We start from the raw sequence: 144,179 nt of genomic DNA on the forward strand, positions 1-144,179 counted from the left end.
CTCCTAGAATGTAGAAGAAATTAGACTAGTTTAGTTTTCTTTAACATCTTCTTTAATAAGACATTACAGCACACAACTGAGCCCCCAGTGTGTCAGTTAAACATGGGGATGTAGATTCATATGAAGTAGAATGAAACAAATTTAACCTTAACCCCATTCCTTTTGGCAATTAGTGGAAATACAGAATACAAACGGACCAATTCTCTCTCAGTGTCTCAGATTTTATAAAGTCTTTGAAGACACCATAAGTTTTATAATGAACTTTGCTGTGGTCTGTTATAGAATCTTCAAATTAAATAATGAGGATGCTTAAGAATTTAAAATTTTCCCCTTAGAGCAAATTTAACTCAAACATAATAAAGAAGGGATAATCCTAATAATCCTTACATGAAGTATGAGAATCAATGTCTTATGCAAGACCAATGCAGCTATTTTCCTTCACTGAGATATAAAGTTAAATATGGTGTCTTCAGCTGCTTATAAAAAAGGGTTAAATACAAGAACAAAAAGCTTTTATTCTGAATTACAGCCAGTAAAACAAATGAAAAAAAAAATAAAACCAAAACTTGTGAATGGTTTTTAAATGATTTGTTACTAAATGTAAACATACATATGGTCAAAGCACTTTTAAAAACCTTTAAATTGTAATTTAACCAGAACTTCTGTAATACCCACCACAAGCAATCAGGCAAATTCTAATGTTCTGGTAACCAACATATTAGGAAATAACAGATATTAAATCTGAACTTAGGAAATTACACGGAAAAAAAAAGACTATTTTAAAGTAAGAATGTAACAGAAGTTGCTAAGAAACTATCACCACTGAAGCTTTTCCTCGTAAATATCTTATTTTAAACTTACAGTGAAGTCAAACAAGGTGGGCAGAATACGCACAGCTATGAAACAAATGCAGTGATGAATTACAGCAGAAAGAGGGAACGCGCTTTGTGACCCACAGGATCAGATTCGTGGCTCTAAGCAATTACCAGTAAATAGTTGAGTGTTCTTCCTATTATATTAACTTCAAATTTTAAACCGAGTTAAAGCAGTTTCACTAGTAAAGCTAATAGCTGACAAAAGCAAATTAGGAGGACCCTAAAATTAGTCTTCCTTAACTGGATGGGATATACCTCATCCACCAGAACCAACCCACTTCCCCATCCTTAGAGCCAAAAGAATGTGGACATTGGCCCATTTTAATACTTTTCTAGTTCAGACAAATCATACTGTACAGTCTTTGATTTCAGGAACCAGTACAAAGTAAACTTCTAAAACCAACCATTCACTTACAAACGAAAGGAGGGAGAAGGTTCTGGGAATTAACCCAGCAGCAAGTCATTCCAATCTTCCTATTAAGGAAAACCACTCATCAAATTGGCCAAATTATTAATAAATTCCATCAAATGTGGAGTTGTAATCTCAAATGAATGAACTTGAAGAACTGTGAAAGAATCCATAGGTGTAACTTATATAAGACAGATCTTTACCAGTTCACACGTGATCCATCAGGTTTGTATTAAACGAAAGCTGGATTATTTCGCTACGGCATATACTTCAGAACCTACTCTTTCAGAAGGGCTCACTGAAAATCCAACCACATTAGGAATTTGTCAGTTATCTAGAGGGTATACCTGGCTGGCAGCTACAGCCAGGTCACACAGAAGGCTAAAATATTCCAACCTCAAACACAGGAAATGATCAGAGGGGGAAATGACACATGATGGTAATATACTAAGGCAGCAGGTAAGTCATTCTTCACCTAGACCAGCAGCTGCCAGTAAAACTATGAATGAGTCTGCTCCAATGTAACTAGCGAACCTGCCACTGAGCTGAGAAAGGGAGATAGGAACTGCGCTTGCAATTCTAGCTGACGAATTCATTAGATTTTTATAAGGCAAATAATGTGGAAGGTTAGAACAGAATTTCTAGAACCATTTATCCTGTGATGTTGTAAAATCAAAGTACTACTTTATTAAATGAGTTATTTTACACAATATGAACATCAATATAATTACAATTGTAAAAAAATTTTTTATAACAAGGATGGACTGATTTTCAGATTTCCAAATCAGAGTCAACTGTACATTTACACAGAATTGTCTTTGCATGAAGCCCAAAAGGGAACAGCATAAAAATGAGTGTTTCTGTAGCCCCTTTATTTTTGCTGATCAACAGTTTGTTAGAAAAGCAGCTGCAGGTTTGTTACCTAAGGTCTGAGACAGTAGAAGAGCCAAAGGTGTCGTGAATTCACCTATAAAACATAAACGGAATTTTCAGTGAATGCAAGCATTGCACAAATACCACTTATATGCATTTCAAATGTCTAAGAAAAATGCACCACATGCATAAGCTACCAAGTCATTCTGATGGATCTGTCAATGATTTTATACACAAATCTTTGATAAATTTACTTTAAAAAGGAAGTTATCTCACACCATCACCACCACTTAGGGAAAACAAAAACCACACAAAAAATGTAAACTGATTATTTTCAAGCAACTATAAAGTTTATACAGTGTAAGCCCACATTTTGCTACATATTTCAATGCATTCAGAAGCTCTGTTAAACACTCTAAAATACCTGCAACAAGGCACTCAGGAACATTGTTCTGCATCATTTCTGGGAGCAAGACCCTCAAATGCCTTTATAATAGTTACTTTCTTTAGGCTGGTAAGTCTCTTCCATTCTTGGACCAGAGCTGGCCAGCATCACCTCAGCCCCCCATTTTGGGCTACAGTAGTAAAAACTTGGGTGTTTCAAAGGCATTGAGAAGATCTGGTTTGGGAAAATGGGTTTTTAACGGTTGTGAAGGTAAACGCTAACTTAAAAAAGGGGAAGCAATAAAATCTCAGCTAGAAAAAAGGTAGACATTAATTTCAGTAACAGAAGATAATTTTGCTCTCATATACAACCTTGACATTAACAAATGAAAAGACAAAAGGTCAACTACCTGTAAACAACTTTATGCCTGAACATCAGCCAATTCTGGAGGAAGTGGAGTCTTAGGATGCTTGCTTTCAAAGTGCTGCTTGAAGGTCTTAGGGTCTGGCATTTGTGTCTAATTTTAAAAAAATGTGCAAAAAAAGAGTTAGACCTTATTCATGAAATAAAAATGTGTTAACTTTTCAAATCCTGAGCCTGCTCATGATAGACAATCATCTCAAAATACTTTTAAGTTCCTGCAACTAGTGGCTGGCATATGAAAAAGGACCTTGTAACAAAGAAATTCCTTAACGTGTGACCGTATTTCACATATGGAGAATAGGTGGGTTACATAAAGGATTCTGCTTGTTTAACAGGAAACAAGAGATAACATTTACTTAACACATTATGTTAAGCAGGTTACCTGAATTCTCATAGGACCTTCCCACTAATCTTAAATTAGTTCCTACTATTATTCCTCATTTCACGTAAGAAACTAAAACCTAGGGTGTAATTTGTCCAAGACCTGTTTCAACCTCATACTGTACTTCAGTTCTCAAATGTTACACTACACCAACTTCCCTAGGCAAGGACCTTCAGTAATTGATCCTCTTGCTCAGGCAGTTAAACAAAACATGAAATACAAGTTTTGGCTATTTTTGGGAGTTTAAAGAGGTGAACTACTCTAGGTCTTTTATTATTTTTTAAAACTTGATTTACTTATTTAGCGTGTGTGTGTGTGTGTGTATGTATGTATGTATGGGGGGGGGGGAGGGAGGGAGGGGTGCATGCAGTCGGGGTAGGGGCAGAGAGAGAATTCCAAGCAGGCTCTGTGCTGTCAGCAGAGAGCCCACTGCAGGGCTCAATCCCACTCAGGAGCGGAGATCAAGAGTCAGATGTTTGAGCCACACAGGCACCCCTACTCTAGTACTTTCAAATCGAAGCATTTACTCATCAGTAATTTAATGAAATTTACTTTTACCCTGTCTCTTTCCAAAGAGAATTTAAAGTTGCTCAATTGCATTATTTTGAGTGTCTCAAAGCTCAGTATGAACAAGATACTTAATGTAATAGGTTTCCTCTCTTAACAAGAACTTTCATGTAGTTAGAAACTTCAATTTCATCAGTAATGCCTTCAGATGATAAACTTTAGTTTTGGAATCATGTCTTACCAAGATCCCTTCCCACAACCCTACCAAGGTGTGGGGCTTTGGAAAAAAATACATATACATATGTATACATGCATATGTACTAGACCACCGTCACTATGTATTTTTCCTTTGGCACTTCTATTCACGAACTTCAAAGGTGCTGAGCTTACAAAAAAGCAAGAAAGAAACTGGCTTGGAACTGAGGAAAAACTTCTTTGAAAGGAAGTGTGGTATGGTAGCCTGGAGGGTGGGCTCAGGAACTAGACTGCCCAGCTTCAGATCCCAGCTCTTCTCTGTACTAGCTGGGTGACCCTGCACAAGTTATTTAATCCCCATGGCTCAGTTTACTTTTCTGTAAAATGAGAATAAAAGTCCTTTATCTCATAGGGTGATTGTGGGGATTAATGGGCTCATACGTGTAGAACACCAGATATGCACTCAATAGTAGTTGTTATGACTACTCTTCAAATCTAATAAAACATATTAATTCTAGGAAAGGCCCTAACGTAAAAATACTCCGTAGAGTTTTGCAGACCTCCTAAGAATTTAGTGAAGAAAAAAGACAATTATATAACCAGGGGTATACTTGTGTCTCGTACAGCTCTAAACTAAGAATGTAGATCTGACTTCTTACAAAGTTCAAAGTGTAGTATCTGCCCTGAAGAAGACATCTTTATTCTTCACGAGGAAAAGGACTTTGCTTTGTTCACTCCCTTCCCCCAACACCTAGAGAACTGTGCCTGGCCACAGGAGCCATTCAAGAAAATATTTATGGAAGAGACAACTGAAGATGGAAACCTAAAATAAGCAGCTCTCCAATCTATTTATTTTGCCATGGCTGCAAAACTTTAACCTCGATACAGCAACATCTAAGCAAAGAACTGTCCACAGGAGGGTTATGCCATCCCACTCCCCTTACCCTACAGACAGTGCAGGTATATATTAAGGCAGCTTTGGCAGCAGCCTTTTGGTCATGTCCTTGTTTCTTCTTTTGTCCAGCTTGCTTTTTGGCATTTTTCTGCTGCGACTGAATCTTCTGCTGTCCACGAGCCATATCTAAAAACAGAAGTTGAGGCATTAGAGTGATTAATACCGAGTAATCGAAGTATGGTAATGCTCTCAAGAGTTGAAGACTTAAGTTCTATAGAGCTGTCAGTCAAAATGTATGGGTTTTCAAATTCTCACATACAATGCTACTAGAGAATAAATTAGTACAACCACTGTCGAAAACTGTTTTGGTGTACTCTATAAACCTAATAATTCCACTCCCGATATAAATGCAAATGTACATATACACCCAACAGAAATGTTGCATTTCCCAACAGAAATGCAAATGTACATATCCACCCAAAGGCAATGCGAGAATGTCCAGAGTACTTGTTTCCAAAACTGGAAACAATGCAAATTCCAGTTAATAATAAAATGGATAATTTGTGGTATACTTATCAATGGAATACTACCTGCATTCAAAAAGAAAAAAACTATGGTTACAAGTAACAGGGTTGTATCCAGTGTTAAAGAAGCCAGACACAACACACGGGTTGTATACAGTTCAAAACAGGCAAAGCTAATCTAGGAGGTGGTGAATGGGAAAAAAGGGCATGGGGGGCAGTTGATGTGTTCTATCTCTTGATCAGGGTAATGGTTATATAGGTGTGTTCACTTGTAAAAACTCACTGAGCTGTACATCTAAGATCTGTACACTTTGCCATATGTAACCTTCAAAACTTTACCAAAAAAGTTTAGCACTCTTCCCCAAGCAATTGCTTGATCACTTTGCAAAGGTACTTTCCCTTTCTAGTATTAACTGTCATGAATTAAGATTCTTACAATTTAAGAGAAATTTAGAGCTGTCATCTAAAGGTTCTGAAGGAGATCCTAAGAGCAATGGGAACCGTTCTCCTAAATACTCAGGTTACATAAAACCACTATGCTGTTCTAAATCTTTCTAAACAACTGATCTTTGCAGGACTGCTGGAGAAATTACTAAATAAGATTAAATTAGTTCCCAATTGAGAGAATAAACCTTGTAAAAAGGGTAAAGGTACCTTTACAAAAATGAAAGGTACCACTTTTTACTACTGATAGTCTGAAATGAAGCTAAATGGGTTAAAAATAAATGTCACTGAAAAAGTTACTTTTACTTTTTCATTACATTTAAGTCTTCGTGGAGCACCTGGGTGCCTGTTGGTTGATTCTTGATTTCAGCTCAGGTCATAATCTCACGGTTATTGAGTTCAAGCCCCACACTGTCAGTACAGAGCCTGCTTGGGATTCTCTCTCTCCCTCCCCTGCTCTTGCTCGCTCTTCAAATAAACTTATAAAACAAAAACAAAAAACAAAAAACAAAAAAAAAGGAAGAACTGCAGAAACTTAAAAAAAAAAATTAAAGGCTTCTCAAACCAAGAAACAGATTCTTAACTATAAAGACCTGATGGTTATCAGAGGTGGGTAGGGGGATGGGTGAAATAGGTGATGGGGATTAAGAAATACACTCATCATGATGAGCATTGAGTAATGTATAGAATTATTGAATCACTAATATTGTACACCTGAAATTAATGTAACACTACATGTTAACTCTACTGGAATTAAAATAAAAACTTAATAAAAAACATTAAAGTCTTCTATTGGACAACACACGTTAAACCTGCTCATAAAGGGCCTATGAGCCCCAGCTACCTTTTAAATATATTGAAATTGGGTCCTAAGTAGAATTCCTATGTATAGCTTTGACTAGCACTGCAATTAAGTTTTAAACTTCTAAATCACTGCAGGGCATGAACATAACATGGACCTACATCACCTTTAACCAGAAAACAGTACTGGCTTTTTCTGACTGGGATCCTAATTAGTTAATGGATATAAAATCAAAGCATTTCATAGAAGCACATGAGGTTCTCCCCAAAAAAGGAAAAAGGGAAAGTGAATACATAAATACACTGCTTGGACAAGTTCCCACTAGTATTTAACACTGAACTGAAAGTCAAGTAAAATATAGAAGAGACCCAATGCTTTTCTAAAAAGCCAGCTATTTTAACAAACTACAAAAATTTTTAGTATGCTAGCCGAATGTAAGAACCCCGTTCCCATATAATGGTAAATATTACCAGATGTGTTAGTCCTTGAACACCAAACTTCCATTTTCGCTTTTCAAAAGCCAAATATTTATCATTTCCAAGCCAAACGGAATGATTTGAAGTATATTTAAGTACAAATGTTATGGCAGCATATCAAACCTGTTCCCACAGAAACAGTTTTAGATACTTGAGTATGATGTGGACGGTAATAGGTACGCAATCTTTATGTATCCCAGTCTATTATAACATCTTGTATCAGTACCTTATGTTACAATACTTCAGTCCTCTCAGGCTTCTGAACTCTTCTACACAATGTCTGCCACGCATGCTAACACTGATTTTGCGGGTAACCTCGATTGTTTTAATGCCACTAATTCCAGAAATGTCTTTGATAATTACAAGATATTAGCTATTCTGATACCACTTTCAGGCAGCGCTCTGTACCATGTCATGAGATGAATATTATTTTTAACTTTTCCACCTAGGACTTCTCCTAAAATATAACATTACACAATAGATTTAACCTATTTTCCATTGTCATCTAAAGTAATAAATAAAACCATAAAAGCTTTGATAAGTAAAGACTGTTGTAGCTTGTTCTTATTTTTAAAACAGAAAACTGAACACCCCGTAAAGGAAATCAACAGTCTAAATGCGTGGGGTAGGCCCCTAACTTCCAACAACTCACTGCATTAATTTCCTTTCTGAAAGCAGAAATGCAAACGAACAAGCCACCTGCTTTTGGACAGCTCAACTTAAGAAATGCTCTCAAGCCAAATCGAATTTTCTACAAAATCTTAAGCACAACTTCTTAATTACATACGACAAACTCAGGGGCAACAAGTCACTTACAAATACCTTAAACGCAGATTTTTAACGTTACTCTTATTTACTGTAATTTTCCGAGAGGGCTGCAAAGAGGGAAGTAGAACGAATAAAGAGTTGTTCTAAAATGAAGAGCTTTTACAGGAGGCAACAAGTAAGGAGTGCCCCCTAAGATCCTCTTAAAACCCAAACAACTAAGAAAAGATTTTTCGATCCAGGAAGTAGGATCATTCTCTATAACCATCTGAAACGAAGAGGCCCAGGCAGTGATCAACATCCTGACCCCCACGTTTTAACTACATCCGTTCACCGAGGGTAGAGAAAAGCACCGGGAGTAAGGTCTATCTCACCCAACACTTGACCGACCCCAGCTGCAGCCCGGCCCACCTTCCTTCCCAACCGGCCTCTCCCGCCTCGGGGAGCTCCTTCCCCGGTCCGGCCACACAGCCCCCACCTACCCGCCACTCCGCACAGATTCCGGCCCGAGACGCGCCTCCCCGAGGCTTTGGCCGCCCCAAACCCGGCCCCTTCGGCCACGGGGAGCCCGGGCCTCGAGAAACCGACCAGCTGCTGTCGCCAAGGGGTAAGGTTACCGCTCCGCTCCGCGGCCTGCAACCCGGCCACCTGCAGGGCCTGGCAGGCGCCCGAGCTCTCCCTCCTGCCCGCGGCCCGCGCTGGGACAGGACGGGCCGCCGCCTGGGAGACGGGGAGGCCGGCGGCCCCTCGCGACCCGCGGCGACCCCGCCGCCGGGCCCCCACCCCGGCTCCCGGACGTCCTGCGGCGTCAGCGCCGCCCCCACTGCCGCTCACCCGGGCCGGGACAGTCTTGCGTCGGAGAGACCGCGCAGCGCGAGAGGGCCGGGGGAGGTGGCCGGAGGGAGAGCAAGGGGGAGCGCGCCCAGCACCGCTTCGGCCTCCTCCACCCGCCAAGGAGGGGAAAGAGGAGAGCGGAGAGCACAACAGCCCGCGCCTCGAACCCGCCGCCGCGCGCACCCGCCGCCGCCTCAGCCTCGGGGGAGGCCACTACGCTCGTGCCCGCGCACGCCGCGCAGCTCTCCCAGTCGCCCCAGCGCCCGCCCGCTTTTCACCGCCCACTCGCCTTCCTGCTGCGGCCACCTCCCCCGCCCCTCCTCTGCTCGCACGCCTGCGCCCTTTCCGGTCGCGCAGGCCAATGGCAGTGCGCTCCTATTACATAAGCGCCAGGGGGCGGGGCCTGGCGGCGCCGGCGACCCCTGCGAGACGGGAACTGCAGGGGACGTCGCCCTCTGTCCCCGGCGCCCCTCCTCTCCCGCGTGCGCTATCTAGGCGGCTTCAGCCGGCGCCGCGCCGCGTGTTCGCTGTCCTGCTGGGTGACGGCCCGCGGCGTGTTTCACAAGTCGCTCGCTAGCACACTCACTCGGGCGGCGGCCAGCCTCGGCCCCCGCGGCCCTTCGCACTCGCCTCCCGCCTCGCCAGCGCCCTGCTATGCTGTGGCTCCGGGGACTGGCCGGGAGAGGTGCGCCAGCGCCGCGGCGGCGTGGGACACCGGGCAGCCCGCCACCCGGACGCACCGCCGCCCTCGCCCCCAGTGCGGCCCGTGGGCCCGGCAGCTCCTAATAGGGACGCGGCCTTTGTTCTCTCATCGGCCTCCCTTTACCGCGTTCCCACGGAAACCCCGGTTATTTATTTATTTATTAATTTATTTTACCAATCTGGGGTTTTTAGGGAGTTCAGGATTCCAGCCTCAGTGTTGCTGGCTAGGGCTCCCTGATCGGATTAGCGGACTACTAACTATACAGAGTTGCTAATATTTGGGGAAATGGCTAAGTTGGGTTGGTTTGGTTTCTCTTGATTTATAGGCCACAACAGCCAACTTCCAGTATCTGATTAAGAGCGATTGCGATTGTAATGATTATTGTATCTGCTGATTATCTGGAAAGGGCATTTTAGACATTGGCTTTATTCTCTCGTGCACCCCCCCCCCCCGTTGTTGGTTTCTAATTTGATTTATTCGTAACAAGGAAAAGGGAGGCTTTTGCATTTGACCCAGTCACCTTGCCCATAGCCTCCACTCTCCCAAATTTGCCTGTAAGTGCGCAGGAGTTGCTAGTTTAATATAACTACATCCCAGGTTAGCTGGACTGGGATACAGATATTACAGCTGAACTGTTTAAAATAATCAGGAAAGGGGCGCCTGGGTGGCTCAGTCGCTTAAGCCTCCGACTTGAGCTGAGGTCATGATCCCACAGTTTGTAAGTTCCAGCCCTTCATCAGGCTTTGTGCTGACAGCTCAGAGGTTGTAGCCTGCTTGGTATTCTGTGTCTCCTCCTCTCTCTGCCCCTCCCATGCTCTTGCTCTGTCTCTCTCTGTCTCTCAATAATAAATGTTTAAAAAAAATTTTTTTTAATATCTTTAGTTTTCAGTTGTAAGCTAATTTTCATCACCACATGCCCAAATAGATACTGACCAAAGGAACTGGAGGTGTCTAGAGAAACCAAAACTTGGCATATCATGAAGCTCTAGCTTAATCAATATTCACCATAACCATGATAACTGTATTAGCCTGTCTACTAGAAGGGGATTGTGGTATTTGGACAACCTAGAGACAGGAAATCCAAAGAGTTGTGTTTGGCCATGAATCAGAGTGGGCAGTGGAAAGGGACAGCGAAATTTGGCTAGCTAAGATAAGTCGTCTTAACTAGAGAGGTGATTTTTGCTGTGAAATAGTATTAATATGCCACTTGTTACCAAGGCCTAGATGAAACATCCATTTAAGCCAGTGTTCCTTAAAATTCTGCATTATACCACCTTTGAGAATTTGGTAAAAGCTAAGGAGAGTGCTCCCAGAAAGTTCATAGACCTAAAAACTCAGCCCCATTGGTACAGTTTCTCAACCTTGGCACTACTGACGCTTTGGGCTAGATAATTCATTGTTATGAGGGGCTGCCCTGGGGATTGTAAGATGTGAGGCAACATCCCTGTCCTGTACCCTTTTGAAGTCAGTAGCACCCTATCTCCAGTTCTGACAAAAGAAAAATGTCTCCATACCTTTCCACATGTCTTCTGGGGGTCAAAAAACTCCCTTGGTTGAGAACTACTGCATAGAGGGTGTGGTATTATAGTAACTATATGTTGGTTAGGGCATTTGAAATCTGAAGGGAAAAAGGGAAAAAAGGAATGGAGAAGATTCAGCATCTGAGAAGTGACAAACAGTAAAGGAAAGGCGGATGAATTAGCATTACTACCAGCTGGTGTCCTACTTATTCTATAGAAATGTGGCAGCAAATGGGATACGAACGCCTTGGAAGGATTTTTATACACATTTCTGCTTTTAATTGTGAATGCTGCAGTATTTCTACCGACTGGTTTTCTTCTTCTACCTTTCGAAAATTACTCTAGGTCAATATGCAATAAGCATGTGCCTATTTTCAATCCAAAATCACAATCAGATTAAAATGCTTCTCTGGAGACTTGAAAAGGCTGATTTATTTGTATTCATGTCTGATTTTCAGGGCTGAGAGAGCTGATGGTTAATCAATGTATTATTTCTCAAATGAACGGATTATTCTGAATCACTTTTCCCAATTTATCTGTGATATGTAGGTTAATAGCTAAATATAGGAAAGTGCTTAGCTTAGAGAGGTTCCTTCGAGTATAAAAGAGGCAAGGTCCTGGCCCCATAGGTCCTTCCACTTAGTGATGCATAATAATAGCAATAATGACAACAATAACTCAAAACAAAAATGTTCCCTTTTCTAGATCTTATTCTTCTAATCGACTTCTTATTGTGATTTCTCAGGGCAGGAACCTCTGTTTTCCCAAAGGAATCTCATTCATTGCTGTGGCTTTAAAATAATGAACTTCGGGGGTGCCTGAGTGGCTCAGTCGGTTGAGCATCTGACTTCAGCTCAGGTCATGATCTCATGGTTTGTGAGTTTGAGCCCTGTGTCAGGTTTTGTGCTGACAGCTCAGCCTGGCGCCTGCTTTGGATTCTGTGTCTCCTCTCTCTGCCCCTCCCCTGCTTGCGCTCTCTTTCTCTCTCAAAAATAAATAAGCATTTAAAAAAAATTTTTAATAAGAAAATAATGAACTTCAGATGACCCTACATCTATCTTCTAGTTCACCTTTCTTCTGATTTCTAAATTGATATATCCAAATGCCTATTTTCCATTTCTACTTTAATGTTTTATAGACATTTCACATTTAATACCATATGGTCTTGAATCAAAGAAGCTATTGATGGTAAATCACATGTATCTCCACCAAGATAAAAAAAAAAATTACTGCCACTTGTACTATGGCATAATGCTAAGATACCCTTGATTGTACAGTATATCTCAATTTCAGAGATGTTAGAATTGGTTTTTAAAATACCGCAATTTATTAGAATAGCATCAAAAAGAATAAAATACTTAGGAGTAACTTTACAAAGAAGTGCAAAACTTATATTCTAAGTGCTACAAAACATTGTTGAAAGAACTTAAAGAAAACCTAAATAAATGGAAAGGCATTCCATGTACATGGATCAAAAAATGTAATATTATAAAACTAGCAATATTCCCCAAATTTATCTACAGATTCAGTGCTTCCCCTATCAAAATCTCAGCTGTCATTTTTGCATAAATCAACAAGCTTATTTTGAGATTCACCTGGAAATTCCAAGGAACTCAGGGTAAAATAAGAAATAGATTTGGTCTTCAACCCCATTCCCAGCACAAAGCTCCTAAACCCTTGGAATTTCCTGAGTGATAGGAGTGTCTTTTGTCATTGATAAGGAGCTCCTTTTGAGCTTACCTGAATTTATGCTAATGCGTGGCTTAGGGTGGGGCTCCTAGATGGTCTCCAGATGGGACTGGTGAACATATCAAACAAGGGAGTAGAGGATTAAAACTGTCTTTTTTTTTTTTTTTTAATGTTTATTTCTTTTTGAGGGAGGGGTGGGAGGGGCAGAGAGAGAGGGAGACACAGAATCTGAAGCAGGCTCCAGGCTTTGAGCTTAATCAACTGAGCCACCCAGGAGCCCCAAGGATTAAAACTTTCATCAACAATAGTCAGACTATTGAAAAGAGCCCAAGAGTCCATCAATAGATGAATGGATAAAGAAGATGTGGTATATAGGGGCACCTGGGTGGCTCAGTGGGTTAAGCCTCAGACTTCAGCTCAGGTCTTGATCTTGTGGTTTGTGAGTTGGAGCCCAGTGTTGGGCTCTGTGCTAACAGCTCAGAGCCTGGAGCCTGCTTTGGATTCTATGTCTCCCTCTCTCTCCTCCTTCCCCTGCTCACACTCTCTTTCTCAAAAACAAACATTAAAAAAAGAAGATATTTTACATAAAAATATATATATATACACACACATATATATTCCATTATATATATTATATATGTATTCCATTATATATATTATATATATTCCATTAGATATATATTATATGTATATAATATATATCTAATGGAATATTACTCAGTCATCAAAAAGAATGAAATCTTGCCATTTGCAATGATGTGGATGGACCTAGAGTGTATTATGCTAAGTGAAATAAGTCAGAGAATGGCAAATGCCATTTGATTTCACTCATCTGTGGAATTTAGAAATTAAAACACATAAACATGGGAAGAAAAAAGGAAAGGGAAGCAAACCATAAGAGACTCTTGACAATAGAGAACAAACTGAGGGTTGATGGAGGTAGGGAAGTGGGGGATGGGCTAAATGGGTGATGGGTATTAAGGAGGGCACATGTTACGACGAGCACTGGGGGCTATATGTAAGTAATGAATCACTAAATTCTCCTGAAACCAATGTTAACACTATATGTTAACTAGAATTTAAATAAAAATTTGGAAGAAAAAAAAAAACCTTTCAGCCCTAACCACCAAGCTCTAGGAAGGCAAAGGGAGGGGGCTGGAGATGAAGTTCTATAAAAACTATTGAGCAAGATTAGATGAGCTTCCAGGTTGGCAAACTCATCCACATGCTGGGAAGGTGGCACACCCCAGTTCCATGGGGACAGAAGCCTCTGCACCTGGGACCCTTCTGAACTTTGCCCTATGTACCTCTTTATCAGGCTGCACATCTGTATCCTTTATAATGTCTTTTATAATAACAGTTTAAACATAAGTAAATGTTTCTCTGAGTTTTTTGAGCTGTTCTAGCAAATCAATCAAACCTAAGGAGGTGATCATGGGGACCTCTAATTTATAGCAGGTTAGTCACAAGCACAGGTAACAGCCTGAACTTGCTACTGACATCTGAAGGGCGGGGGTGGTGGCAGAGGGCACTGTCTTGTAGGACTGAGCTGTTAACCTGTGAGACCTGATGATATCCCCTGGTAGATAGTGTCAGAATTGAGTTAAACTGTAGGACACCCAGCTGATGTTGCAAAATTGTTTGATGTTTGGAAAACCTACATGTCTGGTGTCAGAAGTGAAGTAGTGTTGTTCTGAAGTATTGGGAGTAGAGGAGACACGGGGAGGAGGAGTCTGCTCTCTCTTTACATCAGAACAGCCAAAACAACTTTGAAAAGAGGACCCAAGTTGGACGACTTACCCTTCCCAATTTCAAAACTTGGCTGTAAAGCTACAGTAATTAAGACTACGGTACTTGGAGAAGAACAGACATTTGGGGGGGCACCTGGGTGGCTCAGTCAGTTAAGCATCTGCCTTCGGCTCAGGTCATGATCTCGCTGTTCATGATTTCAAGCCCCACATCAGGCTCCCTACTGTCCACGCGGAGCCTGCTTCAGATCCTCTGTCCCCCTCTCTTTCTCCCCCTCTCCTGCTTGCACACACACTCTCACAAAAATAAATAAATAAAAACTTAAAAAAAAAAATTTTTTTAAACCTAGGCATTTGGTCAATCAGATAGACTTGAGAACCCAGAAATATTCACACTGATTTCAACACAGATGCCAAGAAAATTCAACAGGGAAAGAATAGTCCTATCAACAAATCGTGGGGGAACACTTGGATATCCACATGCAAAAGAACGAAATTGAATCCTTATCTTATGCCGTACACAAAAATTAATCAAAATGGATCACAGACCTAGGTGTAAATGCTAAAGGATAAAATTCTTAGGAAGAAAATATAGGAATAAATCTGCATGACTTTCAGTTAAGCAAAGCTTTCTTAGATACGACACCAAAAGCATTCATGACAAAAGAAGTAACCTATTTAAATAATGGGTAACAAATCTGAGTAGATATTTCTTCAAAGAAGATATACAAATGGCCAACGTATACAAGAAAAGGTGCTCACTGTTATTAGCCATCATGGAAATACAAATCAAAATACTGAGATAGTATTTCACGCCTACTAAAATGGTGGATGTAATAAAAAAAGACAGGAATTATGCGTTGGAGTGGATGTGGAAAAAATGGGACCCCCATGCTTGCAATGTAAAATGGTGCAGCCTCTTTGGAAAATATTCTGGCAGTTCCCCAAAAGGTTAAATATAGGGCTGCCATACGATTCAGGAATTCCTATTCTAGATCTATATCTGAGAGAAAGGAAAACATACATCTACTCAATAGCTCGTACATGAATGCTCAAAATAGCATTTTGGCTATTTGTAATAGGCAAAAAGTAGAAACAACCCAAATTTTCATCAACTGATGAGTTGATAAATTAAAGTGATATATATATATATATATATATACACACACACACCATATATATATACACACACACCATATATATACACATTATATATATTATAATATTTTTATATTATATAATTTATATCATATAATTATTATATATATAATATGGAATATATATAATATCCATTTAAGGAATATATATATTTAAAAAAAAAAATCCCTAAATGGAATATTATACACCCATAAAAATGCATGAAGCACTGAGACATATTACAACATGGCCAAATACTGAAAACATTATGCTAAGTGAAAGAAACCAGTCACAGAAGATCATATATTGTGTGATTTAATTTATCTGAAATGTCAAAAATAGGCAAGTCTTTAAAGATGAAGTAGATTAGTGGTTGCCTAAGGCTGGGAGAATTGGAAGGAGATGGGAAGTATATGGTAATGGGTACAGACTTTCTTTTGGGATGATGAAAATGTTTTAAAATTGACTGTGGTGATGATTGCACCACTCTGAATATACTGCAAACTACTGAACTGTGTACTTTAAATGAGTGATTTGTGTCTTATGTGAATTATATCCCAATGAAAACTGTTACATTAAAAAAATTTTTTTAATGCTTATTTATTTTTCAGAGACAGAGACAGAGTGTGAGTCGGGGAGAGACAGAGAGAGGGAGACACAGAATCCAAAGCAGGCTCCAGGCTTCACGTTGTCAGCACAGAACCCCACGTGGGGCTTGAATTCACAAACCGCGAGATCATGACCTGAGCCGAAGTCGGATGCTTCACTGACCGAGCCACCCCCCTACCATGGGGCCTTGCTATATGCCCTCCCCTCTCTTGTATGCCCTGCCCTCCCTTCCAGTATGTCTACTTTATATTCCTTCTTCAAATTCCAGCTAAAATATCACATTCTCAGAAAAGCCTTCCTTCCTTGAGCCCCCATCTAAATGAGGATTCCTCTGTGTGGAGAAAAAGGAACTCTCATACACTGTTGGTGGGAATGTAAACTGGACAGCCATTGTGGAAAACAGTGTGGAGGTTCCTCAAAAAATTAAAAATAGAGATACCATATGATCCAATAATTCCACTATTCGGTACTTACCCAAAGAAAACAAAAACACTAATTCAAAAAGACATATGCATCCCTATGTTTATTGCACCATTATTTACAATAGCTAAGATGTGGAAGCAACCTGTGTCCACTGATAGATGAGTGGATAAGGGAGATGTGGTACACACACGCACACACACAAGTGTGCACGCACATTGGAATATCACACAGTCATGAAAATGGATGTGATCGTGCCTTTTGAGACAACATGGATGGACCCAGAGGGTATTATGCTACGTGAAATAAGTCAGAGTGAGAGAGACAGATACCACATGATTTCACTTATATATGTGGAATCTAAAACAAAAATAAATAATCGAAAAGCAAAATCAGACCTATACATACAGAGAACAAGCTGATGGTTGCCAGAGGGAAATGGTGAGATGAGCAAAATGGGCGAAGGAAAGAGGGAGATACAGACTTCCAGTTATGGAGTAAATACGTCATAAGAATAAGACGCACAGCAGAGGGAATATAGTCAATAATATTGTAACAGCAATATACGGTGACTGCACATGTGGTGAATATAGCATAACGTGTAAACCTGTCAAATCACTATGTTGCACATCTGAAACTGATACAACATTGTCAATTATACTCAAATAAGAAAATTAAAAAAAAGAGAGAAACACAAATACAAAAGGCAATTCTAAGAAAGGGAAGCATTTTATACTGTCGACTATGCTCATGAAAGTAAAAATATTGAATAGCAAAGAATAGAAAAGCTATGATGGAGTGGGGTGTGGAACAGTATTTGAGTGGATGGCGTCAAGGTTATTGATTCCTTTAAGGGTGGCTAATGAATGCAGGAAAACCTTCAGGTACTTACTTTTACAAAGAGCTCCGTTGGGGCACCTGGGTGGCTCAGTCGGTTAAAGCGTCCCACTCCAGCTCCAGCCACGATCTCAGGGTTCATGAGTCCAAGGCCCACACTCAGATCACGGAGCCCACTTGGGATTCTCGCTCTCTCCTCTCTCTCTGCCCCTCTCTTCCTCATGCTTTCTCTCTTGGTCCCTCAAAATAAATAAACAAACTTAAAAAAGTAATAAAAAGAGCTTTGCTGAGGTGTAACTGACACACAATAAACTGAATATACTTAAAGTGTTAACAAATAAACAGACAAACAAGGATCCGTCTGGTTTAGCAGTCTGTACTTTTCATTCTTAGTAATTTATTATAAATATAGACATCATATTCACGTATACATAAACACGTATGTATATACATATACAACCATATATAATTATATATGTAAGTTCGTGGAATATATGTAAATTTTTCCTTTCCATTTGACTCCTAAAACAATAATATGTAACATTTCTGTGTTGCCTACTCTCTACCAGGTACTATTACTCATACTTGATAGTACTTCACACATTTTCATTCATGTAATTGTGTCAACAATACTTAGGTAACTGAGGTATAAAATGGTTAAGTAAGTTACCCAAGATTACATGACTAGAAAGTGGAAAAGATTTTTTTTTAAGTTTATTTATTTATTTTTGAGAGAGATCGCATGAGAGAGCGGGAGTGGAGGTAGGGCAGAGAGAGAGAGAGAGAGAGAGAGAGAATCCCACCAGCGCAGAGCCCAGTGCAGGCCCGATGTGGGACCCAAACCCACCAACGAAGAGATCGTGATCCCAGTGGAAGTCGGACACTTACCCAACTGAGCCACCCAGGCACGCCGAAGGTGGAAAATATTTGACCCCAGCAGTCTGGTTCCAGAGCCTGGGCTGACTGTTCTACACCACAACGGAAGGCCCATAGCTCCTTGGTTACCCCTGTGTAACCAGCATTGAGCACAGTGCTTGGCAGGGTGTAAGGATCAATAAACACTTGTCGAATGAAGATACACCTGAATGATCCCTCCATACTAGGTGAGAAGTCCTCCTCTAAGTATCACAGAGCATGCTGTAATAGCATTTACACAGCGGTAATAATGTAGATATGGATCTAACCACAATTATAACTACAAATATAACTTAATTGGGAGGATGCAGGGATGCGAAGTCGAGGCAGGATGGGGCCAAGGAGGTGGGAAGAGCATTGAAAGCGAGCTAAATTCTTACTTGCCACAGTGGGAAGTCCTTGGATGATGCGTAACACGGAGAAAAACTTGCAGGAAATGGTAGTATAAGAATGTTTTGCAGAAGTGTAGAGGTAAATACCAAAAGAATTGACGGACAGGATTGTACACAGCTGTGGCTGAAAAGAGAGAAAACGGCAGGCAGGAAACTGAAACTGTTTTTCCTAACTAGCCTGCTAGGACTAGTAGGGTGTTTTAACTGTGCGCGTGCGTTACTGTGACAAAACAAAAACTAACTGAGCAAAATAGTCTGCGTTTCTAATCATTTTCTAACCGTATCTGTTTCCAGGCAGTATGTATGTCTTCATAGTGCTCGGTGCTTCAGAAAGACGGATGAACAATTCCGGGTATTATAATGAGTCCAGGTTTTATTAGCACCTTGGCATCTCCCTGCAGTTAGTCTCTGCTTCTCATTCCAGGTAAGGACATGCCTTGGCTTCCCCTGTTCCATTTTTCTAGTTCTCAGCATACCGTCTTTATCTTTAGACTCAGGCAGCTGAATGAGCTAGGGGGAAAAGTATCCAAAATGTAATGTGCCTGTCCTTGCTGCCTTTACATTATTACTCTTAAACAGGTGGAAACACCAAGACAAAACAGAAAAGTCAAGAATGGAGTGTTTCATTCTTCCCCAGACAGCAATTCATACAGATGTCTACTGGGTGAGGGCCTTTGCCGTGATCTTAACCAGAGAGCTATCTTGGTCTAGCTCATGGCTTTGATTTTGTCCAAAGTCCACTGATTGCATTGGTGGCGGCAGGCTGATTCCATACGGAGAAATCTGTCCTGAAAATGACTCCTGTGGTTTCGCCTGACTTCTGCTGATCTGCAGAGACATTTTTCTAACGTCTCCACTTTGAACCATTACTTTGGAGGAGAGAAGACAAGAAAAAAGCATTTAGTTGCACTCTGAAATGTAACTACTTTTTGGCTGAGTATGGTTATTAATGTTTCTAATTACATGCTTAATTATATTCTGTGTTTGATTTTAATAGTAGTTAAGCCATTGAGACTCCGGAGAATGTTTAATGGTTGATTCCCCAGATATAAAATGAAAGAGGGGGTTTGAGTGACTTCCCAGACCCCTCTAGTCCTTGAACTTCTATGTCTTGATGACTCAACATGAACTTCATGGTCTTTTAAAAGAACTCTATTTATGAAAGTATGAAAGGCAGAATTAAAACCACTCCAAACTCCATCCAGCTGCATTTTCTTTTTTTTTTTTTTTTTTTTTTTTAAGGTATGCTTCACACCCAGTGCAGAGCCCGATGCAGGGCTTGAACTCATAACCCTGAGATCAAGACCTGGATGCTTAACCAACTGAGCCACACAGGTGCCCCCCCCCTCCCAGGTACAGATTTGAAACCAAGGGTGCTCACTATTTACATAGAAGATGACAATGTAGTTTCTGCATACTATAGGAGAACTCTAAGTGTTTGAGGGATGGGTAGAAAAATAGTGTGAAGAAGGAAACACTTGTTTGAAACTATTATCACTGTGTTCATCATGTTTTTTGTTTCCCGTGTCTTATGGCGTTTTAATATTTGGGAGGCCTTCCAGCCCCAGGGAGAGACTACCTCTCCCGGTGCTACCCTTCCTGGGGATAATGGCAACCTGCCTAGAACTATGCCTTCTGTATGCACGTATAGTCTCGTGTGTATCCCCTCAACACTCTCCCTGACTCTCCGACAGCACACCAGTGTTAACCCCGACCTAAGTCATCCCAGGGCCAGGTACCAGTCAATCAGAGATCATCCCTATAGCCCCAAACTGGCCTGAATTATTCAAACTGGCTAATTCTAAAATGTTTGCTCTTCCCAGCCTTGACTTTCCCACACAAACCCCGATAAAGGCGCTGGCCTAGGCTTTCCCCTGGCTTCTGCTTCTGTGTCCTAACTACAACCTGGTACCCCCCCCCCCCCCCGCCGTGACCCTGCGTGGTGTGGTGGGCCCCCTTCTCTGTGGTAATGTAAGTAATAAACTCTTTTTTCAATGGCATTGACCTCGCCATATCGTCATTCCATTACTTCCATAAATTAAAATCCCATGGGTACAGATGAGACAACGATCTACATTCAGTGTTTGTTGAGTGTGGAAACTGGGAGAATTCCCTGGCCTCCATGTTCTTTGTAGGTATGGTTGGCTCACCTGCTTAGGACACCTTACAAATGATAATCCAGACTTCTAACTCAGTCCCCACGCAGGCCATGTCGCTTTATAGCATTTCACGATCACGCATCCAACCCCGAGACTGGGTCAAATTCTCAAAATAAATGTTTTATCTTAAAGTATAATGTGACAGGCATGTGGGGATAGACGTGGAGAATGACAGACAATCACTTCAGCTTGTTATTTTGGAACCATTAGTCATAGGACATGCCCTACTGAAGCTAGGTCCCTAGTATTGTTCTTCCTATATAAAACAGAATTCTTAACGAAGACATCCAGATGGCTAGCAGACACATGAAAAAATGCTCAACATCACTCATCATCAGGGAAATACAAGTCAAAAGCACAATGAGATACCACCTTACACCTGTCAGAATGGCTAACATTAACAACTCAGGCAGCAACAGACGTTGGCGAGGATGCGGAGAAAGAGGGTCTCTTTTGCGCTGCTGGTGGGAATGCAAACTGGTGCAGCCACTCTGGAAAACAGTATGGAGGGTCCTCAAAAAATTAAAAATAGAACTACCCTACGACCCAGAAACTGCACTGCTAGGTATTTATCCAAGGGATACAGGTGTGCTCTTTCGAAGGGACACATGCACCCCCATGTTTACAGCAGCACTATCAACAATAGCCAAAGTATGGAAAGAGCCCAAATGTCCATCGATGGATGAAAGGATAAAGATGTGGTATATATATACAGTGGAGTATTACTCGGCAATCAAAAAGAATGAAATCTTGCCATCTGCTACAACGTGGAGGGAATTAGAGGGTATTGTGCCAAGCAAAATTAGCCAGAGAAAGACACATATCATATGACTTCCCTCATATATGGAATTTAAGATACAAAACAGATGATCATAAGGGAAGGGAAGCAAAAATAATGTAAAAACAGGGAGAGGGACAAAACATAAGAGACTCTTAAATACAGAGAACAAACTGAGGGTTGCTGGGGGGGTTGTGGGTGGGGGGATGGGCTAAATGGGTCAGAGGCATTAAGGAAGACACTTGTTGGGATGAGCACTGGGTGTTGTATGTAGGGGATGAATCACTGGAATCTACTCCTGAAATCATTATTGCATTGTATGCTAACTAACTTGCATGGAAACTAAACACTAAAAAATAAATAAAAAACTGAATTCACGATTACGTCAAGCCTCTTATTGATGATAATAGCTATAATTTGGCCACTTACCGTGTGTCTCTAATCCTCACATCAGACCTTCACAGTTAGGTCTGATTATCCCCAATTTTTTGATGAAAAAACTGAGGCTCCAAGAGGTTACTTTTGTCACTGTCACACAGCTACAGGGTGGGGAGCTAGTAAGTAAAAGAGCCAGAACTGAGAATGGAAAGCTGATTCTAAACCCTGCCTTCTTTCCCCCACACCACACTGCCTCAGGAATGCATTCCAGCATGGAGAATTTCTGTGCCTGTGAACTGCTGATGCCCTGCATCAGACTTAAATAGTGGTTAACATGGGCAGCAAGCTTCTCTCTGTTGCCACGACTATGCCCTGCTGCTCTTTTGGGTGCCACAGGGATATCTCTTATCATGTCTGGCTCTTGTTTCTTAATCTGAAAAAACAAGGGATTTGGAGTAGACAGCTGTCTTTTATGATAACAACTTAGATTCTTTTTTTTTTTTTTAACGTTTATTTATTTTTGAGACAGAGAGAGACACAGCATGAACGGGGGAGGGTCAGAGAGAGGGAGACACAGAATCTGAAACAGGCTCCAGGCTCTGAGCTGTCAGCACAGAGCCCGACGCGGGGCTCGAACCCACAAACTGCGAGATCATGACCTGAGCCGAAGTCGGACGCTTAACCGACTGAGCCACCCAGGCGCCCCACAACTTGGATTCTTAAAATACGCTGGTAACTTTGCTACATCTGATGTATGAGAAATTTATATTTCATAGCCTTCTTATTTCCAAAGTAGGTTTGGAGTACCCAAATACCCAAGTGTTCACTTTATTTAGCTGACATTTTAACTTTTTTTTTTTCTTTCTTATAATTTCAGAAAGTCAACAAAGAACATGAATTGGTTAACCTTAAAGAGAGCTATCTTTAGTGGCCTGGAATTTAAAGGACAAATAAGAGAAGGATGTCTTTAATAAACAAGTGATGTGTCATTTGGGACAAATGCAGCGTGACATGTGGGTTCCTCCAACATAGTCATCAGGATACTTCAGCATACCTGGCATAGTTCACATTTGCAAGGTGTATGTGTGTGTATGCGTCAACCTTAGTGTTTAATTTCACTACTCGTCCGTCTCAGCAGGGCTTGTGCTTCCGGCGGTCTTTCTGCCCATGAGGACAGGTATATACACAGATTCTTCTTGTGCCTGATCTATATTTTGACATGTGGCTTACACAGGTCAGACGTTTGGCTCACCAGAATCTGTGACCAGGATAGTATATTATTATCTGGCCCACCAGGGGATTGGACCCAAAGCGTAGCCAACTATTCTCACCAATCGGTTCAGGAAATGTGACATTTTCACATCAGCTGGGCCATGCATGCTACTTCTTTGTGTCTCCGTTTCTACATTTTTCCCCCCAGAGATAATAACACCTCCATGACACTTAATGGAAGCCAATATTTTGCCCGATACAATATGTTGACTGCAGGCTGTTAACTGGCTTATAAGATAATCCAATTAACTGGAGAGAAAGACAGTATACACTGTTAAAAACAGTTGCATTGATTAAAACCTAATTATAACTAAGTTGAACACTGGCTTTTTTTTAAAAGAACTTTTTCAGTTTGGAGGAAATTCAATATGGGGAAAAGAAAAGGAAAGAAATTGAAAGAAATAGGAAGAGAATTTTTCCTGTTTTTGAGTCAAAACTTTTTGAGGAAACATATCTATTCCAACCCCTGTTTTTCTTACTCATCAATAAAATGCAGCATCCCATAAAATTTGCTATAATATGATGCTCCAGAGTTCTTTAATTATCAGATAAAGTCTCTTTTGCTGTTACATTATTATTGTAATTAGAGTGTACTTTTCAGCTGGCCCAGCATTTTTTTTTTTCGTAATATAAATGCTTAGTCTGATTTGTGATCAAAAAAGCGGCAGAGTTAAAAATTCAGGTCATAAACGTGTATTGAAATGGGAATGAAAGTAGCAGGTCCAAAATATTGGAAATGCGGCTGAATAAGCATTTACAGCAGGGCGTGATCCTGAATAATGCCAATATATGTGGTTGCTGCCTCGTTGGGAAATGGATGAGTCGACTCGCTAGACAAGTCCAACCGAGACTAACATGAGGTTCTGAAACTAGGGGACAGCTCTCACCTTCTGCTCCCATAGGATGATGTTTGTCAGCTTAAAAAAAAATTGCCAAGCACTGTGTTTTTCGATAAGACAAAACGGGCCATAGGGTTCTAATGTCAGAGCAGGGCTTTGGTATTATCAGTGGAGTTCATTTCTGAGAGCAGCTGACTGATGTTCTTTCTGCATTTTCCAGCTGAATACTTCACATGCCATGTCACTGACTCCCTCACACCAAAACCTCAAGTGTCCCTGTACCGTGATGCACCTGCAGAATTACTAATGGACATTTTCCACCCTCTAAATATATGATCAATCTATTTGCTAAAAGGAATTCTGACTCCACAAATGTGAGTTTTATTTTCTTATTCATCTTCTTCCTCCTTCCAAACAAAAAATAAGCTAGACAACTGTTGAAAATTTCTTACATCATTCCTGCTTCATTGCCATCCCAAAGTATGTGTCAGAGAGGGGAAATGTAGAGGGACTGTCTTAATTCAGTGTGCAGACTAATTGGGAATCCCTCTGGAAATTTATGGAAAACAAATCAAGGACTGCTCAAATGAAATAATCATGAGATTGATCCTATATAAAAAACATGTTGATTTCTATGAATAACTCAAAATATCTAATCTGCTTACTTAGTGGCCTCTTTGTAATTATAGGGAATATTTTTTCTTTTTCTCTTTACATCATTTACTTCTGTTACTTTGAATTTGCCTTCACAGCAGGTAAAGCATTTCCTTAATGCTTTTTCCATAAAAAGAGTAATATTTAAGGATCTGTTAGGAAGGAATTTAGAAATAGAAGAGTCCTAAAGTTTGCAGGAAACCATCAAAGACGTCCAAATAGCCAAAGCAATCATGAGAAAGAAGAACAAAGCTGAAGGCATCATGCTCTCTGGTTTCAAACTATATTAAAAAGCTATAGTAATTAAAACAGTGTGATATGGGCATAAAAACAGACACATAGATCAATGGAAAGGACTAGAGAGCCCAGAAATAAATCCATGCATTTAGTCAATTAATTTATGATAAAGCAGTCAAGAATGTACAATGGGGGAATGACAGTCTCTTCAATAAATGGTATTGGGAAAACTGGACAGCCATGTGCAAAAGAATGAAAATTGACCACCACCTTATGCCATATACAAAAATTAGCTCAAAATGGATTAAAGATCTGAATGTAAGCTCTGCAACCATACACTATGGAAAACAGCATGGAGTTTCCTCAAAAACTTAAAAATAGAACTAACATATGATCCATCAATTCCACTTTTGGGTATTTACCTGAAGAAAACAAAAACACTGATTGGAAAAGATATGTGCATCCCCATGTTCATTGCAGCAGTATTTACAAAAGCCAAGATATGGAAACAACCTAAATGTCCATCAGTGGATGGATGAATGGATAAAGCTGTAGTATATATATACGATGGACTATTACCCCGCTATAATAAAGAATAAGATCTTGCCATTTGTGACAATATGGATGAATCTTGAGGGAACTACACCAAGTGAAATAAATTAGACAGAGAAAGGCAAATAATATATGATCTTTCTTATACGCGGAATCTAATACATATATATAACGTATATATTATAAATATATATATATTATATATATAACATATATATCATATATATATATAATATATATATAACATATATATAATATATATATCTCAAGCTCACAGCTATGGAAAACAGATTGGTGGTTGCACAAGAGGGGGTGGGAGAAGGTTGGGGGTGGGAGCAATGGATGAACTGTTTTGTGAGGTTTTTTAGCTTAAGTAAATTGAGTTTTTTTTTTTAAATTTTTTTTTTTAACGTTTTATTTATTTTTGAGACAGAGAGAGACGGAGCATGAACGGGGGAGGGGCAGAGAGAGGGGGAGACACAGAATTGGAAGCAGACTCCGGGCTCTGAGCCATCAGCCCAGAGCCCGACGCGGGGCTCGAACTCACGGAGCGTGAGATCGTGACCTGAGCCGAAGTCGGCTGCTTAACCGACTGAGCCACCCAGGCGCCCCTTAAATAAATTGAGTTTTAAAAAAATCTGTTACTAGTGGTGAAGCATGGGGAAGCTCCATAGCTGCTGGACACTGGTGGGAGTGGGGAGGTTGTGGCCACGGTGATCCCAGTGGGGGTGGGATATGGTGCACTTGGTGCATCCTGTGAACAGTGAGAGGGGAGAACTGCAAAGTCTCTCTCCCAGAAGAAGGAAATTGTGCAAAGGCAAATCAGAATAAGCACCATTTTTTTTTCTAGTAGCAAATATCCTCAGGCAAAGATTGGCGTTCAGATTTAAATCGGATTTAAATCACCCATTTAGTTCTATGTCTCGTAGAGTGAATTTCATGTTAAAGGTCTGCAGGTCTTTTCGATTAACAGAAGTAATCAGCTATTTGCCATTATTCATGTAAATTAGAAATGTGCATGTTTTCTGTTGAGTCCTTTCTTCTGCCACCTGGTGGATTTTACTTAAAACTTCAGTAATAATGTCCTGAGTTGAACATGTCAGCTGATGATGTTTTATGATTTATCTCATTTGAGTTTTTCCAAGTGTTTGATAGACACTGTTAATAAACATTTTAAAAACACATCATTGGATAATAATATAAATTTCAGGGATATCTAGGTCTATTTTAAGACACTCTAAAATTGTTACTGTTCAATTATTTTTACTTAGGCCCATTTCTCTGAAGAAATGGAATGGTCATGACTTTAGGTTATTGTCTTGGTTAAGGTCTCTAATTTCTTTTGGAGTTTTTATTTTTTAAATTTTTTGTGTTTACTGCTTTTTGAGAAAGAGATTCAGAGCACAACAGAGGAGGGGCAGAGAGAGAGGGAGACCCAGAATCTGAAGCAGGCTCCAGGCTCTGAGCTGTCAGCACAGAGCCCCATGTGGAGCTCAAACTCATGAACTGTAAGATCACGACCCGAGCTGAAGTCAGACGCTCAACCGACTGAGCCACCCAGGTAGCCCTACAATCTTTAGCATGCTTTTTACCTCCCTCTTTACCTATTTTGACCCTTTTGTATTTTGTAACTTCTTCAAATAATTCCTGGACTGAAGTTAAAAATGAAATTAAGCTAGTTTAGTATACTGTTTAAAACATTGATATTAAAAGAGAAAGTCACTAGTGGTGTATATGGGGGGGGGGGGGGGACAAACAGAGACGGAACACAAGAACAGGTTAAATATTGTTGTTGTCCAATCAGAGTAAGTAGACTTGTTAACCAGCGTTATTCACAATAGCCAAATGGTGGAAACAACCCAAGTGTCCATCAACAGAGGCCTGGATAAACAAACTGTGATAAACACATGGGACAGAATATAATTCAGCTATAAAGAGGGAATGAGATTCTGACACATGGATAAGCCTTGGAAACATGATGCTAAGTGAAATAAGTCAGACACAAAAAGACAAACACTGTATGGTTCCACTTATGTGAGATATCAAGAATAGAAAAATTGGGGGTGCATAGGTGACTCAGTCAGCTGAGCGTCTGACTCTTGATTTTGGCTCACAGTTGTGAGATCGAGCCCCACATTGGGCTCCCTGCTGAGCATGGAGCCTGCTTAAGATTCTCTCTCTGCCTCTGTCTGTCTCTCTCCCTCTGCCCCTGGCCCCTGCTCATGATCTCTCTCTCTCATGGTGGGGCCGGGGGGGGGGGGGGAGACAAATTCACAGAGACAGAAAGTAGAATACAAGTTTCCAGGGCTGGGAGAGAGGGGAATACGAAATTATTGCTTAATGGTTATAGAATTTCTGTTTACGGTGATGCAAGAGTTTTGGAAATGGATTATGGTGATGGTCACACAACATTATGAGTGTACTTACATGCCACTGAAACATACACTTAAAAATGGTTAAAATGGTAAACATCATGTTGTATGTATTTTACTGTAATAAAACACATTTTAAAACACGTTAAATATCATTCTTTTATGATTAAGATAATTAGAGTCATTACTCTTAATGGGCTGTCAGTAATTGTCATGCGGTTTTCCCATAAGGCATCCCAGAACCCATGCCACATAGTTGATCATTATAAAGAAGATCATATTTTATTAAAGGAATAAAGTTATAATCGAGAGTTACATTTGGGAGTACATGAGCAAGGAAGCAGGAATGTGTAAGTTTCAGAGATGACCAGAAATATGCCATAAAAGCCAAGACGTTGTAATAGTTGTCACGGCTTAAGACTATTGTGTATGTTTACACACGAGATAGAGAGGGCATTAGGGGAAGGCAGCACCTGACTCCGGACACCCACCAGGGCAAGGGTGACCCTGTGCAAGGGGTCTGGTAATATCTAATATGGTTCAGAAAAATGGCGTGCCTCAGAAGACAGAACAGTGGGGCAGAGAATCTGGAAATCTGGAAAGGGAGCCATGACAGAGAGGTACACCTGTGATATAAAATAGACATCTGGGAGGCCAATATATGAGAGCCAATCTCCCAGCCACTGAGAGGGGACAAAAAGCAGGACTCTAGTTAAAGGGAGGAGTTAAGAATCTACTCAGTTTTATAGATCAAGAACTTGGAAATAAGGAAAGCTAGCCTAAGTTTTGATAATATTTATATCCTTCAGTTTAACAATTTGTTTATAGGGAATTGATTCCATAGAAGTAATTATTTAGCACAAGGATGTAACTATTAATACAAACATTTTAATAGCAACAGCACTTAAAATAATGAAAATTACTATTAACTGAAAGGCACAATAATAAGGAAATCCATACAACAAAACATGTAGTCATTAAAAATCCTATCATGGAAGAAATCCCAAAGGGTTGTAAATGTGGTTTCGTTTCTGTAAATACTAGAGACTGTTCTTTGGTTAGACAGTACTTATGTAAGAACTCCACTGGAAAAAAATAAAAGGAGATTACACTGTCAACATTTTATATCAGAAGCCCTCTGTTACTCAGAACTTCTTTTCATCGCAGAGAGAGATCATGGGATAAGAGAGGTCTTTCTTTTGCTCATTTCATTCATGTTGTTAAAATGTTTTATTACCTTTGTATGCTTTACTAAAAGAGTGCTTTTATAAAGTCTTGCATGGATGCAGAGACCAAAAAAAAAAACAAAAACAAAAAAAACAAAAAACCTATATAAAAAACGTTTGCTTCTGTTATTGCAGAGGGGCTCTGCTCGGTAATAAATACCAGCTTCATTCATGCATTCACTGAACACCTACCTTGTGCCCAGTTAACAGTAGACAGAGCCCTTGTTTATAGGTTGCTTACACTCTAAGGCAGGGAGGCAGACGACCAATCAGGACACTACGCATGACTGTGGGCGGTGATTGATGCTATTTACAAGATAACAGGAGACAGCAAGACTGGAGTGGCCGCTTCCGGGACAGTTCAGGAAAGGCCTGATGACCAGCTATGTATGTCCGCCGGGTGGAAGTGTCCCGCACTTGACACTTCTATTGAATAATAAATCATGTCATTTCATACAACTCCTATTTATCTGCTCTGCGTTCAAGTATGGCAGGAGGCAGGTGGTGTATTATTGAGAAGGAGCTTTCAAGAAATGTCATTCTTGACTCACTTCACAATTTATTGAAAAGCCAGAAAAAGCATTACCAGATCATTAATCCAGACGTTACAAAATGAGCTTCAACATTTTTCTGTCCGGAAAATGTCTAGGACACGACTCTAAGTGGATCCTGCCCCAAAGCTGCTAGACCAGGGTGCAAACGCCTAACTGTGGTGCCCAGCCAGCGTGCCAACTTAGGCCGTCCTCTGCCTCACCTGTCCTCCACCAGACTCTGCTGTGCCGGTGCTTCTGCTACTGCCTCCAGAGTTGGTCGGACTCATTCATTCAGTGGACATTTCCTGAGTGCCTACTGCACACCGTGTGCACACAGAGCTCGTAGCCTAGTAGAAAAGGCAGACAATTAAACAAGCAATTACAACAAATTGTAATCATGCGATAATAAGCTGCTTCAGGGATTCTGAGCATAGGGCACAGGGAGAGTCATGAGAAAAGGGAAGCCAAGGACTTGCCAGTTCTCTTTACCCATCATTTTTCTAACAGAACATTTTCAAACCTACACTGAGGCAGAGAGAATAACAGAATGAAGTCCCATCTCCATCAGCCTGCTTCAGTGACTATCGATTCATGGTCAGTCTTGTTTTCTCTATACCTCTTCCATTTGACCAACTCTCCTCCCCTACTCCTTGGATTATTTTGAAGCAAATCCCAGACATGGTTTTATTTGAAAATATTTGTGTATTTATTTTATCTTCCGCTCCTGGTACAATATCTGCTCATGGTAGGCACTCACTGGCTAAACTAATTTGTTTGCTAAACCAATAAACACTTGAGTGGATGGAAGAAAGGCACATATGAAGGACATTGTCTGCCATATTGGAGTTTGGACTCAGTTCTGTGGCTACTGGGAAGTCAATGCAGGGTCTTGAATCAGAGAGTGACATAAAGTAGTCACTCTGTCTAAACTGGAGAAAGAACCAGAGGCAGAGGCTGCATCCACAGAGGGATTTTTAGGAGGCTATTGTACAAATCCAGGCAACCAGATTACAGTTATGTGTGGGAGAGGCTAAGTAGCTGGAAGAAGTGAAAGGGGGCTGGGGAGGAGGCTGGAAAAAAAAAACCCAAATTAACACCTAGAGATAGAAAGAAGAAGAGAAGGAACATAGCCAATAAGAACGATGAAAAAGAGCCAGAGAAAGAAGAGGGTAAGAGTATAAGCGAGAGGATGCTGAGGAATATGGAGGGAGGGGGGGGGCATAGGACCAGGGGCCTGGCAGGTTCTTACGTTGATCTCACTGTGCCATGCTGGGCAAATGCCCACTGAGAGGAGGTTGCCCATTTCCTGCCAGTTCTCTTTGCCTCTCTGGATTGAGTGCCAGCTATTCTCAAGCCAATATTTGATCCAAGAAGGGAGGAGGAAGGGAGGGAGGGAACAAGGGAAGGGCAGTGCCAATAGTTCTCAGGGATTTGCGGGTATCCTAGAAGCATCTGGGCAATGTGAGAGGAGGTGAAATCTAGGCAGGAAAAGAGCTAGCAGGAACCAGACTGAGGGGGGAAGAGCCTGCAGCCAACTGGGAAGAGGTTCAAGGCCAGGTCTTCTCTCAGAGGAAGCTGGAGGGGGAACAGAGCTCTGGGCAGATGACCAGTGTCCCTGGCACATCCAAGTGGTATTTAATAGAATGCAGGCAGCTCAAGGCTCCCATAGATACTGGCAGCAGGGGAGGGGGCAGCCACCCTGTCCTCAAGCACACACTGAGCCCCAGGTAGGGAAGCCACTTGTTGACCCTACCCCCCCTCTGCCAGACTTTCAGGTTCAAGGCCTTGGCAAAATAGATCTTACAAGTGAACAAACAGCCTTTAGAATCCAAAGCTCGGCAGGAAGGGGATGAATATTTGAGATATTCCTGTTTTCTAAACTTGGCGAGATTTAATAAGGTTTCCTAGCCTCCATGAATATCCATTTGTCTTAGGGGTGCTGTGAAGGATTTCCCTCCATACAGCTGCCCTCTTACCACATTGCTTCCTCTGCGGTCTTAGGTGGGTAAGACCTTGGGTGGTGGCTGACAGTCATTGGTCAAGTTTGTTGCCGGGGCAGAGTGACTGGCCATAGCTCCTCAGCAAGGATGAGTTGACTTTATTCTTCTCCTTCATTTTCCTTCCAGGCCAACCAGAGGCTGCCCCCTGCGAATGTGTTTACTTTACAGATTCCACCTTCCCTTGGGTGGAGGCTGACCTTTGACTGGGGTTAGCAGACCCATTTGGGCAATGACCCTGAGGTATGCTCCCTGACCTAGCTTTCACTGGCAGCAAAGGTGGAATTTTGTTAGCTCTCTGCTACCTCTTCTGTCCAGAACTTGGGGACTTGCTCTTCCTGGATCCCTGGTGGACCTGGAAAATGCTATGGGCAGCCAGGCTTCTGCAGGCAAGCCTTGGCCTCCAGAAGAGGAAGAAGATGTTCTGGCCTGCTGTGTCATTCCCTTGGGGCTCCTGGTGACATCCCTGACTGTCTTTTTGGCTTCTTTGTGATATATGTGGACAAGTTTCTCCCAAACTCTTCATGGAGATATTTGCATCAAAAGAGAAACTAACAGGAACAGTAAACAAAAGGGACCACAAGCAAGGGACTGGTGGATGTTATTCAGATTCCCTGTCCCAAACCACACATATTTTATAGAAAAGGGAACAGCCACCCTTAGTTTATCTTGCTCAAGAACACTGATTGCAATCTATTATGTACTTTGTTCCTGTAAGACGGATAACCTGTATCACTGCAGGTCCTGAACTGGGAAGTTCAGGCCCCATTTGACAGTTTTCCTACTTCTCTCCTTGTCCCTCCAGATGCCGCAGGATCAGATCAAACATGAACCTCTGCCCTTGGGTCTGAACGTCTGGACTTAAAACCGGTGCTTCTAATGGTACAACATAGTAATAGCTCAGCGTGTGTTAGCAGAGAATAGTTCTGGATAATGACATCTTCTCTAAAATGTGACAACTGAATTCCTGAAGTTCCTAGTGTATAGCCATTTTAAAAAGAAAGCTTTCAACAATATGTACTCATTACCCTGCCTTGTTAACAGAGTGGGCTGGAGCAAGCTTAAACTTGTGTTAATTTAGAATTGCCATTGGATGCTCCTGATATCATACTTGGCCCATGGGTGAACGAAACATAGCCTGTTGCTTCTCTGACTTCCATCACATTACCTCCTAGCCAGCCATCTGTGTCCCTGCTTCTATTTCAACAGTCCATGTTTAATAGTCAAGTTTAATAGTCTTTCTTTTGTACCACTCTCCCTTTAGTAAGCTCTCTAAAGCCACAGATATTCATAGAATGAGAATTTTTAGAGCTAGAAGGAAATTGGAGCTCCCAATTTGTCACCAAGGGCAGGACTGCAGGTTGCTAAGGAAACCTGACAATCCAGTGTTGGTACCACTAAGTCAAGATCGCTTTCTCTGTGCCTCTGAAGGAATCAATTGTCAAGACTTTGTCTCAATTGGCATTGTTGAGGTCAGTCTTGTAAACTAATTTACAGCTTATTCTCATGGTCACTGTTAACCTGGAACCAGGCCCAAGGAGGAGAACACTGCTCCACCCAGATCCAATCCCACCTACCAGAAGTGCCATACATAGAGATTGGAACTCTCTAAGTTCCTATCCACAGTTCACGTGCCTCTTGAGTCCATGTGAGATAGAGCCACAGGTAACACTGAGCATTTTTTTTTTTTTAATTTTTTTTTTCAACGTTTTTTTTAAATTTATTTTTGGGACAGAGAGAGACAGAGCATGAACGGGGGAGGGGCAGAGAGAGAGAGGGACACACAGAATCGGAAACAGGCTCCAGGCTCCGAGCCATCAGCCCAGAGCCCGACGCGGGGCTCGAACTCACGGACCGCGAGATCGTGACCTGGCTGAAGTCGGACGCTTAACCGACGGCGCCACCCAGGCGCCCCAACACTGAGCATTAAAGATGTGTTATGAAAAAGTCCGCGCCAAAGATTAGGGAATCGTGATGAGAACAGGAGGGTGTCCAGATCCTCTCCGTTGTTCCAACATGAGAATTGGCAGGTTTGGTGACTGGCTTCTGGGTGAAGTAGGGGGATGGTCCCAGATAAGCCAGCTCTCTAACTTGGGTGTGGCACAAACCAAGACTTAGAGCACACAGGTAAGAGCTATTTTAGAAGTGTAGATAGCAGGTTTATCTTTGAGCACATATTTCAGGGGGTGTGTAGGGGAAATAGAGTCCCTGGCTTAAACACTCAGACTGTAACTATTCTGAAAGATGTTTATGGAATTTCTCCAACTCTGAAGATCCTGTGGTAGAAAGAGGCAGGACACCTTGGTTCTCTTGGACCAGGTTCTTCCACTAACCAGCTATGTTTCCCTAAGCATGTCATGACTTTCCTGAAATTTCTGAAACATGTTTTACATATTTAATGAGAATATTTTCAAGGTCTGGGTTTTTTTTACTTTTTTTTTTTAATCTTTATTTATTTCTGAGGGAGAGAAAGACAGTGTGTGAGCATGGGAGGCACAGAGAGAGAGGGAGACACAGAATCCGAAGCAGGCTCCCGGCTCTGAGCTGTCAGCACAGAGCCCGATGCAGGGCTCGAACCCAAGGACTGTGAGATCATGACCTGAGCCGAAGTCAGACACTTAATCGACTGAGGCACCCAGGCACCCCTCAAGGTCTGTTTTAACTGTGACATCCATAGCCAGGTCTCCTTTTCCAGGGTGGTATATTCAATCAATGCGTTTATGTATTGCCACTGAGACAGCTATGTTGGCCTCACACTCACAGCCTCAGGGTCTTTTGGTTTTGGTTTTGCTTTCTTTAAGTGGTGGTAAAAAAATCACATAATATAAATTCACCATTGTAGCCATTTTTAAGTGTACAATTTGGTAGCTTTTAGTACACTCACAATGTTGTGCAACCATCACCCCTATCAAGTTCCAGAATGTTTTCATGATCCCCCAAGGAAACCCTGTACTCATTAAGCAGTTATTCTTCATTTCCCCCTCCCCCAACCCCTGGCAACCAGTAACCTGCTTTCTGGCTCTATGGATTTGCCTATTCTAAATTTTCATATAAATGGGATCATACAACATGTGTCCTTTTGTATTTGGTTTTTTCACTTAGCATAATGTTTTCAAGGTTCATCTATGTCATATATATGAACATATATATATGTGCGTGTGTGTGAGCACTTCATTCCTTTTTATGGCTGAATAATATTCCACTATATCCATATACCACATTTTGCTTATCAATGCGTCCGTTGACGGACATTTGAATTGTTTTCAACTTTTGGCAACTGTGAGTAGTGCTGTTATGAATGTTTGTGTACAAGTTTTTGTTTGAACACCTGTTTTCAAATCTAGGGGAGGAATTTCTGAGTCATGTGACAATTCTATGTTTACCTTTATGAGGAGCAGCTGAACCATTTCACATTCCTATCAGCAACGAGTGAGGGTTCCAATTTCTCTGCGTCCTCACTAACACTTGTTATTTCTTTATTCCTTTATTATAGCCATCCTAGTGGGTATGAAGTAATATCCCCCTGTGGTTTGGGTTTGTATTTTCCCAATGACTAGTGATGTTGATTATCGTTCCATGTGCTGGTTGGCCATTTGTATACCTATCTATTAAAATCTTTTGCCCATTTTTTTCACTGGATTGTCTTTCTGTTGTTGAGTTTTAAGAGTTCTTTATATATTCTGGATAGTAGGTCCTTATCAGATGTATGATTTGCATATATTTCTCCCATTCTGTGGATTGTCCTTTCACTTACTTAATTCTTTGATTTACAGAAGTTTTATTTTTGATGAAATTCAACTCATCTTTTTTTTTTTTCTTTCATTGTGTTTTTGGTGTCATATCTAAGAAAACACTGCCAAATCCAAGGTCACGAAAAGTTACCCTTTGGTTTTCTTCTCAGAGCTTTATAGTTTTAGTTCTTACATGTAGGTCTTTGACCAATTTTGAGTTAATTTTTGTATACGGTCTGAGGTGGAGGTCCAACTTCATACTTTGCAGGTATATACCCAGTTATCTTGACAATACTTAGGAAGGTGCTTATAACTGTTGGTTTAATTCCACAGCAGCTAACCATATTAACTGTGCTACACTTTCCATGTATTGTGCCCATGCACAGTAGACACTGCTGATTGTCTACCTGTATCCATTATTCCCTCTTTCTTCCTAACAGAATCCTAGTTTTGTTTAGTACCTACTTCTCTCCTCTATGATTCAGGGTAAAGTGATCCCACCCTGTACTCCAGATCTTGCTAAGCCTAAGTCTGCTGTTCTCACAGTATGGTTCCCCAGGCCCTTTCAGGAGTTTTATGGGATCAAAACTATCTCCATAATAATACTAAGATATTATTTGCCCTTTCCTCTGTAGCTGACATTTGCACTCATGATGCAAAAGCACTGTCGGTGCATCAGCATGAATCGAGTCATTGGCACATATCATACACACTGTAGTAGTATCATTGTATTCTTGCACTGCACCATGCACTTGCAGAAAAAAATACCCCAACTAGTTTTACTTAATGTCTTTGATGATGAAGAAAAAAATTTAATTCATTAAATTTTGACCCTTGAATATGCATTTTTGATATCTGTACTTTTAAAAACGGCAAGTTTTCATAAATTTCTTCTCTGCATATTGAAAAATATGATAATTGTCTTGAGGGAAAGCAGACATGTGATTGTGGGGTTGCGGTTTAGCTCCTTTTTTACTTGAAAGAAGGACTGACCAACTATGGTTACTTAAGTTTGAGTATTTGGTAGACATTATCTCAAATTTGGACAAAGTGAGTCACTTCAGAGAAAACAATGGACAGTATTTGTTACCAGTGATAAAGGGCAAGCTTTTGAGCAAAATTAGAATTTTGGAAAATTTGTATTTGTCTCTGTGAGCTTGATAGCTTTCCTATATTTACTGATAGCTTCCCAATATTTAAAGACTTTTCTTTTTTTTATTAAAAAAAATTTTTTTTAATATTTATTTATTTTTGAGAGACAGAGAGAGAGCACAAGTGGGGGAGGGGCAGAGAGAGAAGGAGACACAGAATCCAAAGCAGGCTCCAGGCTCTGAGCTGTCGGCACAGAGCCCAACGCGGGGCTCGAACCCACAAACTGCGAGATCATGACCTGAGCTGAAGTCGGATGCTCAACCGACTGAGCCACCCAGGCGCCCCTAAAGACTTTTCTGATAAGATCAGTGGTGATACTAATTAATTAGATTACTGAGATATTGTATAATGATATGTGTCAATATTTAAAAGATCTGCATAACTCATTGAACTAATATTTTCCAAATGACCAATGCTTGACTTTACAAAATTATGCAAGAGTTAAAGATCCATGCAAGATAGATCAATGGATGTAACAGAACATAAAAACTTCACTGATAGGGTTTCAGATCCACATTATAACCAATCTTCAGGAAACTAATCTTGGGTTTGAGTACAGTATCAAAGAAGAATATCCACAATATCTGAAAAGACTATTAAAATGCTCCTTTCTTTTCTAACTACGTTATCTGTATAAGACCGATTTTTTTCCATATACTTGAAACCAAAACAACATTGAGTATTTCTCAGTTTTAGTTCTTACTGCAACAAATGTTGATAGATATAACCCACATCAACAGTGTCCTGAGACCAATAGTTTTGAGAACTACTCAAACTGGGTCTAAGCTGTAATGGTATCATTGAATTAGTAATTTTACTGTTACTAGAATTTGCCCTAGCTCTGTGTATCTTGTTTTGAACAAACTAACTTTGTTCCTTTGTTTAAGCCAGAGTAAGTAAAGCTTTACTATGGCTTACAACCTAAGCATTCTGAATGGTGCATCATGGCACAAACTTCAAACCAATGGACTGTTTTTCTCTGATGAAGTGTATCTAATGCTAAGACATCTTCAGCTGTTTTTGTTTCCTATATCTGTAATGCATTTTCATCATTTAAATCATTTAAATCCAAGTGATTTGATTCTTATTGTTTACTATCCACAAAATACAGTGAGCTTAATACTTCCTTCCTTCCTTCCAGCTAGCCCCTGATTTTTTTTTTTTTAGCTTCTTCAAGACGTTATACGTAATGTTGTTATTATTCTATCTGCAGTCTCAAATTCTTCCAATTCCTGAGCCTGTTCTCAGTAAGGCAATAAAGATCTCATGAGCCTTAGCTTAAGACTCACTACTGCTCTTTACCTGGGGCTGGTGCATGGTGGTAAGTTCTGGGCTACAAGGAGCTCTCACTTTTTCTTGCTGTTTAATTCTCTGACCCGGTCTCCTTATTGCTTTCCCTTCCTAGCCTTTCAATTTCCTATGAATCCTATAGTGGACATCCAAGTTTTTTGCCTTCTCAGCATTGCTTCTTCTGGAAACAGAATTAATGGGATTCTGATTTTCCTTTGAGGAACCAAGTCTTCACATAGTGCATACAATTTTCTGGAGACTGTTGTGCAATTTTCTGGGGACTGCCAAAGTAACGGCAGATGGCCCATATTAAGCCAGTCAGGCTGTCTCCCCTTGGATAATGAATCTTGATTGAAAAGAAGAAAGGACAGAAAACTGTTGAAGTTGGCACTAGGAAGAGATTTTCCCTTTGTCCTTGTTACCTGAATCCTCAGAATCACTCTAGTTCTTGTCCTGAGGGCTGGATGTTCAAGAGTTCTATAGATTTGTGGGCCACCTATATTCTTTCTTCTTTACTGTTTATTTATTTTGAAGGGGAGTGCAGAGAGAGAGAGAGAGAGAATCCCAAGTAGTTTCCTTACTCAGCACAGCCAGACATAGGGCTTGATCCCACAACCCTGGGATCATGACCTGAGCTGAAATCAAGAGTTGGAAGTTCAAACTAAGCCACCCAGGCGTCTCCACCTGTATTCTTAATAGATTATTTTTGTTAAAGGGAGTTAGAGTCCAAATTTGTGGCTTTCTACCAAGAACTTGGACAGAGATGTGAAAAGCTGCTCTGAGTTGCCTCCTACTAGATTGGGACTTTGGTGCTCCACCTACCTCATTGGGCCTCTTGTGCCTCTCACCCATAGATCAGAGACTAATGAATGACACTGATGGACAATGAATGAAATTAGTTAACCTACCAGCTACTTAGCTGGTTAAACATTCACCATCCCTCATCAGATTCCTCCATCAGATCACATCACTGTGGATGTGGATGAGCAAAGCCTGAATGAGCAAAGCCTGTTCCCTCTGTATCTATTCAGACAATGCACAAGTAATATCTTGGATTACCCCTGGAGGGCTAAGCACTGACTGGTCCCAATTCCTTTTCTCCCCATCAGTTCTATGCTTATGAGTCCCAATATTCTTCAGACTCAAGACTTCAATGAATTTAGACTAGATAAAGGACACATACCTGTTTTACATACATCTTTAATATGCATTAGAAAGAACATGGGACTGAGCACAAGAACACCTGAATTCAAATCCTAAGTTTACTACTTGCTATGTAGCCTTGGGCAAATGATTTCATTTCTCTTGAGCCTCAATTTCCTCATTTGCAAAACAGGGGTTGTAATTATTCTTGCTTTGCTTACCTTTCAGAGAGGTTGTAAGGATCAAATTAGATGCCGGATGTGATAGCAGGTAATTCCACCAGACAGTTTCTAAAGGACTGGGATCTTTTACCTGCATTCTAAGTACATGGCATAGCACCTGGGTCATAGTAAATACAACATGTTGGTTGAAGTAATCCACTTTGGGTGGGAACCAACTAGAATTGGGACTAAATTGGTGATGGGGAAAAAAGAGGAGCAGATCTAGGAGCATGGGGTCTCATTATTCTGTTGTCTTGTTCTTTGGCTCCTCTTTCAGGGCCCTTTATACTAGACTGAATTTTTGCAACACTGAAAACCTGGGTTTTCTTCCTCCCTGGTTGCCATTGACACTGGAACAGCCTGAAAGAACAGCTGAGCAATTCATCAGGTTCTTGTGGCTTAGAAGGACTGGGAGCCCACTCTAAATTAGATTTCTATTGACACACAGGCTCCAGTGGGGATGTTACAATTTGTGGTTACAAGCATTGTTCAGAGGTTGGGTGAAAGCTTTTGCTAAGCCCAGCTGCCTCAAGTTTTGCATCAACTTGGGCAAACTGCCAGCCCTTCTGCCACATTCTTTCCAGACCAGAAAGACTGAGTATCCATCACAAATTTTTCTAGAGTGAAATAAGCCAGCAATATATAGGCACATGTGCCCTTGGAATGAAGCAGAGATCAATGGGATTTTTTTTATAGTTAATTAAAGACTTATTTTTAATGTTTATTTATGTATTTCTTTTGAGAGGTGGCAAGGAGGGGGAAGGGCATAGAGAAAGAGAGGGAGAGAGAGAATCCCAAATAGGCTCCACACTGTCAGTTCAGATCCCGATGTGGGGCTCGATCTCACCAACAGTGAGATCATGACCTGAGCTGAAATCAAGAGTTGGACACGTAACTGACTGAGCCACCCGGGTGCCTCAAAAACTTATTTTTATTGAGGTCAAATTTATATTCAATACTACTCAGAGATCTTAAGACTACAACTGGATGAATTCTTTCAAAAGTATATACCTAAGTAACCAATCCCCCCAGTCAAGATGTAGAACATTTCTGTCATCCTAGAAAGTTGTCTTCTGTCCACTTCCTTTTAATCCTTGCCCAACCAGTAGGCAACAATTTTTCTGTCTTCCATTGGCATGAATTAGTTGCCTTTTCTACAATTTCTTATAAATGGAATTATACAGTATGCTGTTTTTTGGTCTACTTTTCTGTGCCTGGATTCTCGTTTTTGAGATATATCCTTGTTGCATGCATTTGTAACTGATTTTTTTAATTGCTAATATTTCATTATATGAATATACTACAATTTGTTTATCCATAATGTTTTTGATATTTATTCTCATTATTGAGTGTATGAGCCTCTCATTATTTTTTACTGCTGAGTAATATTCTATTATACAAATACACCATAATTTGTTTACCTCTCCTCTAGTTAAGAAACATTTGGGTTGTTTCTAGGTTTTGGCTATTATGAATAAAGATACTATAAAGATTCTTAAAAAGTCTTTGTGGATGTATGTTTTATCTACAAGTGCAACTGCTGGGTCACACAGTAGGTATATATTTAACTTCCTAAGAAACTGTCAGATCTTTTTCCCATAATGGTCGTACCATTTTACATTCCCACCAATAATGTATGAATTGCTTCATACCGTCACTTATACTTGTTTTTCAGTTTAATTGGATTACTGGGAATGATATTGCTGGTATCTGACAGGGTCAGTGGGATTTTAATGGAATTCTCTATACTTGCTACACACACTTCTAGGCAGGACAGATGAGGGCGATAGGAGGATCCTGGCATCAGTTAGGTGTTCTGGAATTCGACACTTGCCTTCTCCCTATACTTCACCAAGTTCTGCTGATATTTCCTTCATAATCTCCCCCATTTTTTGGACCCTTTTCCATTTCAGAGTTATCATTGTATTTAATGCTCTGACAGTTTTTATTCTGGGATTGAGCCCTCGAACCTAGGTCAAATTCTAGCTCCTGTTCCAGAAAAGAAGACATCCTTGAGGGCAAATAGTGTCAGGAAGAAAAGGTCTTACCTTCACCTCATCTCAGCCTATTGGCCTCCTTTAGGACACACTAGAGTGTGCAAGTCAGAGCAGATACCATGGCCATTCTATCATGTGGAACAGAAAGTTCTTTGGGTATTGAAGATGATTTACAGTAATCATAGGATTTAACCCAGTGATCATCAGAGCTTTATCAAGAGAATACAGTCAAGGATGACTTCAAAGTTTTGAGTCTAAAAAGGCATCTCTGTGGATCCTTAGACTTCAGTTCCAAAAACCTATTGGTTTAGGGGAGCTCTCCAGGGTACTGGACTTCTGCCTGAAAACCTCTCTGACACCAAAGACTAGTGTTCCATGCCTGCATCTAACTAATATCTGTGTTTTAAACATTGTCCTCCCTATACCAGCTTTAAATCCCAACTCAAATTCTGTATGCCTATGACTATCTTTAAGACATTCCCTCTACTCTCCCACCTCCCCAGTCACTCTGTTGGGTCAAGCTACCATGATCTTCCAGCTTAGTGCTTCTCAAAGTTTAATGTGCAAATGAATCATTTGGGGATCTTGTTAGAATGCAGATTCTATTTCTAGATTTGGGGAGGGACTAATATTCTGATGCTGCTGGTCTACGGATCACACTGAGTAGTAAGGCACTAACTGATTTTCCCACTACAACTCTTGTCCCTCAACAGTAAAGTTATCATTTTGAAAAACAAGACCTTTCAGTGACTCTAGTTACGCTAAGAATGAAATCTAGTCTCCTTCTTGTTGCCATAAGGCCCCTGCTTCATGAACTGGCATCTGTTTACCTTCCTTGCCACCTTAGGTACATCCTTCCCCCTCATTCTCTATTCTTCAGTCTCCTAGAACTTTGATTACACTTACAGAGGATAACATTCTTTCCAACCCCAGGGCTTTGCACGTGCCATTTCCCTCCTTGGAACCCCTTATTTTTTTGTGTGGAACTGCCTCTTTCTATTCTTTTTTTTTTTTTTTTAATGTATTTTATTTTATTTTTGGGACAGAGAGAGACAGAGCATGAACGGGTGAGGGGCAGAGAGAGAGGGAGACACAGAATCGGAAACAGGCTCCAGGCTCCGAGCCATCAGCCCAGAGCCTGACGCGGGGCTCGAACTCATGGACCACGAGATCGTGACCTGGCTGAAGTCGGACGCTTAACCGACTGCGCCACCCAGGTGCCCCACCTCTTTCTATTCTTTAGGGATCAGCCTAAACCTTCTTAGAAACATCCAACTGGAAGGTAAGCTCTATGGAGATATAAACATGTCTACTTTATTCCTCCTGTAGTCTCAGCACATAGTACACACTCAATAAATATTTGAATGAATAAATATAAATACCACAAGTTCTACCCAAACTGGTCTTGATTAACACAGGTTTTGTTGTTGGTTTGTTTGTTTGTTTGTTTGTTTACCAGTTTCAAGTAAATAACTTGTTCTCTGACTAGTACCTCCAATCACTGATTATTGCATCCTGAACAATTTCCCATAACCTTCTAATGGCTTTATCTCTAAATTTCCAGCTTGTTAACCCACTGTATTCTCCATCATCAGTTAGTGAACCTGAAACACGCAAATATGCCTATGTCCTAATGCCCAGAACCTATTAATATGGTACATTACATGGCAAGGGTGACACTGAGGATGTGAATAACTGAAGGATCTTGAGATGGGAAGATTTTCCTGGATTATCTAGGATCAGAGTCAAAGAAAGGTGATGACAAAAGCAGAGGTTAGAGAGAGAGAGAAAGAGAGAGAGAGAGAGAGAGAGAGAGAGACTTGAAGTTGCTATGGTCCTGGTTTTGAAGATGGAGGAAAGGGTGATGAGCTAAGGAATGCAGATGACCTTTAGAAGCTTGAAAAGGCAAGGACTTCTTATCTCCAGAACTGTAACATAATGAACCTGTGTTAGTTTAAGCCACTAAATTTGTGGCAACTTGTTACATCAGCAGTTAATAACATAGAGAACATTCCAAAACTTAAGTTCCCAGATACCAGCCAAGGGTCATCTCTGCAAGCAGGTCTTTCTAAAGAGCAGCATCAGCCTACAATGTTAACTTTCTCCTGGACAAGCCGACGGCCGGCCAATCATGTAACATGTGAGAGGAATCAGCCAACATCAGCAGGGCTGTCTACCCACACCACAGCAGGCTGCAGAAGTCCGGAGAAGACCCAAAGAACTGCCCAAGATATTATTACTGTGGGCAATAACATTAAATATTTATTATTTTAAGCCAGTGAATTTTATGATGGTCTGTTATGCGGCAACAGCTAAGTCACGTGGAATTTGAGAACTCTGAATAGGAATTCATGAGCCCGACCCGTATGCTTCATCTTATCTTTTGTTCAGGAACGGCTTTATTTACACTGGTGTACGTCATGTCAACCACTCTTTGTTCTTTTCCTATCCCCATACTTTCCTCCATGTCATACCCTTATCTGGAATGTCTTTTTCCTCCACATCTTTGCCTACTAGTTCAGAATGTAACTGACAGACATTTGGCATGGACTTTTGTGAGCATCTGACTTTGCAAATCTAGTCAATTGGTGCCATTTGGAATTTGGTGACGATCAGGCGGTGTGTTACTAGTATTAAAGAGGCATTTAAGTCATTGCCGTCTGTAAGCTCTCAAAAGAGCGAACACTTTAGGAAACGTTCCCCTTGGGTGAGAAAGCAGAGTTGGTGAAGAGAGCTGCCAGTTGTTTTTTCCCGTCGGTAAGAAGGAGGTTTGTTGGTCCTTTGAAGGCTTATGGGACTCTTACTTCTTCCGTCCCACAGCCGAACACTGTCTGGTACTCTCACTGGCACTTTATGACTGTGTTTATAAATGCTAAGAGCTCATCTGGCCCAAAGTTAGGCAGCTTGTTGTCTTTCGTTGCCATTTAAGAGTTAAAGCTAGCTACAGAGTCCTGAAATCGGCCAGTGTTCTGAGGGAAGAGCTGCAAATCTTGTTGACAACCACAAAATGGCGACTCAGCAAACGCTCTTATTGAGTTGTAAAAAAGAAACACAACAGGGGCGCCTGGGTGGCGCCGTCGGTTAAGCGTCCGACTTCAGCCAGGTCACGATCTCGCGGTCCGTGAGTTCGAGCCCCGCGTCGGGCTCTGGGCTGATGGCTCGGAGCCTGGAGCCTGTTTCCGATTCTGTGTCTCCCTCTCTCTCTGCCCCTCCCCCGTTCGTGCTCTGTCTCTCTCTGTCCCAAAAATAAATAAAAAACGTTGAAAAAAAAAAAACAAAACAAAAAAAACCCACAACAACCAGTATTTATGGAGTGCTTACTCCGTGCCAAGCTTGGGGTTCAGTTATAGAGGTATGGAGTTGAATAATATAGAGATAGTTCTTAACCTCATGGAAATTGTTATATTGTGTAAAAACAATAGTTAATGTCAGAAGCAAATAATATCCCTAGGTCAGCAATGAGATATAAAGGCATCTGAAGACAAAAAGAAAAAATCTGACAATCATGATGTCATCTTAAGAATATCCTAATATCTTTTGCGTGATATGACCTATACATTTCTAATTTTTGTACCAATATTTCATAACAGTCCCATACTCAGTGATACTTATTGAGTACTAACTATATTCTAGGCACTCTGAGGAAAACATGAAGAAGACCAATATAGTCCCTCCCCCCGTGATTCATGCATTCTATCTAAACACTAATAGAATGAACAAAATATCTGGGCCACAAAAGTGTGGTTCATATTATATTCTTTGTATATTCTGCATTATTGCAATTTTCGAATTTTGTTATATCATCAAACACACTCCTAAAAATTATGTTATTTTCTGGCCAAGCTCTTTGATACATAGAGAGAGATGCAGATTATGTGGGTAGTCAGAGTTAGATTATGAATGAACTGCAAGAATGAAAGAGCAGACCTTGGGACTTCTGGTGATGTTTTCAATGGACCACCAGAGCATCTCACTATTCGTATAACGAACATTGTGAAAAGAGCACCGCACTTGAAATCAAGAGTTCTTGGTGGACCCTTGGCCATGAAACACTGCCGTGTGGTTTTGGGTAAATGACTTTAGACCTTCTGTCTCCTATAAAAACAAGAATTTCAGCTCTGCTCCGCTCCAAAGATCGGTAACTCTCTGATCTATTTTTCCCATATAGTTGTTATTCAAATTCCTCGGTGACTTCTGAAAGTTTAAATTTAGTAGAGAGAACCGGCTATCTAGATACAGAACTGTCCGTAAAGTCACACTTTACTACTATTCATTTCAGCAGCAAGAACATGAGCAGCAAAGTACATTTGCCAATTAACCAGGGTTTCTTTGTGTTTAGGCAAACAGGATTTGGGGCACTAGCCTGGTAGGATCACTGACTCTGAAAGCCTGTTTTAGCCACTGTTTCAGAAAGAACACTGAGCTTCAATTTCAGGATGTTAGCCCTGGCACAGGGACTGGGACATAGAGGGGTGGTGCTAAGGCGCGTGTGGCCTTTGTAATTCTGCTCACCCACAGACCTACAGACTCAAAGTCCTGGAGGAATTTGCCTTTCAAATTTTTTTTTTTTTTTTCCTGCAGCAGAGCATGAATGGCTTCTGCCTTAGCCACTCGGGAACCCCTGGGGATGAAGGGTTTGCAATTCAGTCACCTTAAAAGCCACCAGGCTGGTTAGGGAGTTTTCTGAGCTTGAAAATGTAAGTAGGAGTCAAGCAAAAGGAAAAATCTAAAGATGTTATTGAAGCCCCCCCAGCAAATATTGGTGCTTTAAGAATATCAGAATACTTTTTGGAGGGGAGACCATCTAATTGCTTCTCACGAGGGAACCTTGCACACGTCAACTCTGACAGCACCAAATTGATGGCTCACTCCTTAAACCCCGGGTGAAGAAGGATGGCATGGGCTAATAAATATTAATGAGGCCATCTCAGGCATCAATATTTATAAAGAATTATTAATGTGTAAAAGACAGAGGGCGATGGGGGGCGGGGGCGAGGGATAGAGGGCACACTGCCACTAGCTGCTACCTGGCTGCAAAGGAATTCCTGCCCCTGGCTGAAAGCCACCTCTCCAGATACCCTTTCTCTCCCCACTCCCATCCGTACCAGGCCTCGTTATTTAGAGAGCCAACTTCTTTTTACAAAAGGTACATTTTGATTACTCATAGTTGAATATCTCTTCCTCCCATCTTCGTGGTAAATATCTAACCCAGCATGACATTTCCTGTGCCCCTGTGGATTCCCAGGTTCTTCTGGTATCTGTCATGACTGTTCAGGTAATGCAAGCACTTTTTATTTTTATTTATTTATTTATTTTTTAAATTTTTTTTTCAACGTTTTTTTATTTATTTTTGGGACAGAGAGAGACAGAGCATGAACGGGGGAGGGGCAGAGAGAGAGGGAGACACAGAATCGGAAACAGGCTCCAGGCTCCGAGCCATCAGCCCAGAGACTGACGCGGGGCTCGAACTCACGGACCGCGAGATCGTGACCTGGCTGAAGTCGGACGCTTAACCGACTGCGCCACCCAGGCGCCCCGCAAGCACTTTTTAATATTAGCCTGAGTAAAACACGGTGTGAAGGTGAGTCTGTTGTTAGCAAGATTAAATGTTGTAAGGCTTGCTGGTAGGATTAAATGAGTGAATGCACATGAAGTCCTTAGCACAGCCTCAGACATATGGGAAGCATTGGTACACTTCGCTAGCAAATTCATCAGGGCTCTGGCAGGAACCAGATGGCACGTTCAGACTAAATAATCCCAGGAGGGTTTAATAAAGGGTCTACAGGAATTTACAAAGGTATGGACAGCATTATGAGGGTTAAGGACGAGGGATACTGCAGTAATGTGGGGACACTGAAGGTAAAAGCCCTCAATGAGTTAGGGCCAGGGCAGGGAGTGGTTCGCTGAACCCAGAAAGGGCTGCAGGGATCGCCTCCCTGACCAGAGCTGTGGCTTTCCCCAAAGGAATACAGCCAGCCCACGTGATCTGAAGGGAGGGAGCACCACACCCTGGGGAACAAATGCTGCTCCTTGTCTCTCCTCCTTCCCCCTCCCTCGATTCCCGCCAGCACCTCCTTTCAGCTGAACCCAACTAGAGGGGAACCTGTTTTTACAGTCCACATGGGTCAGCCTTCCAGGGCTTAAAATAGGAGGGACAGGCAAGCAGAAACTACCCAGGAGAGCTAGCATTAAACTCTCACCTGTTTAGGGGCGCCCGGGTGGCTCAGTCAATTGAGTGTCTGACTCTTAATTTTGGCTAGGGTCGTGATCCCAAGGTCACGGGATCGAGCCCTACATTGGGCTCCACGCTCAGGATGGAGCCTGCTTAAGATGTTCTCTGTCTCTCTCTCCCCCTCGGTCCCTCTCCCCCATGCATGCTCTAACAACAACAACAACAGCAACAACAAAATAAAATCTTACCTGTTCTGACTAGCTGAGGAGACAACTAGTCAATCTAAGTTAAAGAGACATCTGAACTACCAACTAGCCTATGAGACCCAGCATGGGAATCAGGAATGTTCCCTGGGCGGGGGGTGGGGGGGAGGGTGATCACTGCAGTAAATAAATAAGAAACCACATTTAGTTAGTGCCTCAGTTATATGTAAATAGTACTTCTAAACCAAATGAGAGTTTGAAAACAATTTGTTTTCTTCGAGTAGTGTATGCTTCCTCTTTTATGCTACTCATTCAGCAGACGGAGATAAAATTTACTCAATGCTCTTCTGAATTCATCCTAATTCCTGATCCAGTTGAATCCCATTGAATAAAAATTCTATTCTGATACATTTCAAAGATTCAATCAAATAATTCTGGGATATTCAAGACCTGGAAGTTGTATTACTTTGTGTGTATTACTTTGTGAGGGCTGCCACAACAAAGCATCACAACTGAATGACTTGGAAATATATCGTCTCATGCTTTTGGAGGCTAGCCGTCGGCGATCAGGATGTCTGCAGGGCTATGCTCCCTCTGAGGGCACTAGCAAAGAATCTGTTCTATTTTTTTTTTTTAATTTTTTTTAACGTTTTATTTATTTTTGAGACAGAGAGAGACAGAGCATGAACGGGGGAGGGGCAGAGAGAGAGGGAGACACAGAATCGGAAGCAGGCTCCAGGCTCTGAGCCATCAGCCCAGAGCCCGACGCGGGGCTTGAACTCATGGACCGCGAGATCGTGACCTGAGCCGAAGTCGGACGTTTAACCGACTGAGCCACCCAGGCGCCCTGCAAAGAATCTGTTCTAAATCTCTTTCTTAGTTTCTGGTAGTTCCTTGACTGGTAGCAGCGTATTCCAATCCTCACATGGTGTTCTCCCTGTGTGCATATCTGTCTCTGTGTCCAAATTTTCTCTTTTTATAAGGACACCAATTATATTGGATTGGGGCCCACCCAAATGACCTCACTTCAGCTTGATTACCTCTGTAAAGATCCTATGTCCAAATAAGGTCACGTTCTGAGGTACTGAAGGTTAGTACCCCAACATAACTTCTTGGGGGGCACAATTCAACTCCTAACAGAATTCTTTGGGCTAGCGTGTCCTCCTCAGGCAGACAATAAGAGCTGGCTGTGGGGTTATCTCTGTGTCCTGCCTTCATGAAGGAGAGCATCTTCCTGTGGGGAATGATAGGCTATAGTTGGGGGCAGCTTCACGAAACCTGGGGCCCCAGATGAGATGACTCCCTGATATTAAGAAACAAAGAGTAAGAGCAAAATTAATATAAATCAGCTATTTAAAAGGGAATCCAGGGTTGCGTGTGAGAAAACAAAGCAGTCGATGTTATAGTAGCAGCAGGGTTCAGAGCCCCTTAGGGACTTGCAGAAGGAAAGCTTCTCCTGGGCACTCTTGGAAGCAGACCAGCCATCAGTGCCCCCCCACCCCCCACCATAAAGCTTCTGAGAGCCCACAGCACATCTAGGCCAAATCAGAACCTATCTGCAACAGTTTCGACCAACAACCCCGAAACAATTTGAACATGCTTAGCCTATTACTTTCTCACCAGCCTCTTGCCCCTAAAATCCTTGGTCAGTGACAAAAAAGCAACTTGTTTTCTCTTCCTCTCCCTGGTCCCGTCTTCTTCCTGCCCCTCCCTGGCCCCCAGTATCTCCTACCCTTTCTTGTATGTCTTCTCCCTTACTGCTAAGCACAAAAATGAATGTTGATATTTCCCAGGATTTTGTCCTTGGCCCATCCACTGTTCTTCTTTTGTGCAGTCCAAGGATAACCTTACTCAGTGTCATGATTTCAACCACAGTCTATATGCAATTTCTCGGTTCTCCGTGTCTGTGTCAGAGCTCTGCATTGTCTCTGTTAAACCACTTGCTACAGCGAGTTTTCATCTTTTTCACTAAACCATCTCTTGTTTGTCATTGTATTTCCTGGTGCCTCAGAATGATTGACATGGTTGTCAGTCAATAAATATTTGCTGAATTGTACAGTATAAAACGACTCCAAAATATTTATCTTGATACCCCTCCTAAGCTTCAGACGCCTCCTTACATCTGCCATCTTGCTGTTCCATGGGTGCGCATGTGTTCAAAACTGGACCACTCCCAGTCTGCTTTGCTATCTCGGGATGGCCCAACCATTGCCCTCACTGCTCACACTGGAAACCCAAGAAGCCATACTTTATTCCTCTCCCCTGCACCCTCCATTTTCAGTCAGTCATGAGGCCCTAAATATTTCTCACACTTACCCCTTCTCTAGTCCACCCCCCACTAGAGTGCAGGCTCGTGCATCCATTTTGTTCACCTGCAAGATTCCTGGTACCTGCAATTGAGCCTGCCACAGAATAGGTGCCCCAACATATTTGTTGAATGAATGAATCCCACTAACACTGTCTATTTCAGTTATCTGGGCTGCTTCACAAACCTACCCTAAAGCAACACTCATTTATTATTCTGATGGGTGGTTCGTGGGCTGGTCTTGCCAGGGCTCACTTAGCAGTTGTAGGCAGAGGGTTGCTGGAATGACTATCTGACTGGGATGCTCAGTTCTCCACCTTGTCTCTCATCATCCAGTCGGCTTGCCTGACTTCTGGGTAGCATGGTGGTCTCAGAGTTCCAAGAGGGAGAACCTGAAGCTGCATGGCCTCTTGAGGCCTAGGCTTGAAAGTCACATAAGGTCATGTCTACTGATGTCTACTGATGCACTCTACTGATAAAACCCTGTGACAAGACGAGGGCAAATTCAAAGGTGTGAAAGATAAACACCTCTTCCTCAGAGGAGTGGTGATGCCACATCACAAAAGGGTGTGAACACAGGAAATCCTCGGTCACTAGAGAACAACCACATCATCTCTCTCCCAGTTGCCTGCAGCAGCCACCAACCTCCCGAGCTAATGCACCCTTCAGATCTGTTTTCCACATAGCTTCCAGAACCATCCTCGCAAAGCAAAGATCTGACCCTGCTGTCAACTCCCTTCGTTTTCTTCCAAAAGGTAGAAGCTGCCAAAAAGGACAGCCTTTGAATAGCAAACGGTTAGCTGTAATTACGGCTCCATCTACCTTCCAGTGACAGTATTTTGGTGCAGTGCAGAAGGAAACGCACGGACACGCGCACCCACTGGCCTGCTCAGGACGTGGTGACGAGGCATCGAGACACCCCCACTGAGTGCGGGCGGCAGCAGCCTGCAGTTGCTTTTACAATTTGGCCATCTCCCCATTTTGACTGCGAGCTGAAATCTCGCAAAATGGGGAGTGGCAAGGGGGCAAGCTGAACAGAAGGGAGGTTCTGCGCATGCACACACACACACACACACACACACACACACACGCACACACCCCAGGCGGTTGGGAAAAGGCAAAACCTGCGGGAAGAAGGGTGGCAAGGGGAACGCAGCCGGGATCTTTCTCCCTCCTGCTTCAGTTCTCTTTCGGTAACTAAGAACATCCACGGAAGCTGGAGTGAGGGAGAGTGTGCGCTTTCCTTATCTTTTTATTCGTTGTTAATTTCAATTTACGGATTGTCAGCATTTGAAAGCTATGGCAGGCGTCTTCAATGCTTTTGCTAACGAGCTTCTCAGCGCCAAGTTGCCATCATTAGCATCGTGGGGAAGTACTTCCCCAGCACCCACCAAATGCTCCTGGGTAGTGTTGCCTGGTTCTGTTTCTGCACAGGCTGTGTCCTCAGAGCACCCAGCAGGAGATGATGGAGAATCCTGAGATTGAAGGGATGCAGGGATGGCCTAAGGTGCAGGAAATGCATCTCTGCAGATTCCATTTCCCTGGTGCATGGTTCACGTTCCAAGCTGTGAGATGAAGGAGGAATGGCAGGTGGCTCCTGTTTACAGGGCAAGTGGGCAGAAGGGGGATCAGCTCAAAATGCACCCCATCCAACCTTTTCTTGTAGGCCTCAGCACCAGGGAGCACTTGGAGGTTCTCACTGTTCTCAACAGAATGACAGAGGAGAGGGTGTTAGCAGTGAAAGGAAGAAATAGGTGTGGGTCTAGGACAATGGGAAAACCAGAAAAAAGGAGGTGCACCGGGGACAATCAGGATGGGGCACCCAGAGCCAGGGCTCCTATGTTTGAAGCCTGGGTGTTTCCTTACCCTTCCTGGCAAGGTGATGGGAGCTAGAATGCCCATGTGGTGGCCACCAAGACAGGCAGCCCTAGGGCTTCAGAAATCTGGGACCTTGGAAGCTGAAGACACTAGAAGACAACAGACATGGAATGCAATGGAATTAGACTGGGGGCCCCAGACACATCTGCCAGCTAACTCTGCCTTTGCTCCTGCTTGTAATTGGAACCGGAGATAGAATCTTGGCAAGTGGGGATGCCAGCTTACAGCACGGAACACGGTTTTCTAATGTAACCAAGGTCTCTTGCTCTACCAGGTGGGTACAACAACCTCCCGCCCCTGGAGTGGAGGCCCCTCATGCCTCCATTAGCAGGAAGTCCACACCGTCCCTCATCAGGTCATGGAATCCCAGAGCCCTGGGGGCTTCCCCAGTGCAAGGGATCAGTCCTATCACTCCTACCTCATGGGAAGAAACCATAAGTCCGGTCATCCCATCAAAGGCACCTCTTCTCTGCCCTTTTTTTTTTTTTTTTTTAATTTTTTTTTCAACGTTTTTTATTTATTTTTGGGACAGAGCATGAACGGGGGAGGGTCAGAGAGAGAGGGAGACACAGAATCGGAAACAGGCTCCAGGCTCCGAGCTGTCAGCACAGAGCCCGACGCGGGGCTTGAACTCACGGACCGCGAGATCGTGACCTGGCTGAAGTCGGCCGCTTAACCGACTGCGCCACCCAGGCGCCCCACTTCTCTGCCCTTTTTGCCACCGCATGACATCACTGGAAGACTATCATCTTCGCACTTGAAGAAAAACCCCACATCTTCGGCAAACTCCAAGCTTCATACGGCAGTGATTTGGGGGCAGGACTCACTCTCCTCCATCTGCCCTAGAATTCTAGCCCCCCAACCCCTATGTGTTTCCATAGCAGTATCCTTACCTACTTTTAAGTAATCTCTACGCCCAACGTGGGGCTCAAACTCATGATTCTGAGATCGAAAGTCTCATGCTCTTCTGACTGAGCTGGCCAGGTGCCCCTCCATAGCAGACTTCTTAATCACACCTCTTTGACAGCCCTTTCCACATAGCCTCGCTATTATTTCTCTAAAAATCTCTTTCTCTGTCAGAACTTGTATACAGCGCCTGATGTATATTGTGTTCATTGAATGAATGAATGAAAGAACGTTACTTTAAGAAACACCTAAAATCCCGGCTTATATTTATATAGACCTGCAAGCGAGTAAAGAAGGAATATAGATAACAGAAGTAGGCTAAAATCTTGAAGTTACACAGGGGGCATCAAAAGATGTTATTTCATTCCCTTGCTTTGATAATTAGAAAAATATATATTCAAATATTTTTAAAGAGATAGATGGCTTCTTCAGTCCTCTACAGTTATCCGTTCAAGCGGCTCCTATGATTTTACATGAGGAACCTGAGGCTCGGATTGGTTGACTTGACCAAGGTCGCACAGCTAAAAAGCCGAGGAGGTAGGTCCTGTACTGAGTCTCTCTGCCTCCAAGCCTCTTTCCTCCAGGCCACACCGATTTCCTTGTGATCCCTCACTTAAAACCATTGATTTATTTGTTTGCTAATTTAAGCTCCTAGCCTAGAGTAGGCACTGTTTTAGGACTTATGCATAAAAGGATACAAAAAAAATCTATATATCCTGCCTGGTGGGTCAGAGAAGGCTGACAGAGCAGTAGCATCTGAGCTAGGCCTGCCTCTCCTGATTGAGCCAGTAAATCCCCTTTTGACAGAAGCTAGCATGAGCAATGATATGTAACTTGCAACTAAAAGTTTCCTCATACATGTTATATGGATGTAGCAGAATTTATTAACCAATCTAATATTGTTGGACATTTAGGTTGTTTCTAAAATTTCACTATTAATAATAAGATTATGATGAACCTTTTGTTTTATTTATTTATTTATTTATTTAATTTTTTAATATTTATTCATCTTTGAGATGACAGAGAGAGACACAGCGTGAGTGGGGGAGGAGCAGAGAGAGAGGGAAACACAGAATCTGAAGTAGGCTCCAGGCTCTGAGCTGCGTCAGCACAGAGCCTGATGTGGGACTCAACCTCACTGACTGCGAGAATATGACCTGAGCTGAAGTCAGACGCTTAACCGACCGAGCCACCCAGGCGCCCCTATAATGAACCTTTTCAAAAAAGATTTTACTGGGGCGCCTGGGTGGCTCAGTCGGTTAAGTGTCCGACTTCGGCTCAGGTAGTGATCTCGTGGTCCATGAGTTCGAGCCCCGCATCGGACTCTGTGCTGACAGCTCAGAGCCTGGAGCCTGTTTCAGATTCTGTGCCAACCTCTCTCTGACCCTCCCCCGTTCATGCTCTGTCTCTCTCTGTCTCAAAAATAAATAAACGTTAAAAAAAATTAAAAAAAAATAATAAAATTAAAAAAAATAAAAAAGATTTTATTTTTAAGTAATCTCTACACCAAACATGGGACTCAAATTTACAACTCTGAGATCAAGAGTCACACGCTCCACTGACTGAGCCAGCCAAGTGCCCCTATGATGAACCTTTCTGCATATGCCTGTTTGTATACGTGTCTCAAAGCATCGAGGATACGTCTTTGATCTGTTACCATGTTGCCTTCCAGAAAGATTTGGATCAATTACTCTTCCGCCGTAATTGCAAAAGAATGCCAATTTCTCCCCAATAACCTACTTCCTAACTGCAAGGCCCTGTATAAGGATCAGGATAATATGCATAAAAAAACTTTACAAATAGTTATTAAATTTTTACCTATTATCAAAGAGCTTTCCTCTTAAGAAGGGAAACTATTATGTTTTGGGTGCTTCCTATGTGCTGGGCACTATACTAAGAACTTCCCATGCATCATGCTTTTTAAACTTCATAACAACTCTTTGAGAAAGGGACTATTTTTTATTGAAATATAACTGACATACAATATTCTGTTAGTTGCGTGTGTGTATAACACAGTGATTTGACTTTTGTAAACACTGAAAACTGATCACCACAATAAGTCTAGCTACTGTCTGTCACCTTACAAAGTTAATTCAGTATTATTCACTGTTCTGAAAGGGACTCTTATTATCCCCATTTCATAGGGGAAAAAACCGAATTAAAGTAATTTGTCCAATTTGCAAAGCCAGCATTGGAACCCAGATCAGTCTGATTTCAGCTTCTCACTCTTACCGTTGCTTATGTTAAGCGGAATGTCGAAGTATGAAATAGCGGGGGCATCAGACACATAACAGTTAACAATACTACCAGGCAAAGTTAGGTACTAGGTAAGTTAAACAGATGGCTATGCAAGGTAAATGTGTGCCTTAGCTAGGGTGACCCAGCCCCGGCTCTCGGACGGCAGGTGAAGGTGAAAACATACGTAGCCTGGCAGATAATACTCCTCAAAGACATTTCTCCCTCGTTTCTTTTCCACTGCCAGGCACCCCCCAACTCAGTGTGGGCATCCCTTCCTCACCGAAGACGGTGCTGCGGATCGTCCAGAACTTCCTCATGTCATTTTCATCAACATTCCCTGGTTCATAAAAAAACTCAGAAGGTGTTAAGATTCCTACTTGTTCTTGAGTCGTTGATTATTACAAGTCATTGATTTGGGTAATAACTATTACCCAAGAAAGACTAGTTTTTTTTTTCCCTATCTACTCCCCTTGTATTTTTATTCAAACCAAGAAGCCTCGCTTAATTATAAAAGTAATTCATTTTCATGCTACTGCAAAATGAAAATATGAGTCAAATACACCAATTACATTTCTCTCCTTTTAGTAGCTATCCAGGTACTTTGAAAACTGCTCACAAGTCTTTGGAGACAGTCAACTGGCTTCCGGTCTCCTCCCAGACTGGTGCTCAGGTGCCCACGTCCCAACTTAGGGCTGTCAGTTAACACAGATCAGTCTTATCAGGCTGTGGGCCTGAGGCCTTGGACACACCTGCCACACTCCCATGTCATCCCTTTGGGACGAAGGGGGGTGAGCTGCCCACGTGATGTGCGACTTTGTGGCGTCCTGGTAAAGAGATACAGGGACTCTGCCAGTTTACGTTGATGACCTGAGGTCAGCTTCTATATCTGTTTCCTCATCTGCAAATCGGTGAAAAATTACATTCTCGGGGCCTTTGTGGGTATTAAATGAGACACTGTATATTAAACTCTTCGCCCTATGCTCGGCACATATTGTGTTCAAAACATAATTGTATACGCGGCTTCACACTGGGAACAAGAAGGGAAAAGATGTCCTTTCAAGACCCCTGTCTTGAACCTCAAACAGCTCTGCCTCTCCATTCCCTGGGCTCCGTATTCCTCTGAACCTTTGGGAAGCAGAAGGTAACAACGAAGGAGACCACACCACCTCTCCTAACACTCTCAATGCCATCATCACAGATCCAAGGTCTGTCTCAGCTGCCTGTTTTGGCTACTACCTTTGTTCCTGCTTATATCATGCATTTTCCCCTAGAGAAAACCCAGAGGCATTCCTTGTTCTTCCTCTCGCTTGGCCTCCTGCACGGCTACAGTGCGAACAACAGTTGGAGTTGCAGGATTGAAGAAAAATAATGAAAATGATGAATTCATACCCATTTGCACATTAAAAAAAACCTCTGCTTTCATCAAAGCAGAAGGTGAAAGAACATTCCTAATCTGCTTCAGGTTATTTAAAGTTACATTCTTATAACAATAGAGTTAATAAAAGATTGTGTACAATTCACTCTATCTTAAGCCAGATGTTCACAAAGCATGCCCTATAGAATACCTGTTCAGAAGAATGTTAGCAACACAACATTAAAGAAAATCCCTTGCTAGCAGAACATGGGAAAAGGTGGGCTAAGCAAAATTTAAATTGTAGGACTCTCTCAAGGCCACAAGATGAAAAGTGCACACTGAAATCTCCAATGGGGGTTATGGTGTGTGATATTTTCCAAATTGGACTTCAAGCTCTGTTTTTGAGGAACATCTCAGAGGACGTGCGTTCTTCTCGACCCACTTTGGAAAACAGATACAAATCCAAGGAAGATCACATTTAACGACTGTTCTAGAAATAGAAGTGAGGCTGAGAATGATATACTTGAAGATAACCAGAGAACCTGTCCTTCTGTTGCCAGACAACAGGAATTTAAGAGGAAAGGGAGGGTAGTGGTTAGTCCTCTACCAAACTGGGGCAGTAGATTTTGGGGACAAAGCAGCACCTATGTAAAGAGCTCTTTTGCCCTGGACAGTTGTCACCGAAGGGGAAAATCAAACATGCCCTAAAAAGAACATATGCTACATAAACATGGCATGGTAGAGGGCAGCGGAGAATGGTGTGGGGTATGTTGGGGGGAGTGCATTCCTCTCTTCAGCTTTTTGGAAATATGGTAGAATTACGCAAAGGAACTAAGCCAGTGCCAGCGATTATTAAATAAAAGGTCCAACCGTGTATTTCTGCAACAGTATACAAAAATCACAACTTCTTTGACCACATGGGAAAAAAGAAGAAAACTAGGAGTGCTTTGGGTTTGCCTCACTTAGACTTAAAACCACTACACCTGAGTGACTCATACTTCTCTCCCTCCCTCTCTACGTATCAGTCATGCTACTCCTGCTCGTGAGGCCTCTGTCCTTGGCCACCGACTTCCCCCCCCACCTCTGTCTCATCCCAACCTCAGACAGGATATATCCCTTAGTTTAGGGCTATTTCACTTGCCTGTGGCAACAAACGAACAAATGTATTGGTGCATCGCACTGAAGAGCTGAAGAGGAGTCTGGGCTCAGGCCCAGCGTGAGCAGCGTGAGGGGGCCTGGGTCAAGGTCATGAGGACCCAGGTCTCTCTGCTGCATCTTTTGGCTCCACTCTTCTGTGTGCTGGCTGGCTCCGTACTCGAGCTCCACAGCTTGGCCAGATGGCTGTGACCCCCCCATGCCCGGCAGATACAGCGCTCTCTTCCCCAGAAGTCCCTGCAGTGGTCACCACTGAATCTCACTGGCTCTGGCTGGGTTCGGTCGCTGAGCCAACATAAGCATTCCTATCTGCTCCTTGACTGACCTTGTCCTCCCTCCAAAATTTGATGAATTTTTCACTCAGTGATTAATGTTCTATTGCCTCTGTATCTTGGTGAATTTCCCTATATTTTAAACAAGCTACAAATTATTCTAACAAAATAATAAGAGTTATAAATGATACCTGAATAGGGTGGATACAGGTGGTTCGGGGTCGTGAAGGCCTGGCCCTGGAGGCACTGCCTGGATGGAAGGCACATGAGAGTGATTCTCCACGATGGTCCAGATGGCATTAGGGGCCCTCTTCTCCCTCCGCGTCCTGAAGGAGAACAAGGGCACTGGGCTCTGTAGATCAGGGTAAACACAGGGTCTTGGGTCAAACGAGCAGTGTGGGAGAAGCAGACTCTTTCTTGTTTTAGTACCTTTCTCTCCTTTTACCTGATCTTTAGAATATTCTAAAGCGTTCAGCTTTACTTTTCAACCATTCCCTGGTGGTTCATTATAGGATTAACCAGGCCAACATGCACAATCCACTGGTGTGAATTTTGTGGCTAGGGTTATGTTCTAGACTCGCTTATGTTCCGTTCGGTGGCAGAAATACCAGACTCTTGCTGGCACAGTACCAATACCGGTAATATCAGGATCCAAGCTTCATCTGGCTGCTGTCTCCCCCTACCCCACACTTCTCAACTCACCAGCGTCCTTCTCCTTCGCCCCACCTCTGTCTACCTTCCTCCCAGCCTACCCTGTCTGCTGTGCATCCCTCCAGGAGTATAAAAGAGGGTCTCACTTAGAGGTTCCCCGGCTATCAGTGACAGAGGACATTACACTAGCCCTGCGGCCTTTGCAGTTAAGGCCTCGGAGAGGTGGGCAGCCCAAGACCCTCCCCATCTCTCCATCCCATTCCTCCTGCTGGTAGCACAGCATGTAGATAGACATGCTGGGCTCCCCCACACCCACTCTGTCCCGTTGCCTTGGCAACGAGACTGAGAAAGTTGGGTTTCTTGGTATCCAAGGTTACACTGTGCTCAGACGACTGCTACATGTACAAATGAATCTCTAGTTCGGTGAGAGGTTTTAACTGTATACAGGTGGATACGAGTGACACAGCGAATCTGGGTCTGATCACAAGATTCCCTTTCGTTTGTGTAACTAGAACTCAGGGTTATCACTAGGATCATTTGCAATCAGCAGAAAGAGCTGCTTTCTTTCTTCCCAGGAGTAAGGAAAGTGGGTTCTTAAAGGCAGGGGTGAGAACGGGGGCGAGAGTTGATAGAAAGGGAGGGTCAATGTTATTATTTACTTTTTATTCAGTCACGTGAATTTACAAAAGAAGAGGACCGTCCATCTTTGCCCTTTACAGTTCATAGCCCCGGGTGTTTTTTGGGGTGGTCTCACAGATCATCTCCCCCAAGACAGCCAAAGGTCAAGCTGGTAGTCAAGGGACACACATAGCTCACCCCAGATACTCCTCTGAGCAGAGGCAGCAGGCCCTCAAACCCACAGTCTTTTGTTGCCTCAGCCCTGCTCTGCCTTCCCTGCCCTCTCCTGCCATGGGGGGGAAGCTTCTCTGGGCCCAGCTCTACCCGGGTTGTGGCCTCTCAGCCAAGCTCAGCCACACAAGCGTCTCAGCTGGGTTCCTGCAAGGAGGAACGGCTCCATGGGCCGTTGGATCCAGAGTGCCTGTCTTCCAGCTTGGCTCATGACAGACAGCCCTTGATGGTTTCCAGGGCAGTTCCACAGACATCTCATGCGATGTTGCAAAAATCCAAGGAGGAGGAAGGTACAGTTTATCCGGCCCATGTTGCAAGTGAGCAAACAGGGACTTTGAGCAGCCCACTTAGTAGCGTGGACCCGGCGCTTGTGGCCTGGGGTCCTCCTCTCCCTATCTCTTAGCCCCATGACCTGGGAACGTGGTCCTGCAGAAGGCAAATTTGCCATTCAGTTTTGAAGGAGATTTTGCAGACCCATTTTACTTGGCATTCTCTCCAAGAAACTGGAAGAAATTAAAGACAACCCCACCAGCTCTAGTATTAAAGTTCTCAATAAAGAAGTTCATGGTCAGGGTGCCCGGATGGCTCAGACAGTAGCCTATGCAGACTCTTGATCTCGGGGTTGTAAGTTCGAGCCCCACGTCGGGTGTAGAGCTTACTTAAAGAAATAAAATCTTATAAAAAAAAAAAAAAAAGAGTTCATGGCCACAGTGACAGTATTTTCTGAACTAAAAAACAGGATATGTGGTCTTACCAATGGTTCTTGCTAATTTCAGAACTTGGTCTTATGAAAAAGAAAGCTCATCAGATTTAAATCTCATTCAGTTATACATGTAACCAATTGCCATCAGTGGAAAAAATAAAATGACTTGGATCAGGATTATCCCAGAAAGTTGGGGCCAGTGGGGCTGCATTGATGATGCTATGAGGTTTGAAGCCACACTTACTTATTTTTTTAAATTCACATTCTTTTTTTCTTTCAAGGAGATTAAGGTGATTTATAAACAACTTCTATTAATCCTTTTGTGAATACTGAAGTCAAGTTTAATAGAAATTGATCACTACAGGTTTCTTCTAAGAAACCTGGCAGGATTAATATTTAAGAGGAACCGCAGAACTCTGATTATTAACGATACTCTTTTCAAAAATTCAGATTAGGAAATTGGTAAAGTCAACAGTTCAAACACGGGAAAAAAGTGATCTTCGGTTAATGTCATGATCCATTTTTCTTTCAAAACTATTAAAGGAGGGGCGCCTGCGTGGCTCAATTGGTTAAGCGTCTGACTTCTGCTCAGGTCACGATCTCATGGTTCGTGAGTTTGAACCTCACATCAGACTCTCTGCTGTCAGCATGGAGCCCGCTTCGGATCCTCTGTTCCCTTCTCTCTCTCTCTGCCCCTCCCCTGCTCATGCTCTCTGTCTCTCTCAAAAATAAAAAATAAACATTAAAAAAAACAAAAAGCCTTTAAAGGAAACTTTATCTTTGTTTTCAGGGTTGTTGTTGTTGTTTTCTTCTGATTTCCTTTCAAGGAAGTTTCAGAAGGATTTAAGAAACATGTAGGTCAAGCAAATGTCTAGAATTTTGAAGAACGAGATTATAAATTCTTTGCCACCAGATCTCTCCTCACAAGAAAAGCTGGTGACAACAATGTGCCAGGGACTTTATTTCATGACAAATAGAAATAGTGAAGTTTTAGCATTAATTTGAAAAAGCTATGCTCCAGAAACATGGAAACACAGCAGCCAAATCATTTCTTAAAGGTTTTAAAATTAATAAAAACCTAATTGCAATATAATTTTATTACATTTTTATATTGCTTGTAAAATTACAATTACACAAATATGAAAACAGGCTTCTGTTACTTGACTGTCTCATTTTATGCTGTTCTTGGGACAATTTATCCTTAAATATAATACTAAGCAGCTTTAAGTTGCCTATTGTACAACATCAACAAAATCAAGCTCCCTGTGTCTTAACCTGGAGTATTTTACGAGAAAACATTCTTCAGATTTAATAAGTGTTTTATGGATTTAAAGGGAATCGAAATAGAGTCGCATGATAGTTTTTTTTAAAAATAAGATTTGCATTCTCTGTAGGTGACTATAAAAAAAAAAAACAAACCAAAATTTAAACTCAGAACCATACATACGGAGGCTCCTTAAATACACGTTTGTTCTTGCTTAATCTTAAAGATTGTAAATTACCCACCACCACACCTAGTGTCATTTGCAGCCTCGTGCCCAGGGGCTTAAGTTTCTTCCCACTTCGGAGATGCCCTGTGTAAAACCTATGTACACAAATATTCAAAAACTCGCAAAGTGCGTACAAGGATAGCTGCCTCTTCCTTGCATCTGACGGGTGTTAAGGATTTTCGACCCTGAGCAGTTGAGACACAGTCTCTTCGGGAGTCCAGGTCTGAGGTAATGAACCCACTTACTGGAGAAACGATACACCAGAGAGAAACCCGGTACAAAATGTATCCAAGTTGAATCAGATTCCCAAAACAGCCACCAGATTTGCCCAGATTTGACTCTATGACCGACACAACCAACAGCAGTTGAAATGGGTCACAAACACAGCTTGTGTGACCAAAGTGACCAGATTTCGGGCACTGCACCAAGACCTTTCTTCTCCCTTTTTTCTCCTCCGCACTTTGTCTTTGGCCAGGCTACGCACCAGCACAATTGGACCTTTGTTCCACGGCCCACCCAATAGTCAGTGGGGCTTCCTATTCTTGTGTTTTTCCTCCATCTGCACAAAAACCAGCCCTCCTCCTACCCTCTAAATCAAGATTCATGCCGTGGGCAGCAGCTTTTGCTAATAGAACTTGAACTTGAAGGATGAAAGAGGAAACAGAATTGAGTCGCCTTTTGAGGGGTTAATTGAACTTAATCCCGGATGGAATGAATGGCTTGAATGTCACTGCCCTCCTCTTCCCGTCCCCACACTCCTGCTCCCAGTGCTGTGATGCTTGATTCCTGACACGCTGTCCTAATGCCAGCTTCTTCACAGAGACTTTGCACAGCACATTTGTTCTCTCTGATCTGCACTTCCGAGTTCAGTCAGTTATTTGTCCATGAGCTCAACACATTTACTGATCTTTTACCATGGGCCAGGCATTGTGCTGGGATGCAAAGATCCATTCATTCAACCCATTAATTATCAATATTTGTTAGGCTACTATTATGTGTTCCAGGTGCCAGTTACACAGCAGAAAACACAGCTGCCTTCATGGGGCTTATAATTTATGGGGAGTGTGGCAAAGACAAATTTACAAATTACATATATAAATTATATACCATGTTAGGTGAGTGCCTCAAGAAAAATACGCCTGGGAGAGAGATAAAGTGTTGGATAAACTTAAAACTGAGCAGGGCGGGGGGGCACCTGGGTGGCTGAGTTGGTTGAGCAACTAACTGATTCTCAATTTCAGCTCAGGTCATGATCCCAGGGTTGGGGGATGGAGCCCCAGGTTGGGCTCTGTGCTGAGCATGCAGCCTGCTTGAGATTCTCCCTCTGTCTCTCTCTCTCTCTCTCTCTCTCTGCCCCTCTTCCCTGCTCACTCACTCTAAAATAAAATAAAATTAAATAAATTAAAATAAGGTGGTTAGGGAAGGGCTCACTGTAATGATGAGCATCTACAGATGTGTGGGGCGGAGCCCTGTAGACAGAGGAATAGCCATGCCAAGGCCCTGAGGCACAAGAGTGTTTGGAAAGACTGGTGAGGCGCCAGTAATGTGGCTGGGACTGCGTTAATGAGGGGGAGAGCAGTGGGAGGTGAGATTGGGAAATAGGTAGAGGCAGATCATATGGGCCTTACAGGATGTGAGAAGCACTATGACTTCTCAAAGTGAAACGGGGAGCCATTTGAAGGTTTTAGGGCAGAGGAGGGACATCATGTGCTGGGGTAACAACTGACTGGCTGGGGGATCGGGGGAGGCAGAAGCAGGAAGATCCGGGGAAGCCCCCGCAGTAGGAGTGACAGACCGATGTTGGGGAGCAGGCGGGGCGGGGGGGGGGTGTCCAGGTAGTAGGGAGCATCGGAAGTCCGGATATATTTTGAGGATGGAGCTAATAGGATTTGCTATGGATCAGATACGGGACGAGGAAACAAGGAAAGGAGGTATGACTCCGGTTTTAGGCCTGAAATCTGGGACAATTACGAACGAGACGCAAATACGTGCCTTCAAAGAGCTCACGGCTAACGAGGGCCCTCGTGGCGGGAGTGCCGGCTGTCCCAGCATGAGGCCGCGGGGAAGTCGTCCTGATGCCTCGGAGCAGCCAGGGCTGGCTGGGGCCTGGGGCGGGGAAGGCACTGCACCAGGGTCGGGTCGCCAGGCAGCCGAGGCGGGGAGGATGTTCCAGACTCAGAATCCACCAGGGGCCTGCTGCTCAGGGGGTGGTGGCTGGGCAAAGCAGGAGTGGCCACCAACGATGGCCCCGGTGCTGCCAGACCGACGCGACAGTCCCTAGCCGTCCTTCCGCGGTTGGAGAAGCCAAGCCCGCTTTTCACCCCTTCTGGTGCAGCAGGGAGGACCACGTGACAGTCCTGGCCAATGACACGTAGGCTCGTGTGGGTGGGGCTTTGCGGCAGAAATGTGCTACCCCCCACCACCGAGGAAGGAGTCCGTTCGGGCCACTCGGGCGGCTCGGGCGGTTCTGGCTGCTTCTGGGAATGCAGACGCCGAGTGCCAGCAATACGCGTGCACCTTCGAGCTGGCAAACCCACGTGCTAAGTCAGGAGGATGTAGAGGCAAGGTGGAAGAATGAGTCTTGATAAGGGTGAGCTGTTGCTCCCACTCTGATGGCCTGCTTCTAGACCTCTCCTAGGTGAGGTCATGAAAGGTCTTTGCTTGCGGAAGCCTCTGTTAGTTGGATGTTCTGTAAGTGCCCAAATCGTTCCTCAGTAATGGAGCCAGAAGCCTTGCAGCCCTTGAGAGTTGCTCCAACTTGTGGGCGATGGGGAACCCGCTGAAGGGTTTATGGGGGAGTAATGTGATCTGATTTCTACTTTAGAAAAAACATGGGAGCTGAACTAGAGACTGGAGGCAGGGAGGCCCAAATGCAAGAGAAGGACCAGAGGTGTGGAGGGCCCTGTGTGCCAAAAGCTGGAAGACTCTTAACCTTGGGCACCTCTTCCATGCCTTCTCTAAGGTCCCTCTCTACTTGTGGGAGAAGCAGAAGGGGCAAGAAGAAATTTCTGTAATCATTGCCTTTTCTTTCTGTAGAGATTTCAACGCTACATAACAAACTAGCACAAATATAGCAGCCTACGGCCACACGCATTCATTATCTCAGAATCTCCAGTAGGGTCCGAAGTCCAGGTGTAGATGCGCTCTCTGTTCAGGGTCCCACCAGGCTGAAATCAAGACATCAGCTGCGTGTGATCTCAGCTGGAGCTCAGGGGCCACTTCCAAGTTCAGTTAGTTGGCAGAAATCAGTACTGGGTCTTTTAGGACTGAGGTTTCTGCTTTCTTGCCAGCCATCAGCCAAAGAAGCTCTCAGCTCCTGGAGGTCTCCCCGGGTCCTTGTCATGTGCCCCCATAAGCAGTTCTCAACATGGCAATTTGTTTCCCTCTTTGAGGCCAGTGGGACAAATCTTTCTTGCCAGTCCAGCTAAGATGGAAGGTGTATGTAACACAAAGGAATCACAGGCATGACTATCCCATCCCATTCCCAAGTCCTCTTCATATAAGAGAAGGGGATTAGACAGAGAATATATACCAGGGGGGTGGGAATCTTGGGGGCCATGTGGAATTCTGACCACTCTACCCATTATTCTCTTTTCCTCTCCTTTGCTCCTACTCTCTGCACTCATGTGGAACCTAATCTCTAAGTAGTTCCTACCTCTAGAAAAATGTAAGTCATATTTTGGCATAGGAAGTTTCTTGTCAAAAGGGAATTTGAAGTGAATCAAAGGAACCTGACTAGAACTAAACCTCCCTCATTGGCCAATATGAAGTCCATTAGATTTGTTTGCCAAACTATAGTATTCATTGTGTTCTAGGTATTGCTGTTGAATGATTTATATATACGATGTTATTTGATTCCCTCAACATCTGTTTGAGAGGAGCATTGGTGTCCCCATTTTATAGATGAGGAATTTGAGACTCGAAATGGAGGCACTCATGCTCACACAAGTGGCAAGCTGGGGAGGCAAGTCTTTTCAAAGGCCTGCTCTTCACCACCATGCCATATTACCTCTGGCTGTCCCTTCACCAGTGGGTATGTGGTGGCCTGGGGGTGAGAAGCAACAAAGGCACCACTCAGAATGACATTCCTCCATTGCATTAAGTAGAAGACGCACCATCTTCCAAAGTTATACACATCCAGTGCCTCAGATGGGTTCCTTTGGCTTCTCTCTGTGATGAACAGCGTCTGACATTTTCAAATCGGCCTTGACACATCCTCATCAGAAACACAAATTTGAATGAAAGAAGAATTTTAAGCCTCAAAAATCAGAAAGAAGACTTCTCAGCCTGCTTCCTGTTCATGAAAGGATTTGGGCCTCTACCAGTAATTATCAAAATGTTGAGACCTCAATAACTTCCCAATCAAGTATGAGGTAAACAAAAGTGTCTAATCTACTGCCCAGGAACTTTATGATTGTGTTTCACGGACTGAGTATTGGGGGCTGCCAACTGGTTGAGATGGAATATTCCATGCAGCAGTGCAATGCATCCGTCTCTATGGAGGCTCCAAACGGGGGTGGTATGAAGACATATTAAACTATAGGACCTAAGTGCTGGTTTATAACTTAAAAGGAATTGCATTTGTCTTCAAGAACAATAGAGAAGCTTTCAACCAACTGAGTCAAACCCAAGAGAGACTTGTAAGAAACGCCTCATAGAGGCGAAAATATCTCATAGGTGATTGACTATCACTGAAAATCTCATTGAGGTTCTAAAAAAGCCGAATGCATCCATTGTGGGATAAACTGTGGACTCGACTCATTGCAGTTGACAATACCTCCCTGCCTCTACTTCTGACACCGAGCCAGTCTGTCTAAGGAAAGGAGGGCCATCCTTTTAGTCATCGCAAGGCAGGAGCCACCGTGGCATCTGTGGAGGGCCTGGGGCACAGCGTTAACATCTCCTTCGCCCCTAAACATGGGTGCATGACCAGAGACACTTTGAGACCCCAAAAAAGAATTAGGGCATGGCCATGTTTCCCATGCCCCACAAATGAAATCTTAACCCTGGGCTGTTTTGTGATCAAACTGTCTTCCATGTAGACCTGGTGAACATATAACCAACGTCCCTTCCACTTCCCCCAAGGCAATGGAAGTACAGTTTTGACTTCAGCTCTGACTTGCGATACAGCTTCTTCTCTTCTTCCCTGGGCTTGTCACTTTCCAATGCATTTCTAACAGGAAGAGCCAGGGAGACCACTGTGTGTTTTCCTTAAATGAGAACCAGCACGGAAGTATGGGATGAGGTGGCAGTGACTCGTGTTTGCCCTTCACTAAACCAAGTGTTTAACTGACTTCTTATTTATTTATTTATTTATTTATTTTTTTTTTCAACATTTTTAATTTATTTTTGGGACAGAGAGAGACAGAGCATGAACGGGGGAGGGGCAGAGAGAGGGCGACACAGAATCCGAAACAGGCTCCAGGCTCTGAGTGGTCAGCACAGAGCCCGACGCGGGGCTCGAACTCACGGACCGCGAGATCGTGACCTGGCTGAAGTCGGACGCTTAACCGACTGCGCCAGCCAGGCGCCCCAACTGACTTCTTATTTAGTTACACAGCAGGTTGGAAATCCTTGTTTACGACAGTATATTATGCTCTTGTTGATACATTCGATTAAACCTAGTTTGATTTTCTATGATAAACATTACATTTTTTTACAAAAAAGTGAATTTTATCCTTAGTAAAAAAATGGCACAAAAATAGACACATACAGCAATGGAATAAGAATAAAATAGAATAGAAAACCCAGAAATAAAGCCACAATTTTACGGTCAATTAATCCTCGACAAAGGAGGAAAGAATATACAATGGGAAAAACAGTCTCTTCAACAAATGGTGTTGGGAAAACTGGACAGCAACATCCAAAATGATGCAACTGGACCACTTTCTTACACCAAGCACAAAAATAAACTCGAAATGGATTGAAGACCTAAATGTGAGACCCCAAACCATAAAAATCCTGGAAGGGGGCATTGGCAGTAATGTCGTTGACATTGGCCATAGCAACATTTTTCTACATAGGTCTGTGAAACGAGGGAAATAAAAGCAAAAATAAACTATAGGGACTACATCAAAATAAAAAGTTTTTGCACAGTGAAGGAAACGTCAACAACAAAATCAAAAAGCAACCTACTGAATTTGCAAATGACATATCCGATAAAGGGTTAGTATTCAAAATATATAAAAACTGATACAATTCAATACCCCCCCAAAATGAATAATCTAATTAAAAATGGGCAGAAGACATGAATAGACATTCCTCCAAAAAAAGATATACAGATGGCTAACAGACACATGAAAAGATGCTCAACATCACTCATCATTAGGGAAATGCAAATCAAAACTACAATGAGATATCACCTCACACCTGTCAGAATGGCTAAAATAAAAAAAAAAAAAATAGAAGAAAAATCGTGTTGGCGAAGATGTGGAGAAAAAGGAACCCTCGCACTACTGGTGGGAATGTAAACTGATGCAGCCACTCTAGAAAACGGTATGGAGCTTCCTCAAAAAGTTAAAAATGGGGCGCCTGGGTGGCTCAGTCGGTTAAGCGTCCGACTTCAGCTCAGGTCACGATCTCGCGGTCCGTGAGTTCGAGCCCCGCGTCGGGCTCTGGGCTGATGGCTCAGAGCCTGGAGCCTGCTTCCGATTCTGTGTCTCCCTCTCTCTCTGCCCCTCCCCCATTCATGCTCTGTCTCTCTGTGTCCCAAAAATAAATAAATGTTAAAAAAAATTTTTTTTTAATTAAAAAAAAAAAAGTTAAAAATAGAACTACTCTATGATCCAGTAATTACACTATTGGGCATTTACCCAAGAAATACAAAACACTAATTCAAAGGGATACATGCACCCCTGTCTTTATTGCAGCATTATTTACAATTTCCAAATTATGAAAGCAGCCTAAGCGTCCATCATTTGATAAGTGGATAAAGAAGATGTGGTGTATATACACACAATGGAATATTATTCAGCCATAAAAAGTAATGAAATCTTGCCATTTGCAATGGCACGGATGGAGCTAGGGTATAATGTGAAGCAAAGTAGGTCAGAGAAAGACCAATACCTTATGATTTCACTCATACATGGAATTTAAAAACAAAACATAAGAGCAAAAGGGGGAAAAAAGAGAGACAAACCAAGAAACAGACCCTTAACTATAGACAACAAACTGATGGTTGCCAGAGGGGAGGTGGGTAGGGGGATGGGTGAAATAGGTGATGATGATTAAACAGTACACTTATGATCATGCGCACTGAGTAATATATGGAATTGTTAAATTACTATATTGTACACCTGAAACTAATATAACACCATGTTAATACTGTAATTAAAATAAAAATCTTAATAAAAAAATAAAATTGGGGCACCTGGGTGGCTCAGTTGGTTAAGCGTCCGACTTGATCTCAGCTCAGGTCATGATCTTGTGGTTGGTGGGTTCGAGCCCCGCATCAGGCTCTGTGCTGACAGTGCAGATCCTGCTTGGAATTCTGTCTCTCCTTCTCTCTGCCCCTCCCCTGCTTGTGCTCTCTTTCTCTTTCTCTCTTTCCAAATAAGCCAGTAAACTCAAAAAAAAATTTTTTTTAATTCAAAAATAAAATTAAAAACATTTATTTATATCTTTAAAACAAATCAGAAAGAAGAGACTGTGTGGGGGTTAAATCCAAGGCAGAGCTTCCAGCTTTTAGGACTTACATAAATTTTGTCTAGAAATCAATGGAGCATGAATAGAAATGCTGACCTACCCCAAACAAAGCACACACCTTCCCTGGGCCAATTGCCCAGATCTTTGCATGGGCCAGTGATGCCTGGGCATTGCTTCTTCAGAATTTAGCTCTTGATTTGTTGCTGCCAGGATTCGGACCAAGGCTTACAAAGGAGGCAGGAAGCTATCGGCACAAAATGGCCACATTGCTTTGTTTTAGAATCTTTGTCTACACACGTGGGTGAAGAAAGCACCACAGAAAGCCTGGGAACGTGTAAGGGAAGCCACTTAGTACAGTGGTAAAGATCATGGGCACTGGCCCAAGTCCTGTGTTTAAACACCTGCTTTGCCCTTTAATAGTTGTTTGACTTAAGAAACTTTTTATTATTTATTTAAAAAAATGTTTTTAATGTTTATTTATTTTTGAGAGAGAGAGAGAGCACGAGCAGGGGAGGGGCAGAGAGAGAGGGACACAGAATCTGAGCTGTCAGCACAGAGCCCCATGCAGGGCTTGAACTCACAAACTGTCAGATCATGACCGGAGCTGAAGTCAGACGCCTAACCGACTGAGCCACTCAGGCAGGCGCTCCTACTTAAGAAACCTTTTAAAAAAGTGATACAACCGTATTTCATTCACTGTTACACTATTACAATTTAAATAGGAGTACCGATCTCTCTGCTTCGATTGAGGTGTTATTGACATATAACAGTACATTAGTTTCACGTGTACAAAGTAATGACCCAATGATACGTATATGCTGCAACATGATCACCACAATAAGCTAACATCCATCACCTCACAGAGTCACACATTTTTTTTTTCTTGTGACCAAAACCCTTAAGTTCTACTCTCTTCGTCGCTTTCAAATATGTGACACAGTCTTGTTAACTATACTCACTGTGCTGTACGTCCCATCCCCATTTAGGGAAGATTTTTTTTTTTTTTTTTTTTTTTTACCCTCTCTGAGCCTCAGTTTCATGATCTGTAAGCTGGACACGCGAAGACACCCACCCGTGAGAGAATTTAAATGAGATATGAAACCACCTCGCCCGGGGCAGAGACCCTGCCCCCAGGAAGTGTCTGATAAGGGATGATGGTTGGTGTTTTCGCCTTTGCAGCTGTTCTGGTCTGCTCGTCACTGTCTGCCAAGCTCTAGCAGAGGTACCTCCATGCCCCGGTGGCAGCTTAGTCAAATCGCAGGCAGGAAATGGCGCATCTTCTTTTAGGCTAAGCTCCTAACCAAGCTAGGTTAGGGAAGCCCTTAGCACGAGAGGATGTTCAGAGTGCCACTGACAGATGCACAGGAGAGTGGGGGGGAAGGGATCTGGGAAGAGAGGCCAGCGCCTGTGAAGGCCCGGCGATGAGACACGGCGCGTTCCTAGTGCTCCGTGGTCTGTTGTTACTGAAACTTAAGTCCTTGACGTGTTTCCCGCCCTGGTGTCTAGAGGAATGCGTAACACAGAGGAGTGTCACCATCTACGCTACTTAGAGATTTAAGCGTTTTGAAAAGTTTGTGTCTGTGTATCTGAGTCATACACACACACACGCGCGGAGGCAACATTCTCCAAAAGTTCAACGATAATTCTTGTCTCAGGAATCAGGACCTGTTTCACAAACTGTGACCCTAGGAGGAAGCCCACTGCTTCTCAGATGCAGGGACCCTGGGAACAATCCTCCCGCTGCATATTTTAAAGCGGCAAACCTGTTAGCTCCAAGTCTAGGCACTGTGGTCAGCAGTTTGCCTGCATGACGTCAGTTATGCCATTGTCTTTATCCATTTCCCCTCAACTCAGGCTGTAGGCCACTTCCTGTAGACCTGGAATGTTTGATGGGCAGATGGACCTTATAATACCCTGCCTAACTCGGAGACGGGAGATACTGCTGGCTTGTCGCTCTTGTTGGGGAAGCGTGAATGGAGGCTCTTTGTACCCATGGCCTTGTGACCCAGAAGGGACAAAGACCAAAGGGCCGGCCACCCTGGTGAGGGGGGACAGAGCACTTTCAGCTTTGGGGCATGGCAGCTCTTCCTTTCCGGCTCTTTGATTCCGTACCCATATCGTGTTCAGCCTTGTTTGCATCCTGTCTCTTTCAAACTATGCCACAGAATGACACCATGTGCAAACAAAAGTATCTTCCCCTAGATCTCCTAAGAAAGAAAGAACGCAAGCAAGAAAGCAAGCAAGCAAGAAAAGAGAAAAGAAACGAAACGAAAAGAAAAAGAAAAGAATAGAAAGAAGAAGAAAGTCCTGTGTCAACCAAATGAAAACCAGGGCAATGTCAGTGTCCTTGGGCCTCCAGATACTGTAACTTATGGGCAAAAATAGCTGCAAAAGGAATCACAGATCCCTCCGGCCCTGACGGCCTGGATCAGGCCAGATGGAGACCACAGGCTCCCCCGCAGGGCCAGGCCTGTGGCTGGCCAGCCTCACCTGCCTGCCCCTTTCCCCAGGTACCATTTTGAAGCCTGGGTTCCTCTGCATTTTTATTCTCTTCTCTCTGGAGTCTGCTGTTCACACGCAGGAGTTACTATGGTAATAGAAAAACCCTGTTGTGTTAGAAATTTTGTAGAAATATCATTTAGGCAGAAGCGTGAAGCTGGTGTGTTTATCTTTTCGTGGGGATGGCAGCCCAGATTCTGAGTTTCCAGGGGAGCTGGAAGAATTCAGGTCTGAGCACAACTGTCCAAACGCCCGGGAAGTGGGTCATCGCCTGGGCCGGTGGACTGGAATGGACCATCCGCCAGGCCTGGGGGAAGCAGGGAAGGCCTGGCGTGGGGCAGAGGACAACACCCTGGCCTCACTCCCTTCAGAAAACTGTCAGCACTCCAGGTGTGCTCATCACCCGGAAGAATCTTGTGAATGAATAAATGAGGATAGGGCCTTATTTTTAGTTCGTTCCCCAAGCTTCTCCTTCTCCCCTTATTAAGGGAGGAGGCTGGACTGAGACCTCCTGAGAGCAGAGCCTAAAGCTTATTTGGGTTTTGCCCCCTCCTCCCCTGCTCCCCATCTGGCCCCAATCCTAGGCTCAGTAAATGCTTATGTTGACTTAACCCATAGCACTGAGAACAGGACAGACAGATTTCATCAGTGATGTGAGGAATAGAGTAGACAGCCCCTTCTGCAGAGATTTAACTGAGCAGAGTTCCTAGGACAGAGCAGCTTGGAGTTCTCATGTGAGTCTTGAGACCTCCCTCTACAGGGGTGAGCCTCCCCATCTCCCCCAGACAACCCAGGGCAGTTCTTGATGACCTACTATGCCGAACATTTCTGTGCCTCACAGTGTGACCGACTGGCTTATCGGCCCCGCCTCCACTACTCCACCCCTTCCATTGTGTTTTGAGGCTAATTATCTTTTCCTCTGCCCTGCGGCATAAACCACAGGGAGGTGACTTAGGTGTTCACACTAGCGTTTTATCAGAATCATAGTCTTGTGGAGTGTAAGCACTGCCATGGATCTGAAAGATCATCTGGAACCATGAGCGATTCACAGTCTTTTTTTCCACCCAGCCCTCTAACAGGATGAAACACACTTCGATCAGGAGGAGGAACCCTTCTAAAGCGGTGATTCTAACTGGGGGTAGGGTTGGGGGGGGGGGTCACATTTGGAATCACAGAGGGTTGGGGGAGGTACCTGTCAGGTTTGCTTTCTGTCATCTAGAAGGCAGAGGTCTGGGGGAAAGGCAACACAGGGCACATGCATTTTGATAAAGGTGACCAAGGACAGCCTGAACGACACAGCTAGAAGCAGTCCCGAACCCCCTACACCCCATGGTTCTGATATCCCTTTGTCTGTGCCGAAGAACACCAACCAAGTTAACAACTAATTGTTTAGATGTGGGAAGCCAGGGGGACCCAATGATGGGAAGCAACCAGAAACACACAGAAAAAAGACAATGCTTTGTGTCAAATTCAGGTCCCTGACTCCCAACCCAGGTTAGGATGTAGCACAGTACATAGCTGCCTAAAAAGGACTATGCTTTCTGAAGGAGAGGAGTAAAGGCATTGATCTGTTCAATCATTAATACGATATTGTGGGGTGAGGTGCGTCTGGGATTAAGCGTCTGACTCTTGATTTCGGCTCTGGCTGTGAGCTCATGGTTCACGGGCTTGAGCCTCACGTTGGGCTGTACACTGACAGGGTGGAGCCTGCTTGGGATTCTCTCTCTCCCTTTCTCTCTCTGCCCAACCCCCTCCCTCCTCTCCTCCCCCCCCCCCCCCCCCAGGCACCGTATCTCTCTCTCTCTCAAATAGATAAACTTAAAAATAAGATAAAATAAATGTGGGATGAAGAAGGAGCCCAGGAGAGCGGTGGGAAAGGCAGGGGACCGCGGGCATCAGCTAGAGCTAGGGAAGCGGAGCTGTGCAGTGGGAGGGCAGAGGCTGTTCTCCGGGATCTGCAGGCTGGGAAGGAGAGGGCTGCAGGGCTGAGGGCCCGCGCTGGGACACCTCTCTCCAGCTGCCTAGTCACTGGCATCATGTTGGTCACACACCAGCTCTACCACTTGCCAGCTAAGTGACTCTGGCAAGTTGCCTAAATCTCTCTGTGCTTCAATTTCATCGTTCGTAAAAACGGAGATGGCAACGAAAGTCCTCGTCTGCCGGGTGACTGTGGGGATCAAGCAAGGTAGTTAAGTGTGAAGCGGTAGAAGGTGATCTACTGTGTTAACAACAACGAGTGTATCGCCCTGGCTGGTTTAAGGGGGCCCAGAAAGCCAAACAAAGAAGGTCAGAGTTGTTAGAAAACGGGAGCAGTTACCATGGAGAAAATGTATCAAAGCAAAGGGGGTGGGAGGCGGGGGGGAGAGGGGAGGTTAACCAGAGCCACCAGAGTCTGTCTTGGGCAAGTCAGTGAAGGGGGGGGCTTGAGTGTTAAGGCCTCTCATATACCTGCCAAGCTTGGTACCAAACGATTTTCATTCTTTTTCTCCAAGCCCTCCCTGCTCGTAGAGCCTTCCTCCCACCTCCCAGGTATCCGCTCCCATCCCACCCTTTGGCCGTGGGCACAACCTCCCACCACCTGGTGTGGTTCCCTCATGCAAGGACACTTGTATTTGCCACTTTACTGACAGTGGCCATCAGACCTTCCCTGCGCTCAGATCCCTGCCTGTCCCCTGCTAGGTGACAGACGGCCGCAGCGAGGAACAAATCCTAGACATTCATGGCATACTGCTTTCTGAGTGCCAGAGTGGCCTTCAAAACCATTTCAGGCGACGGTCACAAAGTTTTAAATTGGTATTCTAGACAAATATGTGGTTTGGGATCAAAGGAAAGCAAAGTGCTCATCAGGAAGGATTCCTGGTCATAGCAGATGGAGCTATTTCTTTCCCAGGGTGACGTTCACCACGCCCAGTTTCCTCTACCTATATGTCCCAAAGACACCTCCCATGCCATCTGTCCCAAACTGATGGCACCATCGTATCTTCAAAACCAGCTTCCCCTTTGTTCCTTTTCACAGGTGCTGGCAGCCCCCACGGTTAATCAGATCTGAAACGGGTCGTTCATTCTTGATTCCCCCCTCTTCCTGAACACCCTGCCACCATTCAATCGCGTCTGCTAAATTTGGGGTGACAAGTGCTATGGTCTGATAGGTTGTGTTACCCCCAAATTGATATGTTGAAATCCTAATCTGCAATGAGATGGTATTTGGAGGTGGGGCCTTTGGGAGGTACTTAGGCCATGAGACTAGCACCCTCACGAATGCAACTAGTGTTCTTATAAAAGAGACCCGACGAGAGAGCTCCCAAGCCCCCTTGTGCCATGTGAGGATACAAGAAGTCTGTGACCTGGAAGAGGGCCCTCACCTGACCATGCTGCCACCCTGGTCTTGGGCTTTCAGCTTCTAAAATTATGAGAAGTTTGGGGCGCCTTGGGTGGCTCAGTCGGTTGAGCCTCCGGCTTCGGCTCAGGTCATGATCTCACGGTCCGTGAGTTCAAGCCCCGCGTCGGGCTCTGCGCTGACAGCTCAGAGCCTGGAGCCTGTTTCAGATTCTGTCTCCCTCTCGCTCTGCCCTGACCCTGCTTGTGCTCTGTCTCTAAAATAAATAAACGTTAAAAAAAAAAAAAAATTAAAAAACAAAATACATTTGAAAAAAAAATTTTAAAAATAAAAATAAAATTATGAGAAGTTTCTGTTGTGTATAAGCCACCCAGGCTGTGGTATTTTGTTCGAGCAGCCTGAATGGACTAAGGCACCAACTGTCCCAGTTTTCCTGGGACTGAGGAATTTCCCAGGATGTGAGACCTTCAGTGCCAACATTAGGGAAGTGTCATGGATGTAATGTTCTAGGCAAAATTCTGGGAAGGACGTGACCCTTAAGCATTCGTATAGCAGTCAGTGTTGTGCCACATCCATTATCTCTCAGAATTTGGGGGCTCTTGTTAACATCCACTGCAAGTCTCTGCCTCTGAACTTAGGGGCTTCACCTCCCACCCCTGCCCAACCTCCGAAATCTCTGCCCACCTGCACGTAGATCAGAAGTGCTAGCAAACGGGGCTTCTGGGTGGCTCAGTCAGTTAAACGTGCGACTTCAGCTCAAGTTATGATCTCACAGTTTGTGAGTTCAAGCCCCATGTTGGGCTCTGTGCTGACAGCTCAGAGCCTGGAGCCTGCTTCAGATTCTGTGCCTCCTTCTCTGTCTGCCCCTCCCCCACTCACGCTTTGACTCTCTCTGTCTCTCAAAAAGAAACAAACATTATGGAATTTTTCCTTAAAAAAAAAAAAAGCGTTAGGAAACTCTGAGCCTCGGAAGCAGTTCTCTGGAGTGGTGTACAAATGCCCCAGCCCCCTCTCTTTGGAAAGGATAATCTGGAGATGTGTTATTTTACACCATCTCTCAGTTCCGCCACACATTTAAGCAGGTGATTCGCTGCCTGCCCCTCTCTCTGGGTCGCTTCCCTGCCGGCGCTCCCTGTACTTCTCAGATAAACTACTTGCCCCCCAGTCTGCTTCCGGGGAAGCCCAAGCAAAAACAGTCACCCGAGGAGAAGCCCTACGCCTCACATTGGAGCTTGTAGATCAGGACTATTCAATAGAGCTTCCTGCGCGATGGGAATGTTCTAGATCTTCGCTGTCCATAGCGAGCGTCACTGGCCACGGATGGCTATGAAGCATTTGAAATGTGGCTAGTGTGGCTGATAGGCTGAATTTTCAAGTTTGCTCAATTTTGTGGCTAGTGTGGCTGATAGGCTGAATTTTCAAGTTTGCTCAATTTTAACTAACTTATACTTTACTAGCCACATGTAGCTTGTGACTATCATATCGGAGAGCACACATTAGGGGGTCAATCATACCTTTCTCTTTATAGAAGTAAAAAGTGTTTTGATTTCTTAAAAAACAAGGGTTGGGGATTGATAAGAAGAAGGGGTGTGGAAGAGGTGGGGTGAAAACCCCGGTTGTTGACAATTCCCTTTCCCCTGGGTCTGTGGAGAAAAGCTGTGTAGTTGGAGGATGATTCACTGATGCTGTCCATAAAAGATAGGACTCACAAATCATAGACTTACCTGCGTTAATTATAAATAAGGCTGGCACCCCTCAGGATGCTCTTAGGTCTTGTAATTAGTTCATATAAAATCACTCAAGTGTTCTCTCGGTAAAGTTCAAGCTACATCCAAGCTACTTTAGTACCTCCTGTTCTTTCAGCCACATGTTCTTAGAGACGAGGTTTCCCATGACCTTGAGTTTATTAGGTCACCATGAGAGGTTGAGAACGACCTCCTTGGCAGGCACGTTGAATACATCTTCCTAGGAGAGAGTGTTTGCTAATAACCATTTGTAGTGCTGAGAAAAAAATTAAAATCTCTTCCCAAAGTCAGGCTGTTCACACAAACCGAGGGCCCTTGTAATTATGCAGAGTTTTGTGTTGTGACCGGTTGCGCCTCTTGCTGTTGTCGAGACAGAGGATGCGGTATGGCGACAGGTAAGTGCTTGGGCTTTGGGCCACCGTGACCTAGGGCAGACACCTGACACTTCCTCTATGTGACTGTGACCCTTCGTCACTTAATCTTTCCCCACCTGTACAATGGGCATAATAGTTGTCCCGAATACCTGCCCCACTGCAGCGGTGTGAAAAGAGTAAACGAAGCAATGGAAGGAGAGGTCGGCACATTGCCTGGCATCCAGAAGGCACTCGGTAATTAACATCACCCTCACCAGTGGCAGCCCGCAGACCCGAGTTCCAATCCCAGATCGTGTGACCTTAGCCAAGTTGCCTAACCTCTCTGTGTCGCCATTTCCTCATTTTTAAAGTAGGGATGATCTCGAGCTTGAAGGATAGCGTAGAACACAGATCATTCGTAGGCAGTACTTGGTATGCAAATCGGTACTAATTGTGTAATTATTATTCTACCCTTTTCCCCCTGTAGTGATAGGCACACGGTGGAAGTGGAATGAACGCTTTCTAACTTGATTTTTCCCTCCGCTGCTGAAAAATGCTAGGCCTCTTTGAAATCGCATTAGTGAACTCTGAAATTTGAGTTGCAGTCTATCAAGCTACGTCAAGGGTATTCCCTCATTTGACCTCTTGTTTTTTTCTGAATGTAGTCAGGGATAAATTTTGTATTTTATATGGCAATTTCAGTCAGATTTTTTGGGAGGGGGCTAGGAATAAACCAACATTATATGAGTACTCTGTGTCCAGCACTGGGTCCAGATTTACCTATATAATCTCATTTTGTCTTCATAACAATTCTTCGTTGTTCCTCTAAGGGGCTAGTCTCACGCCCATTTCAAAGGTAGGGAAACCGAGGCAAAGGGTGGCCAAATGGGTGGTACAAGATCATACAGGGCAAAGCCATGTTTCAAAGCCAAGCTGTCTCCCTCCAGAGCCCCAGGTCTCTGGTCGTCTGCTATCTCCACACGATGTGAGCTTTTCCTCTTCCTCAAGGGGCTCAATCCTGGCCGAATCTTGCTAAAATGAGTGTGGCCACATCCACTTAAGCTCTTCTGAGTGTCTCTGTTCTTTCCTCTCCTTGACCCGCTAGATCCCGGCAGCAGTTCAGGCCCTGGTCTCCCTGCCCTCGAGGTCTAGGTGGACAGCAGCTGTCCCCACTTGTCACATCATGGCGGTAGATCCTGTGCTTGCTTCTCTGTGGTTAAAGAGCTCAGTGAAGCATATAATGCTATAATGGATTTCCAGTTGCTTTAGCTAACGTCCTAGCTCTGGTTTCCTGCTTTGGTTCCACTGCAGGCCTTTACCATTCTGATGGAGACCAGGTAGCACAGATTGGGGGGTAAGTGGTAACGCGGTGCGTGCATGCTGCAGGGAGTCAAAAGCAGGTTTTTGGTTCGGTCTAATCTCTCTTGTCTGTCTCTATCTCTCTGCGTCTCTCTCCAACAAACTGTTTATTACACAGACACAAATGTGTTGCACAACTCCCCCTTTTTAAAAGCAAGATGGGGGTGCCTGGGTGGCTCAGTCGGTTGAGCGTCCGACTTCAGCTCAGGTCACGATCTCGCGGTCCGTGAGTTCGAGCCCCGCGTCGGGCTCTGGGCTGATGGCTCAGAGCCTGGAGCCTGCTTCCGATTCTGTGTCTCCCTCTCTCTCTGCCCCTCCCCCGTTCATGCTCTGTCTCTCTCTGTCTCAAAAATAAATAAACTTAAAAAAAAAAAAAAAAGCAACATGGCGGCTCATTTCCAGGCTGCTCTGGTGGGTTGAACAATAACCATATATGGGCCAGATCCGGGCTGCATGTCACATAATTCACATTCTTGGCTTCTTGAGTCACTGTCATTATCTAACCTTTCCAGAGAGCCTGCAGTGTGTGGGCATGGATGGACAGGAAATCAGATAAGCCCCATCTGTGTGCGCATCTGCTTGGGGACCTCTTTACTTGTTTCTGGAGAAAGAGTTTCACATTTGCAGTAACATGACTGAAAAATTCTTGCCTTAGAATCTAAGCCCTCTTTAACTCTGGAGGGAACTATCAGAGGTTCCAAATAGAGACAGATTGTAAAACTGTTCTACAGTGAGAATCATTCTCCAAATCCGGTCTTCATGCCAAACCTCTTCCTATTCCCTTTAATCTCAAAATTATTGAGACAGATTCTTCTTCTGCCCTCAGTCCAGCCCTCTTCAAACGGGAAGCACCTTTGGAAGCTTTCTTTTGGAAAGTTATCCCTACGTGGTGGAACGCGTCCCTGCCCCTCTCCTTATCTGTCCGTGTGCCCCCCACCCCCATCTTTGCCCCCTGGTTTGTGTAGAAAGCCTTAATAAGAAACAGTCTGTGAGAGTTTTCCAGGGCTCTGCAGTGAGGTGAGGTGGGGGAGCTCATCCCATCCCAATGGTCCCTGTGTGACGTCCAGGCTTAGGGTTGGGATACCCACATTCTCCTGAGGAACTGGTTGGCTACTATCCTAGGGACCCTGTCAACGAACTCTGGGCTCACGCACTTGAAGGCCCATGGGGCATTTCCCATGAGGAGCGTGGGCTGGGTGGGCCACGTGAGAACTGAGAGCACGTGTGTCCTTCAGAGGGGAGCTGTCAGCTCCAGCTGATGCTGCCATCTGGGAAGGCAGGCCCAGCATTGTTGTACCTTCCATATCTTCTGATTGTTTTTTTTAAAGAGAAGCCAGAAATGCTTTCGAACAATATGAAATGTCTCAATTTGTTAAGGTTGGCGACCATCCAACTGAAACATGAACAAATAGTGCTGGAAGGACCCAAACAACATATCAGTGGGCCACATTTGGCCCACAAGCCGCCATTTGCAACTTTAGGCAAACCCTCCTGGCATTGACTACTGAACCCACATGCATGGCCTACACTTAGCAAGCCTAGAGGATGTTGTGGCATGCATTTTTTTACTCGATAGTATTTCAGTCTTCATCTTCTGTATCCTTGTTTCCGTTTTTGTTTTCTCCATCCTCATCACTTAATCCTGTTGAATATTATCTTGTTAAATTGCATGTGCCCCTGAAGAGAGCTTTCTGGAATAAGAAAGCGAAGTCATCCACTACTTGTCTGCAGCACGCCTTTCTGCCCTGTTTCCCCACGCCTGCCCGTTTGGACAGGTCTTCAGATGAATGCCAATTAGTCTGAGACAATCATAGTAACTCCACTCCTCTTGCCAATGACTGGGTTGGGCATGGTCATGTGACACACCTCTGACCAATGAGATGTAAGATAAAATCGGAGGGAAGGGGATGCACCATGGGAAAGTTTTCCTTGGTGAAAAATCTCCTGAGTTCCTGATGCCCTTGTCAGTCCCAGAGCTAGCAGCCCAGGGCCTCCCTCCCTCTGCGTCTGGTCAGGTGAAATAGTTAGTTTTTCTTCATATGGAAGCTACTTTTGGTCAGGTTTTTCTATTGTTTGCTACCAAAAGCATCCAAACTGATACAGAAAAGAAAATTTCTGGGTCCCGAACCATGCTCCACTCAAGAGATGAGATTACTTATCTATCAGTGGGCCCAGGCTGACTGCCCCTTGAGGCCTCTTACATGGAGAAAACCGAAGACTCTGCCCTCTCTGCCAGGTACTTGGGAACAGATCACAGGCACATTCATTTGGCGACATTTACCAAATGCCTACACGTGCAACACTCACCTCCAACAACCATGTGGGTAGGGGCAGGAGGCACCAGATGTGTGACAACCTCACAGAATTCCAAAGATGAAAGCCGGAGGGAGTCCTTGCTTAAAAGGGCCGGGTGAATACATTTTCATCTCACAACCTCTCAGGATTCCCAAACTGTCGGGATGGGGCCAGCTTGGGCCTCCCTCCTTTCCTGTAGCAACATTTTAGCCTCTTACTCTACCATCAACTAGAAAGTGTGGTTAGAGACACTGGCGGAGGCGTCCAGGGCTTAGCCAGCCTTGAAGGGGCTGCAGTGAGGCGACGTGGAGGGTGTTCACTACATTCCGCAGCGGCCACCCTATGGTCTGGGAGTCCTTCTCCCTAACTCTAGGTTCCTCCCAATATCTTCCATCTCCTGAACCCATTAACGCTACAGAAAACCCTACGAGGAATGATGATAATACTAACAGCAGCAGTAATGGTAGGAATGATTAATCCCGAGTAGGACTGTGTGCGTCAGACCCTGTTCTAAGTGCTTTACTTCTATTAGCTCGTGTAACTCTCACAGCAACTCACGACTTAGGGGATAAGTTGCCCCCATTGTACACATGAGGGAACTGGGGCCCAAGTCACGTAGCTAGTCCCCTCACAAAGCAGGGATTCGAAGCGAGCGGGTATGGTTCCCAGTGCTAGCACTGTCCCACCCAGGGCTAATCGTGCCCACTGCTGGCGTGGGAAGAGGGGATAGGAAAACGTTTACTTCTCACTCTCTGCATGACTTGGATTTTTTAAAAAATCTTGAACACGCACTACTTTGGGCTGGGTTACAAATATTAGACATGACAGCGACCACACACTCTTGGGAGCATGTGTCTAAAGACTGTACATCTTAACCTCTGACATGCTGCCCCTCGTACAAGCCTGTGTGTCCCATTCCTCCAAATTTCTATCATCCTCCACACTGAGGAGACACTAGAAGGAGAGAGATAAAAGGTGGATTCTACAGGAGCCATATGGTCCCCAGATAACCTTGGCTAGAGCACCTCTGACCTGGGGAAGGGGTGAAGTGGAGAATTAGTCAAGTAAAGATGCAAGGAAGGTGAACTTGGGCGGGGCATTTGTCTTCGCCCTTAGATTGCAGGGTTTATAGCATGAGGGTCAGAAGCCACTGATACGTTTCTACAAAGCGAGCATCTGATTCCTTGGGTAGGTGTCTTTCTTCATTTAGATGCATGTGCCAGTACTATGGCTATGTAACAGTTACCCCCTCAATTCGGTGGCATAAACAGCTACCCATCACGCTTATGGATTCTGTGGGTCAGAAATCCAGCCGAGGCAGAATGGAGATAACTTGTTGTGTCTGCTCTGCAGTGCTGGGCCTCAGCTGGAAGCCTTGAAGGCTGAGAGCTGGGATCCTCTGAAGGCTCGTTCACTTGCGTGTCTGGTGGTCGGTGCTGCCTGTTGGCCGAAGGTCTCAGTTCCTCTCCATGTGATCCCTCTACTTGGACTAGTCTTGGCTTCCTCACTGCATGGTGGCTGGATTCCAGAAGTGAACATTGAGAAGATGGCGGGGAAGGGAAGAAGAGAGAGAAAGACAAGCACCAAGTGGAAGCTTTACCCTTCTTGGGATCTAGCAGCCTAAGTCACACAGTTTCACTTCTGCCATTCCCCAGTAGTCAGCACAGTCACAGGCTCGTGCCTAGAGTCAAGGGAAAGGAAAACAGACTCTACCTCTCAGTGACTGGGTGTCAGTCGCACTGTAAGAAGGACATGCTGTATGAGATAGATATCTCCATCTTTGGAAAACCATCTGTCCTGTCATATGACGATGACAGCAGCAGTAGAATGTCAGGTGTCATCGACCAGAGAGACCACCCGCCCCTGTTATAGCTTTGAAAACACTCCTCACACTAGTTTTAACAATTACCCATCCTACAGGTGTGCTGTTTCAAAGGGGCACATGCACCCCCATGTTGATAGCAGCACTATCAACAATAGCCAAAGGATGGAAAGAGCCCAAATGTCCATTGACCGAAGAATGGATAAAGAGGATGTGGTGTATGTATAATGGAGTATTACTCGGCAATCAAAAAGAATGAAATCTTGCCATTTGCTACGTGGATGGAACTGGAGGGTATCGTGCTAAGTGAAATTAGTCAGAGGAAGACAAAAATCCTATGACTTCACTCATACGAGGACTTTAAGACACAGAACAGATGAACACAAGGGAAGGGAAGCAAAAACAATATAAAAACAGGGAGGGGGACACAACATAAGAGACTCTTAAATATGGAACAAACAGGGGAACCTGGGTGGCGCAGTCGGTTAAGCGTCCGACTTCAGCCAGGTCACGATCTCGCGGTCCCTGAGTTCGAGCCCCGCGTCAGGCTCTGGGCCGATGGCTCGGAGCCTGGAGCCTGTTTCCGATTCTGTGTCTCCCTCTCTCTCTGCCCCTCCCCCGTTCATGCTCTGTCTCTCTCTCTGTCCCAAAAATAAATTTAAAAAAGTTGAAAAAAAAATTTAAATATGGAACAAACAGAGGGTTTCTGGAGGGGTGGTGGGATGGGGGGTGGGCTAAATGGGGAAGGGGCATTAAGGAATCTACTCCTGAAATCATTGCTGCACTATATGCTAACTAACTTGGATGTAAATTTAAAAAATAAAAATAAATAAAAATAAAATAAACAAGTAAATAATGCATTTAATTTGTTAAAAAACCAAACAATTACCCATCCTTCCCTTCCATCAGAGTCTTGTTCTGAGCCAGTTAATCTGAGAAACCGGTCTCTGTTCACGGATGCTAATGGGTTACTCATCTCCTAAGACCTAATTGCAACAAATAGGGACCTGCTTTTTGGAGACATGATTACTTGGCCTAAGAAGTGACTTAATAATGGTCCCAGAAGAAGGGAGTGGGCACAACTGGCTCTCTTTTGGTGCCGCTCAGCTCATACTGGGTGGACAGCCACTTGTCTCTCTGAATGCCAAGCAAGGATCTGTATGACAGTTCAATTAGTGTAAGATTGCTAAGAGCAGGTACTCACTACACACCTGAGCATGTAGAGGGGAAGATGTTAACAATAATGGTGTTGGAGTGGTAGAATTAGGAGTAATTTTTGTTCTCTAATTTTCTCTATTTTCTAATTTTTTCATGAGTACGTATTACTTTTATTTTATTTTTTTTAATGCTTATTTATTTTGAGAGAGAGAGAGAGAGAGAGAGAGAGAGAGACAGAGTGCGAGCAGGGGAGGGGCAGAGAGAGAGGGAGACACAGAATCCGAAGCCGGCTCCAGGCTCTGAGCTGTCAGCACAGAGCCCGATGCGGGGCTCGAACCCATCGGCCGTGAGATCATGACCTGAGCTGAAGTCGGACGCCCAACAGACTGAGCCACCCAGGCGCCCCTGTATTACTTTTATAATAAAAGAAAGAACATTTTTAAAACTTTCATCAGTAAGAGATAGGCCGACAGGAAACCTTGGCTCCAACCCTTCTCTGTCACTATCATTGTGACCTCTGCCAGGGCCCTAGAGAGACAGCTCTCTGACTTTGTTCCCCCAGGTGTCAATGTTGACACCATACCTAACTCCTGCTCCATCACGAGGTTGTCACGATTATCTCATGGGTGAGCAAATGCAAAACATTTGGAAAAGGCATTATTGCAAAGATACTATTCCTTGCTATTTGCCCTTTTCCCCCCTGAATAAGCTAGACTTCCCCAAAATGATAAAAGTGAAGCCAAGTTGTTTACTTGTTCACCCTAACATCCATGGCCATTGCGGAGGCAGACGCCGAAATATAGGTTTCACAACATATTTAGAAATCCTGTGAAGCTCCTATCACAAATAGAATTTCCTTTAGCATTTTCTTCTTTGGCCTTCTCAACATCTATCTTACAACTCTATCCAGGACCTGTGAGCTAATAAATAATGTATTCAAAGAATTCTGCAATCCAGAAAGGTCACCATTTGTACACCATCAGTCTATCAACAGAAATTTTTGGCTTAAAGTAAAAAAGCAGGTTTATTTTGGTGACTGGTGACTTGGAATACCAGCTGCAAAAAAGGAATGGGAAATGAAGACCTGCCACCTAATCCCTTTCCAAATATTCATTTAAAGTCCAACTTTCATCAGAGTGGGTGAGTCTTCATGGGTGAAACCTTGCCAGATGGATTGCTGGTGGGAATGCAGACTGGTGCAGCCACTCTGGAAAACAGTATGGAGGTTCCTCAAACAGTTAAAAATAGAACTACCCTAGGACCCAGCAATTGCACTACTAAGTATTTATCCAAGGGATGCAGACAGGTATGCTGTTTCGAAGGGGCACCCGCACCCCAACGTTTATAGCAGCACTATTGACAATAGCCAAATTATGGAAAGACCCCAAATGTCCATCGACAGATGAAAGGATAAAGAAGACGTGATATATATACACAATGGACTATTACTTGGCAGTCAAAAAGAATGCAATCTTGCCATTTGCAACAACATGGAGGGTATTATGCTAAGCGAAATTAGTCAGAGAAAGACAAATATCATTAAACTTCATTCATACGTGGAGTTGAAGATACAAAACATGAAAATAAGGGAAGGGAAGCAAAATAATATAAAAACAGGGAGAGGGGCAAAACATAAAGAGACTCTTAAATGCAGAGAACAAACTGAGGGTTGATGGAAGGGTTGCAGGAGGGGTTGGGCTAAATGGGTAAGGGGCATTAAGGAGGACACTTGTTGGGATGAGCCCTAGGTGTTATATGTGGGGGATGAATCACTGGCTTCTACTCCTAAAATCATTATTGCACTATACGCTAACTAACCTGGATGTAAATTTAAAAAATTAAATTAAAAAAAAAAAAAAGAAAGCTTGCCAGATGGGTACATGAAGATTGGGAAAGCGGCATAACCTGGAATTGAGCCGAGTTGGGTTGCTACAAGCCTTCATTAAGAACTGAGGGTATGGAGGCCGCAGGGTGGCTCAGTCAGTTAAGCATCCAACTTCCTCCTAGGTCGTGATCTTGTGGTTCATGAGTTCAAACCCTGTGTCGGGCTCTGTGCTGACAACTCAGAGCCTGGAGCCTGCTTCAGATTCTGTGTCTCCCTCTCTCTCTGCCCCTCCCCATCTCGTACTCTGTCTCTCTTTCAAAAATAAATAAACATTAAAACAATTTTTTAAAATAAAAAGAACGGAGAGTATGCACAGCCTGCCGTGGGTGTCAGCTCTGTTATGGCCTGGAGTCCCAGGCCCTGCCTGCCTCGTGGCACAGCTGAAGAGGTTAATGACCCCGCAGAGACTCAGGACCACTCACCACCAGCTCCTTGGATCCCAGAGCAATCCCGACTGAGGCCCTAAGCCTTGCACAGAAGCCCCGTCCTTGCCCCCAAGCTGGGAATAACTTGTATCGATGACTTCAGTCTCACCGGTTTCTTATGTTTCAACAGCCCCACTCTTCCCTCGTCCTGTGCCGTGAACATGACCTGCAACAGGCACTCTCACCCAGAATCCATGAAATAGACGATATCTCCATTCTCCCAATGAGGAATGTAATTTAGAGTCGTCAGAGGACTTGCCAAAGGCACACACCAATGGCAAAGTCAAGTGTGCTCATCCCAAATCCCTTCCTTTTGGCCCGTGTGCAGCCCTGCGTCCCCAGCTCCCGCTGGATCCCCGGGGTGAGCTTCCACCCCCTCCTTCCGCCCTCACCGTCTCCGTTCAGTAGCACCTGTGTCTTCTCCAGGGCACGTCACTGTTGCTTCCTGTGTGCTGTGGGCTTGGCCGCTTCAGAGGTATAATCACTGGGTGTCAGGGAATTTGGTCGGGAGAAATTTCACCTTATCGGGAGAAAGGAACACTTTCATTCCTTTCTCCGCCTGAACAAACACAGCTCACCACCGGGAAACACAGTATTGGCCATTTCCCCTTCTCTCCAGGCCGTGGGATGCCCTCAGGTCTCCGACTTCCAATATCTGGCCTAGGATGCAGCCGGTTTCTTTCAAAATAAGGGGTCCTGTCTTTGGAAGATGGCACCCTGACCTCACAAGAGCTGTGCTAACCGTACTCAGAGCAACTCTCACAGTGAAAAGGTGAAAACCTCAAGCACAGAAAAGCCACCTGGATCTCTCCTGCTGTCCTTAAACAGGGTGGTCCGGCAGGGAAGTCTGATTTGTATTGTTTTCAAAACCTAACATTTTGTTTGTTTTCCATCAGGGTAGGCTAGTCAACAGTGAGCAAAGCCTTTCTTATGGCTAAGAACACAGGGAGAATTCTAAACCAGTTTTTAAAATTGAAAACGGACATCCGGCCCAGGAATCTTACCCTACAAGACAGAAATACGCGTTTGCATGTTCTGTCTCAGTTGCTTGAGAAGAGGCGCCCGTATCTTGTGACCAAAGGCCCCTGGTCCCAGAGGCTGTGTGGGTCTGGTTCCTGACAGGCCTAGAATTCCAGCTTCTAATCTTTTGCAGACCTCAGTATGGACAGACTAAACTTGAAATGTCTGCAAAGGCACTACATGTGCTGGCTCTTTTCTGGGCTCAAGTTCATGCCTTGATTGCACGAACTGTCTTCCCTGGAGAGGCAGACTTATTCCACTCCAGCTCTTTAATCATTGTTTATACGAGGCTTGATCAAACTTCTGAAGGGCAATTGGTTTTAAATAAGCCGTCACAGGCTCAGCTGAGGTCTGAAAAATGCATTTTCATTCTATTGTAGTGGCAGGATACACAGAAAATTGCACGGGGATCAGAGAAAGCAAGAGAGGAGAGGGTCAGCTCAGGACAGGAAGAGAATACATGTGTCCACAAATTACATAATCTACAATTACGTAATACATTAGCAAGTAACACTCTAGGTCCCAAACTCTCTGGGAGGAAAAAAATAATAACTTGTTTTCCTCTTCCCTTGTCCTTTTCTTCCTTCTCAACAGTGAAAATGAGTTATGATGCAAAATCATATTGCTCTAAACCTGTTATCAACACCCACCCTTGGAGACAATATTAAACAAGCAGAGAATGACTATTCTCCATTTAATTCTCCTGTAACACCGTTACTATAACTACCACTACTAAGTACGACATCCGGATAGGCCTTCTCAGATTACAAAACCCTTCTTATTCCATTTGTCACTCCAAAAAAACTCTGACTCTTTGTTGCCATGATCCTCACTTCGGAGATGAGTCAATCCATCAGTTTCTCACTATGTAGACAGGAGAGGTCCAAATCTACACTCTCTGATGATACTGTGGATTGGGATTTGGGGATGGCTGCCCCCTCCGTTTCTACCCTTAGACCCTCTAGAGAGTGACTAGCACACCGTGTGTGAGTAGTGGCCACCAAATTCTGTCTGGTCATCAAATTGTTGCAGAACAGTCTTAAACCTAGAGGTTTACCACTACAACCTCTTTCTCGTATGTCACAGTTTTGTAGCTCAGGAATTCAGAGAGGACTTGATAAGGTGGTTCTTCTGCCTGTGGTGTAGACTGAGTCATTCGGTGGTATTCAGCCGGAGCGAGCTGGTCTGGAAGATCCACGACAGCTTGCTCACATAAATGGTGCCCTGGCAGGGATAGCTGGGAGGCTGTGGCTTTCTTCCTCTCCCAGCAACCTCCAGACCTCTCCATGCAATCTCCCCAGCAAGGTTGTTGGACTTCTTACCTGGAAGATTAGGCCTCCAGATCCAGTGTTCTGGGAGACAGGAAGTGAAAGCTGTCTGACTCCTAAGGCCTGGACACGGTCAAAGCAGTCCTAGACCCTGCCCTGATTTGAGAGGGATGGCAAATGTACCTAATGTTTGCACAACCCCATAGAAACCACACAAGTCCAAGACTGAAGCTATTTGATGATGATATCTCAATAGTTGTCTATGGATACTCACAGTTTTGAACAATTTTGATTCACAAGGGAGAAAATGCATATTGTCTGCTTCGGGGACCACAAATTTCTACCCTTCAACAAATGACCAGCTTTGGATTTCCCAGAGTACAGTGTATGTGACTGTCAACTGGCCACCCCCAAGAAGACTAAAAGAAGAGAGAGTTCTGGGGTGGTTTATGAGGCCTGGATTTTCAACAGCTCGTTCCTTCCCTTAAGCAATGCCCAAATCCTGATCCCCTGAACCTGTAAATGTTACTATATATGGCAAAAAAAGAGACCTTGCAGATGTGTTTAAATGAAAGATTTTGAGATGGAGAGATCATCCTAATGGCCTGTGGGTGCCCAACATAATCACAAAGATCCTGATAGTAGGAAGGCAGGAGACCAGGGCGGGTAGCAGGAGATGTGATGCAGAAGCAAGTGGTCTGGGTGATGTGAGGAAGGGACCACGAGCCAGGGAATGTGGGCGGACTCTAGGAGCTGGGAGAGGCAAGGAACGCATTTTCAGCTAGAGCTTCTAGAAAGTACCAGGCCTGCCAACATCTTGATTTTAGTGATGTAAAATTCATTTCAGATTTCTGATCTCTAGAACCATACCGTGATAAATGTGTGTTGTTTTAAGCCACTGAGTTTGACCAATGTGTTACAGTAGCAGAAGGAGACTAAAACCTTCCTCCAAAGCATAGCTAAGAGATTACAACATCTCATGGGATTTGTATCAACAAAGGAGTCAGCCTAATAAATAAAATATAGCAAAATCTTCTTCTGCCCAGAGAGAAGTTACAATTTAGCATTCTACCCTCCACTAGATCCCTGTTAACGCACTGCACTCTTCGATTTACTCTCCCTTCCTAAGGGGAACGTCTTCCAGGGAAAAGAATGAAAACTAACCAAGAGCTAAAGACCATCTTCTAATGACCGAGGGAAGGAAGAACAGTGGATTTTGTTTTTGTTAAATAACACTTCTAAACTCAGAAGAGTGGTTTGACTGGGTGGGGGAGGGTATCTCTTTTAAGAACAAGGCCATTAAACATTGAATGCATTTCTTAAGAATTATCTGAGTGATTCAGTTGACTTTTCACATCAGAGAATAGAGCTTAACTAATATCTTTTTTTTTTATATAGCGAAATACTGTTGGGGATTTATGTAATAATGCTTATTTGCTTTTGATGAGTACTTAACAGATCACTGTGAATTTTAAGGCTCATAACAAGTAAGCTTGTCTTTCCCTCAGAGAGCAGGGAAGAGAAGGCTCATCCAGATCCCACACGTGCCTTCCACTAAACCTCTCAAGTCACTGTCAATGTTCTTACCTAACTTCCTGCTCCTCACCCAACAAGAACTGGGGAGTTGGAAGTGGGTTAAATGGAAAATGAATACGATATTTGCCCATATCAAGGAACAATTTGGTCTCAGTTTAAGCAAACTGACCTTCAAGACAATAGGGAGGGGCGCTTGGGTGGCTCGGTCAGTTGAGCATCCAACTCTTGATTTGGGGTCAGGTCATGATCCCAGGGCCGTGGGAGTGAGTCCTGTGTTGGGCTCCTAATTGAGCATGGAACTGCTTAAGAGTCTCCCCTCTCTCTTTCCCTCTACACCCCCACTCAAAAATTGAAAAAAAAAAACAAATAAAAAAAGACAACAGGGAAATATGAATATGAACTACTGTGGCATTGGGTGATAAATGCATGGTGAGCGTGTTGAAAATGCTATCTGTTAAAGATATGCCTCTGACATATTTATGGGTACCATGACATGTTATCTGAAACCTACTGTACTTCCCTATCCCCGGCTCCTAGAGTTATGATGACAGATGACAACCTGTTGAAGCTGGATGACGGGGTCCCTGGGGTTTCACTTTACAATTCTTTCTACTCCTGTGTTTGCTTTGAATTTTCTATGATTAAAAATAAGGAAAAAGAGAACTGTGACCTTGGGCCCCAGGACAAATACCATGGAGATCTCATTACAGAGGGTTCTCCCCTCTGTCAGCACAGAGTCTGAAGCGGGGCTCAAACCCACGAGCCGTGAGATCATGACCTGGGCTGAAGTCGGATGCTTAACTGACTGAGCCACCCAGGTGCCCCGAAGGTTCTCTTTAGTATGTCTGTTCTCAGCCTAGATCCTCCGCTTGCCTCCTTGAGCACTTCAGTGTCTGAGGACAAGATCTGCCCTGGAGCACGAGTCTCAGGAAGGTGGGTGTGGCGAGCCATTCCTGGCCAGCATTTCAGACGTGGGAAAGACAACCTCCAGCTTGTCTGAAAGAGAAACAAGGAAATGCTCTCCAAGATAGCTCACTGTTGGGCACCAGTGGAGATGGGACCCATGTGTCCCAAACGAGACAGAATCAGGGTCAGCAGCTGAAGGCTGGAGTCCATGAGGCTCCCAGAGCACACCTGGGCCCATTCAATAGTTCCAGAATCTAGTCCCGAGAGCCCCTTTCCCTTAAAGATTTCCCCCTCCCCATTTATTTATTTATTTGAGTGTAGTTGACGCGCAAAGTTACATTAGTTTCGGGTGTATAACATAGTGATTCAACAAGCTGTAAGTTAGGCTATGCTTGCCCGAAGTGTAGCTACCACCTGTCACCATACAATGCTCTTACAGTGTCACTGACTTTACTCCCTATGCTGTGCCTTTTATTCCTGTGACTTATTCATTCCCTAACTGGAAGCCTGTATCTCCCTCTCCCCTTCACCCATTTTGCCCACTCCCCACGCCCTTTCCCTCTGGCAGCCACTGGTTTGTCCTCTGAGTTTAGCCTGAGACTCTTGATGAATTCCAGAGCAGTAGGCGGAGAGGCAGGGAGTTAGGTACAAGGTCAGAGAGGTGCAGTTGTAGGAAAAGCAGCTTAAGGTGGTCACCTGGACAGCAGAAAGCGTGCTCCCTACCTTAAGACAGACAGGTGGTAGGAAAGTCCTCTGCTCCCAGGTAGGGCACCCAAGTGTACTCACATAGGGGTAGGAGAGGTATCCTTTCTAAGATGATTCCCGGGCCCGGAGGCCTGGCAGGGTCAGGTGTGTTTTCTGGCTGGCCGAGCGAGCTCAGCCGCCCAGCTTGGCTGGACTTCAGGGAGCCGCCTGGGACAGTGTCACCACCGGTCCAGTCCCAACCCAAGGCCTCCAGGATGCAGCCTGCCATATGTCAGTCAGGCAGCAGTGAGAAGAGTCGCTGAAACCTTTCTGAGTCCTATCATGGAACCCTTTTCATTCAGTTACAGGAAAATACTCTACCAAGGGGCATGATTTTCTGCTGAGGTATTGAGAGTCAATGGTTCTCAACGCCGGCTGGACATTAAGACCATCTGGGAGAGTTCAAACCCCCAGCGCCCCAACCCTGGCCCTGATCAATTAGGTCAGCACACCTCAGGGGTGCTGAAAAGCTCCTCAGGTCATTCTCAGGTGCCCTGGAGGTTGGAGCCACATTTTGTGAATCATTCAGGCCTCTGCTCACCTGTCACCCCACAGAAAGGCTTTCTCAGACCAGCCCACTGAAAGAACCTGCTTATTTTCTCTTCCGAGTACGACTGATGACTGAGATTACGTTACGTGACAGATTTATTTGTATGTTTTCATCGTCTCACGGGCAGTGGGCATCATTTAGTCATCTGCTTCGCTCACCCCCATACCCCCAGCTCTGAGAACTGCACCTGTCACACAGGGGACACTCACTGGAAGGTTCCTGAATGAATGTATTAGCAGGAAGCAGTTTTTATACGTTTTAGGATCCATTGACGCCTGTGGTGGATGCATAATGTCTATAAGATTGCAGAGGAGAGGAGAGTGGATCAGAGTGGAGCCTCGCCCTAACTCCAGGTTTTGGAGGAACAACCTCCCTGAGGTTGTCGAGTCCCTGGATGTTACTGGTAGATGGCCCAGCAGAGTGTGGTGCACAGCGCCATCTGCTGGATAAGACAAAAGCGGGTTTGTTCTAATGTCCTGGTGGGTTGTTTCAAAGCGGCTCTCCTTGGAAGAGAGCAGAAGGCAAGCCTCATCCTCAGCCCATTCACCAGTTTGAGTGAAGCACCACGATGGATGAGTGTGTGTGTGTGTGAGAGAGAGAGAGAGAGAGAGAGAGAGAGAGAGAGAGAGAGAGAGAGAATGGAGACAATGATTGAGATTTTACCGTGGATGAAAGTGTGGGTGTGTGTGCACGTGTGGACAATGATGAAGATTGCACCTAAAGCACAAATGCAAAACCAAAACCCGCCACTCCTTTAGGATTGATCCAGGCAGCGAAGAATCGCTGGGTCCGTGCCAGGAAAGTCACACCTAGGAATCTTCAAGTAGCTCTCAAAAGTGAAAAATGCCAAGCTCACACTCTGTGGGAAACACTGCTCTCTCGCCCCTTTCCACATCTGTTGCTCTGAGGCCAGACTGAGGTGACCCCATAAAGGGCTAATTGATGGTCTTTGATCAATTTCCTGGAGCTAAAATGACAGAGGGCCCAGCTGTTAGAAGATTCCAAGTACTTAAGCGGGTTTCCAAATGCTTACCGCATGTTCGGTAAACTTCAGACTAGTTTAGTATTTTTTTTTTTTTTTTTTTTTTTTTGAGACAGAGAGAGACAGAGCATGAACGGGGGAGGGGCAGAGAGAGAGGGAGACACAGAATCGGAAGCAGGCTCCAGGCTCCGAGCCATCAGCCCAGAGCCCGACGCAGGGCTCAAACCCACGGACCGCGAGATCGTGACCTGAGCTGAAGTCGGACGCTTAACCGACTGAGCCACCCAGGCGCCCCTAGTTTAGTATTTTTATACCATAACCTGATCTTTAGAAGGACAGCTCAATAATCTCTCAGTCTCCCTCAGGCAGACAGACAGACACACAGACACATACACACCCCTCACTTACACCCACACCCCCCCATATACACACCCCTCACACACACACACACACACCCCACATACACACCCATCACAAACACACACACCCCACATACACACCCCTCTCTCACTCACACACACACACACACACACACACACACACACACACACCATACAGATACACACAGGATTTAATATAGTTAGAAGTTTCCTTAGACCCTTACAAGAATATTTATTTCTATTTCACCTTGAAAACATTGGATAAGGCCAGAAATAATCTCTGGGGGGAACAGAGATTATTTAACCTAGAAGGAGAAAGTTAATTTCATAGAACCTTCAAATGCACAGGAGGCCTTGATTAGAGAAAAACAGGACTATGATGCGTGTGCGCTCGTCATGCCTTATGGAGGCTTCCACGTTACGGGGTTCTATTCAGGGACATCACGCTACCTTGTGTGATAGCAGATCATGTGACAGAATTCTAAGGTCTACCGAAAATTGTTATGCCAAATATGGGCACCAGCTGTTCTCCAAAGTACAGAGGTGATAACAAGAACAAGAACAACAAAAATCAGCCTACGGTGTGGCTGGAGAAGCTGAATTAAACAGCAGGATGACCTTCCCAACAGTGAGATACCATATTCTAGACCAAGTCATGGAGAGAAGCTCTGAAATCCCTCTTCTGTGAGTCTTTTCAATAAGTGACAGATACTCATTTGAGATTTCTGGAATTGAAGGTTCTCAGGAATTGGAGGAAATGAAAAAATAAGTAAACCCGGCAGTCATTCAGCGAATATTTAACGAGTGCCCAGTCTATGTCAGGGCCAGTCCTGGTCCCTGGGGGGCATGCAAGCCTGTGCATGACCCAGTCCTGGGAACGAGGCATGTTGCCAGTAGGCACTAACCCCCTCAGGAGAGGCTGCCTCTCATGGGCATGACCAGGTTGTCCTTGACCTGAGGCCGGAGAGATGGGTCGGATTTTGTTTGACGGGACAGCTGAGAGGGAGACGAGGGGGTGTGACCAGGCCAAGGCAACAGTGGGAATGTAGACCCAGACCTAGGAATACACAAGTCTGGTCTAAATTTAGGAGAGTGGGTCGTGTGGGCTGGAGGAGAGATACGTGGGGCTAGGTGGGGACCGGTGAACTGGGAAAGGTAGTTGTGGGTGACCGCGAAGGCCAAACTGAGGAATCTGGACTTTGTTCATGAGCAACAGGATGTTAATTACGACCTTGAAGATGCCAGTGGTCAAAAGGAATGCTGTGACTCACATACGTTCTGAGCCTGGGTGTTGGGTCTCATGGGTGTCCCCTCTGTGTCCTGAACATCTGGGTACAGGCACAGGGGAGACCGCTGGGTCCTCTCTGGGAGAAAAGGCAGCTGTGGCCCAGGAAGATGCCACCTCCCTCCAGACACGCTTGAAACCCAGCTCGGAAGGCATAATCTGAGCAGCATTGCCTTACAGGGTCATCAACGAATTTCTACTTTATGATGTTTGTAAATTACAGTCTTCTACAGATGATAACCCTCTATTCCAGATACTAAGAGGTCTACAAATATCTTGCTATTTTTCGGGGCGGCGGGGGGGGGAGAATACCTCCAGCCTTGGTATTTTGAGACTGGTTTATTTCCCTTCTTTAAAACTTTGCCTACACTCTCGTTGCTCCCTCTGATCGGCCTACTGCTATTTGGAGGCATTTAGAAAACTGAAGTCCTGGGGCGCCTGGGTGGCTCAGTCGGTTAAGCGTCTGACTCTTGGTTTCAGCTCAGGTCACGATCTCATGGTTTTGTGAGTTCAAGCCCCACGTCGGGCTCCGCACTGACAGCACGGAGCCTGCTCGGGATTCTCTCTCTCCCTCTCTCTCTCTCCCCCTCTCCTGCCATTGTCTCTGTCTCTTTCAAAACACATACATGAGCTTTAAAAAAATAAAAGATAAATAATAAATAAATAACTGAAGTCCTTCCAGTATTTCTGGGACAAGAGTAGCAAAGTGGTTAAAGTTGGGCTCTTGAGTCAGGCTTCCCGGGTTCGCATCTTAAAAACAAATTGTGGGCGCACCTGGGTGGCTCAGTCGGTTAAGCGTCTGACTTCAGCTCAGGTCATGATCTCGCAGCCAGTGAGTTCAGGTCCCGCATCCGGCCCTGTGCCGACAGCTCAGAGCCTGGAGCCTGCTTCAGATTCTGTGTCTCCCTCTCTCTCTCTGTTCCTCCCCCACTCACACTCTCTCTCTCTCTGTCTCTCTCTGTCTCTCAAAGATGAATAAATGTTAAAAAAACAAAATTTAAAAAAAATTGTGGGCATATTACTTACCCTCTCTAGGCCTCTGTTTTCTCATCTGTAAAATGAGCCTAACAACGGTCTTACTACCTGATAGGATTGTGAGGCTTAGTGACCTAACACACGTCAAGTGATTACAAGTGCCTAACACAGAGTCAAAGCTCATACATGCTCCCTTTATCACTTTGCATCCTGTACTTGGGCCAGAGTCTGCCCCTCTTTGGTAACAGCACACCTGCCTCCTGATTCCTTTATTTTTATATTTTTTATTAAGTTTATTTATAACTGAAATAAATGGAGCCGGGGAGGGGCAGAGAGAAAAAGGAGGGCAGAGAATCCCAAGCAGGCTCCAGGTTGTCAGCACAGAACCCAATGCAGGGCTCGAACTCAAAAACTTGAGATCATGACCTGAGCCGAAACCAGGAGTTGGACGCTTAACTGACTGAGCCACCCGGGCACCCCACCTGGCTCCCGATTCTTGCATCAGGAGCCTGCCCTTGTGTGGCTCCTGCTACCTTCTGGCCCTCAGCTCCTGCCCTCTCCCTTTGCCTCTGTACCCAATAGTACCAGCCTCTGCTAGAAACGCGCACTCACGCGTGCTTCCATGGTTTTGGGCGGATATTCCCAGGAATTTGTACATCTCCTCTCCATCACTCAAACCCAACACAGGGGTCACCTCTTCTGTGAAGACAGCTCCCTCCCCACACTACCCTCTAGCACGCCCCCGCTCACCCTGGAGACGGCGCCGTCTGCTGTCGTGGCCTGGGCCTTACTCGCATTCCTGTTACCACGCGCACGGCGCTGATGGGTAATGGCAGCTTCACAGGCCTGAGACCCAGTGGACACCTAATAAAGGTTGGCTCACCTGAACCAAATTGAGCTTGGAAGGTCCAAAGTGGAGCTCTAGGCGTGTCAAAGATGTCGTCGTCTCGGGCAATGTGAGGTGGGAGTCGGGGACACCCAGACCCAATCAGCAGCGTTCCACGACGCTTCTGGCTTAGTTAGGGACTCCATAGGCCTGCAGGTGAAAGAACAAGATAAATAAGAACAAACACGTGGAGCTGGTAAACACAAGTGTAAATGCTGAACATGGGATGGGGTGAATTCGAGGCTGGGGTAAGGGAAGCTAAGACTTGGATTTGAGGAGAAGGTGGAGGGCGAGGCAGGCAGTGTGGGCACGGCAGCGCCTTCGAGAAACCCGACAGTCCCAGAGGGAGGACACACACGCCCTGTGCGGGTGTACTGCCTCCAAACGAAGCCAGGTGAGGGTAGGGTTTCGAAGTAAGAATCACAAGGGGAAGACTACCAGACATTCTTGGGCAAGGGGCCTTCATAATACAGGTCCTGTTCTGCTAGTTTTTAAGTGCTTTTAATACAATCCTTTAATAATTATTTATACAATGAATAGCAAGGGAGGAAGCGAAACACAGAAGAAAAAAGATGAGCTACGGACTCAAATGGACACCTGTGTTTGAATCCCAGCCCCACTACCGGCTAGTTCTGTGACTTAGGCATGTTCCTTACCTTCTATATGCCTCAGTTTCTTCAGCTGTGGACTGGAGATGACACATGCTTCATTTGGGGGCAAGGTCACTTTTACGAAAGGTATACTTTACATACAACAAAAACTTACCAATTTTAAGTGTTCAATTTGATGAGGTTTGTTTTACACATATAATTGTGCAACCAACACTGCGGTAAAGATGTTGAGCATAATCACCTTAAAAAGTTTCCCCCCGGGGGCGCCTGGCTGGCTCACTCAGAAGAGCATGAGAGTCTTGATCTTGGGGTTGTGAGTTCGAGCCCCACACTGGGTGTAGCGGTTACTTAAATAAATCATGAGGGGCACCTGAGTGGCTCAGTCGTTTAAGCGTCTGACTTCGGCTCAGGTCATGATCCCAAGGAACATACAGTGTTATAATCTTTGTGTTCTATTCTTTCCCCCCCCCCCCCCCGACTTGGCGTAATGCTTTTGAAATTCACCCACGTTGTTGCTATTATCAAGAGTCTCTTCCCGGCCAGTTCAAGTACAGTGGTCTTTATAATGAATTGTCACAACCAGTTACAGGTTTCTTTCTTTCTTCTCCCCGTCCGCTGCCTCACTTGATTAGCCTGAAGTAAAAATAAAATAAATAGTTCATTCCTTTTTATTGCTAAGTAGTTTTCTATTTTGTGAATATTATGCAATATATTTGTTCACCAGTCGATGGACATTCAATTCCAGTGTTTGGCTATTATGAATAAAGCTAGTACAGGCATTTGTATATAGGTCTTTGGGCAGACATACATTTGCACTTCTGCAATGTAAGTGCCTGAGGGTGAGAGTGCTGGCCATATGGCAGGTGTACGTTTAACTCCATAAAAAATCTTTTCCAAAATGGTGATATCATTTTACATTCTCACCAGCAATGTATGAGAGTGCCAGTTACCCCACATCTTCACCACCATTTGGTGTTATGTGTCTTTTAAAATTTTAGCCATTCTAATGTGTTTGCAGTAGTAACTTATTGTAGTTTTGATTGTCATTTGTTTTTCTGGTAACACTTTTTATGTGCTTAGTGGCCATTTATGTGTCTTCTTTGGTGTAGTGTCTGTTCAAATATTTTGCCCATTTTTTTTTTTTTTTTGTATTGAGTAGTTCCTTTTCTGAACTATATTGAGTGGTAACACTGCTTTATATATATTCTGGATACAGTCTTTTATCTGATACATGATTCGCACATATTTTCTCCCATTCTGTGGCTTGTCTTTTCATTTTTAAACAACGTGTTTTGAAGAACCAAAGTTGTTCATTTTGGTGAAGTCTAATTTATTAACCTTCTCTTCTGTAGTTCATGTTTCATGTGTCCAAGGTAAGAAATCTTTCCCCAACCCAGGTCACTAAAATTTTTCCTGTGTTCTCTTCGAAAAGCTTTGAAGGTTTTCTTACCCTTAGGTCACAGGATCCATTCAGGGTTAATTTTTATCTATAGTGTATGATAAGGGTCGACATTCATTTTTCTTTTCTTTTTTTTTCTTTTACGTATGGATAGTCAACTATTTCAGCCCCACCTGTGGAAAAGATTATTATTCTTTCCCCATTGAATTGCCTTGGCTTCTTTGCCAAAATCCAAATAGCCATGCATATTTCTATTTCTGAATTCTCTAGTCTTTTCTAGGATCTATATACCTATCTACATCAACACCACTTTTGATCATCGCTGTACACTTAGAACACACCTTGAAATCAGCTAGTATAACTCAGATGTTCTTCTGTTTTAAAATTGCTTTGCATATGGTACCTCCTTTGCATTTCCATGTATACTCTAGAACCAGCATGTCAATTTCCACAAAAGCCTGCCAGGATTTTGACTGAAATTGTGTTGCATTTATATATCAAAATTTGGGGAGAATTGACATCTCAACAATATTGAGTCTTCTGAACCATGAATATGGTATATCTAGCCGCCTTTAATTTTTCTCAGTAATGGTTCATGATTTTCAGTGTACGTGACTTATACATGTTTTATGAAATTTCCAATAAAGAATTTAATATTTTAATGTTATTGCCTATGGCATTTTTAATAATTTCAGTTATGATTGTATTTAATAATACAAATAATTTGTCTATATTGTTGTATGCTGTGATCTTGCTAAATTCACTTTTTAAAAGAATTTTTTAAATGTTTATTTATTTTTGAGAGAGAGAGAGAGAGATAGAGTGCGAGCGGGGGAGGGGCAGAGAGAGGGAGACACAGAATCTGAAACAGGCTCCAGGCTCTGAGCTGGCAGCACAGAGCCTGATGCAGGACTCGAATGCATGAACTGTGAGATCATGACCTGAGCCAAAGTCAAAGCTTAACGAACTGAGCCACCCAGGCGCCTTTAAATTTACTTAAAAACATTTTTTTTTAAATTTACTTATTTTTGGGAGACAGAGAGAGGCAGAGCATGAGCAGGGGAGGGGGAGAGAGAGAGGGAGACACAGAATCCAAAGCAGGTTTCTTCTGAGGCCTCTCACCTTGGTTTGTAAATGGATGTCTTCCCTGTATCTTCACATGGTTTTCTCACTATGCATGTCTATGTCCAAATTTTCTCTTCTTCTATAAGGGCACTAGTCATATTGGAGTATGACTCACCCTAATGACCTCATTTTAACTTAATACCTCTTTAAAGAAACTATAAATAATGTCACATTCCGAGGTACTGGGGGTAGGACTTGAACATATGAATTGGGGAGGGCAGTCACAATTAACTTATAATACTCTCTCTTCTTTTGGAACTTCAATTTATAGGCCAATTTATATTGTTCTATAGATTACTGACACTCTGTTCTTACACTCTTTTTTTCAGTTTTATTCCTCTCTGTGTTTCATTTCGTATAGTTTCAATTGTTCTGTTTTCAAATATGCTAACATTTTCTTCTTCCATGTCTGATTGTGCACTTTTTATATTAGAAATTCCATTGGGGGGGGCACCTGGCTGGTTCAGTCGGTTAAGCATCTGACTCTTGATCTCAGCTCAGGTCAGGTCATTATCTTACAGTTTGTGAGTTCCAGCCCCCTGTCTGGCCCTGCACTAAACAGGACACAGCCTGCTTGGGATTCTCTCTCCCTCTGTGTCTGCCCCTCCCCCACTCATGTGCACACTCAATCTCTCTCTCTCTTAAAATAAATGAATTCACTTAAAAAAAAAAAAGAAATTCCATTTGGGTCTTTTTTACATCTCTCATTTCTCTCCTTGTCACATCATGTTTTCCTCTGACTTTTTAAACATGGATTGTATTTTTAATAGCTCATGTACCACTCATATCTGTTAATTCAGTTCTATCTATGCTATTTCTGTGTATGTTTCACTTAATAATTGTTCTTTTTTTTGGTTTATGAGTTGTATTTTCCTTCTTTCCATGTCTAGTAATTTTTTTTAAAGTTTGTGGATCTATAATCTCTCTCTCTCTCTTTTTAGTTTATTTATTTAGAGAGAGAGAGGCAAGGGAAGAGGGCAGAGAGAGAGGGAGACAGAGAGAGAATCCCAAGCAGGCTCTTCACTGTCAGCACAGAGCCCAATGTAGGGGCTCAAACCCATGAACCCTGAGATCATGACCTGAGCTGAAATCAAAAGTCGGCTGCTTGGGGCGCCTGGGTGGCTTGGTCGGTTAAGCGTCCGACTTCGGCTCAGGTCATGATCTCACGCTCCGTGAGTTCGAGCCCCGCGTCGGGCTCTGTGCTGACAGCTCAGAGCCTGGAGCCTGTTTCAGATTCTGTGTCTCCCTCTCTCTCTGCCCCTCCCCTGTTCATGCTCTGTCTCTCTCTGTCTCAGAAATAAATAAACGTTAAAAAAAAAAATTAAAAAAAAAAAGTCGGCTGCTTAACTGACTGAGCCACCCAGGTGCCCTGATGTCTGGTAATTTTTTATTAGATGCCAGATATTGAGAATTTTACATTCTTGGATGCTGGATATATTGATATATTCTTTAAATATTGTTGGGCTTTGTTCTGGAATTCAGTTACGTCACTTCGGAAGAGCCTGATCCTTCCGAAGCTTGATTTACGATTAGTTAGGAAGGAATGGTTAGAATAGTCTTTTATCTAGAACTTATTTGGCCCCACTATCGAGGAACACCCTATGATGACTATCCAGTGCTCCACGGGAAGATTTCCCAATTGGGCTAGTGTATATGAACTAATCTAGTCATCTAGGATTTGTTAGAATTCTTGGAATTGTTATATCTACCCTATTCCAGGGATTATTCCCCCTCCCTGTTCAGTGGTTTCCTTACATGCATATGGAGATCAGGACGACACAACCAAAGATTACAAGGAGATCCCTCTGAAGAACTTTGAAGTGTTCTCTCTCTCTCTCTCTCTCTCTCTCGCTGCATGTGTCTTCTCCAGCATTATCTCTGCAAAGTTTATCATTTTTGCCTCCCTGTGCTCTGAATTCAGTCTTCTCAACTCAGTGAGACTACTAGACTCTGTTTGGGGCCATCTTCACTGCACTGCAGCCTGTAAACTTATTCCAAGTCCCAAGCTCGGATACTCATAGGACTCACCTCCTTTGTTTCCGTTCTCTCAGTGATCACTGCCCTGTAGTACCTATTGTTTAATGTCTGAAAGACATCATTTCATATATTTTGTCCATTTATCCAGTTGCTTAAGGTAAGAGGGTGAATCTGGCCCCTGGACGGAAGCAAAAATCCTCATATTTTCAAAATTTGTATTAAACCTGGTAATGTGCTGGGGATGTAAATCACCTAGCAGAGTACTCGGCACTTGAATAGAGATAAGCTCCTTTTCTTCTCCTCATTTTGAAATGGTACAGGAACAACGTGAGCCATTTGAGCCATTCGAGCTCACGTGAGTCATTCCTGATGCTACAGGAAATGAATGGTTAGAAGAACATTCCATCTTTGTGCTTTAGAAATATACTTCAATTCCAGATGCATTTACTGAGCGCCTATTGATGTGAGTTGCTATTCTAAAGCAAAAGTTTTGTCCACAACAGTGATTTCAGAGATGCTGGCATTCTTCCTCACGAGACTCCGCTTAGATTCCCATTTATGAGAAATTAAGGTTTGATGGTGAAGTAGGGTACTTCCTGGTGAGATTTACTGCCACAGACTTTGTCAGAATAGATTTCTTCTAATGATCAGGTCCTTCAGTAAAATGTATCTTCTACATTTCTAATTATAATTGACCAGGGAGCTACTGCCCTGACCCATTAGTGTGGAGGTTGAAGCCTGCATTGCCATAATTTGGTGCTTGTCTTTCTTGTTTCCCTGCATTCTTCTCCTTGTCCAGAATGCCTGCTTGTGTCTTTATAATCCCAACTTTTAGTGAGTAATGCTGTTAAACTCTGTACTTCAACTTCTTCCTGCATACAGTGACAGTAATAAGAGTGCCTGTTTCGCAGGATTGTTGGGGGGATGCAGTGACTTCATATGTGTAAAGAACTATAAACTGTACCTGGCAGACAGTGAGTCCTCATCAATGTTTGCTATGATTATCATTGTTACTACTGCCGCATTGTTGTTTGTTAATTATTATTTTTACATTACCCAGTGAGAGCAGGATGCACTGGAGAGGATCCTTATTTTAACTGGACTGTGATTTCCTTCAGGGAAGGGTCCATTTAGTTTATCATTGTCTCCCTCGTGTCCACCTAGCCCATAGGAGCACTAGGGTGAGATGGTTAAGGTCAGGGGTCAACAAACTTTTCAGTACAGGACAGATAGTAAATATTTTAGGCTTTATGGGACACAGTCTCTCTGCCCTTGTAGCACAAAAGCAGCCATAGTCAACACAAATGGGCCTGGTTATATTCCAGTAAAATTGTATTTTCAGGGGCGCCTGGGTGGCTCAGTAGTTCAGCATCTGATTTGGGCCCAGGTCATGATCTCATGGTTCATGAGTTCGAGTCCTACAGTGGGTGAGCTCCAACCCTGCATCAGGTGAGCACAAGCCCCGTTTTGGGTGAGGCCCACCTCTCTCTCTTCACCCGATCCCCCTGCCCCACCCTCCTGAGATTCTCTCTCTCTGCCCCTCACTCACTTGTGACCTCTCTCTCACTCTCAGAAAAACAGTTGTATTTTCCAAAACAGACAGTGGAACAAATCTGGCCCGTGGGTCATAGCTTGCCAACCCCTGGTTAAAAGTATTACTCTGCAAATCACACTGCCTGGACTCAAATCTCAGCTCTGCTACTAACCTTGTGACTTTGAATTACACCTTACTCATCCTTTGAGAACAAACTCAAGTTCTCTTCCTGTGGGAATTCCCTCTTGATGGTCCAGCCACAGGCCACCTCTTCCTCTTCCTCTTTATGGAAGTTTATTTGACATTATACTCTAGGTGGCCTTGGGTTCTCCAGAGAAATTTGACTATCTAACTTGTCCCCACATACTTTCTCTGTTTACCTCATTATCAAGTCTCTCCTACAGTGGAACATAAGCTCCTCGGGGCAACTGGATGACTCAGTCGGTTAAGTGTCCGACTTTGGCTCAGGTCATGATCTCATTGTTCACGAGTTCGAGCCCCGCGTCAGGCTCTGTGCTGACAGCTCAGAGCCTGGAGCCGGCTTTAGATTCTGTGTCTCCCTCTCTCTGCCCTTGCCCCACTCATGCTCTGTCTCTCTCTCTCTCTCTCTCAAAAATAAATAAACGTTTAAAAAACAAAAAGAACATGAGCTCCTTGCCATTGGTTCTCCAGCACCCAGGACAGTGCATGGCACGTAGCAGGCACCTAACACAATATATTGTTTATTGAATGAATAAATGAATATTTTGTATTGTTGTACCCTGTTATTTTTATCATTTAATTTTTCTCTTTTTGGCTTTATTTCCCAAACTAGAGCCATAGTTTCTTGAAGACACGTCTCCGATCATCAATTCAGGATTATCATGAAGATTAAGTGAAATTACACGTATAAGCATCTAACCCAGAGTTTGATGTATACGTGTCAACTGCTTGTTTACTAGTTCATATTTTCTTCTATTCACTTAATAAAGGTTTACTTTCCAGCCACCATGAAAGGAATTGAAAGGCAAGGTCCTTAGACAAGTATGACATCTAAGACACTAACTGAGGTATATCATCAATGTAGCTGCATGAAATTGCCATATTTTAAACTCTGCAGTTCTGCAGGAAAGTGGTGGTATTTTTGCCACAGCCCACATCAAAGTCCAGATGGAGTGAGGGAGGGATGGAAACGGAGCCCCATAACCCCCAGGAACTCTTAAGATTTCATCTCCTGAGTAGTATGGTCCATCTGTTTTCTGTAACTTCCTTAGCAACTTAACAAGTAAATTCTTAAATAGTAACTGCCAGCAATATTTCAGGGGTTTTTTTGTATTTCTTATCAGGTACAAGAACCACGAAGGTAGCCCCTTATAAACCGTTCTGCTGTGAGAGACGTCCACCGAGTTGCTCTTCTGGATCCATACGCCCTTCAGTCTGTCTCTAGGGGAGGTCTCTACTCACAAATCCTTCATTGGACATCCATCGTTCCTACCAATTAGCATCCGATATCCCTTCCTGAGGCAGCAGCTGCCAGGTGTTCCCCGGGACCCTTTCCCATCTCAGACTAATGGTTAGGGTAAGGATGGTGTCCCTTGGATAATTACTTATTTAGCAAATCATTCTGAGAAGCACACCTCTTATCTATCTATCTATCTATCTATCTATTTTGGGAGAGAGAGATTGGATCCCAAGCAGATCCCCACTGTCAGCCTGGAGCCTGTCGTGGGGCTTGATCTCATGAACCTTGAGATCATGACCTGAGCCAAAACCAAGAGTCAGACACTTAACTGACTGAGCCACCCAGGCACTTGAGAAGCACATCTCTTTTTTTTTTTTTTTTTTAAGTATGTAAAAACAATGCTTGTTCTTGCAACTTTCATCTCCTGGATGGTTCTGTCTTTGAAGAGATTTTTTTTTTTTTTTTTTTTTTTTTTTTTGTGGTTTGATTGAAATGTGCTGGTCAGACCTGGAAATACAATGAGTGTGTTCACACATCAAATCGGTTTCTTATCTCAGGTGATGTTTTTCACATCAGGTCTTTTTGGTTTTCTTTCATTGTTATTTTAAATACGACTGAATTTAGTCACCACCAGACTTGTCAGTGCTGTTTTATCATTCAAACTCCCAATAGCTAGAATCCAAACCTCAGAAAATGTGCATTCTTACACTGTTGACCATCATGAAATGACATCAGCGGATTGGAATAGGAGGCTTCGTGTTCTTCATCTTGGTTCGTGGGTTCCATCAGCAAGTTCCCAGCACCTGCCAAGCCCAGATATGACAATCATAGATATTTTCAGATTTTTCAGTCCTGATTTCTAAAATATCCTTTTGTCTCCAACCATGTCTAATTGGCCAGCTGTCTCGATTTTTGGATTGGGAACCCAACTCACTGTAAGAATAGAGTGCTTGCTTTCATCACCCAAATTCTTAGCTCCTTCACTCCACTTACTCTGTTCCTTGTCCCTCTTGTTCTTCCTGCTTCTGGAATGTGAGTCTTTGGCTTTCAGCCCTTCCTTTGGCAAACTGTGATGACCTTTTCTCCTGATGATTATTGTAGCAGACAATGTCATGCTTCCTGGTCCTCTTGGGTCCCCTAAAATATTACTATTTTTAATTATTGTTTAACTACACAAAGACACAGCACTGGAAGTGCTCAGGGGTTCCCCATCCCCTCCTCCATAGTCTCAAGACCATTAGCCACTGACTGTAGAAGGAGCACAAACACCCAGCTGAGGTTGGGACAACTGTGAGGCATTCCTTATGCCCATGGTTCCCCTCAGGTTGAGGCTGAGGCTGAGCCTTGCAGAGCCTTCTGCCTAAGATCTCCCCCTTGCTTGGTGTTATGGGTTGAATTGTGCCCCCCCCCACTTGCACCCACCACCCAATTCACACATTAAAGTCCTGACCTCTAGTACCTTAGAATGTGAACTTATTTGTAAATATAGTAGTTACAGGTATAATTAATTAAGATGAGGTTATACTGGAGAAGGATGGGCCCTAATCCAATATGATTTGCATCCTTGTACAAAGGGGAAGTTTGGACACAAAGACATACACATGTGCAGAATGCCAGGGGAATGTGAAGGCAGGGATTGGGGTGAAGCATCTACAAGCCAAGGAAGACCGAAGATTGCCGGCAAACTACCAGAAGCTGAGAGAGAGTCATGGAACAGATTCTCCCTCATAGCCCCCGGAAGGAACCAACCTGCCAAGACCTTGGACTTCTAGCCTCTGGAACCATGAGATAATACATCTCTGCTATACAAGCCATTCAGATGGCAGCACTTTGTTAGGGCAGCCCTGGGAAACCAATGCCCTTGGCTTCCTACCTTTTCCTGTCCTACTTCCCACTCCCTTACAGGTGTCTTCTGGGAGCACTTCCTTGATCAAACCACTTGCACATGAATTCTCATCTCAGGGCCTGTTTCCTGGGAACCTTGGACAGATATCGGGTGTTAGATATCTCTCACCAGCATGGATCTCTCCTGAGCTAGACAGAGGATCCAACTGCCTACCCGACACCTGCACCTGGTCGTCTCTCAGATATTTTAAACTCAGTGTGACAAAATCAGACTCACCACTTATGGAAGTCTCTCTGCTCCCCAACCGTGCTCCCCTAAAATGTGATGGCACCATCAAGCTTGAAATGGCTCATGTCAGAAATTTGAAAACTACCTTTGCCCACTTGTCCTCTCTCACTGTCTTAGAGCTCATCATCGTTCAAAGCCTGTCAGATTCCCCCTCAGTTCCCAAGTCTCTCCTCCCCACTCCATTCCTTTCTGTTACTGCCCTGGCCAGTCCTTCACTTATCTCTCTTGGATGATTACACTAGTCTTTTCATCCCTAGTCTTCCCTCTTTTATCCCCTATGCCATTCATACCAGAATGCCTCCATGACCCAACCCAATGATGTTACTCCTTTTCTTAAAACTTGTCAATGTCTCTCTATCACCAAGAGAGGAGATCCAAATTCCTTGGCATGGTGAGCCTAGCTCCTGCCCCACGTGGCAGCTTCCACAAGGGCCTCACTGAACCATCAGGAGTTCCCTGGGTGTGTATGTCAGTGCTCTCCTGCCTCCTGCTTTAACTGTTTTTAAGTCTAGAACCACCCCCTGCCTTCATCCCACGGCTGGCTAATTCTCATTCGCGCTCCAATCTCTTCTGAAGCTTGACCAGCTCCATGGAGCCCCCCAGCCACTCCACCTGCCAACTTTGCTGTGCCCTGAACATCTTGGTCACACCCCAGGACGTTACCCATCTTTCTGAATTGTAATCGTTCACCCTTCTCACTAGACTGAACTCTCTGAGGAGCAAAGGAGAGAACACAGCCAGAGTTAGAGCCAGAGTGAGGGAGCTGGGCAGAGCCTGGAGGAAGCTTTTCCAAGCCCTGCTTTGTTATCCTACCAGCAGTGTTTTCTTTAATACCATGTTCCTGGACACTGTAAAACCAAAATTAACCTCATCTCCATCCCCCCTCTCCTCTCCTTGATTGGTGCTACCCTTTGCCTGGGGCAGGCAGACAATCATGCCTATTACTCTGGTGGCAACGGAAAGACAAGTTCCTTCTAAGGTTTTAGGGGTTTGTGGTTGTCTTGAGTAAAGGAGGAGGGTGAAATGAGAACTCAGAAGGGGAGATTAAGCTCATCTTTAAGTATAGTCTTTTTGTTTTCTGCCTCTTGTCTATTGCTTTAATGCAAAGGTTTCCATTGTTAAAGAAATGAGAACTCATTTAGACTTTGAGATTAGAATGAAGGTAATGAGTGTCCTCAATGCACTACTTACATAAAATGCATTTTACTTTATCTTTACTGAGTTTACAATGGAAGGTTTGTGCTCTGTGACCCATTCATTCAGTAAGCATTTACTGAGCACCTACTATGTGCCAGGCACTGGGCTAGATTCTGGGGATACAGAATTGACTAAGAAATGGTGCATCTCCACTGGCAGACACCCAAACACTAAAGAGAACACTGTATGGCTGTCAGATGGCCAGTTGTTCCCCAATCTTTCTTCTTGCCTTCTTCACGGTAACAGGTTCCTCAGCCCCTGTGGGCACCTGGGGCAGATAGTGAGAGAGGGGCCGGGACTCTCCGAGGCCAGTAGGAAAGGATGACGGTGGTGGTGGATGGGGTGGGAGTGGGGGTAGTTCTCAGGAGCAGAGAGGAAGGAAACTTTGCAGCCATAACATGTGACCCAGACTTCAGGAATGAATACTGGAGTTTTGTTAATCCTTTTTTTTTTTTTTTTGGAGATGATTATATGGCTTTTCTTTGTTAATTTCTTAATATAGTGAATTATGTTGATTGATTTTTGAATATTAAACCCATCTTCCACATCTGGGATAAACCCCATTTGGCCATGATTTATGTATTGTTGGATTTGAATGGCTAAAATTTTATTTAGAATTTTAACAACTGTGTTTATGATAGATTTTGGTCTGTAGTTTTTCTTCTCTTTTCTTCCTTCCTTCCTTCCTTCCTTCCCTTCATTTTCCTTTCCTTTTCTTTTCTTTTCTTTCCTTTCCTTTCCTTTCCATTCCTTTTGTTTTTTTTCCTCTGTAGTTTTCTTATAAAGTCTTTGTCGGATTTTGGAATCAGGGTAATACTGGCTTCATAAAATGAGTTGGGAAGCCTTAGACCTTGGATTTCCTGGAAGATTTGATGTCGATTTGGTACTATTTCTTCCTTAAGTGTTTGTTTGAGAGAATTCACTAAACAAGCATCTGGGCCAGGAAGTTTCTTTGTAGGAAGATTTTTAACTAAATATTTAATTTCTTTAGTAGATTTAGGGCTATTCAGGTTCTCTGTGTCTTCTCGAGCGAGTTGTTAGTTCGTATTTTTCGGGGAATTTGTCCATTTCATCTAAGTTGTTCATAAAATTGTTCATATTATCCCATTATTATTTTTTTAAAATATCTGCAGGATCTGTAGCAATGCTACCTCTCTCATTCCTGATATTGGTAATTTGTGTTTTTTCTCTTTCTGATCAGTTTTGCTAGAGATTTATCAATTTCATGGATCTCCTCAAAGCTTTTGGTTTCATCAATTTTTCTCTATTACTTCTCTAGATTTTTTTCTTTCATTGATTTTTATTCTTATCTTTATTATTATTTTCCCCTTCACCTTTCTTTGGATTTCATTGGCTCTTCTTTTTCTGGTTTCTTGAAATAAAAGCTGAAGTCCTTTCTTTGACAGCTTTCTTCTTTCTGAATATTTGGTGCTATGAGATTCCTTTTAAGTATTTCTTTAGCAGAATCCCATACATTTTGTGTTTTCATTTTCATTAAGTTCTATTTTGCCTTTTGACTTCTTCCTCGACTCAGGGGTTAGTCAAAGTGTATTATTTTACTTCGTTTCCACATTCCTGGGACTTCAGAGATCTTTTTATTACTGATTTTTAATTTAATTTCATCATGGTCAGGAAACATAATGTGAGGGACTTGAGTCTTTTTATACTTGAGTCTTATTTTGTTGCCCAGAATATGGTCTATTCTGGTAAATGTTCTGTGTGCACTGGAAAAGAACGTCTATTCTGCTGTTGGTGGTGTTCTATGAATGTCAGGTCGAGCAGGTTGCTAATGCTGTTCCAACTCTTTATCATCACTGGTTTGCTCACTACCTGTCCTATCAGTTATTGAGAGGGACACACTGAAATCTCAGACTGTAATTGTGGATTTATTACTCCTTAAAGTTCAGTCAGTTTTGGCTTCGTGTATTTTGAATCTCTATTATTAGACACATAAGCATCTAGGATTTTTATGTCCTCTTGAGGAGCTGACCCGTTTGCCATTAAGAAGTTGCCTTTTTAAAATTCCTGGTAATCTTCTTTGCTCTGAAATATACTCTAATATTAATATAGCTACTCAACTTTCTTTTGACTGGTGTTGGCATGGTCTAGCTTTCCCCATCTCTTTAGTTTCATCCCATCTGTGCCTTTCTATTTGAAGCGTATTTATGAAAGGCCCTACACAGTTGGGTCTTCCCTCCGAATGCCATCTGACAGTCTCTGTACGTATTTAGACCGTTTACATGTAACATGATGATCGGTATAGCTTATCACTTCACATATAGTACACAGACCTTCCAATAGCGTATTTTCATTTCTCCCCCTCCAGACCTTTGTGCATCTAGCACAAGCCTGGGAGGTGATTCTTTATTTCAATTTATTATTTATTATAATACTGCTATCAATAGGACAGTAGCTAACATATATTGAGCACTTCACATGTGAGTTCTCATTTGGGAACTTGTTTCATCCAAGTAATCTCAGAATGGCATCTCCCATGTTACAAAACATCTTTACATAAACAACATTTCTGAGTACTTGCTCTGGGCCCAGCACTGTTCCAGCTGCATGCAATCGCATGCACTGATTTATTAACCTTAGTAATAACCCTGCAAGGAAGGTAGAGGGAATTTGGGTAGCTTGCTCAAGCCTGGAATCTGAGCCTATCAATCTGACTCCAATATCTACCTTCTTAACTGGTGCACTATTAATAGGGACTATACTGATCTGTTAAATTAAAATAAATGATTATAATACTTTTAGTAGGAGGTACTTCACGTCAGGATAACAGATAAAGATATCAAGGAAGTCATCTTGGCTCTCCGAAGGCAACATTTTTCTTTTGAAGACCCACATACTAGTCCCCTCTTGGAGGCTTGCTGATTTTGACGGCTCATGGAGCCGTCAGGCACTAAGATCTCTTTAACTGTCTGCTTCCTCAGATCAAAGTCTTGGCTTCACGTTAGAAGTAAAATCTACGTTTTTAAGAGTATAATCTTACTTCACTAAGTTTTATTTTTTGATAAGTTTTCAGTGAAAATCATTGTCCAAGAACCACGAAGTTTAAAAAGAAAGGGCCAAAGATCTATTCTACCTTCTGAGTTCTCCTTTTACTTTTAGAGTCTTGTAGGGGATTTATGCTTTAAAATTGTATTTCTTTTAAGAGAGTTCTAGAAGAGCTATGGTGGATGGGTGCCTAGTTAACACAATGATTTTTTTCTTGAATAAAAGAAGACTAAATCAACACGAACTAAAGTACTTGTGCTACGAGCCTTGTAAATGCGGGTTGTTCTGCAGGACTATACACTAAGGTATTCTTATTTCCATTTTACAGATGAAGAAACCGGGGCTCAGGTTAACACGGCTAATACATGGGAGAGGGGAACCGTGAAAGCAGGTCTCTGTTCAGCACACGCCATGCTTTCTCTAGTTCCGCTCATCACCAGATAGTGCATCCGTTCTTATTTTCTTTTTACGGTTCTTATTGATTAACTGTAAGGGCTAAAGTACATTAAAAAAGAAATAACCTTGTGGTTTCTTATTTTACATGGAAGCATATTTCTAAAGAAGTCAAGAAAGGAAAAGGAATCTGACGTTGATGCTTGCCTGGGCGAAGTTGGGAAATCCCATAGGTTTTTGTTTTTGTTTTTGTTTTTGTTTTTTGCGTTGAGACACAAATTGCTGTAATCCGTATCCACTTTAAAGGTGATATAGCTGTTACACATTCTGTACATACTGTTTAATGCGCCCAATTTCACTGTTTTTGCTTTGGTCAGCAGGTGGCAATATTGGGTCGCAAGGAACATTTAATGTTCTTAAGCGATGAGGTCAACAGTGACTTTACTTTCATGGATATAACTGTATTTTACAATAAAATAATGGGTTACAATTTGAACTCTTGAATCCTATTTCTTCCCATGAAGAAGGTAACACAAATATTTCAGGCAGCTTCTTTGAGGGGGTGCGTAGACGTCAGGGTGCTTGTCCTGGACCCTCAGTGAGGAACGGGACCCGCATTCTTACCCTCTTGCAGTAGAGCCACTGGACCCTGATGGTGACCTCTGGACTCCTGAAAGTAGGCGCTAGTCACAGGGCTCAGAGTCACTTAATAGAAAGGTAGGTTCCTCACTTAAAGAAAGTGACGATGGAGATTATAGCAATATCTCATTTCTTTAGAGATTCCCCGATCCAATAATTTCAGTTGTTAAAATGCCATTCTAAAAGTGAATCCGGGTGGGAGAGGGGAGCATTTACACCAACAAAATGGTTGTACAGTGGATGCATAGAGACAAATTCATGTAACTTATGCCTGAGAGAGACACTGAGCTCCTATTAGAAACTGTTTACTCTTAATGCAGATGGAATTCAAATGTGGCTACTTAGTTTTCAGGTACACAGCAGAGGTGGAAGAGAGAACAATTGCTGGGGGCAGGTGCAAAGACAAACTCAAGTTCATCCATCAGGGTAGGAGGCCTGGGAACAGGAAGACGAAAAGAACAGAAGGTGAGACTTGAAGGCCTGGGACTGCAGGGCTAGGACAGACAGCCCCAAGGTGTCACTGCCCAGTGCTCAGCCCAGTGATAAAGGCCCCAAGCCATCCATCTGAGCAAGGGTTGTATCTGCAATGCTCCATTTCATAAGGCAAGTAAGTGTGTAATGAGATAGAGATGAAGAGATTCCTACCAAAGTGGGGAAAGAGAAAAAACGGTTTGCTGCAAAGAGTGGTTGCAGTGACTGTGAAAGTGGACTCTTCCCCCAGGGAGAGGCAGTGTGAGCCCTTGGGCTCTGGAGGCCGACAGACCTGAGCACAGATCCCAGCCGAGACATGTGGAGGGAGCACCAGCAGGTGCTCACGCTCCCTAAGCCTTGGTTTCCTCATCTGTACAATGGGAATAAGAGGGTTTTTGTGAGCGTGCCAAGCCCTTAGCCCAAGCCAGCATACATCAGTCCCAGCTATCATTTTTTATGTCAGGTAAGCCAAAGTGTAAATGTGTGGTCATGACCTCCACCTCTGTTGGGATCCCTAGGACCACAGCCACGCCTTGGATTGCCCTTTTCCTACACAGGTGTTGGGCTGGTTCCCGCAACTGGGCCCGGGGTTCTGGCTGTAGCCTACGGGACACTGTTCTCTGTGTTTGCTGCAAAGCGTGGCCACTGGTCCCACCCCACCTGTATAGCTGGGGATCCCTGGCCATATGGCCACTCTGCCCCCTGCACTTTTGGCCACTCTCAGTGCTGCTTCCACCTTGTGCCTGGACACTGCTATTCCATCTCACCAGCGAGGTCCTCACTGAGGCCCAACAGTATAGTGACCCTCTCTTTCAACTGAGGCTCAGCAAAGCCGGTGTTGCGAGACTGAGCCCGGCCTCGCGGACAGCACTGACCTCAGGATGAGTCCCTGACTGGCTGGACCCTGTCCCTTTCCATATGTGAAATTCGCATCCCTCCTATCACCCCTCCTTGCTTCCCCCAGGAAAGCACTTTTAGCGCCTGGTGGCTTTGATGACAGCTCAGGGTTCCCACACTGCATTACAAAGTCGAACCTGGGGTGTGCCTGGTTCCCAGACACGCCCCATGTTAGTTTCTTGTGGCTGCTGTTACAAAGTACCGCAAACTGCGTGACTTAAGTCAACAGCAATTTATTCTTCCACGGTTTTGGAGACCAGAGGTCTGCAATCAAAGTGTCGTCAAGGCTGTGCTCCCTCTGCAGGCTCTAGAGGAGAACTGTCCCTGGCCTCTTCCAGCTTCTAGGGGCTCCATACATTACTTAGCTGTGGCTGCAACACTCCGGTCTCTGCCCCGACCTGCACATGGCCTTCTACCCTTCTGTGCCTTCTCTTCTTGTGTCTCTTATACAGACATGTGTCACTGGATATAGGGCCCATCAGGGTAGCCCAGGATGACTTTGTCTCCAGATCCTTAATGACATCTGCAAAACCCTTTTTCCCAATAAGGTCCCATTTGCAGGTACCATATCTTTTGGGGGCCACCATTCCACCCAGTACACACCCCCATGCCTTGCTGGTCACTGAACGTGGAGGGAGAGCTGTGGAAGATGGCTCTGGAGTCTTTAGTTTGGGTTTCCCCAGGCTCTTATAGGACTCCATTTGAGGTACCTACTCACCCTGCCCCTCCCCACTCCCCTCTTTCTTCCCAGTTCCAATGCCTTCCAGCAATCCAGGCCATGTTCATGCATGCTAAGAATGGACTGGAAAGATCTTCAGCATCTCCAGAGCTGTCCATAGGAGACACTGTGGTCCCTGCCCTCATGCCACACAGTTTTCCCAAAGCAGGGCCCTGTGAGTCCCACTAGGGGAGCCCCAGCACCCTCAACACTCTTGCATTCAATCCACGAACCTAGCTGCCTCCCTGGTAATCTACCTCGGACGTTGACATCACTCCGTGAACGTCCCAACTGCAGCCTCACCAGGCTCTGTGTATTAGATCACCTCCACCTGCTGAAAGTCCTCAGCACCGAAAGTGTACCCATCACACACACACACACACACACACACACACGCACACACACACGCACACACCCCAAGTCGATGCCTCAAGGTAAAAAGCCTAGCACCGTTAATCTCCACAGGTATTCTGAAAAGATTATATCTACACTGGACTTTTGGAAACTGACTTCATTTTTTGTAGGGATTTTCAATATTTTAGCAATGATCTACATTTCCTTTCTCATCATTTAAATGTCTTATCTCCTAATTTAAATATTCCGGTGCAAGTCCCAGTTGTGATTTGTAAGTGTTCACTGTAGTGAACGCTCAAAAGTCACGCAGGAGGTGGGATGACCCTTCGTCTGGCCGGTCTGTCCCGGACATCAGACATCGTGAAGCGTCTCTCAGCCCTGCCCCCTAAAGGCCAGCAGTGCCTCCTCAACAGTGAGGACCAGAGAGCAGCTCCAAAGAGCAGAACAGGCCAGGGCACTGGGCCTGGGAACCAGAGCCCCTTCCCCCAGAAGGGATGGGGGGGGGGGTGCCTTCCGGGAGGAGCTGCAGGGCGTGCTTGCGAGCAGCCAGGCTTTGCTGAAATGGGTTTCTCCGAAATGTTTTCTCAGTTCCATCTCTTAAGAGTATCCCATTCCCTTAAAATAACCACAGATCTTGCTTTTCTGATATAAATCTGGCTTTTTTTAGGTTTATTTATTTATTTTGAGACAGAGAGAGAGAGAGAGAGAGAGAGAGAGAGAGAGAGAACAATCAGGGGAGGGGCAGAAAGAGAGGGAGAGAGAGAAAATCCCCAGCAGGCTCCTTGCTGTCAGCACAGAGCCTGAGGCAGGGCTCAAACTCACAAACCTCAAGATGATGACTTGAGCTGAAGCCAAGAGTCGGGATGCTTACCCAGGCGCCCCTCTGATATAAATCTTGAAACATATTGATTTTACTGATGGGTGCTGGATAAGCTCTAGGTTTCAATCTGCCTAACATTTAATAATTTGAAGACCTGCCAGATCTTTGTGTCTATATGGGGAAATTTACCTTATAGGTAAATTGTAGCAAAATTGTACCTTATAGGTAAAATGTAGCAAATGGCTACATTTGCTGAACCTGACCAAATGCAAAGCAAGCCTTCATTCTTTCAAAGGATGGGTAGCCTTTGGGAGAGTTGCGTGAGCAGGATCAACAGATCTTTTGCCGGAGGGGGATCTGCTGGCTGCTTTCCGATTTGACAAAGCCAAGGTGGGGACTTCTACCCAGGCCCCTAGTTTCGGGTAGGGTAGCGTGCTTTCCTTAGTGTAGCTAACTTCAGGACTCTGTGTGTGCTAATTACCCACATTCCCAGGGGGCCTGTATTCCCTGGAGGTTTGGAAGAGCCCTTAGATTTTTACTTTTTGGAGCAAGATCCTCAGGCCTCTGGCAGCCAGGTGCTCCCAAACTCTCCACTTGGACCCTGCTTTCACCTGGCCTCGCTTGGCCAGCGGCCAGCGGGTAACTCCCGGAAGTTGTAACTAGAGGAGGAGGAGACGGAGCTCTTTCTGGTGCGTAAATATTGACTTGTGGTTTTGTATCATGGCAATCAAGGCCCTTCTTGCCCTGGGCCTGCCACACTCTGGACTCCTATTCCTCCGCACATTGCCCCCCACCCTTCTATTGCACAGACAATTAGATTGGCTACGATCTGAAAAATAAGCATGAAAAAAGCTCTATTTTGTTCGCTCAAGCCTTCATTTTAGATCGTCTTTCCTCTGCCTCGCTGCCTGGTAGAAGCTTCCTCCTGCTTCCCGGCCTCAGAGAAGCCTTGCTGGCTCAGCCTGGCTAACACTCCCACATAGCAGCATTTCGTGCCCAGGCCACGTGGGCCCAGGTGTCGCAGCTGTGGGCCGCCTGCCTTTGGGAGTCTGGGTTAGCCACTCCTCGCTTGTGCTTTCGGCATCTGGGCAAACATCTCACCAAAGCCCTGTCTCCGTATCATAATGGCCCCTTGCTGAGCTGGCCCCAAGGCTATGAGCTTCTGGAGGGCCGGCCCACATTTCTGTTTGATTGCTTGCTTCTGTGGCTCCCCGTCCCGAGCACAATAAATAGCACAGACAAAACGTGCTCAGCTAAAATTAACTGAATTAAGTAGAATTTCAAAGCCGAAGGAAGGACAATTTACTTCAGATCATCTACTCCAGAGATCACATGTCCAGAGAGACAAACTGGTTTGGCTAAACTCACCAGCAAGTTATGAGGGAGGGAAGACTAATCCATTCGCCATGACAAAATGGTTCCAGAACACTTGCTTTTTATTTAGCGCTCTGCACAGCATCATGGGGTCAAAAGAGACAAGGACATTTGTTTTTTCACATAAGAAACTTACACCGCAGGGGCGCCTGGATGGCTCAGTCGATTAAGTATCAGACGTGTGCTCAGGTCATGATCTCGCAGTTCATGAGTACGAGCCCCACATCGGGCTCTGTGCTGACCGCTCAGAGCCTGGAGCCTGCTTTGGATTCTGTGTCTCCCCTCTCTCTCTGTCCCTCCCCTGCTCACTGTTTCTCTTTCTCTCTCAAAAATAAATAAAAAACACTTAAAAAATTTTTTAAAAAAGAAACTTATACCGCAGCCCCCTGACAGTTAAATTATATTGTAGCTGACCCTCACCGAAGCCTTACTGATAGATCAGTGAGTGGGCGAGTGACGAATCTTTTTATTAGCTAAACTCCCTGGTGTAAAATGCACACAGATATGAGAAAATGCACACAGTTTAAGTATACAACACAAAATTCTCACAAAGCGAGCACTCACTTAACGACACTCCTATCAAGAAAGAAAATTATGCCGGTGTCCAAAAGCCATCTCTACGCTTTCTCCCAGCTACTGCCTATTCCTTCTTCTTCAAAAGCAACTACCTTCTGGACTTAACCCTGGATTTGTTTTTGCCTGGTTTTGATCGGTATGTAAATGGAGCAGTGCAGGGATGGTTCCTTTGTGCTGGCATCTTTTGCCTAATGTCATGTTTGGGCTGTCATGGTATATTAGGTGTGGTTTGTTCCTTTTCATCGCTGCACAGAATTTCATTGTATGATCCCACCACCCTCACCCCCACTAACTTAGTTTGAACCCTAAACGGCCTGGTTTTAAACACTGCCTCCACTCCATGGTACCTGTGTGATTTGGGGTAAATTGATAAATTTCTGGTGCCTCCGTTCCTTCATCTGTAAGATGTGCATAATAATAGTTTATAACGTAAAAAGGATTTTATGTTATGTTCACAGGTCTATGCTTTGCTTTGTAAACGTAAAATTTTGTTTGGGTTATTATTGCTATACCTACGCAGATCTTGTGCGGATCTGTATCATTTTTAGAAATGGCTACACAGTATTCCATCCTATAAATGCATTATACCTTATTTAACCAGTCTCTTATTGGTGGGCATCTTAAGTTGTTGGCAGACTTTGCTATCTTAAACAATGCAAGAATGACTAAGAATATACCTGGCTGTCCTTTTGCAAATATATTTTGGGTTAAATGTCTGGCAACGTGCCAGATCAAAAGGCACATGCTTTTGAGATTTTGATCACATTTTTCTCCAGAGGTTGTTACCAATTTATGCTTTCAACAACCACACGTCAGACAACCTGATTCTCATCAACAATGAACATTACCAAATGTGTTGAGTTTCTGCAAATTGGCTAGGTGCAACATTTTTATCTTTTTGTTTGTTTTTATATTAAAAAAATTTTAAGAACCAGGGTTCTTAGCCTGTATGGCTCCGTCGGTTAAGTGTCCAGCTCTTGATTTCAGCTCAGGTCGGGATCGCACGCTTGTGAGATCCAGCCCTGCGTCAGGCTCCACACTTGGTGGAGGGTTAGGGTTAGGGTTAGGCTCCACTTGGCGTGGAGCCTACTTGGGATTCTCTCTCTTTCCCTCTCTCTGCCCCTCCCCCCAACTCTGTCAAAATAAATAAATAAAATTTAAAAAAAAATTATGAGAACCAGTTGTATCTACCTGCTCTTATTTTTAGTTTATTTTTCTACCAGATTGTTTTTGGTTTTGTAAGAAAAATTTAAAACCCTTTGTAAACTAAAGAAGCTTATACATTCAAGAAATATGTTGCATATAGTTTCCTTCCAGCTTGTCATTTGTCATTTGATTATGTTTACCATACATGGTTTGACTATCTTGTTGTGCAATTTATCAATACTTGCCTTATGGCTCTGGATCCTGTGTTTTGCTACACCACTCTGAGATCATCTTTTGTTTCATTACTTTTGTAGTTTGTTTGTTTTTTTAATGTTGAAGTTTCTGCCCTATTTGGGATTTATTTTGGGAAATGCGCTGGGCAGGTATAGAGCTTTATATTTTTTTCAAACAGCTAGTCAGTTTTCTCATAATTTATTAAGTGATCTAACTTGTCCAACTGGTTTGGAATGCTACTACCTTCAGAAGGTACTAAATAAGTCTATGTGTTTGGTTTTCTTTGTGAATTCTCTTTTCCATTCCATTGAATTATCTGGCCCTTTCCTCTCTAGAAGAACATGGGATTCTATTCACTCATAGGCTTTAATATCTGTTAGGGCCACTTATTCTTCCTATCCCTTCCCCCCCCACCCCCCCCCCCAACCCCCCCCACCCCCCCACCCCCACCAAATTTTCTTTGTATTCATTTCTTTGAATTCTGGTATCATTTTGTAAAATTCCTTCTCTTCCGAGATACTATTTTATTGAAGTTAACAACATGTATGCACTAATTCAGAGAGGTTTGATTTTATATTATTTTCTGTTTCCAGAATGAGAGAAATCTTCTGCTATATTGCTCAGTTATTTAAAAGTTTTCTGTGTATACGTTTTCCACATTTCTTCTACAATTTATTTCTTAGTATTTTACTTCCTCACTTGCTATGGTAAAAGGAGATATTCTTTCTATTATATTTCCCAACAGGCTATTGTTTATTTATATTAAAACTATTTATTTGTATACTTTAATGAATCACCACCTTTTGATACTCTCTTTAGCTCCCAAGTTTTGGGGTGAGCCTCTTTACCTCTCTAAAAATATAACCACACCATCCATAAATCACAGTCACTTTACTTTCCAATATTTGTATCTCTTGTTCCTTTTTCGAACTGGACTGTGCTTACAGAACTCTGTTAAGCAACAGTGGGAGAGTATTCCTGATTTTAATGTTGTGCTTCCCTTTGGTGTGTGGGAAGACCTGTGGTTGAATCAAGATCAGACCCTCTTTCCTCTGTTCTAGGCCGAGCTGGAAAACTAAACTTTGGTGAGAGAATTCTCCCTGAGCCAGTCACCTCACAGGAGCTGTGTCAAAGCCCCACTCAGTAATAAAGTATTTGTTGTCTTTCTTTGTTTACCAGGTGTGTCTGTCTCTCTCAGTCTCTGTAGAGGTGGATGATGTGGAAAGAGTAGCCACCTGAGACCAGATTTGAGCTTCCTTGTCTCCTAGCCAAGTTATGTCCCGCCCTGTTATGTCATTCCCAGTAATACATTTTTCACTTACTAACTATAACTCATTTCCTGTTTGACATTTTTACCTTATAAGTGTTTATTCAAATAGTCTGTTTTACCAACCCTAGTTTATGTTTTTAAAGTTCTGGAACCAAATTGCATTTCCCCACGTACACCCAATCCCCAGTATGAAGTCCTGCATGCAGTAGGGCCCCCAACAGCTAATTAACTGACGTTACTTACGGGAGTACACCTGGAAATTAGGAAAGTACACTTTATGGACAACATGAAGATCTTAATAACAATGACAATGGGGAGGGGCGCCTGGTGGCTCAGCCCAGTAAGCATCCAACTCTGGATTTTGGCTCAGCTCATGATCTCACAGTTTGTGGGATTGAGCCCCACATTGGGCTCCATGCTGACAGCACTCAGAACCTGCTTGAGATTCTCTCTCTCGGCCCTTCCCCTGCTCACACTCTCTCTCTCTCTCTCTCAAAATAAATAATCATTAAAAAACAAAAAACAAAAAAACAATGAGAATGGTTGCCTTTGTCACCTCTCAGTGTTGTTTCCAGAATCAAATGAATAATGGAAAGGACAGTATTTTGAATGTGTGTACCATTGCTAAGGCTGATTTTCCACTCCGTCTACCATGTTGTAATGAAATGACGACTTTGGTTTTCTTGACTAGACCACAAGCTCCTGGAGGACAGGACCAAGTCGTATTCATCCTTGAATTCCTGGTATCCACCCCAGGTCTTGGCATATAGTAAGTACTTAATGTCTGTAGAGCTGAATAGAACAGCAAAAGGTCTTATTTTGATATGGGGCCAGTTGTGTGGTTGGTCTGAGGGTCACATGAGACATGGCTCCAGTTCTAAATGGCCACAATAGACCAATCACCTAAAACAGGACCCAGCTCTGGAGCATGCCAATGCCTTGGAGCTCCCCACCTTTGGTTTCTGATGATTTATCTGGTAATTGATCGCATGGTGCTTGGGGCTATTTCTTCTGCTGTTAGATGCTATTAAGTTATTTTATCATTTTGCTTTTTCTCATGTATTTAGGTCATTTCCTAAACAGATGGCATACAACTTGGGGAACAGTATACGATTATATCTGTTAAAGATTTCCTGCACTCCTGGTACAAAATATTGTCCCTGGCCCTGACCCAAGCTCATAAAAAAGTCTTTTTTCCTCTCTTCTATTTCTGGACTGATCGTTTGACTTCCTCAGTTAGATTCTTTTTATATTTTTAAAATCCAAAATGTTTTTCTGCTACCCTCTGGATTCATGGGTCACTGAGTGATAACGATAATTGTCATTTATGGAGGGATTACCATATGCCACGCACTGTATGGGGCACTTAATATAGAGAAGGAGTCCTGACACATGCTTTGCAGAATAAGAAACACTTGAAAATTCCCTTTCTCTATTCTCTTCCAGTAGAGCAAGACATTTGGGCTATCTGCATTTCAGGATGCACACTGGGTCCCCATAGAGAGCACTGAGGAGAGATTGCTCATTTGAGGTGAAGAATCACATGACAATTTTAAACGATTGTTAAATTACTCTGGTGACTTAGAAGCACCTTGAAAACTGGGTATTCTAAGTGCCAAAGGCATGCAATTTTCCAAGGTGCAAACTGTGGTTTGGGAGTTTTGAAAGAGCATTGGCTGCTTTTGCCCTGCAGCAAAATGAGGACTTTATTTGAAAATCGTATTCTGGGGGCACTTGGGTGGCTCGGCCGGTTAAGTGGCCGACTTCAGCTCAGGTCACGATCTCACAGTTCACGAGTTCTAGTCCCGTGTCGGGCTCTGTGCTGACAGCTCAGAGCCTGGAGCCTGCTTTGGATTGTGTCTCCCTCTCTCTTTGCCACTTTCTCACTCGCACTCTGTCTCCCTCTCTCAAAAACAAAATAATGAACATTAAAAAAAATTAAAAAACAAAAAAAGGAAACTGTATTCTGTGTGAAGCCTCATCATGAAAGCATATTTCAAGGACCTTGGAGAGGTCCTAGGAGAGTGAAACCAAAGTGACTCTACAAATGCCAAAGGAGCCTTACTGGGAAGGGCCTGCCAGGGGCTTGCATCTACCTGGATTGGAACAGTAGTTGCTAAACTTTTTGTACTGTGTCTCTTGCTAGTAATACTGAAATAAACATTTGTGCGCATGCCTTTGCATTTGTTATTTTAAAATCATGCACATATACAGCTATGCCATTATATTATGTATGATACAAAATATACACAAAAAGGGATATTTTTTTTTTTTTAATTTTTTTTCAACGTTTTTTATTTATTTTTGGGACAGAGAGAGACAGAGCATGAACGGGGGAGGGGCAGAGAGAGAGGGAGACACAGAATCGGAAACAGGCTCCAGGCTCCGAGCCATCAGCCCAGAGCCTGACGCGGGGCTCGAACTCACGGACCGTGAGATCGTGACCTGGCTGAAGTCGGACGCTTAACCGACTGCGCCACCCAGGCGCCCCAAAAAGGGATATTTTTAAAGAATGAGAGAAGAGGGAAAATAAGATTTTAACAATAATTTATCTATACAATACCAAGTTACTGAAAGTTGTGTAACTAAAAGTCCATTATTAGTAGTATATTTTTATTATTACTATCTTAAAATCTTATTTCGACACTTGAGCCTGAAGTCAGTTGACTTTAATACTAGGTTTAAATACTAGTTTTAAAATGGTACCTCATAAAGATATGCAGAGCCAAGTGCAAGAATACATCATTGGCTACATTTACTGAATCATATGTGTTTTTCAATATGTTTACATTATCCACTTTATAGAAAAAAAAAAGGTGCAGGAAGGTCCAGAACTTTCCAAAGCCTCTAGCTAGGGCCAGAGCCCCAGTCTCCTGACCCCCAGGACATCACTCCTTCCATTCCAAGGAAAACCATTTTCCACCCAATGACATCTTTGCTTTACAAATACTCTCATACCAGGGGCACCTGGGTGGCTCAGTTGGTTGAGCGTCCAACTTCAGCTCAGGTCAGGATCTCACAGTTTGTGAGTTGGAGTCCCATATTGGGCTCTCTGTTGTCAGTACAGAGCCCACATCAGATCCTCTGTCCCCTTTCCTCTCTGCCCCTCCCCCACTCGTGCTCACTCTCTCTCTCCCTCTCTCTCTCTCAAAAATAAACATTAAAAAATTTATATAATTTATTGTCAAGTTAGCTAACATACAATGTATACAGTATGCTCTTGGCTTTGGGAGTAGATTCCCGTGATTCATCACTTACATACAACGTTCAGTGCTCATCCCAACAAGTACCCTCAAAAACATTAAAAAACAAAAACAAAAACAAATACTCTCATGCCCTTTCACCTGTGTATGTCTGCGGTCATGTCCCTCCAAGTAATTGCAAGATTTTTTTTTCAAGGCAAGAACCGTGTTTCTACTTTGTCGTATTCCCCTGGTGCTCAGTGGACAGTGGGAAGAAAGAAGGAGGGAGGTAAAGGAATCTGCTTTCACACCTCCAAAAGGAGCAGCTCCACCAGCTAGGGATTACCAGGATAGAAACGTTCTCCTGTCGGAGAAAAGGTACACTCTTTGTACCACAGATGCATTCTTTCTGTCTTGTCTTTTCCCATCTGTTCCTGGCACCTTGGGCCCAGAATATAATTCTCAGGGATTAAGCTAACTTTACTTACCTTTCCAATCATAAATGTTGAGGCAGTTTTTTCCTTGTTTGCAATGGCTTATTAAATTGCACATTGATTTATTAAGCACCGCAAGGCTAAAAGTTCAAGTGGCAGATTTAAAAATAGTAATTTATTCAAGTAAAATCTCAGCCATAGGATTAACCAGGACCCAGCCTCCTCCTGAGGGAAACCTGCAAAATGGTCCCCCACAACATCTTTGTGTGGTGTTTCTCCCATTTCCTGATATATTTCTTCTTATCCCTCACGGCACACTGTTTCCAAGAATCACACCTAGGTGTTTCCCATTGTCCCCCTGAGATGATGCATCAGGTAAGACCAAGGGATCTATGAAGATAGAAGGGAATACGGGGTCAAGTTCTCCTGGTGGGGCTGGCACAGTTCCAATACCATTTCAGTTCAACAAAACCAAACTGGAGCCCTGGGGCAGTAATAAATTGTTTTGTTTGCCTAACACTCCTGGTAGCTTCCAGTAAACTTCATATTTCTCTCCTCTCTTTTGGGGAAATTGATCCTCTTCCCTGCTTCAACTGTTCAGTTCTATCCATGGCTGCCAACCAGAACGCCCCACTCAGCTCACATTAGAACTAGGGATGGGACCCAGGCCATGCTAAGGAGACACCTTCGCTACCCTAAGGAAACTTTTTGGGATTGAATGTCTTTGGGTGGTGATGGTAGGGGCTCTGCTGTCTCCTTTGGCCAGGCTGGGAAGATATGTGAGAGCGGATACTGCAGCCATGATTTCTCTGTGTGGAATAAGTCTATCTGCCTTTAGAGGAAGAAAAGAAGAGCTTATAAATACAGAGAAGCAAAAAATGAGAGTGGAAAGACAGTCTTCTTTAACTACAGCTTTCCTTGTTACATAAACTCTAAATAGCCCCTTTTGCTTCAACTACCTTGAACTGAATTTCGGTCACTTACGATCAAGACGGCCCTGATGAGGACAATGCTCCTTTAAATTTTTTTTTTTTAACGTTTATTTATTTTTGAGACAGAGAGAGACAGAGCATGAACAGGGGAGGAGCAGAGAGAGAGGGAGACACAGAATCGGAAGCAGGCTCCAGGCTCTGAGCTGTCAGCACAGAGCCCGACGCGGGGCTCGAACTCATGGACCGTGAGATCGTGACCTGAGCCGAAGTTGGCCACTTAACCAACTGAGCCACCCAGGCGCCCCGAGGACAATGCTCCTTTAATGAGTGCCTGGTTCCATTCCCAGTGTTCAGAGACGAAGATGAATATGATTCTGTATCTGTCCTCAAAGTACTCAGAACCTATCAGGAGAGGAAGTTACAGACAACCACAAAGCAATGTGATGGCTGCCACGGTAGAAGGAGTGAACACAGCCACAGGGTTAGGGGAAAGAATTCCGAAAGTGCTGAAACTAAAGATGGAAGTTTATCTATTTTTTAATGTTTGTTTACTTATTTGTTGGGGGGAGAGTAGAGAGCGAGCAGAAGAGGGGCAGAGAGAGAGAATCCCAAGCAGGCTCCCGGCTCTCAGTGCAGAGCCCAAAGTAGGGCTTAACCCCATGAACTGTGAGATCTTGACCGGAGCTGAAACCAACAGCCAGATGCTTAACCAACTGAGCCACCCAGGCGCCCCACGATGGAAGTTTAAACTAGGCCTTCAAGTCTCTGGAGTCAAGGCAGATAAAGACCCAGTAGGATGGGCATTTGTATCCAGTCCCTTTCCCTTACTAACTGGGCAATTTACTTACCTTCTCAGTTCCTTCTGTAAAATGGAGACCATAATCATCTCTATCTCATAGGTTTTGGCAAATATTAAATGCTATAATACTTGTAAAATGCCTGGCACAGTAAAAGTCTGGTAAATGTCAATGATTACCATCCTCCTCCCAAGCACAAAGTCCACATCCATGTATTTTTAGGGTTTACCTTTTAAATAGAGTCAACCAGGGCAACACAGCTAGGGGAGAGCATATCTTACACTCTGCTTGATAGATACACTGCTTCCTAAAGAGGCACATTTAGGGGCGCCTGGGTGGCGCAGTCGGTTAAGCGTCCGACTTCAGCCAGGTCACGATCTCGCGGTCCGTGAGTTCGAGCCCCGCGTCGGGCTCTGGGCTGATGGCTCGGAGCCTGGAGCCTGTTTCCGATTCTGTGTCTCCCTCTCTCTGCCCCTCCCCCGTTCATGCTCTGTCTGTCTCTCTCTGTCCCAAAAATAAATAAAAAACGTTGAAAAAAAAATTAAAAAAAAAAAATAAAGAGGCACATTTACATCACTTCTCATGTATACTTGGTCACGGCCTGTATATTGGGTCTGGATCCTTGCCTCTTTGGAGAGAAGAATCTCAAAAGGAAGGAGAGACCCCTGCTTGGACCTGAATGAACTCAAGGTAACATTTTACAGAATCTGAACAGGAGCAGAAATCCCATTAATTTACAAGCTGTTATATAGGGTTTCAATAATCTCAGGCTTATTATCATTCACAAAATCCATGGTACTGGCTTGGTTGGTTCAGCTTTGCAAATTAATAGACAACGAATGAAAAAAGCACAGAGGGGTGCAGTTCCACATCTGACTCTTTAATAACCATTCCCCAAATTCTAAAGCCAAAGGCATCTAGGCCTGATTTTGTTTGGGGGATCCTCCTGGGACCTGGAGCATGATGGGATTCTAATGAGCCTTGATGACTGGGTGCTTAAGTTTTGTTTATTATGAAAACCTAGTTAGTCTTGTGTGGCAAACTGCTTTATTTCAGCACAAAGAGCATAGAATTGGAAGTCTGTCTCTAACCATATAATGGATTAAGCTAATATGCATGCCCCTCCTAATACAAACGCTGAGAGATGCTGGATGAAATAAAACCACCACCTCCTCTATTTTAAATCCATAGTTGAATGAATAGAGAGAGATTACTTGGTTTAATGGCCTGATGTGGTGGTTTGAAACTCTTGATGATGTTATCTTGGAAGGCAAGTTTTGTACGTGAAGTCTGATGGACTAATGAGTGTGCACGCGAGCAGAGGAGAAATATGGAAGAACGGAAAAAGCTTTACATTTTAGTACATTTAATAACACTTTATTTCTGCTTCTTGAGTCAGAGGCCCCTCAGTTTCATCTTGCCCGGGCCCCATAATCATGTAGCTGATCCTAGGTAAGTTTCTATTTATTAACTTAGGTGGTTAAGTATATAGATGTTTGCTTTATTATTATTCCTTACACAGCTCTCCTGCATATGTGATACTGTTTACAAAGAGAAGAGAATAGGAGAAAAAAGACAGGTAAAAATGCTTCTGGAACCTCTTTTCCGTAACTCCAGTGAGGCCAGTCTTTCTTATAGAAAACGGATTTTATTTTTGGATGCTACCAAAAGTAATGTGGCAATGAGTCTGATTCATGACTGCTGGAAAATGCCACTTGAATTCACACATAACATCATTACTATGACTGAGTTTGTCATATGGTTCACGAACTAAGATCTAAAGAAACACACACCCACACCCACCCACCCACCCACACACACACACACACACACACCCTGTTTTGAACATACTTTTCAATACATAAACATCACTAGATTGTTAACATGCTTCCAAGTAGACTCTTCTGATTGGATCAGTGAACTTGGAGAGTATGAGTCCTGATAAGACAGTTTAGAAATAGGCAAACTACTTTAAAGTCCTTCCTCCACGCAGTCCTTGAACCCTGTGAAAGTACAACAAGGATTCATTTCACAATTCCCTCTTCTAAAAAAATGTAGAGGAAATTCACCAGGCAAGTCAACATAAATGCATCTTCCACCGATGAAAAAAAGGCCTGTTTATCATTTGGCTAAAATGTATGTGGAAAAGATGAATGTGTGATGCCCAGGGTGTCCTAAATCTGTATCACACTCCACCTGTAGGTTTAAGATAAGGTTGGGAGATAAAGTTCTTCACTTCTAACTAATCGACACCTTTTCCCCTGCTTTGCTTGACATTTGGTGGAGCTCTCGATCCTTTCTTTTCTTCTTCTTCTTCTTCTTCTTCTTCTTCTTCTTCTTCTTCTTCTTCTTCTTCTTGTTCTTCTTCTCCTTCTTCTTTTCTGGGACAATTTAATCATTCTTGCCTATTAATATAGATCAAATTGGACAAGCCAGTTCCCATGATGTGTGATTTGAATGTGACTTCTACCACATTTAACTTGCGAACCACGCTCTGGGTGATGACTGCCGGCAGTGGTAACATGGTGGACGGAATTCCACGCTAACGGCATTCATGAGCTGTATCTTCCCTGATGCTGGTTGCTTCCCATCTCTGGGGAAGAAGCAGGACGAAAGAGTCCTTAAGCTTGTTAAACAAGGCACCCGGGCCCGGGAAAGTTGCTATCTGCCTTGAGGACTTTCCTGCTTGGCCAAGTCAGTGGTGGGCCCGGCCCCTCCCCCGGCCCTGCTCACCAGGAAGAAAAGGTGCGGGCCTCTGGCACAGTCACCAGGCAGCTGGTCTCCAGGGCTCAAGCCAGAGACGTGCTAGAGCCAGCTCATGCCAGCTTGCTAGAACCAACTACACACGTCTCTTTCTAATTCGGTGTTCAGTGATCTCACGTTGGTGGACTGAAATCAGCCATGGCAGGTTTATTTACACCAATAGAATTAGCAAATACAAAGCTTTTCTGTTTAGAAAGCTTGCTGTTGAAATGTTTACCAGCACACCACTGGCTGAAGCCCTGAGAGCTGAGACTCAGAGCCCGTTAGGAGGTGAGGGGTAAGGTAAGGGGCCTTGGGAAGGCTGGGCTGCATCCCTTTAGTTATGATTTAGTTGGTCACATTGTAGGAAAAATTCCAACACAAGGACCAATCTGGCAGGACCATTCTCAAGAGCACAGACCAGCAGCTTGGCTGACCTCATAGAATAAGGGTGAACTAGGTGTGTTAAATAGCCATTCGTTTTCCACCCACTCGTTTAGGAGCAGGGAAACACTTGTTCTTCCAGATGCAGATCTGGCCAGTGTTGAGAACTAAAAAGATTTCATTACATGTCCCAGAGTAAAAATAGACACCTTGCTTTTTTAAAATGAAAACCACATGATCTCTTTTGATATTAATTACTAGTTTTGAATTAAAAAAATTAAAAATTAGATAAAGAACTAAATTTTAACTTGAAAAAGAAAACCTTAATCAGAATCGATATAGAGGGGCGCCTGGGTGGCTCAGTCAGTCAAGTGTCCGACTCTTAGTTTTGGCCCGGGTCATGATCTCACAGCTTGTGAGTTCGAGCCCCACATCAGGTTCTGCACTGACAGCTCGGAACCTACTTGGGATTCTCTCTCCCTCTCTCTCTCTGCCACACTCTCACTCTGTCTCTTGCTCTCTCTCTCTCTCTCAAAATAAATAAATAAACAAAAAAATTCTTAAAAAAGAATTGATAGGGGCGCCTGGGTGGCGCAGTCGGTTAAGCGTCCGACTTCAGCCAGGTCACGATCTCGCGGTCCGTGAGTTCGAGCCCCGCGTCAGGCTCTGGGCTGATGGCTCGGAGCCTGGAGCCTGTTTCCGATTCTGTGTCTCCCTCTCTCTCTGTCCCTCCCCCGTTCATGCTCTGTCTCTCTCTGTCCCAAAAATAAATAAATAAACGTTGAAAAAAAAAATTAAAAAAAAAAAAAAAAAAAAGAATTGATATAGAGAAAAAGGCTTGCATAGCATTTTTTATAGGTCTTTACCATGTTGTACATAGAGTGGTAACTTTCTGCAGGACTTGGCATCTGTTCATATAGCCTAGCAGAATGTATAAATGGAAACCATTCTGAAGGATAGTGCACTGTCACCCTTGGTGAATTTGGATGGATGGATGGTAAACACTGAAAACTCCAGGGCTGCATGTGTATTGTGTATTGGATAGTCTGTCCTCACCGCTGTTGCCTCAGTTGATGGGAAGTCTAAGTGTGCTGCTCCCAATGCAGCTGACATTATCTGAACCAAACAGAGATGATGATGGATTGAATCCACTTAGCAATATGACATAGACAAAGTAATACCCAGAAGTGTGTTTTTGTCTCTGCAAAAAGGAAATAATTTCTTTTTCTTCTTTTAAGATGAATATACACTTTCTAGACTCATCTGATTCTTTTAAGAACATCTAGTTTTTAGACTCATTAAACTGTCATTTCTTTTTAAATCCAAAATTGACGTTTCTGATCACATCACTTTTATCCACATCTAAGGGGCGCCTGGGTGGCTCAGTCAGTTAAGCCTCTAACTTCGGCTCAGGTCATGATCTCTTAGTTCATGAGTTCTAGCCACCCATCGGGGTCTGTGCTGACCGCTCAGAGCCTAGAGCCTGCTTTGGATTCTGTGTCTCCCTCTCTCTCTGTCCCTCCCCCACTCGTGTTCTGTGTCTCGCTCTCTCTCTCCCTCAAAAATAAGTAAAACATAAAAAATAAATAAATACATAAAATTTAAAAATTGAATTATTCACATTTAAAATTGTGAATACTAAAAAAAATTTCCATAAAATTCCCACTTCAGAAATGCCTGGAGATTCTTTTTGTTTCTTTGTGAACGTGTACGAAGAAGAGTCCACACTAACAGCTGTAGAAGAGTGAGAAATAGGCAGCATTGAATTAAGTGTGTTCTGAATATCTGGGGAAAACGTTCTAGCTTTATTCAACATTTAGGCAACCGCTATCTTTGTAGACTACAGCTAATTCTGCTCTCTGGAGAAGAAAGCTCCTAATCCCGGAATTTATTAAATGCTTAGTACCTTGTTGAGAAAAGCCTGAGGCTAAAAATGTCAACTCTAAAACGTCAGAAAAGTCTGAAGTTCTCATGGCAATGTTAATTTGCCCTTCTCAAAAGACGTTTTGATGTTAATAAAAATACTGTTAACAGACCAGGAAAGTGCAGCTCCTTCTTCTGACTCGTGTTGAGTCAGCTCATCTTAATTAACTTACAAGATTCCTCCATTTCCTGGGCCCAGAAAAGTCTTTCTTGGTGCTATAGAACAAGAAAGAAAAATGGATGGACTCTATGGCTGGGAAGCTTGAAGAGGAGAGACATGTTGTTGGAAAAGCTCTGAGCTGAGTTCAAAAGGGCCATGGCTAAAGTCTGGGATTGTGATGCCTCCCACTTTGGTTTTCTTCCTCAGTATTACTTTGGCTATTCAGGGTCTTCTGTGGTTCCACACAAATTTTAGGATTGCTTGTTCTAGCTTCAAGAATAATGCTGGTGCAACTTTGATTGGGATTGCATTGAATGTGTAGAGAGCTTTGGGTAGTGTTGACATTTTAACAATATTTATTCTTCGAATCCATGAGCATGGAATGTTTTTCCATTTCTTTATATCTTCTTCAATTTCCTTCATAAACTTTTTATAGTTTTCAGCATACAGATCTTTTACATCTTTGGTTAGGTTTATTCCTAGGTATTTTATGATTCTTGGTGCAATTGTGAATGGGGTCAGTTTTCTTATTTGTCTTTCTGTTGCTTCATTATTAGTGTATAAGAATGCAACTGATTTCTGTACATTGATTTTGTATCCTGCAACACTGCTGAATTCATCAAGACAGCATGGCATTGGCACAAAAAAAGACACACAGACCGACGGAATAGAATAGAGACTCCAGAATTGGACCCAGAAAAGTATGGCCAACAAATCTTTGGCAAAGCAGGAAAGAATATCCAATGGAAAAAAGACAGTCTCTTTAGCAAATGGTGCTGGGAGAACTGGACAGCAACATGCAGAAGAATGAAACTGGACCACTTTCTTACACCATTCACAAAAATAAACTCAAAATGGATAAAGGACCTGAATGTGAGACAGGAAACCATCAAAACCCTAGAGGAGAAAGCAGGAAAAAACCTCTCTGACCTCAGCCGCAGCAATTTCTTACTTGACACATCCCCAAAGGTAAGGGGAATTAAAAGCAAAAATGAACTATTGGGACCTCATGAAGATAAAAAGCTTCTGCACAGCAAAGGAAACAACCAACAAAACTAAAAGGCAACCAGCAGAATGGGAAAAGATATTTGCAAATGACATATCGGACAAAGGGCTAGTATCCAAAATCTATAAAGAGCTCACCAAACTCCACACCCGAAAAACAAATAATCCAGTGAAGAAATGAGCAGAAAACATGAATAGTCACTTCTCTAAAGAAGACATCCAGATGGCCAACAGGCACATGAAAAGATGCTCAATGTCACTCCTCCTCAGGGAAATACAAATCAAAACCACACTCAGATACCACCTCACACCAGTCAGAGTGGCTAAAATGAACAAATCAGGAGACTATAGATGCTGGCGAGGATGTGGAGAAATGGGAACCCTCTTGCACTGTTGGTGGGAATGCAAATTGGTGCAGCCACTCTGGAAAACAGGATGGAGGTTCCTCAAAAAATTAAAAATACATCTACCCTATGACCCAGCAATAGCACTGCTAGAACTTACCCAAGGGATACAGGAGTGCTGATGCATAGGGGCACTTGTACCCCAATGTTTATTGCAGCACTTTCAACAATAGCCAAATTATGGCAAGAGCCTAAATGTCCATCAACTGATGAATGGATAAAGAAATTGTGGTTTATATACACAATGGAGTACTACATGGCAATGAGAAAGAAGAAATATGGCCTTTTGTAGCAACATGGATGGAACTGGAGAGTGTTATGCTAAGTGAAATAAGTCACACAGAGAAAGACAGATACTGTATGTTTTCACTCTTATGTGGATCCTGAGAAACTTAACAGAAGACCATGGGGGAGGGGAAGGAAAAAAAAAGTTAGAGAGGGAGGGAGCCAAACCATAAAAGACTTAAAAACTGAGAACAATCTGAGGGTTGATGGGGGGGTGGGAGGGTGGGTAGGGTGGGTGATGGGTATTGAGGACGGCACCTTTTGGGATGAGCACTGGGTGTTGTATGGAAACCAGTTTGACAATAAATTTCATATTTAAAAAACAAAGAAAAAAACCAAAAGGGCCATGGGCAGCCACATGGTTTTTATCATGAAACAAGTTAATGGCAATTGAATTTTATGCCAGCCCCATCCACTGGAAGAAGGTGGCCTTAGGACTATGGAGGGCTCAGAATCCAGGGAGAGTCATGCAATGATAGGGCTTTGGATCCCATGGCCCACATTCTGCCTTAGTGGGCTAAATGCCAAAGCTTTTGCTAAAGTGTCCTTAATCTCTGTATGGTTCCTGAAGCTACGGCTGATGTCCTTTGTTTCAAATCTATTCTTTTGTCTTGCTTCTAGTAGATCATTAACATAAAACTGGAAAATGGCACTCAAGTCAATGAAAAAATCTAAAATAAATCTTTGAGATCACTGGATGCAAATGTCTCTAAACTGTCCCTGGGCAGGCTAAGTGCCCAAGGCACTAGGATTGAGACTATGTTGGTTCCCTGGCCGTTGCTGGCTAACTGTAAGATCCTGGACACATCATTCAAATCTCTGACTTGGGCCTCATGTAAAATACAGCAATAGCTATTACATATTTTGTGTGTATGTCTGTGTGTGTGTGTGTGTGTGTGTGTGTGTGTGTTTGTGTGTCAAATTAAATGAAATAATAAATTATAAATACTTCATCAGGCATCTGGCCTGAGAAATTATAATTTATTTACTTAGACTCCTTCCTTCTCCCACTCCGTGTCCCCTTCTCCCTGGCTACTACATACAATTGTTGTTCTAAAAGCTATTTAAAAGGGGATGCTTTAGGGGTATCTGGGTGGCTCAGGTATCAGTTAGTTAAGCATCTCACTTGCCGTTCTGAGTTCGAGCCCCACGTCGGGCTCTGTGCTGACAGCTCAGAACCTGGAGGCCTGCTTCAGACTCGGTGTCTCCCTCTTACTCTGCTCCTCCCCTGCTCACGCTGTCTCTGTCTCTCAACAATAAAATCAACGTTAAAAAAAAATAAATAATAAAATAAAAGGGGATGCTTTATACATATCGTTTGCTTCACTCTCTTCCTAACCAAATTCTTTGTTTATCCACATACCTGGGGTTTCTTGTTTGGTGAGAACAAGCAATGTTGTTAAAGTGATGTGCAATTGGCCAATGTTCCTTGCACTAAAGATATCCTAACTGTCCTGTCAGTATCTGTTGCATCTGTGAAGAATTTTGATTGGGATCAAGTCCAACCAACTACCAGTGGTGGCTCAAGGTATGTTCCTTAGAGAATGAATCTGAAGCATTTCATAAACCAAGGCGGTGATTCTCCACTGTGGCTGCACATCGTGATTCCCTGGAAACCTCTAAAAGTACTAATGCCCAGAAGAATCAAGAGCCTTTAAAAATTACATACCATTGAACTGGGCAATTCCACTTCTAGGAATCAATCTACTCTAAGAAAAGAGAGATGTGAACAAAGACATATGCACAAAGCATCTCAAGCATTAAAAAAAAAATTTTTTTTTAATGTTTATTCATCCCTGACAGAGACAGAGACAGAGACAGAGACAGAGAGACAGAGCACAAGTTGGGGAGGGGCAGAGAGAGAGGGAGACAGAATCTGAAGCAGGTTCCAAGCTGTCAGCACAGAGCCCGACGCAGGGCTCGAACTGATGGACCGTGAGATCATGACCTGAGCCGAAGTCAGACGCTCAACCGACTGAGCCACCCAGGTGCCCCATCAGGTATCTTTTAAAAAGCATTTTCCAAGTCTAATTAAATGAATGGGGAGCGGTTAGGTAAAATATGATGTGCCTGTAAACAATTGTAGATCCGTTAAATGACACTTAGGATATGGTATTAGAAGTTGGGATATCATTACTCTTGGGGAAGGGATTGTGACTGGGAGGGGTATGGAAGAGGTATAAAGGGGTGCTGGTAATACTGAATTTCTTGACCTGAGTGCTGGTTGTACAAGTGTCTTCACTTTGTGAAAATTCATCAAGCTGTATTCTTTTAACATATGCATTTTTTAAAACACACATAAAATTTACCGTATTAACCATTTTTAAGTACACAGTAGTATTCAGTACACTCACATTGCTGTGCAAGGGATCTCCAGATCTCTTTTCACCTTGCAAAACCGAAACTCATACCTAGTAAATACTTCCTCATTTACCTCCTCCCCCAGCCCCTGGCAATCCCCACTCTGCTTTCTACCTCTATGAATTTGACGACTCCAGGTACCTCATGTAAGTAGAATTATTAACAGTATTTGTCTTTCTGTGACTTAGTATAACGTCCTTAAGTTTCATTTGTGTTGTAGTGTGTGTCAGAATTGTCTTTCTTTTTAAGCTGAATAGTATTTCATAGTATGGATAGACCACATTTTGTTTATCCATTCATCCATCGATGGGCACTTGGCTTGCTCCCACCTTTTGGCTATTGGGAATGATGCCGCTATAAACATGGGTATGCAGTTATCTCTTCAAAACCCTGCTTTCGGGGCGCCTGGGTGGCTCGGTCGGTTAAGCGTCCGACTTCGGCTCAGGTCGTGATCTCACGGTCCATGAGTTCGAGCCCCACATCGGGCTCTGTGCTGACCGCTCAGAGCCTGGAGCCCGTTTCAGATTCTGTGTCTCCCTCTCTGTCTGCCCCTCCCCTGTTCATGCTCTGTCTCTCTCTGTCTCAAAAATAAATAAACGTTAAAAAAAATTTAAAGACCCTGCTTTCAATTCTTTTGGGTATGTACCCAGAAGTGGATTTGCTGGAGATAAAAGTGCACTTTCTATCTGTATGTTATACTTTAATGAAAATTTAACTTTTTATTTACATCAGCAAATACTGATGCCTGGGTTTTACCTCTCGGAATTTTTATGAAATGCCCTGGGGTCAGCCTAGGCATTAGAATTTGTTAAGCCCCCTCAGTGGATTTTAACATGCAGCCAAGGTTGAAAGTCTCTGACCTCAGAGATTCATTTAGAGCATTCTTACATACAGCTTGCAGAGAGCTGTGCAGGCATCAGGGACTGGGGTATTCATTCTTCACCCAACCTATGCTATCCCTTCAATATTTTAACTTCAAATCATTCCCATCACATGGTGACCTAGACCAGGAAATAGTAGGTCAGTCAATGCTTTGTGCCTTCCATTGGTTGCAGGTAAGGGAGACAGCACACCTGGGTCTTCATTTCAGCCCTTGCCAGAATGAGTGCACAGCGTGCTCTTTCTGCCCATGGAACAGGTAGGTGGGTGCCTCCATGATGAGACTATTGGGATAGCCAGAAGGGCCTCCCCAACATGCACACATACAAAATATTTCTCCCTGGAGCTTCCCAAAAGTCTTCACTTCCTTTTTTTGCATGATGTAAATTCCTGCCAATGAGTAAGAACCTCCTTTATTTCTCCAAACTTTTGTTTAAATTCTAGTTCATTAATATGTAGTGTAACATTGGTTTCAGGAGTAGAACTTAGTGATTCATCACTTACATGTAACATCCAGTGCTCATCATAACAAAAATCTCTTTTAAATGCCACTGACCCTGGCAGGTTATATGTAGACTATTGGCCATTTAAACCATATTGTGAATTAGTACAAATAGATATTTTTCAATAGTAAAATTATTATTTTCAAAAATAAAAAGCTGTGATGTCAAGACATGGAAGCAGGGTTTTTTCAGCCTCAGTACTGACATTTGGGCTGAATAATTCTCGATGTGAGGAGATCTTCTATACCTTGTAGGATGTTTAGCAACATCTCCAGCCTCTACTCACAGGAGATGCCAGGGGCACTACAACCCTCAGGTGGAATCACTAAAAATATCTCCAAATGTTGACAAATGTCCCTTTGGGGGCAAAATCCTCTCCAGTTAAGAGCCGCTATACTGACAGAATGAGAAGTTTGATGGAATAAGAGAGTAAGAAGAAATTTTGTAACGTTAGAAATTTAGGCACGGTTAGAGCAGATCAGGCCTGGATAAGGGTGGGTAGAGGGGTGTCAATGCCCTTTTACGTCTCTGCTTGTGTCTCAGCCCCAGAAAACCCTCCTCAGTGTTCTGAGGTGAGAAATAGGTGCATCATGGGAAGCAGCAGGGCACTGAAGACAAGACCATCCATATGAAATAGTGCCTTGCACCTGCATGAAAGCTCTGTGTCCCCTAGACACAGGAAACCAACTGGTCTCGTCTCCTTTGCTGCCTCCAAAATGTGGGAGGTTGTGAAGTTAGGGCGTATTATGGGAATCATCTTGCCCCATCCTCTCCCATTCAAAAATTTTTCCAGTTTTTCATGGCGACAAAGCTACCTCTTGTGAACGTCATAAATACGGGTGTTCATGGACACAACATTATGCCAATTTATCACCTGTGAAACCATAACACATATTCCTAAAGTTTCTTAAGTCTAATCTGCCCAAATTCTAAACGACTCTGTGTTGCTAAAGTACATAGATGGAAGGCAGAGGAGGAGCATGCTGGCTGGTGGCTGAGGCCCTGCTTTCTAGGGTGACCCAGAACTTCTGGAAACCACCTCTTCCGAATCAGGTCCTTTCCCCACCTTGGAGCAGGAACCTTAAAAACTATTTCCCAAGACTGTCTCTAACTAACAGTGTGTTTTATGCCTGTTTCCTTCCAGTTCATTCTCTTCACCTGAGGCTTCAGCTTTATTCAGGTGATGGGACCCTCAGCCTCTCTCCGTGAGGAATAAGCAGCCGTAGGCAGGGGAGCCAGCACCCCTGTGAAGGCAGATGCTAACCCCCATCCCCGAGACTTCTCCGTCCCCTGCTCCACCCAGCTCCGCTCATGACCCTAGTGGGGCGGCCATTTTGCAATGAAAGATACTGAGTAAACAAAGCACTGGCCAGGGAGATTGGCTCAGATTTAACAGAGGATGTGTACAGGCCTTCAGTGCTCCTCGGCTCACAAGCTTTAACCACTGTACAAACTGATTTAGAACACTAAAGCCCAACTGTTTGTTTAGTGCCTTTATTGACTCAATTCCCGCCTCTAAGGCAGGTGGCCTCGGCCAGCCACTCAGTCATTGTTCTGATCCGTTCTCCTCAGTGACACGGTGGCCTCCCTGTTGAGAGTTCTTTTCTTTATTTCATTTTCTGGTCCTTGAAAAGTCGGACAATCGACTCACATTTACAGATGTAGTGTTTCATTTCTAAAGAGGCATAATTCCCTCTAGTAAAAGTTTTCAGCTGTTGAAATGGGGTTGTTGCAAAATAGGGACTTTTCTACCTTCCTCTTGGAAAGCGAAGGACCGATTTCCCTGGTGACTGTGAGGAGTGTTGTCCCTGTTCTGGTATATTAACTCTTTCTGACCCTTGCTTGTAAATGGCTTCCAAAGTGCCCTAATGTATAATTAAGATGGGCCAAAAAGCTTCTACAAACCTCCCATTGTGCCTGGCTCCACTGTGAGAGTTAATGATTCCTCCAAAAGGGCAACTTGGAAGAAAGAAGCTGGATTGTTTTTCTCGTGGTCTACTGAACAATAATGAACAATAATATCATTTATTAAGCATATACTTTGTGCAAAGTACTATGCCTGGTTTTGTTGTTGTTTTTAGATGCGTTGGCTCCTTTGATATTCACCATAAACTTGTGTGCAGGGTAGAATTGCTCTCTTTTATCAGATGGGGAAGCTGAGGACAGAATGGTTAAGTAGCTCGTCCACAGTCCCTCAGGGTCCACAGGTAGAGCAGGAATTTGATCCCAAGTCTGTTTGACTCCAAAGCCTGTGCTACTCCCTCTCTGGCCCCCAGTCACTCATCTAGGAGAAAAGGAAAACCCACGAGACCCCAGGTAGGGGGCGGCACGCACATGGAGTGGGCCAGGGAGCCAGGCCAGAAGTGGCACCAGTGGGGGGTTTGCTATGGTCTGGCAGGTCAGAGTCCACTTGGCCACCTCCCCCAGGGACACAGAGCCGACATCCTCTCTTCTCTGTGGCCAGGGCTGTCCTGGGACAACTTCCTCAAGCTTTTCTGTCAGAGAGCAGAGCTCATGTGTCACTTGATCTTTTTTTTTTTTTTTAATGTTTATTTATGTTTGAGAGAGCGAGACACAGAAACAGAGCGCGAGCAGGGGAGGGGCAGAGAGAGAGGGAGACACAGAATCTGAAACAGGCTCCAGGCTCTGAGCTGTCAGCACAGAGCCCAGCATGGGGCTCGAACTCTGAACGGCAAGGTCCTGACCTGAACCGAAGTCAGGCGCGTAACCAACTGAGCCACCCAGGCACCCCATGTGTCACTTGAACTTGCCGCCAGTAAGGGAAGCTGGGAGAAGCACACAATACTCACACGTTCACACACACACATGCAACATGCAGACACAAGTACACTTGTGGGTCACTCAACCACATGCACACGCACATGTATTCATTCACACACACACGTGCGCGCACTTGGACATTCATATGCACATTTGCAGACACACGTATACACGCGTATGGATGCACACACACTAACGCACACACATCCACACACACATATCCAAATTCATTCAGACACATTTACATCCATCCGTACACATCCGTCCTCAACAATTCACGTGCATACTCATTCACACTTCCACTTGTACACACTCACACATGCACACTCACAAATGCACGCTCGCAGTGAAACCCTTCCACTCATATAAAGTCATGCCTGCCCACTTACAAACATCCACTCACATGCACATTATTCACACACGCACACTCACACACCATCACACGTATTTCTCTTGCTTCCCGCACAGAAGCTAAGGTGCAAGGTCAAGAGGTCAACAGCCAACATAATAAATTGTAAGCGGGTGGTGTGTTGTGGGGTTTTGTGACTCCAAAGCCACTTGAAATCACTGGAGAGCTTAGAGCAAGGGCACTGGCTTTATTTTAAGGCAATGTGGTCTCTCTCCTAGCTTCAACTGGCTCCAGTCTTCATGAGCCAGGTTTTTGGCCCCAGGCCCTCTGGCAAGAGTATCCACTTTGGAGTCTCACACACTAGCTCTGCAACCTTGGGCAAGTAGCTTAACTTCTCTTTGCCTCTAGTTTGTCATCTGTAAAATGGGGATCATAACAGTGCTTACTTTATAGAGTTATGAGCACTAACCAGGCTAATACATGTGAAGTTCATGGGTCAGGGAAGGGCACAGATTGTTCAATAATAGTGGGCTATGAATGGCTTGGGTTTACTCAATTTCATTAATCAGGCAAACCTGGTTAATTTCATTAACCAAAGGCAAACATCAATGGAAATTTTGTTATGGAAGTGAGGTCCAAGGAGAGTTGCCAAGTTTTAAGGGCTTTCTGCCCTGGTGGCTGTAATCTATAAGCTTGAGAAGGCTTCAGGGCAGGGGACAGCTATCTTTTCTTCTTCTCAGTCTAAGTGTCCTAGGGTCCCTTAGACTAGTGAGTGATAAATCGGTCGGGGCGGGGGGGGGGGGAGTCAGAAGGGCAGCATCTCAGACTGATGAAGAGGCCAGGTTTACACCTTCCTATCCTCCCTCCCTCCTCCTTAGTTAAATTAATCCTTATCTTGTGAAAATTTTGGAGAAGGAGCCATGCAACAAACAAGACTTTTATTTTTGTGCTCAGCTTACTTGCAAGCAGCTTGCGTTTAAGGATTAGCACATTTAATCTGCACTCCCAAGACCTCTCTTAAAAGTTACAGAAGAAAGTAGAATTATTTTCATTAAAGAGTAGTTAGACCAATGGCACACTATTTCGTTCTATTTCTTTCTTTCGCTCAGATTCTGGATCAGTTTGCAAAATTTCCAAGTCTTCATTATCCCCCCACCCCCGCCCCACCCCCGGCAGGCAGTATATTGCTTTGCTCTGGCAGCAACTCTGGGTCATGCCTTCTCTTTCCTTCTTCCCTCTGTGACAGTCTATATCTTGGTTCTGTCTTTCCCTCAAAAAGTCCCCGTGGGGACTAGAGGCTGTTTCTCTCCTTCCAGCCTGCTTTCCACCCGAGTAGGTCAATGCTTGATCAGAAAGGCACTATTTGCCTTAGAATTCCAACTATTTTGTTATCAGAGCAGTCATCTCATCAAAGGAATGACCAGAAAAAGGCTATTTTACAGTCTCTGAAAGCACAAGTTCCTCTCTTCTTTGCCACAGAGATAAAGGGAGGTTTCCCAAGCCATTTTCCTTTGTAATTTGTTTTTTACGTTTGCACCCATGTTTACCAAATAATTCCTATCTATGCCTAGAGACTAATTGGAATGATATTCACTTACTGCTCATAAGAGTTACTTGGGGAGGTGACATGGGGTGATTTTTATTTAAGATTTCTGCTTTGTACTGTTCCAAATCAATTGACTTAAAACGAAGAAAAAATTTAAAAACATACACACAGCAATACAGCAATCATTTAAAAAAAAATTCTTCAAAATGCACCACTTTTTTTCTTTTCTGTAGTAGTTTTTGAACACCTCACTCAGCTGGCCAGTTAAGCAGGACTCTTTTCAGAGCTCTGTTCAAGACAGGTTTGGGGATAAAAAGAAAGTTACTCTGGACATGGAGCCAACATTTCCCTTCATTTTGGAAGGCACGGTTGAATTATCAACTCAGAAAGCTTTTATAAAATACACCTTATGGGAGTGTCTGGCTGGCTCAGTTGGTGGAGCATGTGACTCTTGATCTCGGGGTCGTGAGTTCGAGCTCCGTGTTGGGTATAGAGACTACTTAAAAAGAAAAACCTTTTTTAAAAAATTAACAGTAAAATAAATTAACATTAAAAAAATACACCCTATGGACATATCTTTCTTCAGGTATTGTTTTGTCAGATTTCTCTAAGGACAAACACCATGGTCAGTTGGGAAGGGTTAGTGTGTGGGCTATTCCTGGCGTCTTTAAAATGAAAGGAGGGGGGCGCCTGGGTGGCTCAGTCGGTTAAGCAGCCGACTTCGGCTCAGGTCATGATCTCACGGTCCGTGAGTTCGAGCCCCGCGTGGGGCTCTGTGCTGACAGCTCAGACCCCGGAGCCTGTTTCAGATTCTGTGTCTCCCTCTCTCTGACCCTCCCCCGTTCATGCTCTGTCTCTCTCTGTCTCAAAAATAAATAAACGTTAAAAAAATTAAAAAAAATAAATAAGTAAAATGAAAGGAGGTCCTTCTTGTACAGAAGGAAAACGCCAGTTTTCCCTTGGTGAACACCACTGGCTACACTTCAGATATACATCCTTGGGGTTAATTTCAGCTTCCAGTTGAAGTCTAGCTTCTTTTATAAAATCACGTGTATGAAATACATCTAACTTTGCATGTAATTATAGATAACTCATTTTCTTTGTTGTGGCAACACATTAAAACTTATTTATCCATTCTAGCGTATATGGTCATTTGGGTCGTTTATGGTTTTGAGCTATTATGACTTGTGAGACCATAAACATTCTAGTACATGTCTTTTGGTAACCCCATGTTAGCGTTTCTGTTGAGTATGCGTGTAACAGTGAAACAGAATACAGTATGCGAACGTTCAGCTTTACTAAATACTACTAAATAGTTTTCCAAAGTGTTTGTACCAATTTACATATCCAACTGAGTGTATGAGAATTTCAACAGACCATTTTTTTTTTTTTTTAATCAGATTTGTGATGGATAGTGACTCTGGAGAGAAATACTAGCCTGAACTAGCAGATGATAATGTGCCCTGAGGACTTCCAAGAAGTCCAAAGCGCCATTCATTTTCACGTTAGACGGAAACATCCCTCTGAGATCGAAAGATCGAAACATCCCTCTGAGAGCTAGAGGGGCGTGCCTCATGCCATGTTTTCCTGAAGCAGACGAAATTCTATGGAAGCAACTGAAATGCTTTTTCTAAATGCCTTACTAAGCTCCATATCTTCCCATGCTCCCCCAGAGCTTTGATTTTAGGTCCAAATGCCTGTCTGTGAATTTGTTACAGGAATTTCATGCTCACAGTAGCATTTCTACTGTAACATTACTAGTCTCAAATAACAAAGCCTAATGCTGTCACCCCTCAGAGCATTTCCCAGGCATTCAGCCAGTAAAAAGGGGCATATTCGAAAACTCTCAGGCCTGACCTTGAAGGTCTTTGGACAGCCTGTCTAGGTTTCCTGGCCTGGCTGCTCCTCAGACACACCTGGGCAGCTCTTCAAACTACATCCCCACTCTAGAACAAGTGAGTTGAATTCCTTGGGGTTGGAACTTGGGGATCCGTATTTTATAAAGTTTTCAGGTGATTCTGATTTGATTGGAGACCACTCGTCAAACTTTGGAATCACTGTTGCCTCCAGATAGAAGAAGGAGGAGGAGGAGGAGGAGGACAAGGAAGAAAGAAGATAGTCATCCAATACAAATACAATAGCAAAATCCCAAAATAAGAAGGGAAGATGAGGGAAAGGTCAGGCCTTATCCTCTTCTTCAAAGTATTCAGTGGTAGGTGGTTCTGATTCCAGGGTAATAATAATTATAAGCCACAATTACATGACATTTAGTAGTTTGCTGAATGATATCACATATATTATGTCACTTAATCACTCAAGACTTCTTCATGGTAGAAAGGATAATCCCCAATTTACAGAAGGGGATACTGAGGCTAAAAGATTAAGTGAGTGATATACATGCATTGAATAGTAGATCTAGGACACAAACCCAAGTCTCCTGATTCTCAATTAAAAAAAAATTTTTTTTAATGTGTATTTTTGACAGACAGAGAGAGACAGAGAGAGAGAGAGCGAGCAGGAAAGGGGCAGAGAGAGAGGGAGACACAGAATCCAAAGCAGCCTCCAGGCTCTGAGCTGTTAGCACAGAGCCCAATGCAGGACTTGAACCCACGAACTACAAATCCTGACCTGAGCCGAAGTCAGACGCTTAACTGACTGAACCACCAGGCACCCCCCCAAATCCCCAATTTTATGTATTTCTCTCCATCCCCTAGTACTCAAAGAGTCAGAAAGCTACATGGAGGCCAGCAGGAGCTAAGTGTTCCAACTACTCTGAATGATCCCCATGAGTCTTACTGGATACTCTTCCATTCTCCTCCCTCCTCCTCTTCTCCTTTCCTTCAATATGCTTTCAATGTCTCCCATGCACCAGGTAACCTGCAACATGCTAGGGAATCAGAGATTTTTATTTTTAATGTTTATTTTTGAAGGAGGGAAAGACAGAACGTGAGCAGGCCAAGGGCAGAGAGAGACACACACACACAGAAGCCAAAGCAGGCTCCAGACTCTGAGCTGTCAGCACAGAGTCTGACGTGGGGCTCGAACTCATGGAACGTGAGATCATGACCTGAGCTGAAGTCGGACGCTCAACTGAGCCACCCAGGCGCCCCTGGAATCAGAGATTTTTAAAAGTTCACCTTCCAGTGGGGAGAAAAACAAATCCTCGTGCAGAAATGCACCAAATGTCACGGTCACATCTAGAGAAATGACAGACTGCCACAATTAGACCAAAATGGAAAGGGGAGATTATTGCCGTGATCACCCATTCAATTGGGCATGTGGATTCATACTCTCTACTCCGACAATAGGTCCCAATTATTAACGATAAGAACTTACTTTGATATACTCTCACTTCAAAGGGGGACTGTTTTATTTTGAAACAATCCCACTGCCTCCAATACCCTGTTAGTAGACCCTTGGAAATGTGCTGTTAGGTTTCTCATCTATATTCTATAACATGTGTCTACCCTCTCCTGACTAAATTCAGAGGCATGCTGTCTTATTAGGGGTTCATTTAGATGCTCTTTAAAGAATTATCGATGTTCAAAAGAGGTATAGAGGCCTTAAGTAACTGTAGGGAGAAGCTCAGGGATTCCCTCCCGGGTCTGGTGCATAGGACAAACGGCTTCCATACACCAGGAAATAGCTTTGTTTATACTCAGCCCCTGGGCTGGACAGA

At 43.6% G+C, this 144,179-nt stretch overlaps 1 protein-coding gene and 2 long non-coding RNA genes across 10 annotated transcripts; 1 reads left to right on the top strand and 2 right to left on the bottom strand.

Moving 5' to 3' along the window:
• Positions 1–1,943: 1,943 nt before the first annotated feature.
• On the bottom strand, positions 1,944–9,499 carry ZNF706 (zinc finger protein 706). 3 transcript variants are annotated; one of them, XM_058698711.1, is made up of 4 exons: positions 9,376–9,499; positions 4,994–5,130; positions 2,952–3,059; positions 1,944–2,251 (listed from the first exon to the last, which is right to left on the bottom strand). In XM_058698711.1, exons 2-3 carry the CDS (start codon positions 5,126–5,128, stop codon positions 2,964–2,966), a joined length of 231 nt encoding a protein of 76 aa, XP_058554694.1. In that variant the 5' UTR covers positions 5,129–5,130; positions 9,376–9,499; the 3' UTR covers positions 1,944–2,251; positions 2,952–2,963. The 3 variants fall into 3 exon arrangements, with proteins under 3 accessions (XP_058554694.1, XP_058554696.1, XP_058554695.1); XM_058698713.1 differs by lacking the exon at positions 9,376–9,499 and adding an exon at positions 8,790–9,046; XM_058698712.1 differs by lacking the exon at positions 9,376–9,499 and adding an exon at positions 8,438–8,729.
• A 1,060-nt stretch (positions 9,500–10,559) lies between these two features.
• On the bottom strand, positions 10,560–97,033 carry LOC131494384 (uncharacterized). 6 transcript variants are annotated; one of them, XR_009253366.1, is made up of 8 exons: positions 96,518–97,032; positions 92,200–92,451; positions 86,381–86,508; positions 57,965–58,125; positions 29,981–30,106; positions 18,341–19,628; positions 17,508–17,711; positions 10,564–11,110 (listed from the first exon to the last, which is right to left on the bottom strand). It is a non-coding gene; the product is annotated as an uncharacterized LOC131494384 (long non-coding RNA). The 6 variants fall into 6 exon arrangements; XR_009253368.1 differs by having other exon boundaries at positions 10,566–11,110; positions 18,748–19,628; positions 96,518–97,031; XR_009253363.1 differs by having other exon boundaries at positions 10,560–11,110; positions 17,508–19,628; positions 96,518–97,033.
• Positions 18,458–21,138, top strand: LOC131494383 (uncharacterized). Its single transcript, XR_009253362.1, has 3 exons — positions 18,458–18,555; positions 19,054–19,183; positions 20,002–21,138. It is a non-coding gene; the product is annotated as an uncharacterized LOC131494383 (long non-coding RNA).
• Positions 97,034–144,179: the final 47,146 nt, after the last annotated feature.

The sequence above is a fragment of the Neofelis nebulosa genome, chromosome 14 (assembly GCF_028018385.1).
Source record: "Neofelis nebulosa isolate mNeoNeb1 chromosome 14, mNeoNeb1.pri, whole genome shotgun sequence".
NCBI lineage: Eukaryota > Metazoa > Chordata > Mammalia > Carnivora > Felidae > Neofelis > Neofelis nebulosa.

What these genes read in the sequence shown, in the direction of transcription:
- ZNF706 (XM_058698711.1), bottom strand. Translation starts at nt 5,128, where the DNA reads ATGGCTCGTGGACAGCAGAAGATTCAGTCGCAGCAGAAAAATGCCAAA. An exon ending in ATACCTGCACTGTCTGTAGG is followed by an intron (nt 3,060 to 4,993) that starts GTAAGGGGAGTG and finishes TTTTAAAATTAG; the next exon opens with ACACAAATGCCAGACCCTAA.